Source organism: Pyxicephalus adspersus, chromosome 1, assembly GCF_032062135.1.
Source record: "Pyxicephalus adspersus chromosome 1, UCB_Pads_2.0, whole genome shotgun sequence".
Taxonomy (NCBI): Eukaryota; Metazoa; Chordata; class Amphibia; order Anura; family Pyxicephalidae; genus Pyxicephalus; species Pyxicephalus adspersus.
Window position 1 is genome coordinate 68,270,314 of NC_092858.1, and position 101,412 is coordinate 68,371,725.

At 36.3% G+C, this 101,412-nt stretch overlaps 3 protein-coding genes across 4 annotated transcripts in view; 2 read left to right on the forward strand and 1 right to left on the reverse strand.

Moving 5' to 3' along the window:
• Positions 1-14,147, reverse strand: part of TMEM131 (transmembrane protein 131) — a gene marked incomplete in the record, with an annotated part of 89,414 nt that extends 75,267 nt beyond the window's left edge. Inside the window, 1 exon segment of the mRNA XM_072412979.1 lies at positions 13,742-14,147. Coding sequence (XP_072269080.1) covers positions 13,742-13,886 — 145 coding nt within the window.
• A 5,813-nt stretch (positions 14,148-19,960) lies between these two features.
• Positions 19,961-96,179, forward strand: VWA3B (von Willebrand factor A domain containing 3B). The gene is made up of 34 exons (XM_072402458.1): positions 19,961-20,041; positions 21,595-21,765; positions 23,893-23,981; positions 24,555-24,805; positions 26,198-26,354; positions 26,940-27,109; positions 30,124-30,206; positions 30,776-30,886; positions 33,045-33,238; positions 34,808-34,962; positions 36,475-36,613; positions 37,138-37,269; positions 39,120-39,218; positions 39,596-39,778; positions 41,215-41,345; positions 42,463-42,599; positions 43,753-43,890; positions 45,676-45,733; positions 45,841-45,997; positions 51,336-51,454; positions 53,889-54,072; positions 56,825-56,945; positions 57,166-57,290; positions 59,483-59,617; positions 59,743-59,840; positions 64,762-64,934; positions 71,751-71,845; positions 72,329-72,488; positions 84,896-84,982; positions 86,238-86,359; positions 89,493-89,585; positions 90,047-90,212; positions 91,468-91,702; positions 93,134-96,179. Exons 2-34 carry the CDS (start codon positions 21,651-21,653, stop codon positions 93,330-93,332), a joined length of 4,611 nt encoding a protein of 1,536 aa, XP_072258559.1. The 5' UTR covers positions 19,961-20,041; positions 21,595-21,650; the 3' UTR covers positions 93,333-96,179.
• A 4,589-nt stretch (positions 96,180-100,768) lies between these two features.
• The window catches only part of CNGA3 (cyclic nucleotide gated channel subunit alpha 3), a 30,203-nt gene continuing 29,559 nt past the window's right edge, over positions 100,769-101,412 (forward strand). For both annotated transcript variants that reach the window (XM_072413001.1, XM_072413008.1), the window contains exon 1: positions 100,769-101,117. The gene's annotated coding sequence lies outside the window, so the exon portion shown is untranslated. The remainder of the gene's footprint in view (positions 101,118-101,412) is intronic.

The following is a 101,412-nucleotide window of genomic DNA, read 5'->3' on the forward strand; positions in this document are numbered from 1 at the left end:
TTAGAATCAAATTTAAGCTCCTATGCTTTGCCTTCAAATCCCTCCACAGTTATTGTCCCACTTACATTTCTGACATGGTAAAAAAATACTCCCCCTGCCGCTCTCTCCGCTCCTCCAATGACCTACTACTGACTTCCTCACCCATAACCTCATCACAAGCACGGTTACAAGACTTCTCTAGAGCTGCCCCGACTCTCTGGAATGGTCTTCCTCGTCCTATTCCGCTTGCTCCTACTTTCTGCTCATTTAAAAGAGCGCTCAAAACCCATTTTGTTTTTAAACTTGCCTACCCATCTTCTTCTGTCTGCTAAACCCTCATTACTTCCCACCACTACATATCGGCCATCCTATTAGTCTGTCATTTGCAATCCCTATTTATTGTACAGCGCTGCGTAATATGTTGGCGCTATATAAATCCTGTTTAATAATAATAATGTATAGGTAGTACTGCAGCAGTGATTGTACTACCACAATATATGTCAACACTGGCCAACGATGATTAAACATACCGCATGACAGCAAAGAAGACAGCAAACATGCCAACTGCACTCTCTAACAAAAGTAGCCACATATTTGACATTCATACCACCTTTTTGGTATATAGTTTGTCCATGCGAGCATATATAAAACATAATAAAAATACCCAAATATGCCTTGATATCCACCTCAAGCATTTCCCTGCAAGCAAGCAAGCACTCTGACCTAAACAATTCAATTGCTTTTGAGCCTAAGAACATGCTCACAGGAGTGGCCAGCACAAGGCCAGGAATGACCCCATTATTGGGGCCTTTATTTCTCTAAAGTCAACCATTACAACAGGAAAGGGGGATTATGTATTCAGAGACAAGGGGGGGAAGGGGGTGATGAACTGGTGAACTGGTAAACAAAGTACTCACACTGTAAGAACAAAATTGAATTGTACATGTATTTGTCTCATTAACAATAATTAGACAGCTTGATTTTTTTTACACATCATTCTTGCAGCATGTATATACAGTGGTATCACAAGCAAGAATCTTGTGTGTAGTCAGTTTCCTGCTGCTAGATTCTTTCACTTAAGACAGCATTACGAGAAACCCAAAAAGTAATTTTCCAATTCTAAAACAAAATAGTTTCCTGAATGTAGCCTTAAACGAAGCACAAGTTCATGCAGTAGCAGAAATTACAGCACTAAACATTTTTCCAGTGGTAGAATTTTAAAACCCTCTAAAAAAGGTCCTCAATTTAGAGTTAGAATCCGTCCCTAAAAATTATTGCTTTCATTCTGGCATGCCAGGCAAAATGTGTAGTGCAAATGTAAAGACAGTGTGTTCATTTGCATACAAATGTGTGTTTACAGGTTTTATTATACTTTAATATTTTTTTTATTTTAAAGTAATTTTATTGCCATCACAAGATAGCTGGATAGACAGCTGGTGATTGAGAGTCTTTTTACTCACCTTAATCACACCTACAACACATGGTGAGCCAATGCAGCCAAGGAAGCAAAACCCTTACATCCTTGGCAGCAAACATGTTAATTAAGGCATTTTCTGTCATTTAATATGTGGAAATAACAGCTATACCCAAGATGGGACAAAAGATCAAAATGTAATGTCTCAATAAAATGTCTTGAACCAGCAAAGACCAAGTGAATCTTCTGGGAGAAGAGCAGATATAAAACAATATCACATCTGGTACTAAGAAATAGGATTAATAGACAAAGATAAAAATACAGATGTTACTTGATATGGTGGGCACATTTAAGCCTTTCCTTTAAGCGATAAAAAAACAAAAAACAAACAGGAAACCCAAGTGCAGTGCTCAACCCAGAAATTTTTTTAAGCTGGGTGGGAAGAAATTGTAGGCGGGTGGCAGCCCCTGTATTGTGACCAAACTCTTTAGTAGCCACCCAAAAACAGCCGGGTGGGTGCTGAAAAATGCCGGGTGGTGAACCCAGCTAAAAGGGCCTGGGGAGAACCCTGAAGTGGTTTTGTGAAATTCACTAGAATGATGTTTGAACGTATGCACTTGCTGTAGCTAGGTGCCATGTGGAGTATGCCACAAACCTAAATCAACTCTTTACCAGGTTTCACATAGATCTCATTTCAAATGAAGCACCTTTTCCTGCTGTAGTTATAAATCTATACAAAAACTTACACTTACAAATTACATTACATTAAATTACATTAAAAACATACAATTACATTACAAGATGTTGGTGCTACATAAAAATCCTGTTAAGTAATAATAGTCAGATAGAGATTATAAAAGAATGCACAAAACTCCTGCTCATCAACAATAACAAAACAGATAAAAGAAAAATGGGACTATGAAAATACACTCAAGTGTGCATGTTAATATCCAACAAGTGTGCAGCAAAAATTATCTGCTAATGACTGCCTTCTCTTTAAAAACTGATTGCCAGCTTTATTTTACTTTGGAGATACAGCTGGTATCTTGAGCCCACCTTATACCTGTTTGAAGTACAAGGACCATCAAAAGCCCATTTCTCCCCACCCATGCTGTCCTTGCTCTCCTCTTTAGCTATTTATTTTCTGTCTTTTATACATATACAATCAGCTGAATGTGTAGACTTGTCTTGGGATGGTCTGTATGGAAATACATTCTGTCCAGAAATGCCTGTGTGCCCATACAGTCTGTGGGATACAGAGCGGTGAACTGAAAAATCTCCTATCCTTGTTCAAGTTCACTATTCAGCTGTCAGGTTTTTCCCCACACAAACATGATACAAAAGCTGAACTTTGTAATTTATTTTTTTTGTCAGCAGTGGCAGAAGACAGCTGATAAACATTAGTGCAAATGGAAGTGATAAAGGATTACCTGCACACTAACATACAATGTGCCTGCAAAGCAGGAGAACCACATATGTGACTATAGATAGGCAGAACAGTGCTCTCCTCACAGAGCCAACAACTGTAATAACTTTGAGCAGTGACTGCAATAAAATCACTGGCCCTCTGTCTTCCTTCCAATGACATACCTCTGCCTTTGACCGGTTACTTCTCAGAGACTGACAAAGACTTGGGACTCCCCCCTCAGACACCAAATGTCATGTCAGAGGTTAAGGTAATCTAAAAAAAAAGTACTGAAGTACACAGAGGTAGGGGTGGGAGGTTGAAGGGTAGTTTTAAGAATACAAGACTAGAGTTTAGCTGCAAGGAAGAAGTAATGAAAGACCAAAAAAGATAATCTAAAGTAATGGTATTTTACCAACAAAATGTTTAGTCAATGGTGCCTGCCGCTACCCATAAGATAAAAAAAAAGCATGCAAGTTTATGTCAGTATTTATTCCAAAAAAAATATGTAAGCTAAATATCCTTAAATAACAGCAAGATTTAGTCTTCCTTGATCAAAAATATATCTAAATATGTTTATACTTCACTGTAAACAAAACACCTCTACAGCTCAATTACAGCTCAGGGTACAATTAACATGCAGTGTATACCGTGACCATGTCACCGAATATACAAAAAGATCACCAGGTAGAAGAAATACTTTAATACTTGGCCTCAAAAGATGTATCACATACAACTGGCTACCATTTACATCCAAACACTACTCCCATATGTGAGCCAAGGAAAAGATGCTGGAAGACATCTCAATACCTTCTGTCCTGAATGGTGGATGAATTGTAATAGTATCATGCTGAATGCACAGGAGAGAATAATGAGCCAGAAAAGGTACTGAACGGCTAATGCAATGTAATCACACTGCAAATAAAGTAAATGTAACAATTCTAAAATAAGCAAAACCAATTAACAAAAGTCAGACAATGGATCGATTGCATTGTTTTAGGTCAGTGTTTCTTGAACTTTTTAAATTGCAGAAACCCCCAAGAATAATTATTATGAAATTTAATGTACAGCGCTGCGTAATATGAGGGTGCTATATACATATATAGCACCCTCATATTACGCAGCGCTGTACATTAAATAGGGGTTAAAAATGACAGACAGATACAGACCAACACAGGAGAAGAGGACCCTGCCCTGAAGAGCTTACAATATAAGACATGGGGGAAGTTATCACACAATAGGTGGGGGATATAGAATGATGGGTAAGTAGAGAGACAGAAGATGGGTACTATCAAAAGACAAAAAAAAGTGATTTTAAGCTTATGATCACTAATATACTTCGATATAACCATTTTTATATTAAACAGATATATTAACCATTTTTAAATGATTGCTATCATTATAATAAAAAAAATATTCTCAGCAACTCAACAAAATTTAACGTGCTGCTAAAATAAGCTTTATAGAACTTAATACAGTTAGGTCCATAAATATTTAGTCAGAGACACCTTTTTTCTATTTTTGCTTCTGTACATTACCACAATTCATTTTAAATGCAACAAATCGGATGCAGTTGAACTGCAGACTTTCAGCTTTAATTCAGTGGGATGAACAAAAAGATTGCATAAATGTGAGGAACTAAAGCCTTTTTTCTACACAATCACTTCATTTCAGGGGCTCAAAAGTAATTGGTCATACGACTCAAAGGCTATTTCATGGGCTGGTGTGGGCAATTCTTTTGTTATGTCATTATGAACTAAGCAGATAAAAGGCCTGGAGTTGATTTTGTAAAAAAAAAAAAAAAAAAAGGCTTCAGTTCCTCACATTTTTATGCAATCTTTTTGTTCAACCCACTGAACTGAACTGCAGACTTTCAACTTTAACTGCATCTGAGTTGTTTCATTGAAAATTAATTGTGGCAATGTACAGAACCAAAATTAGAAGAAAAAAAAAGTTGTCTGTCCAAATATTTATGGACCTAACTGTATGTTTTTAATATTTCGGAAGTGTACCCTAGACATTTTACTTGTCTGCCAGGCAGTGTCCAAGCTTTATGGCCAGCATTAAGTTAAGGTGGTCACAATCAGATCTTTCTATCTATAGAATTAGGCTGTTTTTACTTTCTAAACATGTAAAGGCTAACATTCAACTAGTGGGCAAATTTACTTACTAAAGGAAATAAACAGATGTTGGCAAAATGTTTAAAGAAACATAGCTGTGTGCAGCAGGTTGAAAGTCACTTTTCTTCCAATGTAGGCTTGTACTGAAATTTTCAAAAACCTATTTCATAATAGGTTTTTGAAAATTTCATAAAATGCCATACCAATTTCATAAAATGCCATACCATCTTTGCTGAATGTACACTGAGGAGTATTTAAGGTTTCTTTACGGTTCGATCACAGGTGGCATGTGTAGGTGGGAGGGGGTGCATAAGTGGATTGAGGTGGCCCAGTGTGTATTGATTACATGCAGCAGAGAATATTGAGGTTAACAAAGCTGGCTGTACTGTCTGACAGGGTTGTTAGTCTGTAGTTCAGCTTTGGAGTCCAAGTCACACCAAATGTATGCAGTTTTGGACAAAGCAGGTGTTAAAAAAAAAAAAAATTATCTTTCCTATTGCTATTTGCGAAGCTGCTAAGGATTTTTCCCACTTTTTGTCACGGACATTAATGGTTAGAAAAAAACCTGCTCTTGCTTTATCCAAAACAAAAATTATTTTGGTTGGTGATTGGTTTGCGGTGTCAGGTCGAATGGAATATTTTTCCACAAATCAACTTTGTTCCATTGTGGTAAAATAGAATGTGTTTAGCTTTTGTTACTGGCAAATAGTACAAGACTCAACATCATCTTAAGAAAAAAAAAATATTTCAGATACATTTGAGCTAAAAAACAAATCACCCTTTACAGGACCAAAAGTCTTAACAGGGCTTGTTGAAATTCAAGTATTGTACAGTGGAAATCTTCACATTACAAATCTAACATTGGAACAAATCTAAAATTGGCCAAAATCTACCACAGGACCACCAAACATTCCTGGAATTAACAATAAAACAAACCTATGCAACGTTCACATGAATCCAAAAAAGCATTACATGTTGTACCAACAGACTTAACTTTACATATTGTGTGAAAACACAAAATTATTTTGCAAATGCTGGTTTATTTACATGCATTTTATAATCTATGGAATTTGTATTAAAAAGACCTTTTAGGGCAAATGCTGTGTTTGATGTACAAAACCTCAAAATGTGTCTTTTCAGAAAAACTGAATTTTGGATTATCAGTTCATTACATTCAGAATAACAAGACATGGTATGGATAAGAAGGATTTACACAGGCTCATAAGGAAAACATATTTGTAACCTAGAAGTAGATCATTTGTTGGGCGTCTGCTTATTTTTCTGTCCTACTGGGTTGTTACAGAAGGGTTAAGCCACTCACACTCTCAAGGAAATGTGCCAGAAATATAGTGGTGTAAATCTTAGAAAGGAAGGAAAACACAAGGAATGAATTGCTGCATTAAATAAACCGTACGCTCACTTTAGAGACAACTGTTGTTTTGTATGCCTGCCAGAATCAGACTAAAGGGCAGAAGTTGATGGCCTTACAAGTGAGTAATGACATCTTAACTGCACCCTGAACACAGCTCACTGTGTAGAAGACTCACCTGCCACGTATGCAATCACTGTCTTTGGATCGGCTGAATCTGCATGTCCAATGTCTGTGTCATATAGAACCTTACACTGACTACCTGGCCAGAAAGAAGTTAACAGTCTGAACTGAAAACAGATCAGTGACTGCCACATAATTAGTACTCAGAAATCAGAATAGGTATTTTTACAGCAGATTGAAAATGTTTTGCGGTGTAAAAATAAACTGAGGTTAACATTTTATCAGCATCCATAGAGAACAATTTGTCATCTATTGAACAACCAATAGAAAATGAACTTCAGACGAGCTTTCGTTGCAAAACATAAAACTAAATTATCTTAACAAAAAAATCTACTCAATATTAAGGAGCCACTGAATGAACAGATATTGTTATTGGACACATTAATAAAATGATGTGAAGATGTTGGAGTGACCCACGTTTCTACTTATTTGTAGGATTGGTTGTCAAACACTAACACAATTTGGACTTCCATCTTTCCTTCACAAAAACATAAGCTCGTGGGACACCAAAGTTCAGTGTTATTTATTGGAGGCTAGGGAAGGGTTAGAATATCTGCCAAACTTCTTATTCTACTTTGTATCTCCATTTAGGAGATTTTCCCCTAACTTTCTGTCTATTGCACAGTGATATACAGAACAGAAAGAAAGTTAAAATAAACATATTGCATGGGCTTTACAATATTAATTCAAGTTTAAAATAAAAAATATGTATTGGATTGCAAGAACTGATCAGTGGAAGTCCTGTTTATTTATTGGGTTTGGCAGACTTAAGCTGCATACACACGTGCAATTTTTGTCATTGACATACAGCACCGTTCTGCTCTATGGAGGGGGGGGGGGGGAGAACGACGGAGCGGCACCCTGCTGCGCGCTCTCCCCCTTCCCTTGCATTAGGATCGCTCGTCGTTCATGGATCCGCCAGGACGGAATTATCGGGCGAGAAAAATCTGACGTGTATACGCAGCTTTATAGTGGGTTTTGTTTTTATAGTACTAACACTTTCCTAATGGAGCAGCGTTCCTTCACATGTTTTCTTGTAGACAAAACAACCTACATTTTTTCATACATAATAAAGAAATATACAATGCAGTACAAAAAAATAGAGAATTCCTTTTATATGTAATAGTAATGCCAGCAGCGTAATGGTTTATCAGAGCACTGGAATGACCGAACACTCATTCATTCATTCTGTCCTTTTCACACAGCGAATATTGTGGCAGTAAGTGAAAACGTGCACATGTAAGTCAATAGAAAAGCATGGAAATAGAAAGCATCTGACTATCAATGTAGCAATCAAAACTGCTACAAACAAAATTACATTGCTATGCACATTGTCAAAAATCCATAAACATAACAACCATGAAGAAAGTTACTGAATTTTAGAATTATTAACTTATTCCAACTACAAATACTTTTCTGGCAGTAACCAAGCCAAGTGTGGGATTAAGTTATATGGCACTGATGCACATTAGGCATGCAGTTTGCCACAATACCAGTACTAATTACCGTAGGACAAGTTATTAACCTTTTGAACTCCAACCATCCTGGCAGACATGCTATAAGCAGTCTTTATACCCTTAAAAATCATTGAAGTATAAAAATGCTGGCAGGGTGCAATCAATTATTATCATAAAAAGACAGTCACATTCTACTTTTGGCAATTAAGTTTAACAAATGTACTGTAGTGCAAAGCGTGCAAATAGGATATGCTTTTCAAACTCTTCTTTTTTTTTTAAAAAAAAAAGGAAAGGCACGTATACACAAACAGACACACACTAAGTGTTACAAACCCTATACGCAAGGTACAGAGGTAATGTCTTAAGGAAGGACCAGAACTGTGGATGATGCACCCAAAAATGGCAAATGGACGGCAAATGGCTAGTCACCAGCCTGTAAGGCCCCGCTTTCAGGGTATTTCAAGATGAAAAGCTTCACTACTTAGACTCCGGTTTCAGATATTTTCTGTAAGATACCAAACCCTTTTAGAGTTCATAGGCCCTTATTAAAACAAATGTGGAGAATACTTCAAGTCGATCACACAAGCATTAATGGTTTCTTTTCACGTTGACCAGCTAACTACAAATGTTTTTGACAATTTTTTTTTTTTATCTGAAACCTAAAATTATTAAAAAGTAATATGAACATATAATGAAATCGTAACTTGACTGTTTGCATGTTGTTGAAGGCTGATTAAAGAGGATTTTTTAAACATAATCCTAAAATCCCCCCCATAATTAAACTGAGTTTTCTAAGGGCAATCAGATTGCTTACACATTTCAAATCATCCTCAATCAAGTGGAGGAGAAAAAAAAGAAATCTTACATACTTCTGCTTCTTGTTGATTAAACTGAACTGTGTTTAGGCACTTCAAAACACTACTGTTGTGATCCACTACATTTATACACAGCGCAATAAACAATTGTTTTGTTAAGGATTTTTCAAATTCATCAATTCAGGGCATAGACTCTTAATGTGCTACTTCAAAATTGTCAAACCTGTAGGGAGATCTACAGGCACAAATAAAATTTTGTTTATCAAGCCAAAACCTTTTGGTTTTGGATCAAGTGTTTTAGGGGGTTAAGAATAATACCGCTATCCTTGTCTCTATTATGGCCACATTCAGAATATACTCCTGTATTTTTTTTAAAAGAATAAAAAAAAAAAAAAAAAAAAACACTAACAGAAACTTGTTCTGAGGACAAACTCTCTACTATGGGAATTCTCAGTTTTCCCCACAGAATATTCTCTAATTTACCAGAAATAATTTCCCCAATGATACACAGACAAAAAAAAAAAAAAAACAATACACCTTTTTATCCAAATGCAGCTTTTTACTGTGGGAGGAGTAGCACATAAAAGTTTTATACTACCTAGTACAGAGATCATTTTGTTTAAAAAGACAGAAATAACCTTGACCTTCACTGATTAGAAGGCAATTAGTTTCCTGGTAATAGTCAAAGGACAGCACAGATAATTGGTAAATCATAAGAGGCACCTCTACACCCTTAGGAATGGAGCACTGAGCTAGGCGTGTCCTGAAAACCTGTGGATGGGTAGGCATCTATTACTCATTAGGCTCAAATTCCAGGTGAACTGATTATTCCACTGGGCGTAGCAGCAACCTGTGCCAAAAAATCTCCATGTTTTTGCTGCCTATCAGCTATGTTGGCTGACAGGTACCTAAATTGAATTTAATAAAACAGACCTAACCAACCATCTTGTTGTCACCTATGACTACGTACTCCACACGTTGATGGGCAATAATAGAATAAGGAACCCAAAAAAAAAAATGAACAAGCATGAAGTGCATAGAGCCTTTCTCTGATATTAGTTTATTGTAAGCTGCATATATAGACAAATAGACACTAGGAAGAGGTTTTTATGATTGATCCTACTATAATCATGTAACGGGGTACAGTGGTTCAAACCTTTGCAGGATTACTGCTGCTCAACTCAGAATAACCTCTTCTAATTTTCAGCCAATGCCCTGTATAAATATACCGTATGCTTATTATGCTCTTTGAGAAACAAGTTTGTGCTGCAATTCTTGATGGTGGTATAATAAGAAGCAATTTCACTTTACCTCTCACTTGACAATGCATAATATTGTATTTGAGCCTGCTTATATTCCTGTAACTGTCTTGTGTGGTTCTAAAACCAACAGACATTGCGATGCATGTACAACATTTATACTTTTTACAGGGGGTACAGAGGTCAGAGAAGAAAGAAAAAAAAAAAAGACCTCAAAATAGCATCAAAAGACAAAGGTGTTCCTACATCTAACTGAAACCACCTGAACCAGAAAAAATCTCTTAGGTCAGCCCATTTGCTTCTATCGATTGTGCCCAATATGCAAGGAAAACAGCGTAATCATAATCGTAATCAAGGAAACGCTAACAATTCTGGATGATGGTCAATGCTACTTCTAAATGACCTATAATTTTTTTTTAATGACTAGGGTACTAAGGCTATGTTTCCATGTTCACTTTGTTGGTAAGGTTGCAGTGCGTTTCTTTACTAACCAGAGCTATAGCATGAGCAACAAAACAAGGTGCCAGCGGTATAGGATCACTAAAATCCAGAAGCGGGTCTGAACCTGGCAGCCAAAAACTAGCAGCATTTGCTGGTGGTTTTGCCACTTAACACTGCTTGCAAAAGCAGTGTTCATCTCAGTAAGGACTCATTGTTCTTCCCAGTAATTACAACCTTCCTTTACTATAGCCTGCATATCTATATCTATATATAAAAATCTTGTTTTAAACTTTATCTGGATTCAGGCTTTATAGTAAAATGATTAAGTGACTAATATTGGGTATCCCCATGCACACTGGGGTGTGATCAATAATTCCAGTGCCATAATTCTAAGCTTTTGAGCTATAAAGGTTTTTAAAGCCTTGCCTGTTTGACAATCTTGAGTACCATTTCATGGGCATGGACAATTTTAAAATAATCATATTTACCCATTTTCTTGAATAACCTCACCTATAATATTTTACAGGAAATTAGGCTTTATAGTATATCTATGTGTACTAAAATTATTCTGAGTGTATTTTTTTTTAAATTCAGATTAATTAGTAGTATTGGACATAAAAACTAATTGATGAGCTGTTTCTCCTTCACTGTCCAGTCATGGTAATCTGGGAATACTGGAAGCAATTTAGGCCAGTGTAAAAAAAAAAACAAATGGATCTTTTATGTATTTGCCAAATGTCATCAAAGTCATTGCTACCCATCTCCAAAAGTTTATTGGTTCTGGAACGCCTGCAGGAATTTTAGGTGGCAAGTTGAAGGCATTTAATTGCAGAAGGAAGAGCACATTATCTCAATGGTAGACATCTAAAGGTATACAAAACACCAACCTAAGCAGGTTCATCATGACACAGCTTAAGATACCGAAACAGAAAATAGTGTGGTAAATTAATGAAAAGCAACCCTCAATCCATTAAAGGTAGCCAATCTGTCAAACAATATTTGTGTAAAGATTTTCATCTTCAGAACATCATCTTCAGAACAACATTCCTGGTATGGGGAACTATATGGGGGGATTTGCTGGTGCATCTTGGCTGACATTGGCAGGGCAGGATAGTCTGGCAGGAATAGAGGAGCTCTTGCAGTAATAGTTCACATCCTGCCCATGTCCCTTCATGCGAACACACAATGAGAAATATACACAGCCTTGTGTAGTTCTCCACTGATTTTCATATACAAAAGATAACACACAGGAACACAAACTCTATTTACAAGAGTTCTTGGAAAGGGATGTTTAAAGCGCTCACATGAAGACTGGACATATCAATCAATCAAGGGCTGATGAGTTAAAAAAAAACTATGCTTCCCAAGAACTACACCAAACCACATTTCAATTATTTAGGTAATTTGCTCAAACATATGATCAAACATATGATACTTTTTATATGTATTTGATGTAAATGTGTGGTGGAATGCTTATTCTGTAGATATGAGCCTGTAGAAAAGAGTCAGACAAAATTTTCTAAACTCTGCTATAAATCCAACCCATTCAACAGAATAAATCTCAAAACTAATATTCTTATAAAACACAGCTACTGAACTGGAACATTTTATTGTTCGCATCTCATGGAAGATGTTTGCTCCCCTGCTGTCTGCGTGTCCATGGCATAGGCAGTATGTAGATTTTCACCAATAGAAAGATGAAAATGTTGTGAATTGCTGTATTTTATCACACAACACAAAGATAAAGTATGCATTATACTATACTAATTTCTATAGCTGATTTCCCCATGCAAAGCACACAAAGCATTTCATAAACTTTTATAAAGTAGTAATAATACATCAAATAAATACATATTAATTTGCAGGTGTCCACTGACGTAAGTAATCCAACATGGCCTATCACAATGGCTGCGTTTATACTATCATGTAACTATGCAGCAGGGTTCCCCATGCTTGTCCTCCCGTCCATTGAATGGAGCAGTCTGTACAGCCACCTTCTTAAAAAATATCACCCCAAATATTCACTTCAGGTGACAGTATTGGCTCTATTTATAAGGCAGGGAATCTGACATACCCTGGTGGGAATCAAATACGGCCATTAAAACACATGGACCTGGCAGATTCCCATGAGGTAATGTTTGTTGGAAGATGTCCGATTCCTTGTTTTATAAATAGAGCCTTATGTGAGCATTAGCATAGCCAACATACCCCTAACCTAAAAGATCCTCAATGTAGTATTGTAGTCAAATGTTACAGGTCATTATTAAGCATTGGGAAAACATTGTAGCAGGCAAAAATATACAGCCTGCAATTCCTCGAAATATATTTCCATGCATATGTACAGCCGCAGGAGTCTGTAACACTTGTTGTTCTACCATCACCCAGAGGAGCTCACAACAAAATCCTTCACAGAAGTTTTATGCATATGTTTTCCAATATACAACCACATCTTTCAATCCAATATTCTGTAAATGAAAAAAAACCCTCTATGTTTATGGTAACTTGTCCTCACCACTTACTAATACATTTACTAATACTAATGACAGAAGAGGCTGAGGTCTGCAGACAACCCAGGCTATTTTGTAATTCTACTGCAAGGTTTTGTTTTTACATCTCCACAGTATAACACAATTTGCAAGTCACACAAAGGGCTTCTTTTGCTTTTTATTATTTCAGTACTCAGGCTATTCTTATAAATGTGAGGAATTTATATATTAAACACTCTGAAAGAACCTAAAGTTAGGGAACCAACACTTTCATTTTGTTCTTTTCGTTTTGAAACTTGGGTTACAGGTTTGTCTAGAAATTAACCCCTGACTTGATTGGCACTTTATATACACAGGAATGACTCCGCTACAAATTATTCACACCAGGGTCAAGACTGGCTTCATAGCTTGGACTGTGCGGTGCTGACCCGGCCCCCTCACCTACACGGGCTGACTGGCTCTTTACCTGCAAGGGGGCTGACCGACCCCTTACTTGTTATATCCAATGGTTCCTTACATTTTTAGGGTAAATGTCTCGTTATTAAAGCACTGCAGACTTATTAAAGCCCAGGCCCTATAGGTGACTGGCCTGGGCCCTTTGGGATAACTTGCTCCTCAAACCTGTACAGCATTATTATCCCCATCTATGGCACATGGGCTGCAGGGTCCGCCTCACCGGCAAACCCTCGCGGTCCCCAGGACCCCATTGTAACAAGGTATAAGTGGCCCCCACTGAACCCTATGTGCTCCCTGGTGATGTGAATGGCAGCAGTAAGCCTCCCATGTGTCCCAGGAGTAAAGAGAAGTCCTCACCCTCGGTGTGGCTGCGGGCGGTGTGCAGGGTGAGCAGGGTCAGGATGAGGCTGTAGAGCCCCGGGCAGGCGGTATGTCCGCTCCTCTCCTGGCGGGCACAGCAGTCGCAGTGTTGGTGCTGCAGTAGGATTGGTGTCCTGGCCATGGCTAGCGGAAGGCAGAGGCTCTGCTCTCTACCAGGAACACAGCATGTGAATGTACTCCGCCAGCGTCCTTCCCGTCTTCCTTGTCACACTATTTCTCACACCTCCGCGCAATCTGTCAGCAACTCCGACAGCTCTTCACTCTCTTCTAGCTGCCTTCACCTCAAGAACACTCCACCAGAGCAGTAGATATCCAGGGGACAGAGCGTCTACCTGTGTTTTCATTTCCTCACACCAGTGCAGCGCTCGCCGCAAACATCCGCTTCCTGTGACATGAACCGCCTCTGTGTGCAGCAACTTGTCCACAGCGACACCTGGCGGACAGTGCTGAGAAGTGACCGGCGTCCGCAGTGAGCAGCATGGGAGGAATGCGCATACTCATTGCATGCACACATGTTCGTAGCACATGCTTGTCATACTCATGCCATGACACAGTCCTTGTTATGTGCTGTGTAAGCCTGATGAAGCTGATAGAAGAATAAAATAATGCTGGTTCTAATAGCTGGACCCAAGCCATTACTACTATTGTTTTGAATAGAGTAGTGAAGGGTGCATGTATACCTTTTTCTCAATTTGATACCATATAGGTCCTGGTGACTATTGCAACTGATCAGAAAATGATATATATCTTAAAAAAACAAGGGTTAGACTTGTGATTATAGAACGCACAGTTACCAATAGGCACCCATGATCAGTAACATGCGGTAAGCATAGGGTTTTGCGGGCATTAGAAATCGCTTGTGTAGGCATTTGCCTGCAATTGGAAGCAGTATATTATTCTATTTAACTTGTATATGGAATTGCATCATCCATGTAAGCGGTTGGAGAGGTTACCTGCTCTTGGATGCTGCATGTAGTGTCGGTAAAAAACACACAGCAATGCTATTGCAAGTCCTAAAAAAGTAAAACTTTGCCCATGCCTCTGAAGATATTTAGTCATTATGTCTAGCACATGGAAGAGCCTGTAAAAAGCTGCAGAGGATCATGTGTGGGTGGGGTTGAATTTTCTTTAGTTGGAAGGTGATTTGTTTTCAGCCTGCTGCCAAATTAGAGAGACAGAAAGTAGCACAAGGACATGTTTAATGCCCAAAAAACCTTTCGTTTAAATCATATAAATTCAAAATGCATCAAAAACTGAATTTGCAATGTCCTAGAGATTGTAAGACCTTTGCTCTCTATGGGGTCGCTGCGCTTCCTGCACAGTTGCAATATGCCTCTGCTGGGTCAGGCCAACCACTCTCCAATCAGCAAAGCTCACGCTCCCCAGCGATTATACTGCTGTAGCTCTGACAAAGCAGGGGAAATGTAGAGAGACCACTGTTTCCTCACATAAAGCACGAGAGTTCTGTGCACTATACTTGCAGGGAAAATGATTTTCCACATAAGCTATACAGAATAAACAAAACATTGCTAGATCTCGCCACCACCCTACCTGACTCCCGGACATTACTATTGACCAAGAAAACTGCACATCATAGTGATTATTATTAATAAACAGGATTTATACAGCATCATCATATTACACAGCACTGTACAATAAATAGGGGTTGTAGACAGTGACACAGGAGGAGGAAAGGGGCCTGCTTATGGCTAAAACAGTGTTTCTTAACCAGGGTTGCTACAGAGATTGCTAGGGGTTACCTTGAGCAATGAGCAATTTGTGCCCCTCAGGTCAGTTTAGGTGACAGCAATGATCTTATTGGCGATCTGTAAGGGTGACATTCTTCCCACCATGGTAATGTACTTTGAGTTGTGAATATAGGTATTATAGCAGGGGTTCCCTCATGTTAAAAAGGTGGAGAAATACAGATCTAAAAGTAAGCCAAGTGAAATGTTGGACCTTTGCCCATACAGAATGTCACATATTTGGCTATATGGGACATAACAGGGAGGGATGCATATGACATGAAGACACCTCTATGTGCCTGCACTTTATACCAACTGGCAGTTCCCTGGTTATTGTTTTAAACTACCAGCACTCACAAACTAAATGTGCACACATCTCCTGTCTTACTGAATAAAAGCCTGCTAATGTTTGCATTTGTATGAGTCACAAGGCATCTCAGGCACACTTGTCAACATGCTGAAGTTTCCAAACAATGGCAAGAAAAATGTGATCTATTTACTGATGTTGTCTGAGTAATCCATAATTACAGCTGCTCACGGCCACTCAGTGCATTTCCAGCAAGGTTTTATTAGTGTTGTCAAGCAATCTACAACATTGTCAAATACATATGGTGAGTACTACAGAAAATAAACAACTGAATGATAGAAATGACTGTAAATAGATACAAGATGTTTTCTTGGATTGCCAGATTTTAAAAACAAACAATAACTAAAACTAAAGCTGCGTACACACTTCCAATTTTTGTCGTTGGAAAGGATCTTTCACGATCCTTTCCAACGACAAGGGAGTGCACGATGCATGAACGGTGCTGTACATACAGCACCTTCATGCTCTATGGAGAGGGGAGGGGGAGAGCGACGGAGCGGCACCCTGCTGCGCGCTCTCCCCTTCCCTTTCATTAGGATCGGCTGTCGTCCATCGTCCGTGGATCCGGCAGGTCGGTCGTCCGGACGATGGACGACACCGACTGTACACACGGCAGATTTTACACGGCAGATTTTACACACGGCAACTCTGAAATAATAGGAAACACTTAAGCTACGTACACACGTCAGATTTTTATCGCCCGATAATCGGCATCGGCCAATTATCGGGCGAAAATCTGCCGTGTGTACGTAGCTTAAGTGTTTCCTATTATTTCAGAGTTGCTTTTTGCACTCAATTGATAAGAACTTCAGAGACCTGCAAAGCATAACACAGCTAAGCCCCGTACAGACGTCTGGTGGACATCAGGTGATTGTCATTGAAAACAATCTTTTACGACCGGTTCCAGTGTCTGGGGTAAATAGGGGATGCAGATAACTAATATGCTTAATAGACAAGTACACAGAAAAAGATGACAACCCTACACAACAGAGCTTACAATCTAAAATGAAGAATAAAAAAGAGAAACCATTCAAAGACAAGATTCATCCATACTATTGATCCTAGTGATCATTGTGCCAGGAACAGATAGTAATGAGGAATTCAATGTTTCTGAGTTTACACAGAGAGCAAGTGAATATAAAGCTTCTATTTGAGGAACCATTTGTGGTGACATCAAGAGAGAATACTTCCTCGTTCTGAGAGGTCTGCTCTTAGGCTTATTTAACACAAACATATCTGCTGGCAAGTTTGTGCTGAACTCACGCATGCCATCAGTTACTGAATGGTAATTGCTAGGTCATCAGCCCCCAAAAATGTCACACATGCTTATGATTTTCTACTCTTCCAGTCATTAGAAGTGATAGGTCGAACCACAGGACCATGCTATGGATGCTTCAACAATATTTTTTTAGCACGTCAGTCTGCTGTCAAATTAATTTCAGATTTCTACTTCATATAGTAATTTTAATGGATTAGTGATCTAAATAAACTGAAAAATAGTCTGGGCGTATCAGGCCTTACTTGCTGTTGTGTCCATGGAACAGAAAGTAATTGGAAATCTCCTACATAACATTTGAAGGCTTGAAACTTTGTCAGGTAGCTGACATGGCAACTTTGACATTTACCACCAGCCAAATTCTCTGAATAGAACTGTTTTGAAATTCAGTTTTTGTACAGTTACAATTTCACAGTTATTTTGGAAAACAAATCCTTTTTGTATTTTAACTTCTCTCCTATATAAATATTGTGAATATATAGCAAACAGAAAACTTATAATTTTAATATTACCCACAAATTTGTAAGCTGGTGTGTGATCTGAATAATGTCTGAATCTTCACTTTGTTTGGTGGAAATGACACTTATAAATGGGCATTTTCCATATATACTGACAAGATAAAGAGAACTCTAAAGAGAAGGTTAAAGTCAAAATCTGGTTCAGAGATGAGTCTCAATTCTCTGTCTTAATTTATACATAATGAAAACAACCTAGATTTGAATAGAATGTTGAGAGGTTAAATTCAAAATGTATATTGCTCTTTATCTCCCTATGTACCTTCTGCTAGTTCCAGCAGCGACAGAGTCAGTGCCATCAAGCGTTGGGATGGACTAAGTATGGCCCAGTTCTAATTGGCAAGCTGCAGGCATATGAATCAAAGCAATTACCATGTTTCCTGACACATTTCTTCATCCCACAGAAAGCACAGCCTATATTTTGCTGTGGAATTACAGCAGTGCAGATTTGTTGCCACCCCATTTCTAAGTATGCTAACTGCTGCAGGCATGTGCTCATACACACATCCATTTCTCAGGTGGCAGCCTTGTGCCTGCTGCCTTGCTGAATTTAGCTCTGTATGCAACGGACCTGACCTGTGCTCCGGGATCATTTGATTGTACCATGATCTTAGTCTTGGATCACCCACCTGTTCCCCCTTATATGTCTAACTGTTGATGGCCTTGGCTTGCTCCTGGATCTGCTTAGTCTACCATTCTGTACAACCCCTGCCAGCATGCTGCTGATTCCTTCCACTTGTTCCTTGGCCTGTCTCTGCTCTGAGATTCTGTACCCCATTTACCATCATGCGTACCCAGTTTTCCCTGTGAGGACCGCCAGATTATCAAGAGAGGCTACCTTCATCACCTTGAGCATCCACCAGCTCCATGACACCATCACAGGAAGCTGGATGAGGTGGACTACGAGTAGTAGAATCAACAGATATTTGTCAGATTATGCAGAAGGGGCTAAGAAAGAACTGGAAGTGCAGATGCACTTCTATTTAAGTTTTGTTTTCCTGTTTGAAGAGGAAGTGTTTTTTTTCTGTTTCTTCTTTTATTTAGCAATGTTTTAGAATCACTCTATATACACATGTTTTCTAGGATGCTTTTATTGTTCGTCATACATACTTGTATTCTTGTTAAACAATAAACAGCATTTTTAATGGAAGGGTAATAGTTTTACCAAAACTATTATTACCATAACAACTAGGCATGTTGTACTGATATTTTTTATGGTAAAAATTTCTAAAGACCATGCAGATGAGTGACTGCAGTAATAACCAGAGACATAATCACTATATTTATAGTATTGGTGATTTGTTGCTAGGAGGTGATTATTCACAGGTAACAGGCCAGCCTTGTACTGCAGCTTTACTTCAGGGCACGTTCTGACCTATAGAAAGAACAAGAAATCCTATGCGGCACCTGCTGGCTGGCACTTTACCAGCCCCTTGGCTGCCCACACCACAGCAGTCAGCCATACTACACCATTAATTGCTGCCCATATTTATTCTCTATTGTCAGCCACAGATAAAGACTACAGGGGCAGCAGTTCACTGGCATTAGTACACACATGCAATAATTGTCATTGGAAAATGAACAACTAATGACAGATCAACAATTATTCACGATTCAAAAATAATCCACCAATAATGTACACACACTAGATACGATATGAAGTGACGTGTACCAGAGAAAGTGTACCGCAGAACCATTCACGATGATAGTACACACAATAGTGAACAATCATCGCCCAAACGGATCCGCCGGGACAGTTTGCAGTGACATTCCTTGTTCATCAGCGTCATTGTGCACATTTTTTGTTGACGATTTTTGAACGATGGGTTGTTAATGGTTCAATATTTCAGAATTGATTGTTTGTGCCATAAACCACATGATGAGCTTAGAAATAATTCCCAATACATTACTTTGCTGTTAGCTTTGATTTAAACACATAAAATTAGTTAAAATCCATTAAAATGGTTATGAAAACAAATGAAACTACTGGATTGATTAGTTTTATATTCTAAAAACTGCTTGTAGGATAGTAATATAGTTTGTGGAACAATGATCAGAAACAATACCATGTGCTCCTGTATACAGACATTAGGGGATCACAAGGATAAGCACGGTCCTGCACCAAGCACATTAAACAGCCCAGCACGTACAGACTACGTGAATGGGAGCCAATCAGATCAAGCTTAAGAATAAGCGCTCCTCCCCACCTTTCCTGCACGATGCCGGAATGTAAGCGGCTCTATGATTGGTTAGAACATAGCAACCATCGTTTCCAATGTAAACAAGTGGACAGGTTATGTTGCGGTCTGAGTATGTAATGAGAAGTGTGGGAGAAGCCGGGAGTCCGCTCTTGTGTGCATAGTCTGCTACCAGGTCAGATCATTATATTGTCATATCACATAACATGTTATATAAGCTGCCTGTATGCACATAATATACAGGTGTGTGTAAATGTCATGACACATGTACAGAAATGACATTCACCCAGAGAGGGCTGATATATGTGCAGAAACCGGAGAAGTATATATATATATATATATATATATATTAACAATGGAGGGAAAATGAGCACATAATGCAGATGTTGCCCATAGTGATCGTTCTTTACAAAATAAAAATGGACTCAATGTTAACATATGAGCAGTAAAATGATACTTAATGTCTTGGCTGCAAGCAATGAGCCTTACCTTTATGTACGGTGTACAATCTGGGCATTGTGTTGATATGAATAACACTGGGGATCGCTTTTTTTGTTGAGATCTTACACTTGTTTTTTACTGATTTAGGGGTGGTGAATCCAGAAATGACTTTTTGATGATTTTTTGATATCACATCCAAATTTTACATACAATGAAAAAATTATGAAATAACTTGAATTTACTGTTTATTTAAATTTCTTATGTTCATACAAAGGATTTGTTGTTACTCTATGATTTTTTTTGTCAAAATGCTTTGGAGATGTGTAAACAGTGAGGGGTAGTTGGCCTGGAATTGGGTATTGTAAGAGCTTGTTAAACCATGGTAAGGTTCTTATACTGTATGTGTGTTGTAGTGTGTTATCACTAGGGAAGGGCTGGGAACTGTTAGCTTTAGGCAAATACAACCATCTGAGCCCCAATGCCCTGCATATACAATGAAGATTTACACTGATATACAATGAAATACAGAATGAAAAAAAGAACGTATCGATTTAAGCAGTTTGAAATTGAGAATTTACAGACAGCATACAGGACTTGGCAGTGTACAGCAGGCAATGTACAGCTTGGTTTAAAGAATGAAGCACTGTAGAGTAGGCAACGTACAGTGCTGCCTAAACAATAGTGCACCGTGGAACAAAAAATGTACAGCCTGGGCAAACAGTTCTCCAGGACTCATGCTCTGTTACATAAGATTTTCTCAGTCTTGGAAGAGTGACCACCCCCATTCTGGACCTGAAAAAGAAGAGGGAGTCACTGTGATATTACGAGGCTGAATAGAAGACTACAGATAAAAGATGTGAATATTATTTTACACATGAAACATGAAAACATGTTGAGTGAACAGGATTAAACATTTATCAAAATTACACAAATTATGCTCTGTGTATGAATGATTGAACAAATCCATGTGGGATCCACCCCATGGTTTAAATTGCAGAAAATCTTTTACATGTATGCCATTCATTTGGTCTTCTGATCAAGTGATCATTGATTTGTAAAACAAATGTGCCCACACATAGAGAACCTTACGGATTTGAGAATCTAAAAGACTTGCTTGTGTAGTCTTAAGAAATGTCTGATGCCTTTGTACCCTGGTGCTGTTTAAAAATAATACCTTGTTAACTTATGCAAACATGTAATATGATAACATTAAGAGGAAGCATAGAACATGTACTGTATATAATTACAAATGTAAATGTTCATATTTATTTTTTTATTTATTTCTAGATGCTTTGTTAAAACATTTCTGCTATCTGGAAAGGAGTGCCAAAAAAGTTTCAAGTATGGATGTAATGACTCAAGTTTCATCATTAGTTTGGCTGAAGTCTCTTGGTCTCAAAAGAAAGAAGCTCACACTGGCTAAGATCCTAGCACAGCTTGGTTTCCAGCAAAGAGAAGGTACCATCCTTTCACTCGACAATTAATCTGTAATCAAAATATCAATCACAACCCAAAAAAAACACATTTTTTAATTAAAAATATGTAACAAAACACTTTTACTGTAACATTTTTTGAACTGAATTTTTATTCAACATTTTACTTTTACTTGAAACAAGTATAAACATAGCAATACAGATATGAGATCAATACACAGAATGAGAACTGCGTAGTTTGCAAAAAATGAACAATGGTAGCATAACTTCAGAATAATAAACACAATCCCATACAGTATTGGTTGGTGATAAGCAAAAATCCAATAAATACAGGGCAAAAACAACAAAGAATAAAAAAAAACATTAAAAAGGACAACTGGGTGACCTTGGGAGAAAAGTGGGGAGGGGGCCCGGAGAGGCTGGTGGGGCGATGATAGGTGAATGACCCACAATATCAGATATTCAAACTAATGTTCTAAACCTGTAGTTTAGAATAGTAAGCATCCCAGTTTGCCCAGATCTGTTCAAACTTTTCAACATTGTCATTGAGAAGAGCAGTGAGATACTCCATCAAACAGACTTCCTGAATGCAAGTGTATAGATTCACCATAAAGGGAGGTAAAGTGGATTTCCACTTGGTCGAGATCAGAGTGCGAGCTTCTACCAAAATATGGATAGTAAGTTTGCAGGTAAATTTGTCCCCTGAAGGGCAATCTCAGAAGGTGATTAAGCGGATCTAGTAAAATCTGTTGTTGGGTCACCTCTCCAAGTAGCTTAATAACTCTGTCCCAATAGCTCTGAATAATGGGACAAAACCAAAAAATAAGCTCCAAGGTCCTTCGCTGGGTCCCGCATTGCCAGCCAATAGTGTCTACAGTCAGGAACAATTTGTGCAGCCCATCTGGTGTGTGATACCACCTAAATATGATCTTATATAGATTTTCCTTGTAAAGTGTGCATAATGAACTTTTATGTGCCGCCTCCCAAATTTCTGACCACCCATCTCTCTCCAGGGTATGGCCCAAAATGGCCTCCCAGGTACCCATATATGCAAATTTGCCAGAAACTGCCTGTGTGGACATATGGAAGAGTCGGTTGATGGAGGAAATGAGACCCTTGAAGTATGGACCATCAGCGCATCAGTTAGGATTTATTAACACTTTAAAGCGTACCTATACTCAGAATTTTAACCTACTTCAGGCATCCTGGGCACTCCTTCTACGCATGCCTGAGCATCTTGGGCATGCACAGAAGAAGCCTTTTTGCTCAAAGAGAAACATTTGCCAATCTCACACATGTGCAGTGAGATCGGCAAATTTTTTTTTTCATTCTACGTCACCCGATCTCGCACCTGGGTCAAGTGACGTAGGATGAAGAACCATAAAGAGACGAAGAAGATGGCGGCGCCTGGAGTGCTGGCTCTGGGACAAATGTCGAGATGACGCAAGACCAGATGCCGGACACCCCCGGAGTGATCGGTCTGCCCTGCAGGATTGAGGTAAGTGTGTTTTGTTTTTTTGAGTATAGTTCCTCATTACTGGAACTGTATGAAACATTTTACCATGATCAGGAGTTGGAGAAATATTGTTATAAGCACAAAACCTGTATATGAGCTGAGCATGAAGTGCTCTACTGAGTGTACAATCATAGCCAACTAATACATTGTGAATGGCAGCTAGCAGGGTGTTTGTACTTATTAGAGCTCACTCAGCAACAACTGATTGAAGATGCTTATCAGAGTTTTTAGCAAGATTTGAGCCAAGCTGAAGCTGGTTAAACTGCTGCCGAAATCTGCCTAAAGTCAATGAACTGCTTTTGTTAGCTACTTCATGCTTACATCTTGTTCCACTTCTGCACATTGACTGTTAATAGTACACAATACCATCTGACAGTACTGAATTAATAAATTCTATGAAACACCTACTAACATGGCATTGTTTGCATTGTAAAAACAGTGTTAGGGATCTGTAATTAACCTGCATGGGGCACCAACAATTTTTCCAGCATTGCCTACTATATTCAAATGTCTTAGCAAAGATCAACGGAAGTACAGTAATAGAAGACAGCACTCATTTCGGTTGTTGTTTAGGAATAGTATGTATGTTTTATTTTCATATCAGCTCACCTGCATTATATTATTTTTGTTGTGCAGACTATGTTAATAAACTAGGACGTCCGGTATCTTCACGGTATTCTAATGGACTCTTCCGACAATATAATAGCAATGGCAAAATATACAATGTGAGTGAATTTAATATATAATGTTACCATACAAAACAGGTATGTAATTTGTCTCTGATAACTGTGAAAATCAATGATAAAGATAGTTACAACTAATTTACTTAGATTAAACTCCAGTCTTACCTTCACTAATTCACAGTTGTACATTTATTGTACTGAATTTGTTTTCTGATTTTACTGAAAGCTGCCTCATTTCCTAGCTTACATATATCCAGCATCATTTAGCCTTTTTTACTTTTTTACATGGGGGAACCCTTGAAGTATTTTTCAGGTTTTTGGAGTACCCATAATATAATTACTGTATCTACAATTCATGGTACATGAGCATTGTGGTCAGTGAGAAGAATGCTTTTAACACTGGTGGCCAGTGGACACCCTTACAAATGCCCAAAAAAGATTATTGGAGATAAACTGACCTAAGAGCTAGCCTGTATGTAGTAGTATAGTATTATCATGTGCATGCTGCCATGAAGATAGGTGTACCAAGTTATATTTTATATTATCTATTCATAGATATTATATTGTAACCAGATCTTTTTATGCAGTAACTGATCCCATTTTCTATACACAAAGTTGACAGCAAAGAAAGAAGAAGTTGTACAGAAGGTTGAATCTCTCACAGAAGCTATTGGATTGTATAATCAGCGACTGGATTGGCTAAAGAGTTCAAGTCGCCTTGTGTTTGGTGTGATCCAAGAACAATCCATAGGCATTATTCTAGACCTAAGTACAATCTCCAAAATACGGTATGATTTATGCCGGGATGCCTTATGTCTTGTTATCAGAGAACAAGTGGCACAAATCTCCAAGTTTAACCTAATTTGGTAAGTGAGATTATAGTATACAATAACTGTTCCTAGGTACAAATGTGTTTTTTTTTTAAAAAAAAATAAAAGACTTCCCAGAAGAATTTGAATAAAGAAAATTTCTGCTTTCACTGCACATATACTCATTTGGTTAGGACATTCAAGGACATAGATGTAACTATTTCTTTACCTAGTGTACCTTTGAACAACATTTAGGGATTTATTTATAAAAGTTTAACATTTTATCCAAAATCTACACACCTTTCACGTGTGATTCAATTAGACATTGAAATTTTACTCATGATATATACATTTTCAAATTGAGTAAAAATGAGTAATTATGGGTAAAAGTTGCATGAATATTAGGTAAAAAAAATAAATAGGCCCTTTAGTCTAAGTCTCCTTTAAAGTTGGAGTAAAGTAATATTTAAATTATGCACATGCACTGTAACAATAGGCAATTCTGATACAGGCCTGCTTTTGTTTGAATAAATAATCTGGAAACCTAATCTATTCTAAATCCTAAAGTCTTTTCTATTCTTTGTTTTAGTTGCAATACAAGTTAGCTTGGTTTCTAAGATAGAAAGGTTTGCACTTCATGATGTAAGGATCTCCTCAGAACAAGCAGGCTGTAATTTGTTGTACACCCAGCAATAGATACTATTATTTATACAGCCTTAATTATCACTTTACTAAGACATTTTAAATTATATGGTTATATTATTGAACATTGAATACAAATTCCATGCAGCAAGCAAAACCAATTCTTAAAATTGTATTGCTAACCAGGAAGCACACAACTGTGCTAAAGGCAGAACATCCACTCCATTTCCTGTATTCTAAATTCAGTGTAATCTTAGGTAGACAGATTTCATAAGATTTTTTTGTGCAACTTCCTTTTTTTCTTTTTTAGCTGTGTGAACTCTTACATTCAAATTTTTAAATTTTAATTGCTGGCTGTGAACATTTTTAGTACTCACACTTTGTTTCATTCAATTTGTGTTCGGGAATTCCTTTCCTCGCCTTGTTAAGGCTTTGTTCCCACTAGCATATTGCAATAATGTAGGCATTCACACGCAGACACTTGTGCATTAACTCAATAGGCCTTATTTATTAAAGTTCTCCAAGGCTGAGGAGGATACACTTTCTTTAGTGAAGCTGGGTGATCCAGCAAAAACTGGAATGGATCGTTACTTTTAAGAAATCCATTCCAGGTTAGCTGGGTTGTGTTTAAGGGAATGTTAGATTCCCTATTTTATAGATTTAAAGTCCTAAGTGTTATTGTATTCATATAAAGTGTTGTTTTTTATTCACTCCTAACTATCTATGCTTTGAAAGGTAGACTGTAAAAAAAGACAAATGTGTCTAGCAACTTAAGAACTTGTTAATCAGTTATGGCATGTTTTGTAGGGTCTCTCAGGAACCAGTGAAGTGGCGTCAGAAAGTTACTCACGTCACACAGCATTCCGTACAGCAAGCTGTAGAGTGGATATGGAATCTTCAGCACTCTCCTGTGGTCAATGCAGATAGTGCAGCTGAAGCTCTGTCGGAAGCCCTGGATGACCAGGTTGTAAATGTGCTCATATAAATACATAGACTATTTCTTTTTAACAGTTAATTATATTGTAAATTGTATGGCATATTCTGTAGTAGTGTGATCTCATAGTTATGAGGTTAGATCAATTAAACATAACATAAGATTCAAATAACAAGTGTGGCTTTTGCAATCCACAGCCAACTTGAAATGTGATTGCACACATACCTGTATGAAATTGTTATTTCATAGCAAAGACCATAGTGACCATATTTACCAAAGTGACCATATTTCATGAATTGTGTTCCGTGACAGAGCAATGATGTAATACATTTTGCCAGGTAAACAACTCAAGACATGTGCTTTGATATTAGCGTTAAGCGTTCCAAAATGCATTATTATAATAAAAAAGAAGAAGAAAAACAATAATATTTAAATGTTTTTAATGTTTTTTTTATCTGCTTGCTAATTTAACATGAAGATGTGCCCCTCTTTTAGAATTGCCTTGAATTATGTGCCAATGTGTCACTGTGATGTTATATTTCCAAACTTAGAACAAACCCTTCTAGTGAAAGTAATAGACAATGTTCTAATAATATTTATTTTATCTCACTGCAGGTGGATGCTGTGTATTATTTCTGTGTTGGAGATGTTCCTGCAGGAAAGATACAACTTCTACTAACTGGCATTGAAAATAGTCCATGTCCCCTTCATGTTGTCTGCTATAACCCTCACAAAACAGAAAGCATATTGATGCTGAGAGAGTTAAGTCTTCGAACATCTGGAAGGTATAAACCTGTAACCTAACATGCCACCCATGCCACCCTGCATAAAAATCCTATTCTAAGCTACTGACATTTTTCTATTTTTTATTATTTAATGATAATATTCAGTATATGTTAGATATATTTTCAGTATGTAATTTTGTTTATAAAGTAATTGAAATTAAATTAAAAAGCAGCCTATTAACTTGCAAAAATGCATAGACTAACAGAAAAAGAGGAGCGTCAACTAAGGAGAGAGTAATAGTAGAATCAAATTTAAATTACTTACACCATGGGATGTCAAACTGAAATACACAATGGGCCAAAATTAAAAATTTAGACAAGTCACAGGCCAAACTTGAAACTGAAAAAGCACCGCTACTACAATTCCCTGCGTCAAGAAAACAGTCCAATGCAGAGCTTAATGTTATAAGTGGCTGGAGCTCCCTCTTCACTGAAATAGCACCGCTACTACAATTCTCTGCATCCATAAAACAGTCCAATGCAGGGCCACGCATAGGCAGAGAGGCCACTGGTCCATAGACGCAAGTGATGCTGCTACTACGATTCCCGACATTACTTGCGTCTATAAAACAGTCCAATGTGGGGCCACGCATACGCAGAGAGGCCGCTGGTCTCTAGACTTGAGGGATGCCGGGAATTGTAGTAGCGGCGCTATTTCAATGCAGCGGCCGGCCAGCTGCAATTCATATTTACGTTGCGGTCCAGAGTTTGCCACCCCTGACTTACACTGAGCTTTTAGCAATTGGTAAATAAATAAAGCTGTTATTATGTTTCTTTTTTTCATTAAGGGACACTGAAAGTCTTTAACCTTTAAATTATATTGCCACCTACAGGAGAATTTCACTCTATCAAACCAAAAATTTAGGCCAGCCAAGGATACTAGCACTATCGGCAAAATGTAAAGTTTTTATTAGTGTGCTAGTGGCATCTGTTTTGTTTTTTTAATTTTTTTTTGTTTATTCAAGACTCTTATCTACAACACTGTTGGAACTTCATTTCTTCAATTGTAGCTATCATATGTGATTGTCCTTAGACTGAACTTTGGAGCTGTGATATAGCTTCAGACACTAATACACTGGGTATTGTCCGAAAGTGATTTTTCAGGGTACTGGGTTCTACATAGTGCACTTTCCAATCTTCATTCTGCTAAATGATAGCCTGGGTGCACTTTCAAGGTCTAAAGCAGCTGGTTTGTCTTAGGCTGGTTCGGCGGAACACCAAGAATAAACTCAATTACTTAGCTCACTAAGCACATTTATTTTCGGCTGGTTTTGCTACTGAAAAGTTTAGTGTTGCTATGCTGATATCATTCAACATGGTATTACGTTGCGCATGTTCTCTCTTTCCCGCCACTGAGCCTCAAACTCTTTCCACTGATGCTCCTGCTTACACAAAGCCATGTGAATCTTCAGTCTTCATTTCTTGTGTGTACATAATTCCTGTGCTGCATCCATGTTTCTCTGAGTACAAAACCTAAGTAATAGACTGCAAAGTCTTCTCCTTCTCAGTCTGATAGGTACCATTGGTTTTTTTTCCTCCACTCTATCAACTCCTATGTTGCAACCAGCCCAGGCTCAGCTCCCTGTCCACCTATATGTCCAGGCACCTAAAGTCTGCCAAATCTGCAGACAAGCCTTCATTTGTGTGAGGGTGCTTCCCAACTTTTTATAGTGGGTGAAGGTTTATTAAAGTTTCAGTGTTTTTCCCAGCCCCTTTTAGATGAACACAGCACCAGGCACTTCCAGCACTTCCAGGGTTTAGTTCCAGCCTATTCATTATTCCCAAGCCCATTCTTTGTTCACAAAACTTATGAATTTGAGTTAAAAATTATGCATAGAATCTACCAAATCTGACATTGCCCCTTTTTATCAGGAAGGCCTTTTGGCTTCTATGGACTTCAAAGATGCTTTCTTACATATTCCATTCTTGTGGCACACCCATTGTGGAATGCTTGGATGACCTCCTGCTGATGGAGCAGTCAGTGTGGATTATGTTTATTACCTAAACATCAAAGATCTAAAAAAGTTTTAAAAAATGTGATTGGAACATGGTTAATATAACAGTGTTGTTTTCATTGAAATTTATCATTTTGAGTATCTAAGTCTGGTCCTGGACACAGCTCAGTTCAGAGTTTTTCAAATTTAGCATTCCAGGCTTAGAACTCGCTAATACTTTTAAATAGGAGTCCTAGGTCTGATGGTAGTTTCTTTCGAGGTATTCTAATTTGCCTCATGTCATACCTGATCACTACAATGCAACACACTGTCATCATGGGGCAAATCAAACCAGTATCTGGAAGGATTGTTTGGTCTTTCATCAAGAACCAGGTTGGTGGCTTAGTATTCTGATTTTGGAGTAACAAAAGTCTTTCCTTTTTGAAGGATCCTCACTATAGTTGCCAGCCTGTCAGCAGACTTCTGCAGTAGGCAGAATATGGATAAATGGGAGTGGTCCCTTACAGCCAAAGTTGTTTCTACCTGTGCTCCTGGCCTCCAGGTTCAAACAAACTGGACAGGTTTGCTTACAGGTATGGAAACCGCTAGACAAATCACTGGATGATCTGTGGGATAAGTACACCCTGAACTATGCCTTTTCTTTTCTAAAACCTTCTTCCTCTTCTTCCCCTTTATTGGCAAGAGTGATATGCATTGCACTCCAATGAGCCCCATTGCTCCAGATTGGTCCAAGTTAATGCGGAGCGCTGACGTGGGCCAGTCTGCCACTGTCCAATCTTCTTGTAGGTGACAATTTTAACCAAAATTTATTGTGTTGTATACATAAGAAGGTAATAGGAGTATATCACATAAACATAAACTTTTATACAGCAGCATATGTGTTGATTATAATATTGGCACCATGGTTCTTTTGCTGTTACAATATCAAATGTTTATTGTCAGATTCTTCAGGGCATAAAATATCAACTGTGTGAACATTTTTCATAACATAGGTGATTATAATTTAAATGCATATATGCAGAGTATACATTAGAAAAGAATTCTCACCTTCTTTCATAGGTTCCATATTTGTTCTGAGAAAATGTTAAAACAAGGTAACAATCTACAAATTGCTGAAACAACAACCGACAAAGATTTACAAGGTATAGCTACTTTTTTGTTTGCTGAAAAGCCATTTACTAAAGTGTATGTGACAGAATGTAATGTATGGTAACATTTTTCAGATAGATCTATTATTATCTATTTTAACTATTAATTAGATGTGTGTCGGTTATAAGTAAAAGGTGAGTGGGTGTAAGTTTTCTTTGTTTTTTCTGAGCAGAACCTTGGAAAACTGTATGTTAGCACCAGTTACTATAAATAAATGACAGTACATGGGGAATTATGGTAATCCATGCCAAAGGATTACCATAATTATTTAATAAACATTTTGAAGAACTGACTTTAGACTGACCATACTTATGTCTTATAAACATATCCCAATGTTGTTGGCAAGAAAACAACTGTGTAAATTATTTTCCTTTGTTTGTATGTATTAACAATAAAACTAAATGATTACAAGTGGTTGCACGCCCCATTTAAAAGAGTTTGGAATCAGTACATTTAAAACTGGAAGACTGACTTTTCATCATTTACTTTGTAGTTTATGTATTACCATATATTTAATATTTTACCATGTGCTTTGTAATTTTTATGAATAATGTGTCCATAGAGTTTGATTTCAAGAAAGATGAAGAGTTGATTGTAAAGGAGCTGGAGGAAGCACAAGAAACACTAAAGCAGTTGCAGGATATTTTAGGAAAACTGTATCACTCAGAAGAAGGCAAGTATGACAAACTTTTTGAAGTTACCTGGATCTGACCATGCGGAAACGTCCATTAACCTTTGGAAAAGAACCTCTTGAATTCTAGGGCCAAGCTGTATCTGGGACTTCTTCCCATGTTGCATTTAAGGTCTGACAGCATCTAATGCTGAATCCCTAACCATTTATTTAGCTGTTAAATGCTGAAACATTTAACAATTAAAACATCTGACAAATTGATCCAGTCTAATGAAAGCAGATCTCACTATCTCACCTGCTGGACACTTCCATGGTCATCCCACACTGTATTTTACTTTTCCTTCATAAAATCAGACCTGCAGTTTCCTATAGAATATTTTCCACAAAATGAGAGCACTGCAGTTAAAAGACTTTGACAGGTTATTATATGACTAGGCTTTCCACCTCCACATTTTTTGCTTTTCATAAAAACATTGTTTTGCTTCTAAATGTAAAGTGTTAGGCACATTGGTAAAGCACTATGCTCCACTTTATAAATGTGCCTTTTTTAACAAGATTTTATTTTTTCATTTAAAACCTTTATAAAACTGTAGAAAAATAGTTGTAGCATAACTTTACAATATACAATCAAAGAGTTGAAATAATATATGTTAACATGTATAAATAAAGGTGATGAAAGGGCGGAGAAAGATAAGAAGGAAAATGAAAACAATTTCTGGAGCAAGAAGTAGATAACAATATGAAAAACTGGGAATAAAACCATAACAAACAAATCTCAGGCCCAAGGGCAGCACGGTTGGCCCAGTGGTTAACACTCTGGCCTTTGCAGCATTGGGTCTCAAGATTGTATCCTGGACAAGACTCTATCTGCATGGAGTTTGTATGTTTTCCCTGTGTCTGTGTGGGTTTTCTCCAGGTTCTCTTGTTTCCTCCCACATTCCAAAAACATGCAGTTAGGTTATTAGGCTTTCCTTCACAAATTTCCCTTTATTTACATTAATGATATATGACCATGACATTAAATTGTGAGCCCCTTTTTAGGGACAGTTAGTGATATGACATTGGACTGAAATACTGTAAAAATAATAATAATGGGATAAGAAGACAATAGTAAACCACAAAAAAACACAGTAGTTATGAGAAAAGGTCAAAAGACCTTATTTCATATGTACCAAATAGAGTATTTGAATTTGTCATATTTATCAGACAAGTCAGTGGGCATTTTTGTGGAAAACACCCGTACGGAGGCAGAGTTTTATGTAGGAATATTGTACAGATGTGGCAAAATACCCAAAACACACCAATATTAATTTAGAATATACATGTCTCTTATATTTAGAAACCATTTGTCCATCTGAAAGTTTAGCGGTCACTTATGAGAAAGTTGGTGTAACTGTATGTGTGTAGCAGTGGTATTGTATTGTACTGATGGTAAGCTCTTCGGGGCAGGGTCCTTCAATCCCCCTGTGTCACTGTCTGTATCTGTCTGTCATTTTCAACCCTTATTCTATTTAATGTACAGCTTTGCATAGGATGTTGGTGCTAAATAAATACTGTTTATTATTAATAATAATATTAGTAATAATAATAATAATAATAATAATACTGTACTACTAAGTGCTGCAAATATCTGCTCTACTTAATCAGCAGGACACATTGGCTGCATGATCAGCAAATGATTTATTTGCAGTATGGCAACATATCCTGGTATACAAGCTGTTCACATTACATAATGTCTCCAAGTAAGGTTACAAAATAATCTTACTATTAGAGTTACATAGACACACCCTCCTAGTCAGAATTTCTAGTTCATACAATACACTCTGTGACATTACTTACACTGGACAACCACTAGAGGGCACTTTTACTCTGCAAAGTGCTATGTACAAAGATTGACATTTGTCAGATATTTTAATTCTTTGTTAATACATTTCAGATTTGACAAAAAAAGAAAGTGTCTACCAACAAGAGTTATTTTAGAAAGAAAATGTGTTCACCTATATAGATGTTTATGCTTTTGTGACATACTTTATATTTTAGAACTATGTCACATGATCGGCAACTAAAAAATAATTTTAAAGAATTGAATTTGTAATGAAATATATAAAACAAAATGTTGAGTTTGAAAGAATAGCATTATTGTATTAATTGCAGTGCAGCCTTTATTTATGGACTCTATACTTTCTATGCTTCTATATAGACACTAACAACTATCCTGTGTCAGAAGAGGCTGCTGAGGACTGTATAAGCTCAGAAGAATGGCTGAGGAAGTTTGGCTTGAAATCACAGAAGCTCCTCTTTTATGATGCCCTGGCAGATTGTGCCTTTCGCCATAGTGATGGTGTAGTGGATATTAAGACCAAACCAGAGGATGAGTCTCTGCAAACTGATGCAGTTAAGTGTTAAAGGCAAAGCAAGTTTGTGTTTCATTAACACACAATAATAGAGTTTAACTTGTGCTTGAATTGTACACTCAGCATCCCTAGGGAAACCTGAGGACTGCGTTTCAAATTACAGTCATGGGGGAAGTCAAATGTCTGTAGGGAGCAAATTAGAAAATCGTATGTTAATTCTCACATACTCCTACATACCTGGAAGTACTGTGTATTTGAAATGGGGGGAAGAACTATATAGAAAATTTGTTTTGTCTTACCATGTTTAAACATTGGTGTGCATTAAGCATTGAATCTCCTAAAATTGATATGCTAGCTTAAATGTATTCCTTTTATTAGCACCTGACCCTATTTTTTTCTGTGGACGCCATAGTGTTATCTTTGTAATGTATGATTGGTGCACTTGAGTTTCTGGTTCCATGCGCCTGTTAAATCCCTTTCAAGAGGTGTTTCTTACTCTTGTGAAACCGCCATTGTGAACTTCCCATTTTTTAAACACTCAAAATCCCAGGGGCTTACCACAGTTTCCAATACTGTTAAGAACAATGGCTTGAGATTTAGGTGATTTAGGTGACCACACTGTAAAGCTGCAGCTGTTTTTAAGCTATGTTTCTGAGAACAGAGCTTGTAAGGCCCTGGTCAGTACTAGTATTCTCCAGACACCAGTCCCCCAATCTAACGCTGCAATCTTCACCTATAGCAGCCCCCGCTCAGCCTTGGGAGACTGATTGCGTCTCCCAGCACTCGGTTGCCCCCAGGACTTGGGGGGGGGGGGGGGACAGTGCGCAGAGGTTGGTGTTTGGGGAAGGTCCTGCAGCTGACCAGAAGCCCACAGATAAACAGTACAGGAATTACCAGGAAATCCAGAAAGAAAGCCAAAGTCAACAAAAGATCAGTCCACCAAACAAGGTACAAAGCAATGGGCACAAGCAGAGTCGGGGTCACAGACAGAGGTTTGTCCCACCGGAGTACAAGTGAAATTCCAGGCAACAGGGAATGGTCAGCAACAGAAAAACACATAAGAAACTCACCAGCACAGATAAGCCCAGCTAACGCTACAACAGGCACAGAAGCCTGGAAGCAGAGAGGCTATAAAGCCCAGCAGCCAATGACAGCATGGGATGACACAGGTACCATTCTGCTAATCAGCTGTAGCACAGCTCCAAATTCCACTAATCTGTGCAGCCTCAGTGCAGGGGATGCCGAGAGGAAGAAGACATCAAGAGGGAGACAAAGTTGCTGCAACCCGCAGAGCACTAATCCTAAAACTCCTATGCTACTGCGAGCGCAGCTGGCAGAGGGAATAGGCCAAGCGCGCCCTCCTGTGGGGGGGCATCACCTGGGGTTGTAGGCCCAAAAGAGCACCTCCTAAGAGAGACTCTCTAAATCCAGTAGGTCAGCATAAAAAATTCAGCATTTTAAGAAGTAAATCAGCAACAATGTCTACCATATCACTATTAAAAACTAGTATTTTTAGGCAAAATCACATGACCGGTAATATTGTAAAAAGACTTAAAAATCACTTTTAATACATACTACATAGTAGGATAACATATATCTACATTTACAGGAAAACAATATGAAACTGATAAATGCCAAGTACTGTGACCAATTTGTCCATATTCTTTGGAAAGATGGTTCTGTGGTTCATGTTCATATCAGTAAGGAGAAGTACAGATGGTATGAAGAAAAAATGAAAACCGCATTGGACAAGATGGAGAGAAGGTGACAAAACAGACCTTGTAATACTATAATGTTTTTAGGTCTTTTTAGCATTTCTAGTTGTTAGAAAGCAGATTGACATTATACTATAAAGTCTTTGTTGTAGTCTTTGATGTTGTTTAGGAATCATGATATTTAATAATGCTTTATGTACATATTTGAATTAATATAGCATTTACCCCAGTAGTTTATTTTTATGGTTTAAGTGATTTTGTACTCAGGCTTTTCAAATACATAAAATATTTAAAAAAAAAAAGAAGTGAAAGCGTTTTTAAACACGCTCTTATTTAAAAATTATCTTTAAAGTTACAAAAAGAAGCTCTTTTGCCATTGAGAACAAATCTTGGCAGCCTGCCAGCCTACTTAAAGCGTCAAAAAAAATCACACTTACCTTTAGTCCCGCTGATCCCTCAATGGTGCTGGACCTTTCCTCAATCTGGTCCCATACTGTCCTGGAATTCTTCTTCATGCCGGCACAGAGGGAGCACCAGGCACCGCCATCTTCGGTCTTCTTGCTACATCACCCAATCTTGCACTGCACAGGTGCAAGACTGGATAACGTAGCCCGTTGTAAAGGGGCAATAAAAAGGACCTGATTTCACTGTGCACGCATGAGATTGGCACCTCTTTCCCCTTAATGAAGAAAGTGCTCCTTCTGTGCATGCCGATAACGGAGCAGCCAAGAGCCTTCTGGGATGTATGACGTAGGTAACCTGGTATGTATCACGACAGAAAGGGGAGGTGCTGGACCCCTTTTTTTAAAAAAAAAAACATCAGCTTTTCACTTTATATAAAAGGATTGTCTACCCTTTTATATAAGGTAAAACATTTGAGTTTAGGTACGCTTTAATAAAAACAAGCATCAGTTGTTTTAACTTTTAGAAAACAGACTGAAATAGTACTTCAAAGTATTTGTTGTGAACTTTGATGTTTAATAACCAATTACTTTTTTAGTACAGAAAGCTCGATAGGTCATAAATTTTTTGAAGGAAATAGAAAACTATGCCCACCCCCAATAAATCCAAATTGTTGCTGCTGCACTTAATTGTAACTGCATTTGCATTTACAATTTTTTCTTAGATCTCCCTCTAAACCACAATACACCCCTTAAAACATAATTTCTACTTCCAGTGAAGTCCATCCTGCAACGCTGTGTGAATAATTTTGCACTGCTTATGGATTGTTGTCTTATGTTGCACTACAGGTTTGCACTTCTTTGGCAGTTTAGATGTTGCTGCCCAACTTTGAGTGTGTGAGTCTGTTGAAGTCTTTATTAGTTAAGGCAGGAAGAAAAATCCCACAGTGGAAAAAGGAACAGTTTTTTAATGGTTGTGGTTGGTATAAATGACCTGTGGGAAAAAAAAACAACAACATTAGGTTAACAGATCTTACAAAAATGTAGATAATTTCTTAACAGAGTCATTGTACTCACCTAGGGATAGGGGTTGAAATAATTATTCTACACGTATTTCTTTATTATATTAACATATAGTTTTTTTATATTAATATTATTAGAGTAAAATGGCTACAGAAAGGGAGCAGAGAGCTGTTTGGAACTATACTTGAGGATCAAGTCTACATTCTCATTGACACCTCCCATTCCATGAAGGACAAGCTGTTTTTGGTGAAGGAAAAGATATTTCAGCTTATGCAGGTAAAGCACAAGTTTTCTTAATAACACAGACAAGCACATCGGAGGACAGTACATGCAGAGCAGCCTGAACTCTTGAAGACTTAAAGAATACCATTTATGAATAGCAGTCTTTGGGGACTTTATATTAAATATCAGCATTTGTAATTGTGCCTAAAGTTGCCTAAATTCAATGATATGAATAGCAACTGCATTATAAAGAATACCCACTTACATGGATTAGCCCAAAACGATGCAAACTCTGTAAACTATGAGTATATCTCATCTAGAAAAATTTGGCCTGACAAATATGTAGATATTTTTTCCAGAGAGCTACCTTTACTTGTCTGCATTCAAAGTTTGTATTAAACCTGGAAAATCACATTTGTAATAGATGGGCATTAGGGATTGGGTGTCTAAAGCTTTTGCTTTGAGTTTCTGCTAAGGTTTCATGTATAAACTTGTATAATTCATATCTACTATCTACTTTATGGTTTAAATTCTCTTATGTTTTTACTGTTATGTTTTTGGTAATTTGTTCTTATTAGGAGCAACTTAAACACAAAAAGATGTTCAACTTTGTAAAGTTTGATTCCAAAGTAGATGCTTGGAAAGCAAAACTAGCAGAAGTTAATGAAGATAATCTGAAGGAAGCATCTTACTGGGTTAAGGAATTGAAGGTAATGTACATCATTTTAACTGCACCCTCCACACTAGTAATTCTTGTAGCACAATGAGGTGAAACAGCAGGTGGATCATTTTTGATTGTGTTAAATACTGATTACAAATGTAAGATATATAAAACAATTCTTTCTATTTGCAGGTGTAAAAGTGTTAAAACTATTTTTTATATATATAATTTATCTATCTTGTTTATTTATTTATCTTGATATTTATCTATCTTGTCAATTTGCCATGGTGACTGTTTGTGAGTGAAGAGCAAGTGATTAAAATTAAAAAAGTTTTTTAGTGAAAATCTTCCAATGGGGCCACTTATTCCAAGAAACTGCTTTTTAAGTGAGAACAATTATTCACCTTATAGAAATGTCACTTCTCCTTTTGTTAAAAGGAAGTTCAGAGAACTCTCGCCTAAAGATGCCAAACAGCAGAAATTAAATACACATAGGTTTAACCATTCCTTGCTTTACTGAAATCTAAGAAAGGTTTTCATCTTGGATATATTAGTTTTCCAGTTGAAAAATGAGAATTCTTATCTGCTCCTGTGTAATGTCTACTGCTTCCCTCAAAAAGACAATACATATTTTCCATCTTCATCTGTATAAACTCTCTACTAGATATAAATTGGAACATGTATTATATTGTTGTGCATGCAACCATTAATATAAAGTGTGGTTTGGAATATCATATACAACATAATGGCTTTTTTGCTAATTTTGTATTTTGGTAACTGTAATTAAGGAAATTAATTCTCTTTAGGAAATTTAAGGATCTGATTTAATTTTATCTTTAGGTAATCCTCTGAACAAGCATTTATTATTAAAATACAAGGAAGACTACTTAATGTTTTAGAAAACAGACAGTTGTACTTTGGCAGGCTGAACACAGTAATCCATTCAACCCAACACAGAATGCAGACAGGTCAGGCGGACATTATCTTTCTGAGAACATGACAGACAAAACACTTTGCTCATTCAATGATATTTGGAGGCCGCCAGTTACCTGACCTCGCATTTTACAAGCAGAATAACAAAAAGCTATGAATATTTAACCAATGTACTCTTTCATTTCGTGGTATTCTCTCTGAGGCATTTATAGTCTGTTACAAAAGGACAACAGATTCTCAGAATCGTAATTGTATTTCACATACTAACATATAAACACATATTTCCTATTAGTAATACTGCCAAATTTTAACATTTACAAAACAAAGAAAATAATTTCATGTTTAGGCTTTTTTAGGAATATATAAGCAAAAGGCAGATGGCTTTCTTTACATTTAAGTGTGCTAAAGTAAGGTAAAAAGAAGGAAATCTGTTTTTGAAATATGAGGTGATCCTGGATTACTGGGTCCATTCATTTGCAGAATGTGCAACGATTCAGAGCTTGTTCTTCACAGTTAGATGTTTTAGAATCAACGCAGGTGCAGTTCATATTATCTTATACTTTATTCATTCAAGTCCTATTCTCTAATTTGCCACTCACAGTCAATCATTTGACAGAACCAATGGGTACCCATATTGAACTACTGCTGAAAACCTTCAGTGTCATTTTTTTCAATTTTTGGAATTATAAAGTGGATCTCAGGTTTAGAAAGTTTGTAGGACAATTGGCAATACATTGCTGACATGTCTACATGATAAATTCCAGTGACATTTTTAACCTTCTAGAATCAGTTTTCATCTAATATTATACCCAACATAGAGATTTACATATGGAACCAGAACATCGGGCTATAAATAGTGGGTACTGTAGGTTGGCTGGATGGAATCAATTTTCCAATGTAAGAAAGTCTTTTGGTAATTTATGTTAAGAAAAAAAGTCATATTTACATTTTTTTTTTTCTTGGAAGGTTGGCAGCTCAACAAATACTCTGAAGGCTCTCCAGGTTGCTCTATCCGACAGTAATACCCAGGCAGTTTATTTACTTACAGATGGACGCCCTGATCAGGTAATAGAAGGACAAAGAGGAAAATACTATGGCAGTTCCAAAGATTTAACACTCCTAATTTGTTTGCACTACATTCTACAGAACTACCTAAGGCTATCATTTTTTAATACAGTGATAAGGGCAGCTTAAAAGTACATTAGATGTATCTGGCCAGATTTAGATATAACAATAAGATATAATGATACATTTCGTAGACAACTGCTATTGTTTGCTGCTACCAATAAGGTATAAATAAGGTATTTGAGGAACTTACCTAACATTTAGGTATTAAATATGAGTTACAAAATTTAAAGCCTAGTGATACTGGCAAAATGTACAAAAATGTGCAATATATGTAAAAAAAGAAGCTTGGAACTTAACTGTTTTTACTTTTGTAGCCCACAGAAACAATTCTTGAAAACATCAACCTGTTCAAACCTGTTCCTATCCATACAATTTCATTTAACTGTGATGACACCGAGGCTAATAGCTTCTTGTATGAGCTCTCCAGCAAGACCAGTGGTCGTTTCCATGCGTACACTAATCAACTCAAAGATCCTGATGCTCCACAACCTTTTGTGGTAAGTTCCCACCCATAAATGTCAAAGTGCTCATTGTTAAGTGCATCAAGGATATATTCCTTTAATTTAAAAGAGATTTCCTTCCTACATGACCATAACAAACAATAAATTAGTGTTTAACAAACATGGAAAATGATCATATGGTGGCAATGATTACGCCCGATTGTTCAAAAGTTGCATATGTATGTCATATGATTTTCTTTGTGGATCCTATCCAACTAATGTTGTGGGAACCTTTACAGGCTGTCTAAGATTCAGCTCTCTTAGGGCTAGTCAAGTTGTTAGATGTTCAGGTTTGCAAACAATTGGTTCATAGAGTTATAGGAGTACCCATAGAATGAAAAATTCTGAAACAAAAAAATCACTAAATAATCCTGAAGGTCACTATGGACTAGGGCTTTGAAACAATTTTCCAGGAAATTCAGCAGCCTATTGGATTCATTTAATAAATCAGTGTAAAAAGTAAAGGCTTTGTACAAAAGGCAGTCGCCCTTAACACCAAAATGGATATATATTATACTGAGTTAATTGGTTTTTGTGGTTTCATATTAAACTTTGCCTTGCTGAATAGACACACATGATGTTCATTTAACTGATTATAACAGGAAGAAACAGTTAGTGGGAAATGTACTTTAAGACAAGTAAGGTAAAGCATGTCCATGCAAACAATGATCTAATAGCTCAAAATCCGACAATCTTTTCTCTGTGCACTGGCCAGATGCCAAGCGTAACATTAGTTTTTGCTTTCTGTGTTACATTGAGTTTCTTTTACTTCCGACCTTCGAGACACAATAGGAGGTGAAATGAATCTGCAACATTAGATATATCACCTTTCATATATTTCTCATATATTTCTTTTTATTTTGTCATCCAAATTAAATTGTTAAGGTACAGTAAAGTTTAATATGCAAATCAGGATGCAACACATATGCATATGGAAGTATGGCCTCTCCATGTACAGAAATAATTACTATACTAACTAACTATACATAATACATTTATGTAAAAATCTATTAACACTTATTGATGTTGATTTACAAAACAGGTTTAAGCTGTTCACTTAGCAAAGTTAAATATCACTGTATAAGGGTGTGTTTAGCTTAGTAAATCAGATAATGCTCTGCTGACTAATCATGTGCATACAAAATACATATTTAAAAAATATTTTCTTGTGTATGATTGTGTGTTCTTTGTAAGTTGAACTTGTACTATATGCATTAACATACATTTATATTCCTTTGTAGGTTAATAAACTTCCTAAACCTCTTTAGTAAAATAACCACATTAATAAAACAATTTACTGTAAACAAAGCTGATCTCTTGTAATATATTTATAAAAATACATTGAAAACACATATATTTTATTACAGAATTGCAATTGCATGCATATTTACATATTCTTCCTAATTCCAATGTATAATGTTTTTGGCATGCAGAGTGAAGACATAAAACTCCTTTTAAAAGAGATTGATGAAGGGAGATCCAGTCTGGAAAAGATCAAGAAACTTCATGTTGAATGTTTAATGTTAGACTGGTACCACAATGGAGCCAAGGATTTATCACACAGGTTAGATGTGTTCCCTTTTGGTTCCAGAACTGAATATTCATTTAAAGGCAGACCCTAGAGAAATACTTGTGACCATATAGGAATAGTAACTGTAATCATAGTATTTCATATATGATTTTTTTTTAATTACAACTACCTTTATTTAATATTTTCTCTATGATTTTATATACCTGCCAAGCTGCTAGCAATAGGTGGTGATTATAGGTGAATCCTAAGATTAAAGAAGAAAACCTTTCCTTCATACTGTATGGCACTGATTTATGAAAGCTCTCCAGGCTGGAGAGGATACACTTTCATCAGTGAAGCATAAATCAGGCCCAAAGTGTCAAAAAGTTCCATAGGTAGTACACACAGCAACATAGCTCTTATTCTGTTGGAAACGGGAAGTTGCTGCAAAGATTATTATATATTAAGTAGATTAGAGACACAGATGCACATCAGACTGACTTACCAAAGTCCAGAAAATTAATAAAGAATTATTTAGATAGAGTGGAACTCCATAATAGTCACAGTAATTTTAAAATGTGCAAAGGCTAGTGCAAATATGTCACTACTAGGACCCCTAGAAAAATCATTACATGCAAAACTATTATTAGTTTAACACTGTAAAATGTTCACAATATTTTAAAATGAACTTTTTGGCTCTGTGAAACAAACAATGACTGAACTGCTGGTAAAGACTAATTTTTGCATATGGATGATTACTGATGTAGATTAGGGACCTGATTGTTTTGTAGGTAACTAAGCAGAAGGCTCTCAGTACATTGGTGATTTGTTTGTAATGTAATAGTAGTAAGCTAGTTTTGCAAGAACCAACAATTTCTTATAGTTGCTTGCAGCAAAGTACTAAAATATATATTTTACTGTGGAAACAAATCCAACATTTCCTGCTGGTCTGCCAGGTAGTAAATATTAGATATTATATCTTAGAGACATAAGAATATAATGGTTATTTTTTTTTTTGGAAAATGTATAGGCAATATTGTTGTTTTTGTTATTTTTGTAAGGGTGCACTAAGGACAAAATAGTTTTCAAACTCTGTAGCCTATTAGTTATCATTGAAGTGAAATACCAGAATGTTAGCATTTACACCAGATTTTTTTCCCGTTTTATGTAGGCTGCTTGAAACCCAAAGCCTGAACAACTTCTCAGTGTCGCAGTCTGCTCAGGAATCCAAAACTTCTACACCATTATTACAAAGGAAAAGTTTAAGTCCACATAGATTACTCAGAAGGAAGAAACTTAGGCATGCAGGTAACACTACTATGTTTCCAAATGAACCAGGTGATGTAATGATTTGAGAACAATCATGTAAAGTTCAACTAAAATTACATTGTGAACTTATAAATAGAAATGTGCCCCTATTGGGAGAAGGAAAGAAAATGAGGGCAGAAATGTGTTTTAGTTATTTGAGCAGTCAGGACACTGTTGATTACTTATACATTCATATTCTTATTTGTTATCCAGTAAGATTCTAAATATTTAGGCTGCACACCAAGTTCATCTAAATTCCAATACACGCTTCATGTTTCGGTAGATTTATGGATGGATTTGTGGCCAGTAAAACACAGGAAACTCTAAAACCCACAGGAAGTGTTCTACCCTTCTCAGTTGTGTAGAAGAAACTATTCATACTGAGACATACAGCTATTATTATGTTAATTACAATTAATGTCACAATGCAGAGTCGCTGGCGTGCACGATGTGTCAAACTCCTTGCACTCTGTTTATTGTAAAGTGCCAAAAGGGTCTGCAGTAGGGTAAGGAACTTCTATACTGGAAAATGTTTAGTGACTCGGTTTTAAAGTTTTAGCTGCACACTTCACTGGTGCAATCTTGTAGAAGTACATTGTAGAAGGAAGAACTTTGTAGAAGGAAGAAAGCATGCACTGGGCTATGGACTTTGACCTTAGGCAGCACATATTTGTGTGGTTCCAAAACCTAGGTAATGGGATTTTATGGACATCCAAAGCAAAAAGTTAAACCCCTAAATTGACTTTTGGTGCATATACCTGAACAATATAGAACACTTTGTATCTTAATAATATAAACTATTTATATCTTGTGTTATCTGCATCCAAAATAAAAAAGGTTCTAGCTTGAAAGCCAAAGTTACATGGTGCATCTGGTTTATGTGCAAGTGGGTATATCCCTCAGGTACAACTTTATAACAATGAAATGAAAACACTAGTTTATTAGATGCTCACATGGGAATGGGAATCTTTTCCACGTGATATGCATTTCGTGTTCAGGGCATCACTGGGTGTATATGCTGTGCTTTCTCTCCTGATGTAAGAAAACAAGTGCGTTTTTTCAGTAAATATGTGTTTGATTTTCACATTGTCAGAATAATTACTGCTCAGTCCTAAATATGCAATGTTTATTTTCTATCCAATAATACTCACAGAACAGACAAAGTCTAGTGTGCTAAGAGCTCTGAGTCATGGAGTGACACTGTCTGAGAGTACAGCAGACCTGGATATTCCACATGAAACCAGAGAACTTTTCCTCATGAAGGACAAGAAAACTAACTCTGTAATGAAAGGTAAATCTTACCATGCAACTTGATTGCAAAAACACCATAAAGTATATGAGAAAAATGCATTGCATATCTGAAATACATGTATATTTCTTCGTGTTTTGTTTTTTTTAAGTGTTTTCCAAGTACAGAAAAATACCTATTGGTCAGCCAGAAATCCTTTGTGCACCTTTGTCACAAAATACATTAAAAATGTACTGAGGTAGAATAGGGCCCTAGGCAAGGTAGTAGGTTTGGCCCCCATCCTTTCTATAGACTTTAACGAGTATTACGATAGGCACAGAATATAGCTCTCTATATACAGTGTCAATACTTCCATAGATTCTCCCCATCAGACACCTGTAATCTGAAAAGTAAGTGCACAGCTCTGACCAACTGCATTATTTCTCTGGTTTACTGCAGATGCAGGTAGGTTGTTTCTGGGGCTCCGGGACATTGACTACACATTAGGATTCTGCCTAGGGTTGTCTTCTGGATTATCTGTATTTGCAGTACATTTTGTGAATATTCATTTTGTTTATCCAGTTATGTGCAGATGAATTTTTCAAACCATATAAAAGGAAATGCATGTTAACTGCAAGTTAATATTTAGGAGTAATCACACTAGACCTCTGGAAGAATCAACATTGTTACCCATCCTATGGCAATCAGTTTAAATCATCCTGCTGCCCCCACCTAAAGGTTTAAGACAGATAATTGCTATTTACACTAGTACTGCTTTTTGTATTAATCAAAATATCATGTTCAAGCTTCTTGACACAACAGAAATTACAGTTTTAGCACAGATTGCACTGTGCTAGGTTATAGCTTACATTTTTCATAATGAAGCGATGAACATGATATCAACTATGGACTAATAATATTGGGGTTCATACATTTCTTAACTCTTCTGTCGGAAATAATTCTGCCTTGTTTTTAGAGCAGATTGCTTATTTCTACACTGATGTGACATGCAAAAATCAGCAATATCCATTTAAAATAATCCTTTTCTAAACCTTTATGATAAATGGTAAAATGAGGCTCTGATTTTAAAAGCGAGAGTGAATTGTTAGCCAAGCATTACTTAAAATAAAAATTATAATTAAGTATATATATTGTAAATATATTTTAGTTTTATTTCACAAATTCCTGTTGACCCTTCAGTTAAAGCCTACCTATTGCAGCTTCCTGTAATGGAGTAGCAAACATGCAAGCTTTGCTTATGTCGGCTGTGGCTGCTTGCACTACAGCAGGGGTCGGCCAGATACGGCCTATAGTTCGTTCCGGCCTAACGCCCCCCTGGCCGATCCGGGCTAAGGCTCTGGAGCCACAGGTTGCCAGCCGGATCTGCCAGGGGGGGTTAGAAACTACCGGAGCCGCAATGCATACAGAGGAGAGGGATTCCCTGGTGGTGGGCGGAGCCATTAGGGCGGGACTCAGAGTCTGGCCTACTGTGCTCCCGCCCACCCCTAAAATGGCCTAGTGGCCATGAAAGTTTGCCGACCCCTGCACTACCATGAAAAATTAAAAAATAAGTATTGTCACTTTTGACTTACAAGCCAGAAGTTTTCTCAACCATGACCACTCATTGCTTTCTCAATTGACAGCACTAACTCTGATGCTGAGACCTTCCACTGTGATCTGCAGGGTTTGGGAGGGAAGAGTGTGACACGTGAAGGAAGATTTGTATTTCATGTATTTAATTTTAAGTGTTTTTGACTTTAGAATGTCATACAGAAGCCTTAAGCCTTCAGACTATTTAGACATGAACAACAACTGAAATAAAATAATATATCTATGATTTATTTACAGATTTACACATTATTGAGAGTAACAGCATGCAAGAAAAACCTAAAGTAAAACCTAAAAAGTGAGTCTTAAAATTACTTTCCTAATTTATATTGCTAAAACTATCTTGTAATTATTATTTATAAGCATTATTTCCTTTATTATCAATAATATTATGTCCCATTTTAGTGGTTTAGACATTTCTTCATCACGTTGGCTGAGAACACATGGCCTGGTTGCTAGAAGGCTTACTATAATGGACGCCTTAGCCCCAACCACTGTTCCACATTCTGCTAAATATATTCCAGTTCTGGACAAGCATGTTGTTTCTAAAGTGTTTGATGAGGTGAGTGCAAATCCAATATTTTTTTTATTTGTTGTCAAAGTATATCTAAAGTAAAAACTTTTCTGCTTTCTGATCGAGTAGAGGAGGATTAGGAATATTTCCCTTTACCTCCCATCATGTAGACAGGAAGTGAATTAATATCTTTCCAATAGGAGAAAAATCTCTCACTTTTATTTCCAGTGATGATGGTGCATTAGGAAAATTACAAAGTGAATAAAACCTGAAAGTAGTTCTAACTCCTCACCTCTGTATAAAAAATTAAAAGGTATTGCCTTTAGCTACACTTGTGAGTACTTTCATTGTATCCGTAAGCGCTATCACTAGTGGCTAATTTATAAACCTCCTAATTTTGTACAATTAAATAAAATGTGGATGAAGCTTTAAAAATGTGAAAGTCTGATCAAAAGTTTTAGGACAATGCTTCTGGATTTGCCTAAATTGCATCCTAATCCAACCAATCATGAGAACTTTTAAATAGAAATACTTCTGTTTCATAAAATAATTTTGATAGTCTCACTGAAATGAGGTCAGATAATAGGTGTGATATTACTTTAGCATCTACAGAATTTATTAGTGTCCTAGCCTAAGGATACACCCACCTGTCACCCTTTTCAGCTGCTCTCCCTCATTCTTCTATTTGGAGAGAAGAAAAAAATCTCCCTGCTTCTGGTACATGTTGGGCGACCTTTCAGAGCAACCAAATACATCACTAATGCAGTACTAGTGCAGGAACAAAGTATTAAAGGGCAACATATTCATGTTACATTAGGGCAGCCCCTTCACAGGTCAGGGTGGGGGGGGTTATGGTGCCTTTGTTGTTCGCTGCTTTGCATGTGCTTTGGAGCTGCATTTCTTTAGTACATCAGGGTTCTGTTCCAAAAATAATGTCACCGTAATCCATGAAAAATCACTGACTTACACTCACTGTAAAGGGTGTCATTTTAAATAAGATAAGATAGACATGTCCCTAATTTTTAATTGGTCATTTGTGTAAATGTATTCATCTATAGTGGTATTGTTTTCTCAGAGTATTGTATTGATTTACCTAGAGCCATCATTGTAATGTATTTGTAAAAAAAAACTTTGATGTACAGTAAATGTAGAAAATAACTAGTTTTTAAATTTAAAAATAAGGATTAAAAAATAGAGGGTAAATTTGATTTGCTCCAGTTGAAGAACATTAGTAATTTTTGTTTGTCACCACTGCGGGGCAGCATTGAGCTACTTCCCATTGTCTCATTCTTCCTGTGCATGGAAATGACACTTAACATCAAGCATAATTCTTTTTTTTTTTTTTTTTATGATGGTGTTAATTTTGCTAACAATTCATCAAGCAGCATCATTGGAATGTTTAGGCTACATCGTCTTATTGTTAGATTTACTGAATAAGTATAATTTTGCTGGTATTATGTGTAGTGTCAACACTACTGTGTATGAAATATGGGTATAACTGGTCCATATCAGTAATGCTAGCTGAACCCACAAAGAATTCCATGTCAGAAGAAATATTTTTATATGATAAATATTGCATTTATTGGTCACAAATGGCAACAAAAAAAGCTTTTGAATTGTTTGAAATATTATACCACTGTGCTAAAAGTGCCTGGGTTTGTTTTCAAATTAAGAGTGAACACTTTTTAGGAATTTAAATGTAATTAAAAAAGTATCTCTTTTCCCTTTTCTCATTTTCGTTATAAAATAACAGTATTATAACCAATCTTTTGCAATGTACTCTCTAACTATTGTGCTTTATTACTAATAATCAAGCACCAGTTTGTAGTAGTCACTGCACTTGCTGAAACGGTCTGTAATGGGACAGTTAATCTTACAGAAGGAACATGTTTGTCTGTCTGCCTTGTGTTTAGAGAGAGATGTCAGATTGTTGTTGTATAAGGAAACACATAACCTTTCCAGAAATATATATATATATATATATATATATATATAATTCGGGTAAAAGGGATTAGCTTTGTGTTACTATATATATTTATAGCTTGTAAGTATACACGTGTACTAGAGAGCAGCCATGTTTGATCATTTTACGTACGTATTCTGCAACAGAAGTGTCCATGTGCAGGAACTCTATAGGAGGCACTAACTTCACACACAATCAGAATGGATAGCAAAGAACAAGTGCATGAGTTACATGATTCAATTCTCATTGTGTTTCAAATGAACTATAAACAGGTTGACAATTGAAAACCCGGCCATCGATATTCCGGATCCTTCAGTTTCCAGGCATGAATTTTGGATCGCATTTACAATACAGGGACTGCAGTACACTGTTTGACCACTAATGTTTTCATGGCGCTGTTCTGCAGAAACACTTGCTTGCTAAACTAAATACACGTTGAGACGTCCCTGCTTCTAGCAAATTGTGCCAGATGTCCGTGAATGCTGTGAGAGGAAGGCTGGCCTGTGTGTGGAGGTAAGTATAAAAAAAAAATCTGACACTCCTCAGGTCCGGAAGTTGCCGGTTTTTGGAAATCCAACTGGTATGGCCCCAAATTTGGCTTTTTTGCCAAAGGAGACTTTACAAAATACTGTAACTACTTGAGATATTTTTGTGGGACTTAGATATAAAGTTTTTTAATATCTTGGTGTATTTTTTGTTTTATACTTTAATTTGCTAAGGCACATGCTGCAACTGCTAATGATATTTTTCCTGCCAACATTACAGCCCCAGTAGTTATAATCTTCCCTGCCTAATACATCCCTTTATCCATGTTAAGTTGCTATGGCAGCCCTCAATTACCATCAAGTCGGTGTGTGCTCTCAATAGCTTGATAGCAAGAGTGCATTACTTGATCTGTTTCAGGAGATTAATTCATTATACTCCTCATTAGAATACTCATTGCCTAACAAGAAGCCATGTGCTGGACACGGCATTTGGTTAACTCACTCACACTGTTATACATGGTATTTTTCAATCAGTCTTTGTAAAACTGCCAGCACCCACTTTACATATATACACAGCAGAAAGAAAGGAAAATCCAGTTATTTGGAAATTTGTTTAAATTGATCTGTTAACAGTATTTAGGTTTAGGGTGCCTATGAGCTGCCTTACCTTACCCTATTTATCAGATTTGTGCTCATCTGTAGCATAGTTTGCTGCTTTTCACTCACATTTGTTATACAGTTCACTGTTTAGGCCTTCTGCTTACAAGGTGTATTTAGGAGTTCAGCCAATGGACCTGATTTATTAAAGCTCTCTAATGCTGGAGAGAATACACTTTCACCATTGAAGATAGGTGATCTAGCAAACCTGGAATGATTTTCTTCAATGTCATTTGCTATTTGCTAGCAAATGCTTTGAATCCTGGACCAGATCCATCCCAGGTTTGTTGGATCACCCAGCTTCACTGGTGAAAGTGTATTCTCTCCAGCCTTGGAGAGCTTGAATAAATCAGGGCCAATGGCTCAACAAAACCAACATCAAAATGTTGTTGTGTTAAATGTGAGGATTTGTTTAATTTGTTAAATGTGATGCCATGGTCAGTTTTCTGCTTGCTCATATAGGCAGCTCAGTTTGATATTTTGGTAGCCTGTGCCTCTAAAAAATCTCCCTTTATTCCATTGCAGCAGCCCTGGACATTGCCATTCCAAGGATCCCACCCTCTGTGGTTAACAACAGCATTCCTTGCATAGTGTACTTGGGGGCACACCAATTAGGCATTCTCTGTGTATACTCAATTCTTTGCCTCCTTTCTTAACACCAGTGTTGTCCAGATTACTGCCAATCCCACAACAATCTGCCCTTTGCTGCTCTATAGATGGCAATGGGCTAGCAGGCATTAGTTCTCTCTTCCCGTTCTTGTGGAGTCAATTAACTCAAGTTTACTAAAGCTCCTAAATCCTACCCCCTGCCATCCCTGGCATTTTTTATTGGTTTCTTCATAAATACAAGTTTAACATTCAAATGTTGCTGAACAAAAACCTATTGTTAGTAGTATTGGGATTGTTATAAACTAGATTGATATGCAAAAAACATGACAGCTTAAAAATACAATTTCCTGCCTGTACTTTACTCTGATTTATGAGAAAACAACATGATTTAAAAAAAATGTTACATATTCCCACAGGTCCCCCTGACCCCCACCAATTTTGGTGACAATACCAGGTTTAGGAGCCTTTTAACTAGCCAAAAAGTTATAGACCATCCTTAAAAATGGGTTTATTCTTAACTATTATTTTTATGAACAGAAAAAGTAGATTTTGGAAAAAAAACAAACAAATATTTTCTTTTGAAAAATGTTCCTACATGCCCCCTTGACATTTCACCTAAATGAAAATTTGCTGCTCATCCCTGTCACCTATCCAATTTTCATCCAGAGGTATTTCTAAGAAATGGAAAGGGAACACCTGGCTGCACAAAACATTCATATACTAATCTGAAAGTTTACTATATCTAAAACCACATTTAAAAATTATGGAAAATCAGTGTACACTCCTTAGTAAGTAGGTGAGCTTCATCAAAAAGCATGATGTACAACTAGCTTTTGACATTGCGACGGTTTACAGAGAAACACTTGTCAATTTATTGGATTAATAGGACACATATGCAAACTATGCAGTGCCTGGGCCTTCCTGGGTACATTAGGTCATTATGCCCATTTGCTTGGGTATATTTTACTGATCAGATCATATTTAAGGAGATTCCAAAGGCAATTACACATTTCCTAAATTTGATTCAACTGCTTATCTTAACACAAACATACACATTGGATGATCGGGCTATAGAGTGACTTGATTACTTTGTCTAGCAGTGTTTGCTGCTTCTCCACAGAAGATCATCCCCAACTCTGGCCCAAAATGGCCATATTGCATGACTATCTTTTAATGTCTCTGGACTCAGTAACTGATATGTGGTCAGCTTTAGATGTTGTCAGACAAGACATTTGCTGCCAAGAAATTTGTAATGATTTTACGTCTTGTTAGATGGGAAGATCTCTCAAACAATGCTACATGTGCGACATATTTATTTACAATCATTTGCTATAGTCATGTCCACATTTGTACCTTTGGCACTGTACCAAAGAGTGAGTTAAACATACTTAGGGTGAGGTCAGTAGTAGTGGAAGATATTAGTGCTGTCTGACAGGGAAGAATGTTAATCATTTTTTTTTGTTGGCTCCAAATTTCTGTCTCATTAAAATTAAACCCGTAAGCATCTCATTCTAATATACTTTGTAAAATTGAGAAAGGATTCAAATTGAAATGATTAAAAATGTTACTGTAAAATAAAAAAATTGTACAGTACATATAATATAAAAGGTACAGTATGAATGAAATCACGTGTCCTTTAATTGCAAATGTTAATATATGTTTGTTGTTATAGGTGTTCCCCTTGGCTCATGTAAGTGGAAAGAAGAAACTTATCACATTAATTAATCCCCAAGCTGTGAATCTCACAGACTTCAAGGAAAAGCTTGAGCAGGCAATTAAGTCATATGAAAGGTACATTATGCATCTTAAATATGGTCTTTACTAGACAATGTAGCACAACAAATGGGATTCATGTACATGATGTCTTCCTGGCTCCTATTCTCAGAAGTCAAACACAGTTTAGTAGACATGTTTATTGAGGCTGAAGGAAATATGCACTAAAATACTGCATTCAATATTAATTCAATTAAAAAAAAAAGTAAACTGAAATGGCTTTTTGTGGATCAGTAAACTTGACAAAGCCAATACCATACACAAATGCAAACAAGTGGGTTGGGCCAGGTAGTCATAAATTGACTTTCTGTTGGAAGAATAGAAACCTTATGAATAAATCATTTTTGTATGGTTGAGAGTTTTGATGTCGCATCTGTAACATTTTGGATACACCCTTGTATCAATTTACCCATAGTGTACCTTCTAGGCTACCAATTACTGTACAGTTCCTGTACAGCCAAGCCTATGAGGCTTTTTCCATATATCTCTTATGTAATTTAAACAGCACTCCAGAAAATTTTAGATGACTCTTGTGTCAGCAAGAAATAGTAGCATTTTTCAGGATCCATGCAGCAAACATTTGTGCAATTATGTTAATGAAATTGTATCATGGAGCTTATATCACATCCAGGGAGTTTAAAATTTGACTGCGCAAAGTGTTGTAAAATCGTAGTGATTTCCAAAAGTCTTTCCCATATGACCCTGAAGTAATAACAAAGCTGATGGGATATGTGCTTTTCTCATCTCTTCATGTAGATGATAATTTCATGGCTACAATATGAGATGATGAAGTGGTGCAAATGGAATGCAAATTACATTGGATATCCTTTGAACTGTATTACTTTTTAACTCTTTATTTGACAAAACAAGTATAATGCAGACATTGGTTCATTAATGAAAAACAGTGCATAAAATTACCAACATAAGAAAATGACTTTGTAGGTTCAATAGCAATGTGGATTTATGTTGTAAGCATTTTAATAACAAAATAAAAAATTCCCTGTTTGCATGACAGTGTTGAATGCTTTTTCAGGCTTTTTCTCTAATATTAAGGTGTTATTTTAATGATTTAAAGTAAGGCATATATACAGTGGCATTGGAAAACATAAAAAGTGGAGAGTAAGATTTTTTTTGGGGAAAAGAAGATTAGAAACAAAAGAAAGAACGTGTAATGGTTACAAAATATGGGGCAAGCATTGTTCTTGAGGAATGGAATGATTAGTAGATAACTAAACCAGCAAATTGTGCACTTGGCTGCATGTGACCTTGTAGGCATCTATGTTTATGAATATGACCCTGATTGTGATCAAGTAGAATAATAAGCTGTAATATGTGTACGCAGCTTTAGACTCCAGCTAAGCTCCAGTTGTAACTTTATTGCTGCATAACAGAATATTAAAGGACTAGCCTAGTAATTTAGAGCAGAGTGCATCCCCTACATTCTACTTCTTTTATTTTAAATTAATTACAAACGAAGGAAAGGACAGCTTCTGTAGACATAACCGTCTTCATAATCCAATGATGTTAATGTGATCCCCACAAGTCCCTTATAAAAGTATCCTTTATTCCTCTTGAAGTTATTCAATACTTTTGTAATTCACAAAATAGAAGGAAAGATATATTTCCATTATGGGGAAAGCACAGTTTAATTTCCGTGAACCAAGATTTTGAGTTATGTGCCATGCTTAACTTCAAGTATTTTTTTTTGCATGTGGGTTTTTATTTTTTTACATGTGGTTAGTATTGCAGTAAAGATTTGTACATAAGCCACTAAAAGGAGCTCTGAATTTCGCTTTTGTCACCTACTTTGCTTGTTTAGAGCATACCTAAAAATATTTTATAAAATTGGAAGATTAACATTTTAAGTGCATGTGTACTTGCAAAGCTTCATTACCTTTCACATTATCCATACTTAATATGATCTATTTTCTGTCAAGTTGTTCCGGACCAATGTTTGAACCCCCCTTCGTATTAATGGAAACAACAGGTACAGGAACAGATAGACAGCAGCTGTGTAGTGGGACCCTACTTTACTGTTAGGATGCAGTAATCCATTGCAGTGGTCTGACATGCTTCCTAGTCATGGCATATGATAGCAGCTGTTGTTCTTTACAAAGGGAAATATCAGAGGGGTTCAAACTCATAAAAGAGTCAGGAAAGTCAACTGAAATCATTGTACAAGTATACTAAAGCCTAAAACAAAAGGTTTGAACTTTCTATAAATAGGCCATATACCTAAAGTCCTTGTTATAATGTTAGAAAGCCTCATCAACATAGTCTTTTAATCAGAGGCTTATATTCTACATATCCATCAGTGGAAAAAAAACCCAGAACAAAGAAGAAGAATAGTCAATCCAGTCATTCAGAAATAATAATTTAGGTAATGTAAAACTGTAAATTTTGCACCTTCATTTGTATGAATAAAACACGTACCTGTTTATCTTTCCGCTAGATTTGATAGTGATGTTCCAGTATCATACATGGAAAATAAAGAATCTCTAATACAGACTCTAGATAGGCTTGGGTGGCCTGTCTCTGCTGAAGATGTTATGTTGCTGGAAGATGAAATTGTAGCTGGGAAAACGTATCTTCAGCAAGCCACAGATCTGCAAGAGGCTAGCAGGAATATTTCAAAGGTAAGATAACAACAATACAGAAAAAAATTGTTACAAAAAAGTAATAGAAAACATTGCAAACATTACATTTATTACATAAGATATAAACACTATTCTCAAATATATCTGACCTCTTACCTGACCCGAATAGGTTCACGGACCCTAACACTTAGCCTTTCCCCTGCCCAAACTCTCAGCCAAATGCTTACACTTATAAATCAATCAAACCCTAAACCATATCCCTTAATATAGCACTTAACCTAATCTTTACATTTATTCCTTCCAATCTAATCTTATCACTAAAAGTTTCCACTTACTAAGGCAGCATTTATAGTACCTTCTCTTTTAATAACTTATATATTTAGGTTAAAAAAGGCGTAAGTCCATGAAGTTCAACCACTAGGGAAATTTACATTATAACCAGCATACCAACATAACCATCATCAACACTAGAAAAAAGTATATCCCAGATGAAACCATATATACATCGTTGATCCAGAGGAAGGCAAAAACATGGTTCAACTTACTCCAACAGGGAAAAACATTGTTCCTGACTGTGAGGCAATTGGATGTTCTCTGGATCAAAAGTCTCCAGTGTTATTTTTTTAAATCTTCAGTACCTAGTTGTATTCTGTGCTTCTAGAAAAGCATCCAGCTTTTTCTTAAAGCAATCTATAAAACATTCTAAAACTACTTCCTGAGGGAGCCTTTTCCACATTTTCACAGACCTTACTGTAAAGAATCCGTTACATATGTTGGAATTAAACATCTTTTCCTTCACACACAAAATGTGCCCCCTTGTCCTTTTTGCGACCAGTTAATAATTGTGAAGAGAGTTCTCTATATGGACCTTTCATATATTTATACAGGGTGATCATATCCCCCATTATACGTCTCTTCGCATGGGAGAATAAATTCAGTTCAGCTAATCTCTCCTCATAGCTGAGCTCCTCCATTCCTTTTATTAGTTTATTTGCCCTTTTTTGCACTCTCTCCGGTTCCCCAATATGCTTTTTGTAAAGGTTTATACATTGCAAGGATTTTAGCAAAGTTCAATGCACTTCCCTACAGGGGAGGATGTTCCTGTACATGATCGATTTGGAGAAAAACTGCATAGAAAAGCAGCGAGCCAAATACAATAGCAGAAAATTACATATTAAATGCTTCGAACATCATAATTGTTGTCAGGTACATCATAGTAGGCAAGTGTTTTGTGAACACATACACATTAAGCATGGTTACCTGTTTATAACTGTAGATAAGAGAAGGCTAAATAAATACTCCACAACCTTTATTTACCTTTAAAAAAGCTTCCTACTCTTTTTGGAGGAAGATAAATGTGTGCTTCTGTGCAATACATTCATTTTTATGTATTGTTTCTTACAAAGTACAGATGACAGTAACTTTAGTCATTCCTATAGGTATATTTCAAGGTAATTTCTCATTGTCTTTCCACATGATAAATGACTACCATTCACATTCTATGTTCTCAGTGACTCTAAATAACTGCTGCATTGTTTGTGTTGATAAATGTACTTTTGTGAAATGTACCTTGAAAATATCATGGCAAGGATAGAAAACTAAGTTTAAGGTCAATAAAAAAAGCACAGTAATGCTTTGTACCGAGATATTATTCTTTACTAATAAATATAAAAAATTCCTTAAATGATACTGAAAAACAAATATTGACAAAATGTCCTTAAACTGTATGCGCAGAAGTTACTATATATTCTTATAATATACATATTTAACATAATCTAGAACTTTCAAATTGACTGTAAGAAGATCCGTACTAACTGTAAAAATCAAGCTTAACTCCACCCCTGCTATGTTTCATGCGTTTGCATTTGTCCATAAACGTATTGGGTCTTTATGATCAGCTGAAAGACACAGAAAGTGGATACCAAGCTTAAATCTCCATAAAATCAAAATTTGTAGATAAATTCAGCTGCTAGTATTTTTGGTACATAAGGATTGATGTAAATTGTAACCATGGTACCAGCATGCTGTTTTGCATTATTTTATTTCTGGTAATTGTATCAAACTGGAGAAAGAAAAACTGTACATGCCACTCAGAGAGATCAATTTTACATACATATAAAGTGGGCCACAGTGATAGAAGAGATAAGGTTATTGTACTGGGAGAGCCTCACTTTACCTGTGTGCATTGCAGGACACATCTAGGGGATGTGGAGGTAATACAGTGTCTACCCAGCCTGCCCCATCCTCCCTCTGGTGCCCAAAGCAAATGTTTCTGTTTTTTTGTTTTTTTGCATCTTCCCTAAGTATTTGTTTTAGCTCAGTGACTTACTGACATTTATTGAAGGATAATAGGCTGTTTCACCTAGCTTAGAGAAAGAAGTGAAGCTTTGACTTCAACCACCCAATCATATACAAGCAAAAATATTTTTTTTGCATGTGATTGAGTATTTGTTTGAGAAATACATTTTACCACAAGTGTGAATACACATCAAAGGTGACAATTCACAACAGAGTGAGAGCCTAAACTCCTCTAATAAATAATTTTAGTTAGAATAAAATACAGATGAAATTAATAGATTTAGACTCCCTGTTAAAGGCAAGTTAGCAATGACAGCTGTTATATTTATATCTTTGGGAAACTCCAGAAAAGCACTGTGTTAGAAAACTTCTCTAAAAATGTAGGTGTAGTGCATAGTCCCCTGTGTTGTTTTATGTGGTTTACACTAAATGATTAGGATTGTTATACAAACAAGCCTAATTTTTTAAAAATGTGCTGTTGTTATTTCTGCAGTGTAACAATGAACAGCTTGAAAAGAAAAAGACAGAGAAGAAACCAAAAAGACAACGAATAGATGCACTGAGAAGTCAAAAAGTCATTGCAAGGTCTGAGGTTGATGGTTTTTACTATCCAGGTACTACATACAAGAGCAGTCAACCTACCCTTCAGTTGTAACACCGACCTTTTTATAAAGAACATGTTCAATGTATTCTTCTTGATTTAGGGTAATAATTAAATGTTATTTGAAAATGTGGCAGAACAGTAGGGAATTCCTATTTGACTATAATTTTACTTATTAGGGTTGTTATGGTAATAACTTCTGTTTTGTGTGATACATGTGTTCTTCCTTACAGGAACAGTGCTGAGAAGTATTAATTCCAAATGTGCCCTCGTGGATTTCCTGCATGGAGAAAATTTGATTGTTCCCATTAGATTTATTATACAAACAGGTGGAGCCTTACCCTGGCCAACTCTGAAGGTTATATCATTTTGTGATTTTTATTCCAATAAAGCAATATACATTTAGATACCAGAATGAGACAGTATGATTTGGTCATTGTGTCATTCTTAGATAGGGTTTATCGGTATGGTATTGCATGGAGTTCAGGATCATTTTAGTGCTTTTTATTTAAAAGAAATTATAAAGGCTGCTGCCAACATGTTTTAGGGGTCTTGGCTTCCCCCTTCTGAAGGGTTACAATAAATATCAATACAATGATTTTTATAGGAGAATATCAGTGGTTTATATAGTGTAATAAATATTTCAAATCATATATATATATATATATATATATATATATATATAATGTTTAGTACCATTGTATCAGATTAAGAAGGATTTACAAACTGTATAAATAAAGTTAGGAATGTGTGATTGTCTTTAATGTCAAAAACCAATTGCTCACTAGATCAGCGGTCGCCAACCAGTGGTCCCTCGACCACTGGTGGTCCGAAACAAAATTTTGGTGGTCCACAGAAATGTTTGGTAATTATTTTCAATTTTTATGTTTTATTATTTATAAAAAAAAAATAATATTCTAATAAATTCTTATATTCTGAATGACAAATTTCACCTTTCTATTGCACTAAATTCACGGACTGTACTGGAGACAGAAAAACAAAGGGAGGCGCAGCGTGACGTCAGTGTAGTCTGTTGTATGAGGTTGTATAAGGCAACCATTGCCGAGCTGTACACTTCAGTATTGTTTTCATCATTACAACAGTCACCCCACTCCGGAATACCGATTCCTATCTGATGGTTTTATTTTATTTGTTTATTTTTCAGATGCTCTTTTAGGTAAGTATGACCTTAACTGTATTTTCTTTGTATTGTATTTTCTTTAATTGTTATATTTAATGGCATCAAATAGTTTGATTTTGATAACTATCATTTCTTGTTTGGTCTTAAATTTGAATAAAATAAACTCATAAAGAGTGAGAAAAAGCAAACAAATATTTTGCATTTCGTTAGTAATACCAAAGATAATGCAACTAATGATAACAGTAACAATAGTAATACCTCACTTAACCGTGAGCTGATCAATGAATCAGAGCCTCCACAATCCTTGACAGGCACCATTAAGAAGATAATTTTTACAAATGTATTTATCTTTATAAAAAAAATTGGGATTTAAAATGATGAATTTAGTGGTCAGTAAGGTCCGAAAGGTTGGCAACCACTGCACTAGATGTCATCTTAATAGATGGGTATTGGAAAAACTAGTGGACAGCTAGTAGTCATTTGCTAGTTGATAATGAAGCTCTCTTTTGTAAATATCTGTAGGTAGAACATCTGGGCCATTTGGATATATGCTGAGACAATCACACATTCTAAATGTTAATTTTTGTGACAGTTTGTGAATCCTGGTAATTTGATACAATGTTGCTAAACTATTTTTTACAATACATTTTTTATATATACATTTATTTTAAAATATTTATCACTCAATGTAACCCATTGGTTGAATTGGTTACTTATTGTACCCCTGAAGAAGAGGGATGCTGGAACTCCTAAACACATTGGAACTCACAGAACCACTTTCATTCTAATATATGATCCAATTTTAAACTGAACTTTTATGGATAGGGTTTTAGGCACAATGTCAGACCTGAGAAGACAGGATGCCCCATGTATGAAATAAGTCCTAATTACAGGGTACTCTGTAAATGAGAACCTGGTGTTCTCTCAAGCCTTTTACACTGCAGCCAATCATCTATGATTTATGTATATATGTTATGGTTTATTGCAAATTAGCTGCAAATTCTGATTATGTTTTTTTTCACATTAACTAGTTATGGCAACTTTAAAACCTGCATTATGAACTCTTATTACTTTACACAAAAATGCACACTTGATGCTGTGGACATCAGAGTACAGCACAAGGGAAACTGTCATTAATAAATGATTATTATATGTATTATTTTGTGCATGACTTACAAGGACTTATATTGTACAAAATATTTATCTAATCTTAAAAAACTTTTTTTATTTGCACCTAGTAGTCTCTACTGGGAATCTGATTTGAGAACTCAGGACTGCAAGGCTGCAAGTGTTCTTTCCCCACTTCCACAGCATTGCTATATCTATCTATTTGGTAGTATATGTAAAATACACAGTATGTCCATAGTTTACATTGTAATAATATGTATCTATTTTAACATGTATTATAGGTTGGAGATTGTGTTTTTGCAAAAACTGGGGCAAAAGGAGGAGGTGGTTGTTATCTACCTGCGGTGGTCATAGCAACACCGAGGTCTGAAGCAGCAGATAAATTGTATACTGTTCTCTATTACAACAACAGAAAAGTAAGTGCCAATCGAGGTCACACATGTTTGTTAACTACCAACACAATTCATTTGTGTCATTTAAGTGCTCATGAATGTATTACAAATCAGAGAGACACAATATTAATTATGTCCATTGTGTTTAGGGACATTGCTTAAGGAGTGAACTATTTAAAATAAGTCCATCACAGTTTGCGGTTTCCTGTAGCTATATCAGAAAAGCCCAGATGATTGATTACACAATGTAAGTATTTCTTCTTATTTAAAAAAATAAAAGTTTTTGTTTATAGTGCAAAAGTATTGAATATTAACAACTTGAACTATACCATTGCAGTCAAGTTTCTTCAATCAGGAATGTTTTGAGCCTAAACATCTCTGTTGGATTGTAGCTACTCTCACCTAATCAAATCTAGTCTAATCAAACATCTGAAGTAGTCCTTACATCTAAAGCTATTGATTTAAAGTGGAACACAATTTAACAAAATCCAACCCGGCAGGTCATTTATTGCAGAAGGGACAGTCAATATCCCTTCTGCAATAATGTAAATGTACCTGACCAATCACAATGTTCTATATACACTCACCTGTCCTTGCTCTGTTGCATGCCCAGACATCTTCTTTCTCTCCTCTTCTGACTGTAAGATCTTTGTCCATGTTGATTGGCCAGGGTGGGATGATGTAACTTCTGCTTATTTTCATTAGAGTTCATTTAGTCCCGGCAGTTCCTAGAGGATGCCAGGAAACCCAACAAATCCCAGCATGTTCCACTGAGATGCACATGTGCAGCTCAGTGTACTTACTAAAGGACATTATGAACAGGTACACCTATTTTATCTCCTGTCCCTTCTGTATTAAAAATATGTATACAATTTTGAAAAGGGGAACTCAAAATCAGGGTTTTTAAAAATAAGCTGATGCAACTATGTACAAAAATATTTTTTTTATCACTGCCACAATGAATTGCACATACGGAAGGATATACTTTCATCATTGCAGCTGGGTGATTTCCTAAAAGTAATTAGCTATTTGTTAGCAAATGCTTTCAATTCTGGACCACATCCATTTTAGGGTTTGCTGGAGTACCCAGCTTCGAAGATGAAAGTGTATCCTCTCCAGCCTTGGAGAGCTTTAATCAGGCCCTATGTCTTCTACACTTGTCATCTGCAATAGAATTACCCATTAATGGAAATGTGTAGAACTGAAGAAGCTTTTTAAAGTAATTTTTCCTGTGGGTAAAGTAGATTGACTGCAGATAAATAGAAATTTAATGAAATATGCAAACATCACTTACAGGAAGAAAGAAGATATATTCAGGACTATTAGGCATTCAGTTAAGCTAAAAACAAATACACAATTGAAAGCAAAGGAATAAGACACATTTTTGGATTTTCCAGCCCCTGCAGAAATTGCTCATTTAAATGCCCTGTCCCTGCCTTCTTTATATAATCTTCTCAGCCAGGCACCCTTTCCATTTTCCTCTTACTTATTATTCTCTGTTATTTCCCCCACTGTTTCCTTCATTCACCCTGAACATATATATGATGTCCTGCTGTGGGTGCTCATCAGTAATGCAAAAAACATTTTTTGTGACTGGTTAACCCCCAGTGCGATGAACTGTGAAGAACCAGACTGCCTTCTATAAGAGATGATTGCCATCTAAAAGAGATCTGAGAATCCACAGAGGTTCAGCTGTGGCTCTATTTTATGTACAGTACGTTACCCTTTGATAGAAATATTCTATATCACAGCTATATTTTGACATGTCCTTCCAAGCAGATGAAAAGCTTTAGCACCAGAGATTATTTTTCATGCATATGTATTTTCTCACCTTTTCAAGGATGAATGCACTTTTAATGCATATTAACTTTGCTTTGCTTTCCACCAGCTATGAGAGTTGTCTTTTTTAAACAGTGATGTTGTAAAATTTCCAACTTAGAAAACAAGTTTAAATCACAAGATCAAATGTTACTGTAACCCTAAGAGATACATGGTATATTTATTTATTAAGCAACATTCTCTGGTGGCGATCAATTAATTTTAAGGCACACTAATGTATTATCTGTTGTGTATCCTCCAGACATTAGAACACTTTAACATGCTATCACCTTATGTTTCAAAAAACAACAACAAAAACTACTTTTGCAAATGTCTAATTGAGTTTTCTAATTATCTGTAGCCATGTTACTGTACTGTTCATAGGAGTAAGTGCTTAAAGCTTTTGGTTGGCATGGAAGATTCTGCAGTGACTCACCATATTGATTTATTATTATTCTTTCACTTCCCTAAACTATATTGAAATCTGAAAACTGCATGTTTGGCTGAATATAGGAAGAAGTTATAAAAACAGTTTACTTTTGAAAAGAGCAATTGTGCAGTAACAACAGCAGCATAGAACAGAGCTCACAATATCAAGACTTATCCTACTTCATTGATAGAATCATACCAATGCCCCTTTCTCTGTGCCTTCTGATTGATACAAAGGCTCTTCCTCCTCATGCAGCTGCAATTCAAAATGTTTAGGTTTGCAAATAGTAATTATTACAGAGGTAGACAAGGCAGCCAGCAGGCAGGTATAGGAAAAACAGTAAATTATTTTTTTCTTGAATAACAATAATTTACAAACCCAACTGAAGGGACAAGCAGAGCTGTTGCCTCTTACCAGAGCGATAACATGTACTGACATTATTTACCAGGCAAATTCATCATGTAATTTGCTGTCATAAGAACAACTAACTATTCACCAAAGCCTAAAAGGTATATCCAATAGACATGTCAATACTATACTCATAAATATTTTGCTTATTATAGTGTTTGGTAATTCATTCTGTGCAAACAAAGCAACATCTTCAAATTAGACCATTTTAGAACTTTGGGCCTGATTTTTTAAAGCCCTCCAAGGCTGGAGAGAATACACTTCCAGCATTGAATCTGGGTGATTCAGCAAACCTAGAACAAACTACCCTAAAAGTAATTTGCTAATGGTTAACTAATGTTTTCCATCCTGGACCAGATCCATTCCAGATTTGCTGGATCACCCAGGTGCACTGATAAAAGTGTATCTTTTACAGCCTTGGAGAGCTATAATAAGTCATGCCCCGTGTAAATTAATGGGAGCTGTACAAATAGGGTAATCAAACGTTCCTTTATTTTATTATAAAAGTTTCTGTTAAGTAAATGTAGGTGATTTGTATTTAAAAAGTAAGTAGAGATTGGAAGACATACTTTAATATACTCAAAAAGTAATAACTAGCGATAAGTGAAAATTTTATTCCTGAACCAACAGGAGCTAGCCTGCTGTTTACTTTTAACAACTATTCATATTTACTTGCCACTCACTCAGCAAATACTGTAATATATACATGCTTCTTTCACCTGGTGTGTTAGCCCCATATTGCCATCATAAATAAAAAAAAGGCTATAAATGTAAAAACTCTTATCATCAAGATAATATGAATTAGCACACATAACACTTTGGGCCTGATTTATTAAAGCTTTTCAAGGCTGGAGAGGATACCCTTTCACCAGTAAAGCTGGGTGATCCAGAAAACCTAGAATGGATCTGGTCCAGGATTAAAAACATTTGCTAGCAAATAGCAAATTACTTTGAAGAAATCCAGTTTAGGTTTGCTGAATCACACAGCTTCATTGATGAAAGTATATCCTTTCCAGCCTTTGAGAGCTTTAATACATCAGACCTATTTTCTCATTTCTCATTTACTAGTATTGTTACTTTTAGTATCTACAACATGTTGTTTTTTTAATCTTACAGATCTTTTCATAAAATTAAATATAATTTTTGTTGAGAATGATTAGGCTTTTACCCCTCATTGATCTCTGTTTAAGAATATTGCTGTTTATGTACATTGGAACTTTTTTTTTATGGTCATATATTTTTAAAAAATCTATACTAAAAATATATATTTGTCTTTTTAAACCACATTTTTTTCTTTATGTAACAATTTTCATTCAAAACAAACAACAGCATACAGACATTGAAAGGGATGGGTAACAGGGGTAAACAGTCAATAGAAACCAGTTTCGGCATAGAATGCAATCCAAGGCGGAAATCATAAGCATAAACAATATGTGTTACAAAAACAAAAAAAAAGAAAAACTAAGGTTTAATCCGCATGGTAATAGTATTGTACCAGTTGTATTACTATGATTTTTTGTCAGCATTCTGTGTCATATAGATTATAGAATAATATATTTAGTAGGTGTGGAACCTACTGTTTTTCCTTTATTCCACTTGAATTCTACCAGCGTGCCCTTTGAGGCTTCTGGTGTATTTGCTGAGGTTTCTTGTCTGAGCCAGAGCATTGTGCTTCTTTTATATAGCACTAACATAGCACAAGATCTATCTCCTCATTTACACACCCCACAAGCTTACATCAATGACAGCCATTTGTTCTATGTATTGTTAATTGAGTGATTAGATCACTCCCTAAGAGATTCATCACCAGCAATTTTAGTAGTTACCCGTCTCCAAATAATCAATAAATGTAGCTGTTGCCTTATTTCTTACTATCAAAAAAATGGGTTTCTTGATTACTACTAATTGAAATAATTATTTAGCAGACATGAATAGCTTAGGTAGTTTATAAGGTATTGCTTTTTTTTTCTTAAATGACTTGTAAATTAGATAAACTGATAACTAAATGGGAAGATACCCAGTCGGACATTTATGAGATTACGTTCAGGTAAGCCTAAAGAAGTGCCAGCCTCATATGTGAAATAGATCAATTACAGGGAAGGAGCGGAGGAGAAGGGGGAAAAGAGAGGCTTTAAATCACTTTGAATGTATTGTAAACACACATACATTAATCAGGTTTTAAATATGGATAATTGTAGTATAATATACTAATAAAGAAAAAATTTTCTTAACAGTGTTAACCAGTGTCTTAAAAAGCCTCCCTTTTCCCCCTTCTCCTCTCCCCCATTTGTTACCTTTAGGTTTTAAATAGAACAACGGTAATTTCATTTTCACTTTTCCATCCTAATCTGTGTCTGTGTACATATTATCCCAGAAGAATTGTATTCCATGTATAGGTAATTTCAAGGTGAATCATACAATCAGTATTGAATAGAGCAACTTATTTTTTTTTTATAAATTTAAAGAAATTTATTAACACATTTATTATCTTGTGTGTAATCTTGAACATCAGTCCAAGTGTCCAGATTGTTGAGCCCATCCAAAAGCCATCTCCACCAAAGGAAGTGAAGAAGAGCAGATCTTTGTCAGGGGGAAGCAGACATTCATTGAATCTGCATAGAAGACCCAAGACACCCGATGATAGTGACAGTGACTCTTCCGGTAGTGCAGACAGCACAATCAAAGGTACAAAAAATATAATTTTAAGGTATATTCCAACTACATCAACAGTTTCTATAGTCTTTACTTTAAATTTTTGATACCCATTTATATTCTGTGCTTCTAGAAAAGCATCCAGCTTTATCTTAAAGAGACCTATATAACTTGCTAAAACTACTTCATGAGGAAGCCTATTCCACATTTTCACTGACCTTACAGTGAAGAATCCCTTCCTTATGCATGGATCAAACTTCTTTTCCTTCAGATGCATAGAGTGCCCTCTTCTACTTTGTAAAGACGTTAAAGTGAGTAGTTTGGAAGAGAGTTTCCTATATGGACCATTTATATATTTATACAGGGTGACCCTATCCCCCCCATGAATGTCTCATCTCAAGGGAGAATAGATTCAGTTTAGCTAATTTATCCTCCATTCCTTTTATTAGTTAAGTTTCCTTTCTCTGCACTCTCTCCAATTCCGCAATGTACTTTTTTTGAGCTGGTACCCAAAACTGTACTGCATATTCCAGATGTGGTCTGACCAATGCTTTGTACAGGGGCAGGATTATCTCTCAATCTCTGCAGATGTCAGATCTTTAACATCAGCCCAGATGTCCAGATTGTTGAGCCCATCTCATCAGACTCTCCAAATTTTAGGCTTATTGCTGTTTCAGTCTTATTTCATAGCCACAAGTCAGATTCACACTGTCTTGGTTAGTTATTTCTGATTGGTGATATATCACTTCATCCAATAGAAGAGTATAGATTACAGTTATCAGCCAAACCACCATACATTTAAGGAACTGAAATCTGTCTGTAGTTTTTATGTAGAACAATGTAAGTTTTGGCAAAGTTTATGTACACTCATTATAGGAAAAAAATGCAATGTAAAATAGGCAGCTCTGCACCTTTAAGTACTACAATTTTTCTTGCCTACAATTGTTTTTCTTGTCTACAATTATCTTGCCTACTTTTGTATTGCTAAAATACCTGTTGACCTTACCATTATAATATGGGCTTTGTGGTTTAGAGTGACAACATTTGAGGCATTTTCTTTACTACATAGCAACAATTTACACTACTGCTGAACCTGCACCGCACCATCATATGCAGTATTGTTGGATGTATGTAGGATTGCTAAACGTCTAGGTTAAATTTAGTGGACGTTTTTTGGATAGTATTTCAAGTTTCATCGTTTTGTACTACTTTTGCGTACACAAGTTGCAATCCTGATCTGTCTGAGATTTAAACAAAGGGTTTGTTTTTAGATAAAAGACTTAAAACATTAGCTTGGTTAACATATCCCATGTGTATTCGAGATGCAAAGAAGATAAAATGCTGTTTATTAACTTCACTATATTAGCCTTTTAATTTGGAGGTCTGACCTTAAAAAAAACAGCAGCGGTATAGCAGCTATCTTTTTGAGTAAGCCAATCTTCATATTTCTCTAAATGGCTCCCGAAAGGTGAGAAGTTTAAATAAAAAATGAAAAAAAGAGTAAAATATTCCCAATTTATTAACAGTTTGTAGTTTTCCTAAATCTGATTAGCACAGTTATAAAAAGCTAGTAAACATAAAACACATTTTCAGCTGGCTTTATTCTGTGCAGTTCATGAAGGAGGGTGATAGGATTGCAAAAATAATTGTTGCAAGAGGTTATATATATCTACAATGATATTTTTGTATTTCCTTTTGGTATTTCCGTTACATATTTGTGTGTTCTTATTGTATTGCATGCATCAGAGGAGACATAGTATGAAGCTGTCCACCAGAAAACAGGGAAGTTATTGGTATTGGTATTTAAAATAGTTGTACTTTTCTTGGTATATTACAAAGGTGTGAAAGTTGTGAAATTAGACAATAACTTCTGTATAAGACATTAAAAATACTTAGGAATGTGAGTTGAAGTGGTACACACATATGGTACTGCACATATAGTATATATTTTAAAACGGTAGCCACCGTAAACTGTTTTAAGCAGATGGAATGTTCTAATAAATACATACATATATATTTATTTAACATTATTTTAATATGACTATTTACAGTAATGTTTTTGCATAAATGATACATTATGTTATTTGGGCTACTACATGTATGGGTGTGATCATAAGCTGAAAGTAAACCTTATAAACCTACATTTATGGCTTCTGGTGCTGCCCCTGCTTCACAGAAACAGTTGTTTTTTTTGATAAAGAAATGTATCCTGGTCATGTGGCACTCACATACTGAACCTGATTTATCAAAGCTCTCCGAGGCATGAGAAGATAGACTATCATGGATGAACCTGGGTGATCCAGCACACCTTGAACATGCAACAGTATTTTTTTTGTCCCTTAGCCCTGTGGATGGCACTGGCGGTTTGCACAATAATTAGTTTGGTATATTGTATAAGGTAAAATAATATAATAAACATTTAGTAAGAGTTAAGAGAGAAATGCATAGAATAATTGCATTGCACATATAAAGCTCTTTGTGTATAAGTATCTGATGTAATAAATGGCAAATAAAATAAATCAAATATATTTAATGGAATTTTTCTTTTTAAATAATCTATCATTCCTGGCACAAACAGGGGAAGCCAGGATTGCTGGTATCCTGGCAATGACAATGGCAGCTGACATGATTTAATGCAAATTGGTAGTCGTACCAGTGGCACTGCCTCCCCTTGAAACCTCTTTGTCCTCAGACCTCCAAGTCAAAACTTGGGCTATTTGCTGAAAAGTAAGGTATTTTTATTGATCTATTTAGATTTTTGCCTGAATCTCAGCTTCCCTGGCATGTGTGTTTATAGATTGCCTTTAAATCTAAAGTATATTTTTCATCAATGTGTATTGTTGATCATTTCCTACAACAATAAATGTGTCCTATTTCAGCTTGAAAAAGGTACATTTTCCCCAGGCTTAACCATTAACCACTCTGTGTGGTCAAACAAATATATTGTTATGACAAGTAGTCCTTGTTAAAAAATACAAGATAAAAATCATCCTTTAAAAAAAACTGAATAGTCTGTTTCAATCATTTTATTATGCATCATATTTTCCTGTAGAAAGCACAGGATGCTTTAACATGTTATACTAAGTACATGTAATATTGTTCCCATTGAATGCTAAGGCTAGACTGGAGAAGGTTGACTGTCGTGGGAGAACCTGGGTGATCCAGCGAACCTAGAATACATTTTTAAAAAATAATTTGCCAAATGCTTTTAATTCTGAACTAGATCCATTCTAAGTTTACTTAATCACCCATGATAGTCTATCTTCTCCAGTCTTGGAGATCTTTAAAAAATCAGACCCAATGACTGTGCACGGTTTTGGAGGTGGTTAGGTTAGTACGATTATTATGGGCTAAATTGATTGAATTTGCATTACATAATTATATGTGTGTGTATTTTTTTGAAAGCTGTTAGCTCTGTACCACAAGTATAAAGTACCACAAAGGGATATTAGAGTCCCAGAGCACAAGCCTGCAGGTAAATATTTGTTGAACCCAAAAAGAATATGCTGTAATATCATGATTACATTCCTTGTATGGTTACAGATAAACCAATTCAAATTAAAAAGGAAGTGCTTTGTCTTTAAAGTTATGAGTCTTGATTATTAGGTCACTAATATTAATATGATTCACAAATTTCATAGTGTAGAATGAATGGTCATTTATTTTGGTAACAGATCAGAAACATGGATTATATATATATATATATATATATATATATATATATATATATATATAGAATATTTAGGCATAATCTGGAAATATATCGGATGTTTCTGTTTTTTTTTTCAAAATCCAGTTTTTGTACCTCCCCATCTGATTGGGAAGCACTACCCTATGAACCATGTGAGGTGTCTTTAGCCTAAGCACATGTGTTTTGAGCTGGAAAGCAATCCCAACTCAGCCCTACTTTGAAAGAATGATGTTAATAAATCTACTTCTAAATGTGAAGCTCATTGGGCACAGGTCGTCCCCGAGTTAGGGACATCCGACATACAGACGTCTCCTAGTTACAAGCAGGGTTTCCCTGCTCGTTCGTGTGCAGGACAGAGGCTTGATAGAGGGGAGGGGGTCAATTTCCATGACTTGCAAAAGAAATCTTTTGCTAAACACAGCTAAGCAACATCTTGTAACTCTTTAATGACCGAGACAAACTCTGCAGTTGTTCTCCAGAAGTCATTGAATGTCTAGGCTGCATAAAGTTATTTTTTTTTTCTGCTTTGTTTGTGATCAACTCACATTAGGGATTTTTACAGTAGCTGACACCACGCTGTCCGATAGTATGTTGAGACAAACATCTGTCCTAATTGCATTTATTAAAATAATGTACCTGTTCCGACTTACATACAAGTTCAACTTAAGAACAACCCTACAGTCCCTATCTCGTATGTAACCCAGGAACTACCTGTATATTTCTCTTGAGCAGTTCACAGTTCTGATTTAAATTAGGCCCTTATGTTCCAACATCAGTAGGTTTTGTAACAAAAAGGTTGTGAAGGTGAGAGCGCTCTTTGTTTTCTACCCTTCATAAGATGCTTCTTGTATGATACCCTGGAAATGAAAAAGTCATTTTATAGGCCATTAATTAGGACTAAAGCGCCTGATATTATTTTGCACTGATAGGGGTCGGGATTGCTTTGTATATTACAGATTTAGGCGGGTTTCTTGGCTTTCCATGCCTTTTTGCACCTCCTTTTCTTCATGTGTTTAATACTTATTCCCTGTGCCATTCCACTTTATTACACATAACCTAATTTATGGACTTATTTTACCAACATTGCGTTTAAATTTCATGTCAATGGCTCAATTAGAATTATGTTTACGGCTGTAACATCATAGAAAGGAAACTACCTTTTTAGTTTACTAGGTATGAATTTTTTGTCTATAATCAGATACAAAATTAAATTATTATATGCTTATTAGACATAATAGCAAACTATCACCTCTGTATAGGAGACTGTGTTTTTATCCACTATCATCTTAGAGTTGTAGAGTCTTATGTAAAAGGGCAAAAAATTACTTAAAAAGTACTTGTAATATATATTATCAATGTGACCTTTTTTGAAACAGTAAGTATATATATATATATATATATATATCCTACTAAATTGTTGGATGTTTGATAGAAGGGATAGGAGTTAAACAATCCCAATCAAGGTTATATCTCCTTACTCCTGATATTAGGACTGTTAATCTGTAAAGTGGGATTCAAGATATTTGAAATATAACATATCATTTAAATGACTTCACTTGCTTGTATTTACTGTAAATTTGATTGTTATAACGTAGTTTTATAATTTTGCATTAAAAAAAACTTTCATTTAAAAAAGAATTTATGCGTTATGTAAAAATGTATCCTGTTCCAAGGATACTGGCTGCTGTTCACAACAGTAATATTTTCTTTCAGCACAGAAATTTGTTTCATATAAACGTGGTGGCAAAAAGCTGCACATTATATGTATGAATGATATTTACACAAGATAACCAGAATTCAGCCTGGCACTTCAAGTTTTAACATTATTTTATCTTCCAAATGCTGTTTCTGCCTGCTGCATAATTCATTTCATTTGGATTAAGCAGATTCTCGAGAGGCATTATCTTCATTAGCTAGTGCCAATTTGGAAAGCATTTATTAATGCTTCAAATAGTCTTCACTCTCTCACATTGTACTATTGAAGAACATTCTCTGGATTGAAAAGCTTTCTCTCTTCGGGGACTTGTATTAATAGCATAAGGCTTTGATACAACAGAAAGTGAGATAAGATGTCAAAGTTACTTTGTACTCACTGAGGATAGTTCCTTAGGTAAAAATATGTCTGTGTGTGACATAGGGTGACATTTTTAGAGATGCTATTGCCAGTCCTAATCCAAAATACCTGTTTCTAGTTGGAGACTCAAGGGGGAGGGACAGCTTTTAAAACTTTTATTGTTGAGGTCTACAGGATCAGGAGTGTTTACTATATGAAACTCTTGGGTAAGAGTAATGATTTACAATATGGGGTAACATTTGGCCTGAAGCCCCGGAGCATCCCAGAGGCATAGTCCCTGTCCTGGAACACCAAGATAAAACCAATGTTGTGTATTATATGGAGGAAGAGTCCTATTCTTAGAGCACCTAGCTAAGGGGAAGTAAGGTGATGGGTGAAAAATTTATTTTCTTTAAGCAAGCGTGTCAGAACAATATTTTATACAGTATGTAGGTAGGGGAAATGTGGTTTCCATGATAATTAACACTTTGTTTGTTTTAGTTGAGCAGAATGATATTTTCTGTCCCTGTTACCAACTCTGGATCAATAAACAATACATGGATCATGTGATATTTTTTACTTGTTATTGTTAACACACAACTATAATTGCTTTTTCCTAGAATTGTACTATCAAATCTAATTTATCTAATCTAATCAAAAGAAATGACTTCACCTTACTGTAACACTGTACTTGAAATGCCCATCCTGTTGCTAATACAAGGAGAATGATCAAATAACATACCAATATATCCTCTGGTGAATCAAAATCTTGGCATTTAGTTTGGCGATGGTATCAAAACTCATAAACAACTGGTTTATGCTGACTGCTTTTTCATTTACTTGGACAGATATTAGAACTGGTATTTACCTTTGAGCCACAAAAGACTTTAAGTGATTCAAATGTGTATCATAAAACTAATTATTGGTACATATTGTATAAATAAGATAATTAAAAGGCAGAGTTTTGACTGATATGGCAAGTAAAATAAAATTTTATGTCTGGAATCAGTGAATGGTTCAGAAGCACCGTGTTGGTGTTTGTATTTATGGCATTGATTTCCTGTTTCTTTATTCTTATCCACATTAACACTTCTTTTTTCTACAGACAGAAATCTTTTAAGTGAAAACACTAACAAGAAACTAGAAGATTTGGCATTACAAATTAATCAACACCAAAAAGAGCAAAAAGAGAATCAACAGGTAAGAAAAAAACATTCATAGACAACCAGATATGCACAACAGTGAAAAAAGTATACAGATATCTTTATGAGACACTTTTAAGCATCAATACTTTTACAGTATAAATGTTTTTGCGGAAAGGGGTACTTCACATTTGCTGACAGTAATTCCATTTCTGCACTGTAGTGTTGCAGTGAGCTTTTTTCAGGTCAGTTTATAGTCTCCTATTTACTATACCTCTGTGACCGACTTCACACCACAGCATTACTACATGCAGTCATGGTCTTACTAGAAAACCAAATAAATGGCTACAATACAAATCCAGGGCCTTTAATCTTACTTGAATGTATCTGCAAATTTAAAGCCTTTAATATATTAATAATAATCAGGTTGCATTTCACCATGAAACCAGAATTCTGTTGACCAGCAGCCAGTAACAGGTTAAAGAGCTCGTGTGCTAGCCTCAGGTTAAACATTTTCTTTTTTCTTTTTCTTACTAAATAGGAAATTCAGCAGCTTCTAAAAGAGCTAAAAAAACTGAACTCCCGTAAAGGTAGAAGTGAACAGAAAGAAGAAGAAAACGACCTGACAAAACAGAAAATTGATCTGCTTGAGCAGCTGAAAATTCTGATACCTATTAGTAGCACAAAACAGGAAAAAGATGGTAAGTGCACCTTTTCAGTTGCCTGTTCTAAGTGCCATTGATTTTCTCTTTGGTTAGAGAAGTAGATCTTAGGTAAAAAGTCAATAGATCTATATAACCTAACTTACATGCGGGTGGTGCTGCTTATATATATGGTACATAGCAAAGTCAGTCTATCAACAAAGTGCACAGAAATAGCTGAAAACAAAAAAGAAAATAAACCTATTGGACCAAACATTAAAGTACAAGTAGTAAGTAGTAAGTAGTTGGATAGTCGGATTCAGGCAGAACAATTTTACTAACCTTACATTAACTAGAGTCCCCTGAAGTAGTTAAATGGGTAACTGCCACTACACTTGCACAAAAAAAATGGTGAAAGCAAATTATGTGTGGGATTACCAGAAGCTAATCACAGCAGCTCTAACAAAAGCTGATTTTTTATCTGGGGTATAAACACAATCTTTGTCACCTCAAAAAGTATCAATGTTAGGATCCTCATTTTGCACTGAGCATTTTCTTGTTTTACTGGTCTTTACTACACTATCATTTTTTTGACAATGCATAGACACTGCAAGTTCATGATGGTAAAAAAAAGGAGAAAAGCAAACTTTTTCTCGTCCATTTATAGGGACACTCCTATGTTGCATAATTATAAATTTGGCCTTGTTTGTAGGAAAATTAGCATAATGCTATCTCTGTGAAATAGAAAAAACACTTTTGAAAAGAAAAAGTATGTCTGTTGCATGGACAATACCACTTTTAATAAACCACACACAAATACTAAAGCACAGCAGTGTTATTTACTTATGTGTCCTCTGGCTTGGGGTGTTTGAAGCTGGCAGAGTGCAAAAAGAGCAAAAGAAGGGGAAAACAAAAGCTGGGAGGATCTGCTGGCCTCGAATCTTAGCCGTCTTTCCACATAAATGAGCCCGTGTCCTGTATCTAATCAGGCAAAATGTGCAGCGTAAAACATCAAAATAACTGATTGCAAAACTAATTTTGTTCTTCTGTCCACTCCCCAAAATTATAAAAGCTTAATGGCAATTGATAATGGGCTAAAGCTTACTGTTTTTTCAATTATTTTAATAAAGGAGTCTGTGGTTATGCTGTATGTTTTCCAAGCCTGTTTTTATACACTAATTGTGTCTGGATATAGGAATAAATTCCAAGAGGAGATATTTTCCATGATTTTAAATAAATGGAATTACACAGATGAGCTAGGCACAGAGGAACGTCTGCTGAGCATAATTGGTTTATCTGCACTGCCGGGTTCTTCTGGCATAACTTTGATTCTGGTAGATAGGAAGTGCCAACACAGTAATGGAAATTTAAACCTCCTAGACTTGACCTATTTTCCTGGCTTGAAATGCTTGAAAAAAACTTTAAAATGATATGTGTATTTATCTTTTTGTTCTTCAATAGAGATTGGATATTTAAAAAACAGATAAAATGCTTTCAAAACATAATTATCCCAAAGTAATTTGACTGTGGGGAACAAACAAAAACTGTCATTTTCCTTTTTTATCTGAGTCTTACATTAAAACCAGATGTTGTATTGCAGTAAATTAAATATCACACAGAGGATTATGGATATACTTTTGTGTTCACGGAAATTAAACAAGCTGAGTAATCAGTGAAATTCTTTATTTTTGTATCCCAACAGCTTTTTCAGCAGAAAAGACCATTGTACAGTTCTTATTAAGAGAATGTACTTACTCTGTTTGAGTACAAGTAAATCTTTATGTAACAACTAAGCTATGTCTGGAAAAATAATAACCTTACACAAGATCTTTCGAGTGATTGGTGGGAGCTTAGTCAAATAACCAATCTGCTTTTGGGTTTGCTTGATCTTTATTGATGCTCAAAATTTAAAATACACAAAGATGCACACTTTTGGTTACGCTTAGACATTCAAATTGATTAGCTTCATTCATTCATAATAAACACTAGATTATTCCTTTTAAGAGTAAATTGTTGAAAAACCATTGGTCGCTATTAGTATTATTTTTATTAATATTAATTAGTATTTATATAGCCCCGACATATTAAGCAGCATTTTTTTTAGATAAAGTTTTAAAAAATGACTATATTGTAGCATAAAAACAGGAAAGTCCCCTCCTATTTCAGGTAGGTATTTTTGAGTAGATGTATTTTTGGAGTGTAGGTATTTTAGCTCTAGAATACAATTTGGTGCCATTCTGGGTACCACTTTTCAAGTTTTTTTTCAGTGTTTACCTTAGAATTTCCCCCTTTGGCTTACATTTTTTTTGTGCTAGTGAACAGAAGGTGTGGGGATATCTTCTAATATTTGTTCCTGTTCCAATGACAATAGTCAAACATTTCTGAGAGTTTCCCTCACTTCTTGTCATGTTTCATGGACAAGAAATTCCCCACAGAAAGAAAAGCTTTACTGTGATGATTTTAACCTCCTGGGCGTCTGGATTTCTGTACAAAAAGCGGTACACTGTTTTTCATGAATTTTTTTTTCATATTGTAGACCAGTAACTTACGGAAATATGTCCAAACAAGGGTCTAGTAGATATCCTAAATTTAATAAAGTTTGAAACCCACAATCATGTAAACAAATAAACAATTACATTTAATAATAAAATAAATAAAAAAGAGAAAAAACTGCTTAAACAAGAATGCATAAATAAATAAAAAATACTGAAAATGCAATAATTCTATATACTGTATAGTACTATATTTTTATCTCTCTAGTGTGGTAAATTTTAAAATAGGTGGCAGCACAGAGACCAACGTCACATACCTATAGACAAAACCACATAAATATATTTTGTATTACTTTGTATTGGATTGGATACAGGAGTATATATTGAATCCAATACAAAATATTTGAATTTCCCTCCACGCCCCCCTGTTGACTGGTGCACACTCCAACGTCATCAGGAATCACAGAGGGAGGTGTACATGAACACAGAGCGTTCTAATTCTCTTCATATTTCCATGTTAAAAGCTTAACTTTTTTTGCATGGAAATTTATTTTACATTGTAGGCTATAATTCTTAGGCATAACTCACCGAAATATGTCCAATGTTTAATAAATTTAATAATAAACTTTAAATAAAAAAAAAATCTCTTAAAAAAATGTGTATCATGTAATCTAACTGTACAGTAGCTTTTATATTATATAGATTTCTTTGTATTGGACTCAATACAGCTATTTTGTATTGAATCCAATACAAAATGATTTGAATTTCCCGCCCGCATCAACGTCACCGGGAAACCCCCGGAGATCATCTCTGCACAAGCCGGGTGAAGACAGAAGAGAGAAGACGTCTCCAAAGGAGCTGCAGGGACAAGGTAAGTGTTTTTTTTTAGTTGTAACCTGATTCTCATACAATGTTGTAACACAATCAGATTGCACTGTAACGCTTGATTCTATTTTTAGCTACGCCGAGCCTAGTTCAGGGTAAACGCTCTCAGCAAGTTTTTTTACCCTGAACTAGGCTCGGGGTAACCACCCAGGAGGTTAGTTATATCCACACAAATAAATAAATGTGTATTTAAAGTTCATAAAATTTTGCATGCATTAGCACCAAACTATTGCTTGAGAACCAGTTCACCCACTAAGTTACCTAGATTAAGGTTTAGGTCTCAGAAAGGTGTTGGGGGGGCATGGCCACACAATGGCGGCATGAGCTTATTTTTCCTGAGCTCCATGCACACCTAGGGAGAATCCACTCAAGTCTCTACAAGGATTGCAACTCTGGAGCACTCCCACCATCATATCAGGTCAGTTGTTTCATTCTTATCCTTGCGCCTAGATGACCAAGAAAATAGAGGCCGTAGAAATAACTTAAGGCTGGGAGGGATGCCTGAAGCCACGACAGGTCCTGACCTTGAGAGCACTGTTAGTGCCAACTTTAATACCTTACTTGGGTGGCCAGTTGCCAAAACCAAGTGGGAGCCAGGACAGGCTTGCAGAATGATTGCCGAAGAGACGTCATGTGCAGGGTCCATTTCTTCTAGGTGAAAGAGCAGATTATCCTGAAAGCTTGGCGGTCCAGGCCTATAGACTTTGATGGGGCCAGAATTTAAATTTTCCCGGACATTTCTTTCTGCACACTGCTGATGAGGCGAATGCTGAAGCCATTGCTGGATCTCACAGTGGTACAAGGCGCCCGATACAGATGGGGGCACCCATTTCACATGATTGTTACCAAGAATGACTCCATCTTTTCGCTACAGGACCCATCGCAGTTGCCTTCTTTCTTTGCCTTTCTGGGTTCAGATCCTAACGCTGTTCCTGATTGGTTAGATGCCATTGCTGATACCCCAGGAGCCCCCCGCAGAGTGCAAGCACCTCATCCAAATAGGCGCGGATCTTGGATCCTGCAGGATTACCCCATCTTCCCAAGAACTGTGACGGATTATTCAATGATTTGGAGGTGCAGACGGTCACGTTTGGAATAACTCGCACAGAAACTATTGCCCCAGCTATTGGACTCCTGAATTTTCTCTGTCTCCAGACTTTCTGGACACTGCCTTCATTGGTACTATATTGGTAGCCCACCTTTTTTTATGTATCTTGAGACCACCAAATGTCGCATATCCTGATGCTTCATGAGTAGACTGAGATTCTATACTGTTTGTGATTTACTGTTCATTGTGTTGGCTGCTTTCAATGGGCACCAACTCAATGCTCACACTGATTTAATTGTCCAGTAGTATATTCACCTTGTCTTTACCCAACTGCATTTTTAATAGAGACATATTGTTTGTGTTTTACCACTTATTTTGTTTTGTTTTATTGTTCCTTCTGGTTGTTGACACAATTCTCTCACTGATTTAATTGTCCTATAGCTCCCTGGGTATGATTCCAGTTTTACCTTGCTGGTTCAGTCCCCGGTGCCCATCTTGACCTAATATAATATTTATATTTAGCCACAGGAATGCCAGCGGATCTGTTCGCCATCGCCTACACTTCCCCCCAACGTAGGACGCTCCATCTCCACAAGAGGTTGGAGTCTTAGTGTACTCCTTGTCTGGGACTCCTTTTTTTAGTTTTTGGCCTATCACTCCCTGACCCTCCCCCCCCCCAGTTTCAATTTAGTTACCGCAGTACTTCACCAGACCCTAAATCCAAAGGAGTCAGAATTTTAATTGATGGATCTCTGCCTTGGTCTCTCTCCACGTTGAGAGCAGACACTGACAGTCACTTTCTCATAGTTCAAAGCAAAGTATCGGAACAATTGTACACCCTAGTGAATGTTTGCCTCCCCAACTCTAATCAACTGTTCTTACTAGAGCAGGTGCTTGTGATGCTGTCTGAGCTTGAAGTAGGCACGGTTGTTTTTGGCGGAGATTACAATTTGACGCTCACTCCATCTTTAGATGTCTCCAAAGGCCGCTCACATTTACCCTACTGCCTCCATAGGAAGCCTAAATCTCTACTACATGACAATCATTTGGTAGACATATGGCATATCCAGCACCCTGGGACGAGAGATTACACTTTCTCTTCACCAGTTCACGATACCTACTCAAGAATTGATTTTTTTTGGTGTCTCATAGCACCATACCTCAGATCACTGACTCAAGCATAGGTTCCATAACCTTCTCTGATCACGCCCCCGTCTCTATTGTACTTTCCTTTGGGAATAATGTCCCTAAATTTAACTTGTGAAAACTTAAATTATTACTCGAGACCCCAGATTTCCCAGAAAAGAACGAACGAGAGCTCAACACCTTTTTCTCATGCAATGAGGGGTCTACTGATTTCTGGGAGGCACACAAATGCTTAATTAGGGGTTTATTTATTCAACAGGGTAGCAGGATAAAGAAAGCCAGATCGGCTCGCCTTGAAACCTTGAAAACTCGCATGCTAATCATTGTGGCAAAGCCCTGGCACGAGGACTTAAGTCCAAAAAGGCGGCTATGTACATTCCGAGTGTCAAGACTCCTGCCGGCTCTACAGTCCACTTCACAGGTGATATCGCCCAGGGGGTTCAGGATTTTTACAGTCAATTATATCATTTGCAATTAAACCCACGTAGCCTAGCTCCTTCTGATAAGGTGGAAAAAAATTGTGATTACCTCATTGCCTCTGAATTCTTGACGCTTCCTACTGAAACTGTCGAGCTCGTAGACAAGCTGATCACATTCCTTCAATTGCAGGCGGCAGTTAGATCTACAAGCCCAGGAAAAGCACCCGGTCCAGATGGCCTCATGATAGTGTACTAAAAGAAATTTCTCCCTATCCTTGGTCTTCAATTAGTCGCTGCTCTGAATGCCTTGTCCCAGGGTCACAGTCTTTTTCAAGACACTCTGACCGCGCATGTTTCTGTTCTTCGGACAAAGACCCTCAGCTGTGCGCTAGCTACCGGACAATTTCTCTGCTTAACTGTGGCTTGAAATTGTTTGCTAGCATTTTGGCCCAGAGGCTGGCTCCCGTACTGAGTGGCATTATTCACCCCGATCAGAGTGGTTTCCTACCCCTACGTGAGGCCAGAGATGATACGATACGCACCTTATACATCATTCATCATGCACATACTCATAAATCTCCACTTATGCTCCTTTCCACTGATGCGGAAAAAGCATTTGATAGAGTCGATTAGACTTTTCTCCACACTACCCTGACACATCTAGGTCTGCCCACAAAACTACTACAATGGTTAGGAGCTTTGTACGTCTGGCCCAGTGCTAGAGTGAGGGTAAACCGGAACTCTCCCAGCTATTTACTATCACGATTGGAACTAGACAGGAGTGTCCCTTGTCTCCCCTGCTGTTTGTCCTCTCCCTCGAACCCTTATTACAGTTTGTGCGAACTAACCCCGACTTCAAAGGCATACGGATTGGTCCAACTGAACATAAATTACCTGCCTATGCTGATGACCTGCTTTTCTGTTACTGGAACTACGCAATTTTGCTGACCTCTCTAACTACAAAATTAACCTGCAGAAATCAGAGGCTCTGAGCATCACCCTCCCACACTCCACTAAGGAGGCGTTAATACCCTCCTTCCCTTTTAGATGGGCCACCACCTCCATTTCATATTTGGGCAACCAGATCCCCATGCAGTTGTCGGGAATCTATGACCTTAATTTTCTGCTGTTACTCAACCAGTTTAAAAAAGACCTTCAAAAATGGAGACAGATGACTTTTACCTGGTTTGGGAGATGTAATGTGATAAAAATGAATGTAATGCCTAGACTGTTGTATGTACTGCAGGCACTCCCAATCCATTTCCCGAGTCATATTTTACATAAGTTCCGCTGGAAATCTGTGAAGTTCATTTGGCACCCGGGAGCCCCATGAATAGGTATAAAGGTTTTGAGACTCCCCAAGGCTAAGGGAGTTGTGGCGTTCCCGGCACCCACTGATTGGTGAGACACTTAAGGTAATCTCCAAATTCTATGCCACCCTAAAATTTACCACCTACCCATCTCCCCTATCTCGGATATTGGGAAACCCAGGATTTCCACCTGGAGTATCTGACAAGATATTCCGGGGTTGGCGGGACAAAGGTGTATTTAGAGCTATGCATTTCCATCAGAATGGAGAGTAGGCTCCCTTACCTACACTCCAAACTGAGAAAGAACTGCCTCTCCTAACGCCCTGGCGCTCCATTCAGCTTTCATATGTACTTCAATCCCTCCCACGGCCCACGTAACTTTAACCGATCTTTACTACCCTCGCAATCCCTCTGCTCTGCCAAACGCCCTCTGAGGGGCACCCTATCCTATGCCTACCAAAAGCTGTTGGCAGTTCACACTTCTGACTCCCAGCTTTCATGACCAAATGGGAAACAGATCTTGACATGCATTTTACTGAGAGAAATGATACTCCCTTTTTGTCACAAGGCCTCAATCTGCAACAGATACCAGGAGACCAATTACAAATTACCCACCTGCTGGTATAGGACACCTGGTAAACCTGCCAAGCTTTTCCCACAGACCGATAATACCTGTTGGAGATGCGGCTCTCCTCCGGGCACACTGCTACATGTTTTTTGGGCTGCCCTAACTTGCAATTTTTTGGGGCTTCAGTGACAGATGTCATCTTCAAACTCACAGAACTAGACATCAGCAACAAACCCAAATTAGCATTACTCCATATCTCACATCTCTCGAGGAAAGTGTATAAACGTTCTCTGCTGAGACACCTTCTATACCCAGCCAAAGCATGCATTCCAGCTTGCTGGAAAAGTACCTCCCCCCCAAATATAGATCACTGGTTACGAAGGGTAGCTGACATCTATCATATGGAAGACATGATCTCCGCTAATGCCAAGAGAACTGAACAGTTTACTCCGACGTGGTATCACTGGATTCATTTCTATACTTCTGTTAAATATACTAGGATGCTACAACCCTCCCAGGCTGATCAGACAATCTCAGCCCTGAATTAGACCTCACATTCTTGTTATAGTACTGTATTGATAATCTGTATTTCATTGTGACTGTTAGGAAATAGTAAAATAGTAAAAAGTAAAAGCAAGTCAAAGTGATTATTCAAATTCCTCTGTTGCACCACTGACACTTTGACCTGTCAATATTAGGTAATGGTAGGAAAAATAACTTGCAGCCTGTTAGGGTATAGGGGAGGCATAAAAGAGGATGAGTTTACAACTACAGTATATAGTAATTATTTATTAAATCTTACTGTCATTCAAAATATAAAGAAATATACATAAGGCAAAGTAGCTTACAGTCCTTTCAGAGAAGTAATTATAAAGATGCCTTTGATGTATAAATCATTTTTGTGAGAGCCCAAAGCTGTTAGCTTTGTTAAGGCTTTATTTAATTTCAATCCAGAATCATATATAAAATGCATGGAAATACAGTACAAATGTTGGTAATGATGTTAGGGGTGACAACTATCTAGATATTTCCATTCTCCTAAAACCTTTCTACAAAATTCAAAAAACTATTCTCTATGAATAATACAGACATGTCAATTTAAATAAAATATTTTAATGGTAGGTATGTTAGGCAATATTGCTTTTGAGTACATAAAGAGATAGTTTTAAAGGGTGTTTTCCTTCTAGTGCCTTCATTGTTGCAAAAATAACAAAGCATATTATTTGGGGAAAAAAATGCCTTAAAGGGAGTTGTTGATGATTTTTATTTTTCATTTATTATCATATAAATATGTAAATGCTTTTGCATTATCACTTGCAAATTTTAGCTGCTAAAGTGTCAGCAAATGTTCTAAATCTGAATGAGTCAAAATCGGAATGCCCATAGATTACCAGTATATGTAAATCAATAGAGTAGGTACTAGTCTTTTAATACCTTGCAGTGTCATGTCTTTTATTCTAAAACATTTATGTTTTACATAATACAAATAATTATAAAATAATACAAATAATTATATAAACATTTAATGCTAAAACATTTAATGCTAAAACATTTTTTTTTAAATAAGACTGGACAAACCCCCCTGGAATTTCTTGGTAAAAAAGATTTACAGTGGATGTGTTTTTCACATGTTGTAAGTGACAAAAACATTTGGACAGCAATGTTTGTGCACTGTGTATTCATGTCTGTAGAAAATCTTTTTCTTGTTGCAGCTGCTTTGCCACTTCTTATTAAGCTTTCCCGATACGTCCGAGATTAGTTGTAGCCCTGTTACAGGGACTAATCTTTAATGTTGTTGCAGAATAGTAAATACCACTTTTCTCCATCTCTCTGTGTAGGTTTTCTGTTGACACATGGTACAGTGTTTATATATTAGATACCCAGCTTGCGATTGTAATTATAATCACATTTGGATCCATAGAAGAGTACAATGTTTAAATCTCTAAGCCACAAGTTATATTTCTCTTTAATAAAAAATGTTTTTATGAGCAATTTGTGCATAAATCGATGATGATATCATTTTCACTGCAATCATTACTTGCTTACATGTCTCTTTTATACCTTACAAGTAGAACTGATGCTGGTTTCAATTAGTGCACAGACATACTTTACTGAACATGTTTTCTCAAGTGTGTCCTGACATAGTGGCATATGCTAGGTATGACTTAAACCTGTGATTAACAGATTGCCCAGTGGATTTTGCAGGATTTGCAAGTAGTTACAGAAAGTGATTGGCCCTTGTAACAGATGAAAGATCAGAGATGGCATCGCTGACACTCCTTACAGTGCGTTGTCCACGTGTCTGTTCAGGGAGCAGACTGTCTGCTTTTAGTCTGGCTCAGAGGAATTGGATTCATGGGAAAGGAAGTGTAAAGACTTCTTAAGAAAAACAATTTAGTTAGTTTTGCCTAAATAGTACAAATGCATAATATCCAAGAAATGTAATTGTACGCTGCTCATAACTACTATATTTCACCGATCACTTTTTTAAGAACTGATTACCATGTATTTTTTTAGTTAAGGGCTTGAAGATCTTTTAAATGTACTTACAAAATGACTGTTCATCCCATCTCCTCTCTGAACCATTTCCTTTTTGACATTTTTCAATATGGGCTTTTATAGGATCTAAGTTTTTTCTATGAAAATTTAAGGAAAAATATTGTGCTTTTTTTTTTTTTGAACATGTTTAGAAAAATGTCTAGATAAAATATTAAGAAGGCAAGAACATATTGCTACGAAAACTGGGGAAAATTCTTTTTTTTGGTCAGGAGCATGGATACCACTAACATCCTTGGACTGGACTGGGATGAAATAATAAATTTGTCTTTTCAGTCAGTGAATAGTTTTGTTGGTCTTTTACATTTGTCTATTCAAGGTTTGAATATATTTCTGCTGGTATACATGTTTTAGTAGTATATTTGTCATACAATACATATATTGGTTCCTAAGAGATGATTTATCTTCAGAAAAGAAAGTGTTTAGGACAGAAATAACATTAGAAAACTGGTAACTTAACACATATTTAAACCACCAGACAATTTTGCACCCCAGAAACCCATCACAGCATATTTGCACAATATAGCAGACTTACCTACCAAACAGAACCACCTGATCTTCTTCTGGTTTTTGAGTATTTGGCTGTTACCATTGGCTAAATGTTGTGCATATACGCATTAGTTACGTTGTCCTAGCGCACGATCATGCCAAGGTTGTGGAACTGTTAATAAACTCTATAGAAAAAATTGCTGATTGGGCAGAAAAAACATATTTGACAAAAAAAACCCAAGCCTCATGATCAATATTTTTAGTTGGAAATGATTGTTAGTGACTGCTTCACAAGTATTTCTGTGGAGAAGGGAAAACTTATAAGATGTGGCCCACTGCATTCTCCCTATTAGGAAACAACAGCAGTAATTCCTGTTGGCCATTTAGTTATCCACAAGGATGGACCATTAAGCTGTCAGGAGAAAATTAAACAAATGCTGGATTTTTACTCAAGACAATCACAAATGTTCATCTTGAGCAACAAATATCTAACATCTATATGTAGCTTAAACCAGCCTTTTGTTGTAATTAAGTAGCTGGCATGTCAGAGTTTTTTTTAAGAGGACATTAGTATTGTTTTAACTCAAACAAAGCAGTGTGTGCCCATTGCCTGTTCAACTAGGGATTCTGTTATATTCTGTAGATTCAAGGCTATCATCTTAATATTTTCCTAGCTATGAACTTTTATAATTGGTACGGAAATAGTAAAAACGTATGTTTGTATGTTTTGCATATCCTATGAATAATATAAGCGGGGGGCATATTCTTTGCCTACAAACATACATACATTATATCATACATTCTAAAAGATGTCCTGTTTATTGATAGTTGGGAGGCATGTTACCACTTTCATCTGATTTCTGCTAGGGGGTTGCTCTGGGATTAGCTGTTCATGATCATTTTGCATTTTCTATTTTGTAGATACAAACAAGGTAATGGTTACAATGTTATTTATTCTGTAGACAATACACGCACACACCTTCTAAAGTAGATTTACAATCTGCAGGGCAGATTTCCATGTATCAATAAAATTAAAATTGCTTTAGTAAATAACCTTCAATTTTTACATGTGGTTTTATATGACCAGTTTTACCTTTACATATACTGGCTGTTTCAAAAAGGGAACATTTTGTTCCAGGGAATGACAAAATGTCACTACCATCACACTTATCTTCACCATTGGGGAGAGATGATTGCTTTACCTGTGTTGTGAAGATTGCTTGTACAGTCATGTAGAGTTTTTAATGTTAAAATCGTAAGAGTGGCAGAGGAAAGTATAGCCTTTCGGTAAAAATTTCTTGAAGAACTGCTTATTTTTGTATTTCTCTTTATAACAGGTAAAACGAAATAAACTATCTGTAAGGCTCAGAATCCCATAATGTTAAAGTAGCCTGAAATTGCTCTTAACATGAAAGTTTTACTGTTGATTGATTTTACAGTTAATTATTTTTCAAATGGCTGGTTCAGATTAAAACATAATGCTAGTTGTCAGAAACTGATTTAATGTTATTTGCAATACCTTTTAACTGTATTGTCCATATCAAATTTCCCTAGTGAACTCCGACGTCAGTGCTATGAAGACACTTGTTCCTGGACAAAATGTGTTGTACGTCTGCTCTTACAATGGATGGTATGAAGAAGGTAGGAAAAGTAAAGTTTCCTAATGCAAGTTTAACTTAGTTCAGAATGGAAAATGTGACATGTGAAATCGACTATCTACCCTGTTCTAGCCGTTCAATGCACTACAGATGTTAGAGGCTTTTGAAGTTTTTAATAAGCAAAATAATTTTTCTCACAGTCTGGGAAAGTCTAAAAGTTTTTTTAGAATAGAAATTTAACACCATAGAGATAGGAAAGCAAAAGAATAACAAACATGGAGACCTTCATTGCAAAGTATAAAGGATCCAACTTTTTAGCCAAATTGAAGGCTTAGTTAAGCTAGGTTTTAGCAACTCATAAAAACATTGCAACTGTTGACTATTAGATATTCTACTCTCTTTATTATGCTTGTGAGAGGAAATAGAAGGTATTAATGAGTGATGATTGTGTTTCCAGAAGTATGATTTGGACCTTCTACCTGCACGGAAAGTACAGATGTCCCTAAAGTAGTGTATATGACAGGTACAATGTTGGCAGATGTATTCTAGAAAATGAAAATACAACGAAATCTCCATCTACTGTGTCCAAATTTACAGATCTTTTAATTTTCCTTGTATTTTTTTTTTAATAAAGGCATTAGGTAAGGCATAAATTTGATGTGTGTTGTGTAGTGGACCAACATTTTTTAATAATTGGATGATTTACAAAACAAACAAAAAACAACCACATATGTTTTTCTTTGGACTTCTCACATTGGGCCTGATTTTTTTAAAGCTCTCCAAGGCTGTAGAGAATACACTTTCATCAGTGAAGCTGGGTGATCCAAATAACCTGGAAAGGATTTACTAAAAGTAATTTGCTCTTTGTTAGCAAATGTTTTCAATCCTGGACGAGATCCATTTCTGGTTTGATAAATCACTCAGCTTCACTGATGAAATTGTTTCCTCTCCAGTCTTGGAGAGCTTTAATAAATCAGGCTCATTGAATGATCCTGGTTAAAAGCATCCTGTTTGGACAGTATTGGATATATATGAATCTTAATGGGGTCCCTTCAAGTCCAGCTTTTGGACAGGTTTTCAATATTAAATAATACCATTTTTTTCTTTGGGTGTCTACAAGAAACATAAACATTACATTATTAATTTTGCACAGTATTTATATAGTGCCAACATATTTTGCAGCACAGTCCATAGTCATGTCACTAACGGTCACTGTCACTATATCTAGCTTTATAAATCCAGATTTTAAAATGTAATTGTTATTTGGTCATGGTTTAATTGATTATTATTTATTTTAGGATTTATTATCCATGACTGTGGAGATTATACCTATTTTGTCCAAAAAGCCCCTGGAGAGGTGGCAAGGGTACAGAGGGAAGAAATACTGAGTGATGTTGATGACTACAAAAGGAAAATAAAGGTAAACAGAAATACACAACCCACAATGGTATAATAAGTGGCAAATGAATCTGTAACCAAATGTATTTAAGTAAAATAAAGGTAATGGACTGGCTTTACTGCAATATTTATTGAAAAAGTGAACTAAGAAAAAATCTATCTATACTGTGACCACATTTACTGTGAATGCTTATGACATTTCTTTCTTGCTGGGCTACTTTTGTTCTCAAAAAAGCCATTCTCCCTCAAGATTGCTAATGTCAAAATTGCTTAGTCTTTTCAATGCCCTTGATAAAAAGGATTTAACCCTCTCAATAATATATATACAAGTGTACAGTCACAGTATTACCTGCAGTCTGGCATGTTTTCTGTGAGCAATATTGAGGTCATTGTCTACATATTCATTTAATCCATCTCTCCCCCTGTAAATATATATATATATGAATAAGGTATGATTTTTTATCTGTCTCCGTACAGATATTGTTTGTATACCAGATCTTAGACAGTTCTGTGATTACCTCCTTGTTCTGTCAAGGTTTATATGTGTTTTGTTTGCATGTGTGTCATGTTTGTTTTTCAAGGACATTTAGGAAGTAAGGCTCTGTGTAAGAAGCTACAAAAGTAAAACTCAAATCATATACCGGTATATTATCATACATATTTACATACTTCACTGGTTGACTTTGACTATTAGATTTTACAGAATTACAAGTCTTACCATGGCCCTGTCAACTTTCCTTATACAAATTTACTATTATCAGCGAAAAAACATAACTTTTATTTTTGTTTGACATAAAATGATATAAAAGCATTCTCTCTTATTTCTAACATACAGCTTCTAAAATAGAGAGAATAAAACAATTGTAAAATCATCAGAATTGCATATTCAAAATCTCACATATACAGGGTTCAACGTGTTTCATGGATTTTTTGGGCTTCCTCGGGAATAAACAGTGAGATCTACAATTATAGTGAATATTATTATTATTATTATTATTAATATTAATAAAATTAAAAGAATTGTACAAAGGTGAATAAATTAAATTATATCAATTAAATGTTATCAAAAAAATCAAAAAATTACTTACTCTTATTTTTCTTGATGTATAATACAGATACCTTTTATGGATACCTTACATTATATTTTGGAGGAGGTTTCAACATAAAAGGTTATTATACGTCAACAAAATTATAAGTACGTAATTGATGGATTTATTTGATAACATTTAATCTGACAAAATTTAATTGAATCACCTATATACAATTCTTTAAATTTTATTAATAATATTAATCATTATATTTGTAGATCTCGATGTAGGGAGACGTGTCAAATCCTGTATATATGATGATTTTACAACAATTTTTGTATTCCCTCTATTTTATAAGTTGCACGTTTGAAATAGGAGAGAATGCTTTTATGTCATTTTGTGATAAACAAAAATAAAAGTGAAATTTTTTATTAATATGTAATGCCTACAAAATCTCTTTTTTGTTTTTTTCCCTTGTATTTTGTTGCTATGATAGCAGGGATGTGGCACCCACATTTTATGATATAGTAAGTTTGAGAACTTGACCTTGTTAATACATTGGATTGAAATACTATTATCAGCCCCATTTCTGCTGCTTGTAGGCTCCCCATTATTATTATTATTATTATTATTATTATTAAACAGGATTTATATAGCGCCAACATATTACGCAGCACTGTACATTAAATAGGGATTGCAAATGACAGACTAATACAGACAGTGATACAGGAGGAGAGGACCCTGCCCCGAAGAGCTTACAATCTAGTAGGTGGGGAAATTTCACACACAAAAGGATGGGAGATATGTACTGTGGGAAGTAGTGATGGTTTCAAATGACAGAAGAAGCCGGGTAGGCAAGTTTGAAAAAATGGGTTTTGAGTGCTCTTTTAAATGAGCAGAAAGTAGGAGCACCCCATCACCACTTCCCTAACATAAATGTGATTCACATCCTACCAGCAACTTTTACAATAATTATTCTCTATGCTCCAGTGTTATTGACCTAGTGTGCTCCTAATTGAGCTAGTTGATAGAAGACCTATTGGTCAACACCCCTTAATAGAAGCCAAAAAAGTTAGTATTTACCTAGATAGAATAGAATGTGCACTTTTTTTTACCATTTTAACTTTTTTATGTAAAATGATAATGGTAATCCATTACCAACTTCAAGTTTTCCCTGTGGAATCCTAGTGAACTAAATGAAATGAATAAACTCATAATTGGGTTTTCAAATGATTTGTTCTTTGATATATCATGCACATTTTGGCAGTGTTCCCCCCATTTCCCTCTCTGTAGAGACTTTAATGTTACCTAGCATCTATTGTGGCAGTGTTCAAAAAAATGGGCTAAAAGAATTCCTAAAGGATTTAAACTGTTGTATGATGCATTATCCTGACTATTTTTTAAATTGAAAACTGTTAACTATACAGCACTTCCATTAACACAAGAAGACAGTGTAATATATTGCAGTGTGGTTATCTTCACTTAATTTCTGTCATGTAAAAGTTTAAGATACAGGACATTTATCACAAAATAAAAAAACCTTAAACAATATAGCTTTCAAGGAGGGGTACAACAATGTTATCAGCAATCTGGCATAAAAAAACTCACCAGAATGATAATGTCATCTATCTTCTGAAATTACATAGTATACTATGAGAGGCCAAGCTCCTAATAGTTTAGGAGACTGAAGTACAAGATCTGCTTGAAAAATGAAGACTAGATATGATGCGCCCATGGTCTTTATTGACAAAACATGTTCTAATTATTTTGCACATTTATATGACTTTATTATCTTTACTTTACTCCTTGTGCTTGAGTTATACATTTTTTTATGGTTACATAATTTTTGGAAAACATTTAAATATACAGAACTTCATTACTAAAGGTCTATTTATATTGCCTTTTATTTAACTTGGTATGTTCCAGAATTTTTTCTCAAGGCCCCATAAATTTGCATCAGTTGGCAGAATTTTCTAAACATTGCACACTCTGAATGGAGCTTGACTTATTCCAAAAATCATGTATTATATCTTACATTGAATTTTTGTATTGGCATTACACAAATATAGCATACTAATACCTAATGTTATTAAATAACAAATTCAGCTGTTTTTATTGTCTCTATAGGAGGGTGACTGTGTGATTGGACCATACCCACTGCGTCCTGGGAGCTACTGTCCAGGAGTAATTGTGAAGTGTACCCCAGATCTGAAAGTGGTGGTGAGGACAATAGTACCCATGTGCATAGACTTTTTACTACAATGGGCTTTTCTACAAACCTAAAAATTGTCATAATGTGCATCATCCTATTACTATGATACACAAAAATGTTGCAGCTGATTACAGAAAGCTGACTTTACAGATACAAAATTAAATATTCCAACTTCCATACAAGTGACAGTTCACTAACAGGAAACAGGTATAAAATGCTGTTATGTATATTGTGCGATGGTGTGTGATTACAGTAAAGGCAAAACTTTCCATTTTGCACTTGTTTTAAACACCAATCAAGTGCACTGCAGTGGTCTTAATATCTACACAGTATTACCTTAAAAACTGACAAAGTTAAAAACTGAAAAAAATAGATACATTTTTATACTATATGTGGTTGATCAGAAGGTGAAAGTTCTCACTAAAACTGACTTTTTAATTTTTTTGTCTTTTGTTACGTCTGTTTTTAGGTACAATACCATGATAATAGTGAAGCAATTGTTTCAAGAGAACAAGTTTACCTGATAAGTCCAGACAAGCATGAAAGTGTTACTGCATACATCCTGCATTGCCAGGAGCGATGGGTTGGGCAGCCAGTAGTTGCTAGGAATGATGAGACTGGCACGTTTCATTTAGGTAAGATAGGTACCAGGCCATGTTCTAAACAGGAAATACAAACCTTAGACTGAGACTTTGTTCTATGTGCACTAATGTAATAAACATTTCACAAATGTGAATTTCACAATATTTGAAATATCCTATTTATATCCTCTTAAATAGCAAATAAGGCTGTGAAACCTAACTCTAAGGTCATAGAATGTTACTATATTCTAAAATAGTGGTCAACAATGGAAGCTCCATACTTTCATGGCCCAAGAAACCTTAATGTGGAACTGCAAAATTAAAATGTTTATGTTCCTTATGGTACACATTGATAAGTTTATAACCATGTCAGATAAGCCCCCTTAAAAATGTGTTCAATAGGAATCATCTGTATGCTTTAAAAGCTACTCTCAAAGCTGATCAGTATGCATTTAAATAATAGAATGGAGGTATGGCTCTTGTGTGCATGGTACTCATTTATAGGCTCATTATAGAAGACAAGACTGCTTTAGAAATCTTCCAGTAAGAACAATCTTTAAAAGCTACTTCCACAGCTGATCAGTATGCATTTAAATATTAGAATGCAGTTCTGGTTGTTGCCTGAATACATCATCTGTCAGCATACAGAGCTTTCATGTGGTACTATTAACCCCGGTCTGTACTCAAATATTACATTGGTAGATGCTCTGCCAGGTCTTTTTATTTAGGAGAACATAGGCATAGCAAAATAGTTTTCAGAAAAGTCACATTGACCAATACACCTTCTTATATATTAGACCTTCATTCTGGATTTACACAGCATTGTCACCAAGCTAGAAGGGATATAAGATTTGCCATCATATCATAAAAAAGGATAATATTCATTACTTTGAGATTAGGTATAGCAAGGCTATTGTATGGTATAGCAAGACAGTTCTAGTTTTTAGCAGCTCCTGAGTCTCTGATTGCACAACAGTTGGCAAAACTGTGGTTTTTAGATTGGTGCATCAGTTATGGTGAGCTTTTTATTTTTTAAATCAACTGATGCATCTAAAGAGTTATTGTGACCAAGCTTTGCACTTAAAACATAAAATATCACTTTACTAATGAAGGTTTATTCATCCAATGCAAGAAGGTGTTTTATTTCAGGTATACCTGTGCAATAATAGGCTGAAGTTTTGAAAACACAAATAATCTGAACTAGTAATCCTAATTAATTGCAGAGTAACTATAGGCCATAAAATTATGGGAAGATCATGGGGAATGAATGTGAATAGTATTGGTGTATAAAGAATGTATATGATTTCAGCTCAAGTACTGAAGCAAGCTGATGATGGGAAACAGTATGTCATTTCATGGTCAGATGGTAAAACAACTACTCAAGATGTAGAGTGGATTTTTGGGAAGTTCAGTCGACCACACATTCTCAATGTTGGTGACCATGTGTTGACTTTGGCAAATCCATCTACCCTCACTTTCCTTCCTGGTGTCATTACTGGTGTTAATGGACCAAAGCTACAGATACTATTTTGTGATGGCAAAAAGTAAGTTAATATTTTTTTACATTTCTATTTCTAAGTTATACTTGGTATATTTAATGCATTAATCATTTTAAAACCATTACCCAAGTTGTGTGTATGAACAAAATGGCAGACAAAACAGATACTTGTTTGGTATTGTATGAAGTTGTATGTAGCCTCACATTGATCATGACTAAGGTTGCCCCAATGCCCACCTTAAGTCTACCACCAAACCCCCAATCGGCTCTTTAGCTTCCTCCACCCCCCAATAACTGGACAAACACAAATTTTTTGAAACAAAATTGGCTGAAACAGCCATTTTTTTATGAAATAAAATTTTAAATATCATTCAAGCAAATTTTTTCTTTTACTTCGGATAACAGATATTATTAACTTATCCATAACCTAACCAACCATTTTAACAAAACATGACCTTTCTGTGGTTTTGTTCCTGGAATGACTCCAAACACCAAAACATTTAGCCACCTATGTCTGGAAAAGCTTTATATTGTTGACTCCCAGCCACCCAACCCTGAGTCAAGTGCCAATATCAGACATAGGCAGACCCCTCCCCTCCCTGGCCTAAACAAAATTGTCTGTTTACTAGCCCATTTTAAAACTCAGAGGACACCCATACCACAGATAGGTTCCTCAAACTCTCCAGGGTCTTTAAAGCACTGCCTTCCAGATACTCAGCTGCCCCAACTCATAAAACATTCCTTTTTGTTACCCAAGACCAAAAAAAGGGTGCTTTCTTCACCTCAGTCTTTTTCATGTCTACCCAACCCCTTCTTTTTCCCCTCATCTCACTGATCAGCGTGAGTCCCCCTCACCTTCTAGCACTTTGTTTAACTCTTGCTTTCTGGGGTGCCCTTGTTACCCTGTCATGTAGCCCTGTGCCTTTCTTTTCCTTTTAATTTTTGCCTGCACCTACCTTTCCTGAATACATAGACCTCTTTCCTATACTTTAAAAGTGTTCAATCTATATATAAATGTGCCTGAATAATTGTTTCATTTATCCTTGTCTCTACATTTATTGAGATAATGCTTACTATAGTAAACATTTTTAAAATTAGAATTTAATGCATGTTGTTAACACACTTCTTTCTTCAATGCAAATGTTGAATAAAGAGACTTTTCCCCCCCAAATTGACAGTATACAATACTAGCTGTAAACACTACAAAAATCCCAGGCAGTACATTCTTTATCAATGTGCCACATTGCAGTTCTACTTTCATGTAGCCCCAGGCATAAGGTCTTGGTTTTTTAATATCTATATTTTATCTGAATCCTATGTATAACTGGAGATAAGGTCATCATACTCCTTAGCAAGCAACCTACATTAACAAATTAAATAGTTTAAAAAAAATTGTCAAATAAAATCTACAAAAAACCTTCATTGTTATCCTCTCCAAACATCACTATATCTGTTACTCCATTTTTATTTTTTTCAGGTGTCATAATGTAGAATCTTATCACTGCTTCGGCCTTTCTGAGAAGAAATACAACAGTGCTTTGGAATTCTACCGGCAGTGCAAGCAGAGACAAGATGCAGATAAACACTACATATCCTCAGATAATGAAGATTCACTATCAGATATCTCCTCTTTTACAATATCGTCAGTTGGCTCAAATAGAAAGTCTATAAGATGAGTGATACACTGGGAGCTTTATTTTAGAGAAGTTAGCCTTATAGAGTTATCTTAAAATATTTTACATTCAGATCACTGCAAAATAAATTGTTTACATAAACAATGTACATATTTCTTGTTTCTGTGACCCCATTATGACAGCATACCATAACTAATCACAAAAGTAAAATCAACATACTTGTAAGAAGAGGCACTAGACTTACCTTTCCTGTGGTCAGGGTCATGAAAATGCTTTTTCCTGGCACTGTAGTTATACATCTCGTGCTAATGAGTGAATACCTGCAATCCTTGGCACATGCTGTGGTTTCCTCATCCACCAAATACATCAATACAAGACATACAAACCAGCAGGTGAATCCACTGCATGTGAAGGAGAAAACAGGTATTTGTCCCATTCAACTGATTAAGTTCTTGCATTTGCCAAGAACATAATCCCAGCAGGGTTTCAAGATACACAGAGGTAAGTATAGTGCCTCCTTTTCATGGGTATGCTGTTTGGTAAAGGGACAGGATCACTATAAAAGAAAATGTCTCTTTAAAATCATGCTAAAATGCAAGGATTTTAGCAAAAATAATATATTATTCAAGCCTTATTTTACTTTAACAAAAAAAAGAAAACAGCTATTGCACATGCTAATCATCCCTGATGTCCTGAAATTTGATTTGGTTGACAGCAAAAGATAACATTTTGTTTTCATGTATATATATATATATATATATATATATATACACATATTACCTTTCATCATGCCTGCTGACACCACTCCTGAGGAATATTTATAAAGGTTTTTTTATTTATTCCTATTGAAAAGATTGCATTTCACTGTTATGGCTTTGTGGACATAAATTTTTATTATTTAGCCATGCTAGGCTTTTAATCACTGCTGGAGTATGCCTATGATTGGAGAATAAATAGGGCTCCCTCCAGGTAATGGTTTTCAAGGGCAAGGAAACTCAAACAAGGCTTGTTCATTACTAATTATAATGACATCATATTACCTAATATGGTAAATAGGTGATAATATTCATCACCATAGCGAAGGAAAGGTCTTCCTGTGCCTCTGATTGGTATACAAGTTGTTAAAAAAGCATGTCTTTGAACTATCTTTTCATATGCAGATAATTTCTGAGCCCAGTATTAGACTTACTTACTTTAATGCAGGCATGTCCAAAGTCCGGCCCGGGGGCCATATGCAGCCTGTGTTCAGATTTGCAGCCTTTGGCACAGGGAATCTCCTACATCATTATAGTGGATGTGTGCTGTGCGGGACGCCCACAGACCACACCCACTCTGATTCCCAGAACGTGCTCTGCACAGAGGCCACACTGACACTGGACTCCGTGCACAGGGTGTCCCTCACGTTACCCTAGTGGGCGTGTGCTGTGTGGGATCCGCACAGACCACGCCCACACTAACCCTGAGTACGTGCTGAATGGTCGGCCCCCACACATTTTCACCTCACCAAATCTGGCCCTCTTTGCAAATAGACACCCCTGCTTTAATGCATCAGAATGTAGTCCATCCCATAACAAATCTTTTACTTGTTCTTTTCAGGCTAAAAGTTAAAGTAATATGGTATTGGCAAAATTTTGTGAATGAGGTGTTAAATTGCAAGAGAAAATGTCTTGCCAAAATACAAAGCAAACTTTCTCCTGTAAGATTATTAAACATTCAATTAAAATGTGTGAATCAATATTTTCCCATTATGCAAACATTGTTTAATTAAATCCAATGTGAAAAATGTGTACATTTTGGGTAAAAAGTAATTAAATCTTAAAAAAAATTATAAATAAATCCCTTTAACATTGAAGAACACAGATTTATTATTTATTATCATGATAATGCTTGAAATCACACTTTTGACATGTAGAATAAGAACCGTTAGCAGCGCTGTATCTCACTGCCCTGACAGATATATTGCATTCTTTTACAGTGAATCTCTTGTAGATTTATACATTAAAGGGCATGTCCACTAAAGCTGCCCAATCAATTTTAGACAGCTTTGGACAGAATATAGTAGATGTTTCCCTACATGAGTCTAGCTATTTCTGTCACTACACTGTAACATATAACTAGTCTATATTGAGCAATGGCATCACATGGAATTCTTATGGAGTCAGAGACAATATTAGAGAAGCAGTGACATCATTGCTTTACAACCAATACAAGAATATCATGGCCACAGTAGTAGTTGGATTTTGGAGATGAGACCTTCTCAGGAAAGTAGTGCATTAAATAAGACAGCAGGTGACTGAACGTAATCCTTCTAAAATCAGTAATCAGCTTTGGGTGGATTTCACCTGTTCAAACCTAATTTTATGCAAAAAAAAAAGCTACTAAATTACAAAGGGTCACAGCAAAACAGTATATGATTTTTGCTGTAAAGCAGTGATGTCTGCATGCATTGGAAACAAATTAAAATATTTTCCTCACAAAATAGACTATATATATTATAATCATGTCCTATACTTTAGAATAAGATATGTACAATGCAACACTTTTTTAGACACCCAAAAAATAGAACAGTGTTCTTTATGTAAAATATATTCTGCCCTGCTGCATTAAACAGGACTCATCCAAGATAGCTCAGCTCTGTAGACTATAGGTATTTCCATATAGTACCTTGGAGAGAACTCGATCGCATATTTCAAGTCTAGCTCCCCATTTTTCCAGCTATATTTCAAGACACTTGCATAGGGAGACTTTCAAATAAATGATACATATGTATTTATAAATCTGTACTGTCTTTCAAAAGTTGCCCTTACTTTGGAATGGAAGATTAGGATATTTTTTCTAATAAAACCCTATTTGGTGTTTACATTTAGAAATAAAGACCTACAATCTTAATGTGTTTACTTGGGATTTATTGCTTTTGTTTGGTGAAAAATACTGAAACAAATAAAAAGATGAATTATTGTTAATTGGATAAAAACTAAACCATGAAGTTCTCTTCTCCCCATCATTGCATCACTGCTCGCCAGTGAAAGATAACATTCTGTTCTCCCCACTTTGCCCAGGGTCAGAGAAGCGCAGTCCTGGTATTGGTATAACAAGGCTAACTGCTGGTAATCTTAGCATTGGGTGTAAGGTGAAAATTCAGCAGTGGAGGGGATAGGGTCTGGGATGATCCTGGTTTGGCCATATAGTGAAGATGATCTTTTGTTCGTTATCTGTGATATCGCATTAGCCTTTAAAGAATAATTATCTAAACATATTTATGTGGAACAGCATAACCCTCTTCTCTGCCATATGTCATAGATTTGCCTTTGATTTCAAGGGGTCTGTCACTCAACAACTGCACAGAGAGAAATAGAATTAAATATATAAAGTACATCTGTCATGAGAAAACTATATGAGCTCCCATTGCTCTGAAAATAGTAGTTACCCAAGCTAATATTCTAATTTTCTAAACTTCTACTTTCTGTGGATGTATTAAAACCAGACTATCATCTTTAAAAGCAATGGCAACCCTAATATTTTCATGTAGGATACATTTCTTCACCAAATGAACACTACATTGGAGGCTGATTTATAAAGCAGAGACATGACTTTCCGGCAGCCATGATGCCATTTTTTTATGTCCTCCAGTTACAGAATAGGCTGTTTTACAAATGTTTATTGGATAGGAGTAAATCACAGAATGAGGAGAGTCAAAGTTGCCTCCTTTGACATGTTATCTGTAGTATTATGCCAAAAACATTACAAAGGATAGAGCAGGCTCCATAACCTATTTTTTGAATGACAGATTGCAATATGGAGGAAATATAGGGGTATCTACTTTCCATTTCAAACAGGGTGTCTCTTTTTTTGTGGGCTGCATTTTGTATATACACACTTTTATGATCAGGCTTTGAGATCTTCAAATCTACATTAGCAATACTTATGTGGATCTGTGAACACATCAGGTAAGTGGTGCAGATAACGAAGCATAATTGGCTGTAAAGCTAAGACATTTCATATTGTCTGTTGGGGGCATGCACTTTACACAATACTACTTGTGTGCTAGCAGTTCAAGGCTTGACTTTTCACACGCTGTGTTCAGTGCTGTGTAAAGCTGCTTTACACTCACATTTCAGAACAGAGTCTCTTGGCACCTCTATTCTCTTTATGTATAGATGGATAGAATAGGATTACAGAACAAAATGCATTGGGGTAGAATACAATGGAGAATTTAAGCTGCCACTAAGATAATATAATGATTTTATAGTAAGAGGGGTAAAAATAAAGTCTAGGACATGAATGAAGATGGAGTCACTTCTGATGTTAATGCTAGTCAGGCCAGATATTGTTATTTCACATGGTTAGCTATACACATTATGTGACAGAAGCTCTGATGCAAAAATGGTAATTACCTACAGCTCTACATTTACCTGTTCTTCTCCCTACAGCTGATTTATCTGTGCCGAGTAACAATCCAAATGTTTGTTCATTGCTGCATCCATCGCTCTGTACCACATTTTCTTGCCATGTATTCTAAATGCCCAGTTTATATTTATAGAAGTGCAGAAACACTGAGATCAACATGACCTGAACATATTTTATAGTGCAGTCATTGACCTTTGCCTGTTATTTGGCGATTCTGTCATTCTAGCTGCCCTTGAATCTATATAAAATGTGAGCTGTAATTGTAAAATAACTTGGTCTCATTTAGTAGAGTATTATGTTAAAGCTTTATTATCTAAAAGGGGAATCAGTTGAGTTTCTCTTCACATGCACTAGTGAGTTATGAAATATCCTGATATTAAATATGTTTATTTTCATTCAAGGGCCTGGAACAGTCAGTGCTTTCAGCTCCTGCTGCAGAAACAATCTAGTCCAAACACTTCTAACAGAACTACTAATTGCATTGATCTCATCTAGAAAAGTTTCAACATTTTCTACACCCCAGATTATGATCGTCTTGGGCAAAAATCTTAACGTGTGTCCTCTGACGTAGGTTTTTTGCACTTTTCATTGAAGGAAACAGCAGGGTGGCTCCTGCTTGTGCTTCTGTCCAGTCTCCTGCTTGTTCTTCTGTCATAGTCCTAAACTGAGCTGTGTGTACATTGCTTGTTCATTCTAATAAAACCATGCATTCATATTCCAGTGTGAACTGAGGTACAGCTATGCACATATTAAATAGTAAACTTTAGGCTATGTATAGGAAAAAATACTGTGTTGTTTAGTTTGGAATTGTTTAAAAAAAAAGCGAGATTCACAAGGGATACAACATTAATTACACTTTTTATATGTGACTTTAAGGGACTTGGAATCTGGAAGCAGATGGGACTCCAAGGAGAACTGTACAGAATGGTGACACTATTGTGACATTCAAGTAATCCTACTATATCTATGATTTATATGGACATAATGGGCCTGATTTATTAAAGCTCTCCATAACTGGAGAAGATAGAGTCTTGCAAGTGAACCTGGGCGATCCAACAAACCTGGAACAAATTTCAAAAATATCATTTACTATTAGTTTGCAAATATTAGGCCAGAATCATTCCATGTTTGCTGGATCAGTCAGGCTCTCCTATGATAGTCTTTTTTTCTCCAGTTTTAGAGAGCTTTAATAAATCAGACCCATTATATAGATCCATTTGTTTTTCTTGACCAGGTCATTCCACACACAATCCTCAAATGAGACCATAATAGGATTATTTGATTTTATATCAATGTGGTTTAGGATGTATGAACACTTATAGATGGAAACTGCATTAACCTAAACCAGGGGTCCTCAAACTACGGCCCGCGGGACGAATACGGCCACCTGAAGTTGTCCATCTGGCCCGCCGGGTGCTGAGGCTGCTTCTCCTGCCTGAGCTCTGGCTGCCTGCCATCTGCACTCCAGGGAACCTGGTCACAGGACACCACTGTTGCCGGGTTCATGCTGGAGCTGTTGGGCTGAAGCCATCAGGCAGAGAAGGTATGAGCAGAGACTCACTGCTGCCTTCATTTCTCACTGCACTGGTTCTCACTGCAGCACATGTGTACATGATCAATGTACATTTGTAAATAGTATAAACATACTATGCACATTGATCATGTACACATGTGCTGCAGTGTGATCCAGCGATTGTATGAAGGCAGCAGTGAGTGACAGGTAGCAGACACTGACAAAGTTTTTTTAGCAGCCCTTTTTTAATTAATAAAAAGTGTGGGGTAGTGTTGGGTGTAGAGTAGGGTGTATAAAAAGAAGCAAATTAATGAATTGCTTGAGATTATTCATTTGCATGGAAAATGCAAGATAAATTTGCATTTTCAATACACACAGTGAAAATTCAAATTTATCTGTGCATTTTCCATGCAAAGGAATAATCTGAAGCAATTTTAAAGCCAAAGTAAACGCCACTTTTTTTTTTAATGAGTGGCAAGTGTGCTGTGCATATAGTATTGTTCTTTCATGTTTTTTATACAATAAATACGTTTTGTGCAGTGTGCATAAGAACCTTTCGGACCTCATGGACCTCTAAATTCAAAATTTTAACCCGCGGACCATTGATATAAACTTTTAAAAAATAAATACATTTGTAAAATAATGATCTTCCTAATGGAGCCTGACAAGGACTGTGGAGGCTCTGATTCATTGATCAGCTCACGGTTAGGTGAAGTATTACTATTGTTACTATTATCATTAGTTGCATTATCTTTGGTATTACTAAAGAAATGCAAAATTTGTTTGTTTTGTCTCACTCATGAGTTTATTTTATTCAAATCTAAGACCAAACAAGAAATTATAGTTATCAAAGTCAAACTATTTGATGCCATTAAATATAAGAGTTAAAATACACAGTTAAGGTCATGCTTACCTAGTAAAGCATCTGAGAAATAAACACACAAATAAAACTATTGGATGAGAATCGGTATTAGCAGAGCGCGGTGACTGTTATAATGGTGGAAACAATACTGAAGCGTACGGCTCGGCAATGGTTGCCTCATACAACATAGGACTACACCGACGTCACGCTGCGCCTCCCTTGTTTTTCCATCTCTAGTACAGTTTGTGAATTTAGTACAATATAAAGGGGAAAATTGTCATTCAGAATATAGGAATATAATATATTTTTTTTTTTTTTAAACACAAAAATTGCAAATAATATCCAAATGTTTCTGTGGGCCACCAAAATGTTCTCATGGACCACCGGTTGGTGACCATTGTTACATGTAAGAATGCAATAGATCAGAATAATAACCAGGGAACTATAATTATGGCCAGGAGGAGGTCAGCTCCCTAAATCCAGGTGTCCTATAAGTTTTTATTTCTTTGTGTCCTGATACAGATATATGTATATGAGAGGTGTCAGTGCAGAAGGTAAGTACCCTGCAATAAATGGGCGCCATGTGTCCATAGGAAGCTATGTGGCAGGCTGAGGATGTGTAGGATCTCAGGGCTAATTATCATACAGCTGATGGCAGCTCAGTCGGGGCATAGCCATCCCCGGCCCCGCTCCTGCTGAGAGCTGTCCACCCTCCCGGTGCTGAACAAGCATGTGCCATGTGTTGTGTCCAGTGCCGCCAATGACATTTCCGAGACACGTCGGCCAGGACAGCAGCTGATGAGGAGACGGAACCATTAGCTGCCGTGTAACCGGTGAGGGCGCTGCGTGTCTCCTCATTATCGGCTGAGGACATGAGGAGGAGGGTGGCTGCGAGTCTCCAGAGCAATGGGGTGCATTGTGCGCTCAGTATTCAGCAATGAGGCGAGACTGGGGTGACAGGAGACCCGCTCACAATATGCCAAATACTTAATACGACTGCTCGTCACCTCCAGCGATATGAAAGTTCAGGGAACGTGGATATAAGGTGAGATATCAGTGTCTTCCATTGTAACATCTCATATGGGACCAGGACAGGGGGCAAACTTGGCTCTATCAATAATGTCCTGGGGGCAGTTACCATGGTGACCAGAATTAACAAAGCACTCAGAGCAATATCCCCTACATCCCTTCCCTGTGCAGGGGGATTAGGCTTTCACTTTAATTGTGAGGTCCATTCAAGTTTATCTTTACATTATTCTAATAGCTACAGGGCAATGGTGTGTAACAAGATCTGTATATAATATGTGTGTGTATAAATAAATATATATATATATATATAT

Coding starts and splice junctions, on each gene's coding strand:
- VWA3B (XM_072402458.1), top strand. CDS start 21,651: ATGGATGTAATGACTCAAGTTTCATCATTAGTTTGGCTGAAGTCTCTT. Junction 24,806..26,197: donor TCCAAGTTTAACCTAATTTG/GTAAGTGAGATT, acceptor CATGTTTTGTAG/GGTCTCTCAGGAACCAGTGA. Junction 26,355..26,939: donor CGGAAGCCCTGGATGACCAG/GTTGTAAATGTG, acceptor ATCTCACTGCAG/GTGGATGCTGTGTATTATTT.